Source organism: Pocillopora damicornis, chromosome 7, assembly GCF_964200805.1.
Source record: "Pocillopora damicornis chromosome 7, jaPocDami1.2, whole genome shotgun sequence".
Taxonomy (NCBI): Eukaryota; Metazoa; Cnidaria; class Anthozoa; order Scleractinia; family Pocilloporidae; genus Pocillopora; species Pocillopora damicornis.
In genome coordinates this window covers 9,111,400-9,252,458 of record NC_142676.1, presented here as the reverse complement: position 1 = coordinate 9,252,458, position 141,059 = coordinate 9,111,400, and the positions used below count along the sequence as shown (strand labels likewise).

The 141,059-nt window shown below is 37.5% G+C and overlaps 12 protein-coding genes, 2 long non-coding RNA genes and 1 pseudogene across 32 annotated transcripts in view; 5 read left to right on the top strand and 10 right to left on the bottom strand.

Moving 5' to 3' along the window:
* LOC113682664 (uncharacterized) overlaps window positions 1-2,261 on the top strand; it is a 20,483-nt gene extending 18,222 nt beyond the window's left edge. For all 3 annotated transcript variants that reach the window (XM_089212985.1, XM_089212986.1, XM_027199832.2), the window contains one exon: window positions 1-2,261. This exon is cut by the window's left edge and continues 174 nt beyond it. The gene's annotated coding sequence lies outside the window, so the exon portion shown is untranslated.
* Window positions 2,139-6,772, bottom strand: LOC113682663 (uncharacterized). Its single transcript, XM_027199828.2, has 3 exons — window positions 6,642-6,772; window positions 3,785-5,465; window positions 2,139-3,109 (listed from the first exon to the last, which is right to left on the bottom strand). Exons 2-3 carry the CDS (start codon window positions 5,411-5,413, stop codon window positions 2,891-2,893), a joined length of 1,848 nt encoding a protein of 615 aa, XP_027055629.2. The 5' UTR covers window positions 5,414-5,465; window positions 6,642-6,772; the 3' UTR covers window positions 2,139-2,890.
* Window positions 6,744-9,875, top strand: LOC113682681 (cyclin-dependent kinase 2-interacting protein). The gene is made up of 4 exons (XM_027199848.2): window positions 6,744-7,107; window positions 7,215-7,332; window positions 8,166-8,295; window positions 8,491-9,875. The coding sequence occupies exons 1-4, from the start codon at window positions 6,866-6,868 to the stop codon at window positions 8,685-8,687; spliced, it is 687 nt and encodes a 228-aa protein (XP_027055649.2). The 5' UTR covers window positions 6,744-6,865; the 3' UTR covers window positions 8,688-9,875.
* Window positions 9,876-10,024: 149 nt separating this feature from the next.
* LOC113682679 (actin-related protein 10) lies at window positions 10,025-19,210 on the bottom strand. The gene is made up of 13 exons (XM_089212907.1): window positions 19,016-19,210; window positions 18,516-18,588; window positions 17,782-17,876; window positions 17,330-17,438; window positions 16,892-16,999; window positions 16,152-16,219; window positions 15,854-15,930; window positions 14,941-14,976; window positions 14,327-14,453; window positions 13,926-14,007; window positions 13,691-13,767; window positions 12,873-12,997; window positions 10,025-11,605 (listed from the first exon to the last, which is right to left on the bottom strand). The coding sequence occupies exons 1-13, from the start codon at window positions 19,090-19,092 to the stop codon at window positions 11,250-11,252; spliced, it is 1,410 nt and encodes a 469-aa protein (XP_089069033.1). The 5' UTR covers window positions 19,093-19,210; the 3' UTR covers window positions 10,025-11,249.
* A 44-nt stretch (window positions 19,211-19,254) lies between these two features.
* LOC113682680 (ribokinase) lies at window positions 19,255-27,087 on the top strand. The gene is made up of 8 exons (XM_027199847.2): window positions 19,255-19,412; window positions 19,500-19,632; window positions 21,684-21,747; window positions 21,907-21,969; window positions 23,455-23,619; window positions 23,920-24,011; window positions 24,799-24,987; window positions 25,477-27,087. The coding sequence occupies exons 1-8, from the start codon at window positions 19,348-19,350 to the stop codon at window positions 25,684-25,686; spliced, it is 981 nt and encodes a 326-aa protein (XP_027055648.2). The 5' UTR covers window positions 19,255-19,347; the 3' UTR covers window positions 25,687-27,087.
* Window positions 27,036-28,926, bottom strand: LOC113682682 (large ribosomal subunit protein bL33m-like). The gene is made up of 4 exons (XM_089213023.1): window positions 28,824-28,926; window positions 28,720-28,738; window positions 28,324-28,430; window positions 27,036-27,503 (listed from the first exon to the last, which is right to left on the bottom strand). Exons 1-4 carry the CDS (start codon window positions 28,843-28,845, stop codon window positions 27,454-27,456), a joined length of 198 nt encoding a protein of 65 aa, XP_089069149.1. The 5' UTR covers window positions 28,846-28,926; the 3' UTR covers window positions 27,036-27,453.
* A 12-nt stretch (window positions 28,927-28,938) lies between these two features.
* LOC113682676 (DNA mismatch repair protein Mlh3) lies at window positions 28,939-39,670 on the top strand. Of its 6 annotated transcripts, none has more exons than XM_089212887.1 (10): window positions 28,940-31,989; window positions 32,829-33,022; window positions 33,600-33,756; window positions 34,745-34,822; window positions 35,177-35,463; window positions 36,103-36,126; window positions 36,874-36,952; window positions 37,392-37,491; window positions 38,247-38,304; window positions 39,120-39,670. In XM_089212887.1, the coding sequence occupies exons 1-10, from the start codon at window positions 29,088-29,090 to the stop codon at window positions 39,174-39,176; spliced, it is 3,936 nt and encodes a 1,311-aa protein (XP_089069013.1). In that variant the 5' UTR covers window positions 28,940-29,087; the 3' UTR covers window positions 39,177-39,670. The 6 variants fall into 6 exon arrangements, 4 of the variants coding, with proteins under 4 accessions (XP_089069011.1, XP_089069013.1, XP_027055643.2 ...); XM_027199842.2 differs by having other exon boundaries at window positions 28,940-31,998; XM_089212885.1 differs by lacking the exon at window positions 39,120-39,670 and having other exon boundaries at window positions 28,939-31,998; window positions 38,247-38,990.
* An 8,942-nt stretch (window positions 39,671-48,612) lies between these two features.
* Window positions 48,613-59,108, bottom strand: LOC113682642 (uncharacterized). 2 transcript variants are annotated; one of them, XM_089212926.1, is made up of 7 exons: window positions 58,976-59,108; window positions 52,950-53,230; window positions 52,367-52,481; window positions 52,000-52,122; window positions 51,497-51,539; window positions 50,837-50,975; window positions 48,613-50,253 (listed from the first exon to the last, which is right to left on the bottom strand). In XM_089212926.1, exons 1-7 carry the CDS (start codon window positions 59,049-59,051, stop codon window positions 49,738-49,740), a joined length of 1,293 nt encoding a protein of 430 aa, XP_089069052.1. In that variant the 5' UTR covers window positions 59,052-59,108; the 3' UTR covers window positions 48,613-49,737. The 2 variants fall into 2 exon arrangements, with proteins under 2 accessions (XP_089069052.1, XP_089069053.1); XM_089212927.1 differs by lacking the exon at window positions 58,976-59,108 and adding an exon at window positions 56,087-56,828.
* Window positions 59,109-64,826: 5,718 nt separating this feature from the next.
* Window positions 64,827-70,976, bottom strand: LOC113682678 (uncharacterized). Its single transcript, XM_027199844.2, has 6 exons — window positions 70,734-70,976; window positions 69,457-69,743; window positions 68,897-69,011; window positions 68,213-68,252; window positions 67,448-67,580; window positions 64,827-66,853 (listed from the first exon to the last, which is right to left on the bottom strand). The coding sequence occupies exons 1-6, from the start codon at window positions 70,807-70,809 to the stop codon at window positions 66,338-66,340; spliced, it is 1,167 nt and encodes a 388-aa protein (XP_027055645.2). The 5' UTR covers window positions 70,810-70,976; the 3' UTR covers window positions 64,827-66,337.
* Window positions 70,977-83,538: 12,562 nt separating this feature from the next.
* LOC149042423 (uncharacterized) lies at window positions 83,539-85,487 on the bottom strand. Its single transcript, XM_089213019.1, has 2 exons — window positions 85,275-85,487; window positions 83,539-83,855 (listed from the first exon to the last, which is right to left on the bottom strand). Exons 1-2 carry the CDS (start codon window positions 85,345-85,347, stop codon window positions 83,548-83,550), a joined length of 381 nt encoding a protein of 126 aa, XP_089069145.1. The 5' UTR covers window positions 85,348-85,487; the 3' UTR covers window positions 83,539-83,547.
* Window positions 85,488-89,597: 4,110 nt separating this feature from the next.
* On the bottom strand, window positions 89,598-97,405 carry LOC113682641 (putative skeletal organic matrix protein 5). Of its 3 annotated transcripts, XM_089212912.1 has the most exons (8): window positions 97,019-97,405; window positions 96,176-96,579; window positions 94,194-94,471; window positions 93,126-93,240; window positions 92,178-92,303; window positions 91,845-91,878; window positions 91,412-91,538; window positions 89,598-91,037 (listed from the first exon to the last, which is right to left on the bottom strand). In XM_089212912.1, the coding sequence occupies exons 2-8, from the start codon at window positions 96,342-96,344 to the stop codon at window positions 90,531-90,533; spliced, it is 1,356 nt and encodes a 451-aa protein (XP_089069038.1). In that variant the 5' UTR covers window positions 96,345-96,579; window positions 97,019-97,405; the 3' UTR covers window positions 89,598-90,530. The 3 variants fall into 3 exon arrangements, with proteins under 3 accessions (XP_089069038.1, XP_089069039.1, XP_089069040.1); XM_089212913.1 differs by lacking the exons at window positions 96,176-96,579; window positions 97,019-97,405 and adding an exon at window positions 95,848-95,978; XM_089212914.1 differs by lacking the exons at window positions 93,126-93,240; window positions 96,176-96,579; window positions 97,019-97,405 and having other exon boundaries at window positions 94,194-94,330.
* Window positions 97,406-98,171: 766 nt separating this feature from the next.
* LOC113682677 (uncharacterized) lies at window positions 98,172-98,748 on the bottom strand. Its single transcript, XR_016188637.1, has 2 exons — window positions 98,625-98,748; window positions 98,172-98,536 (listed from the first exon to the last, which is right to left on the bottom strand). It is a non-coding gene; the product is annotated as an uncharacterized LOC113682677 (long non-coding RNA).
* Window positions 98,749-106,235: 7,487 nt separating this feature from the next.
* LOC149042422 (polycystin family receptor for egg jelly-like) lies at window positions 106,236-124,641 on the bottom strand (annotated as a pseudogene). The gene is made up of 17 exons (XR_016188803.1): window positions 124,575-124,641; window positions 123,648-123,940; window positions 123,507-123,594; window positions 121,820-121,900; window positions 120,092-120,214; window positions 119,329-119,457; window positions 118,463-119,162; window positions 117,579-118,155; window positions 117,015-117,230; window positions 116,622-116,759; window positions 116,328-116,525; window positions 112,823-113,047; window positions 111,533-112,249; window positions 111,152-111,388; window positions 109,448-110,758; window positions 108,354-108,522; window positions 106,236-108,242 (listed from the first exon to the last, which is right to left on the bottom strand). The product of XR_016188803.1 is annotated as a polycystin family receptor for egg jelly-like (transcript).
* Window positions 124,642-126,322: 1,681 nt separating this feature from the next.
* Window positions 126,323-138,286, bottom strand: LOC113674628 (uncharacterized). 8 transcript variants are annotated; one of them, XM_089212881.1, is made up of 6 exons: window positions 138,130-138,286; window positions 137,768-137,845; window positions 136,520-136,587; window positions 131,898-132,189; window positions 130,064-131,780; window positions 127,996-129,823 (listed from the first exon to the last, which is right to left on the bottom strand). In XM_089212881.1, the coding sequence occupies exons 1-6, from the start codon at window positions 138,197-138,199 to the stop codon at window positions 128,212-128,214; spliced, it is 3,837 nt and encodes a 1,278-aa protein (XP_089069007.1). In that variant the 5' UTR covers window positions 138,200-138,286; the 3' UTR covers window positions 127,996-128,211. The 8 variants fall into 8 exon arrangements, with proteins under 8 accessions (XP_089069006.1, XP_089069009.1, XP_089069005.1 ...); XM_089212882.1 differs by having other exon boundaries at window positions 127,996-129,759; window positions 130,120-131,840; window positions 132,018-132,189; XM_089212880.1 differs by having other exon boundaries at window positions 126,323-131,720; window positions 132,018-132,189.
* A 2,417-nt stretch (window positions 138,287-140,703) lies between these two features.
* Window positions 140,704-141,059, top strand: part of LOC149042421 (uncharacterized) — a 2,097-nt gene continuing 1,741 nt past the window's right edge. Inside the window, exon 1 of the long non-coding RNA XR_016188634.1 lies at window positions 140,704-141,014. This is a non-coding gene — a long non-coding RNA (uncharacterized LOC149042421). The remainder of the gene's footprint in view (window positions 141,015-141,059) is intronic.

The window sequence follows — 141,059 nt, the reverse complement described above, 5'->3', positions numbered from 1 at the left end:
TGCAGATGTGGATGCGTGTAGTTTTTGAGTTTTCATGTGTTTTGTGCAGCTCTTCAACATTATTGAATCATTTTGATGCAGCTAGAGAGTCTTGTGTGTCTCATCGCCTCTCCTTTGTTCACCACTGACTACTTGCAGTTTTGTACAAGTTGGGGATCTTGAGGTTAAAGATATTCATTTATCAGAGTGTTGACGTCGGGATTTTTTTGAATCATCATAGAGACAAAAAAAAAAATTCAATGCCCATGTTTTCAGGGCTCATCATTAGACATTACTCCATTATTTGGAGCATTTAGATAAATATAATTTTAAAGACATGTATAAATTCAGGTTTCCACTCAGTAGTTGTCATTTAACAGTCACTAAAATCTGTCCAGGGTAATATCAAAAGAGAAAAAGGGTATGAACAGAGCCTTTAAAAATTACCCTTATTATTGCTACACTGCAAATTCAGGTTTGTTAGGAATTTACCTTTCCTGTGTAAATCTGCTTGATTTTCTTTCACTGAAATAAGCAGTTGTAAACATGCCCTTTTTTTTTCTTTGTTGTTCTTCTTCCCACCAAAACTTTAAAAAAAGATCTTTGTGAATTTTTTAAACACATCTTCAAACTACTTTAAATCTATTTTAACCGGCAGAAATTTGATGAGGAGCCCTGTGAATATCTCCCAAGATTAAATTTACAATTCCTGGTATTAAGGTTTTGAGATTTTAACAGCTGGTCATCGTAAGAGTATCTCCTGAAAACTTAAAAATTGCTTGCTTTTGCTGAAGGTAACTCAGCACACAGCTGGTTAGGGGTTTCGTTGTTATGTCAATGGAAGGAAGCAGGCTTCTTTCTCCTTCTGTGAGGGAATTTGAAAACATCAACCTACTTAAACCAGTTGTAATACTTGTACAATACTAGTTACGATTACCAAAAAATTTATTGATAGTTCACACTTAGATACAAGTGGAAAAGGTTGATTTTTTCCTTTCACAAAAGGAAACTGCATAACAAAGAAGACATCATTAGATCATTTGCTAGGATGATAAGATTAGGAAAGAGAGAGTCGCTTGGAGATAGAAATGAATATGTCAAGCATAAATTTCAGTTAATTCCGAGCAGTTAATATCATTAGCATAAAAACTAAGCTGGGTATCATAAGGCGGCAGGTCCACTAGGACTTTTAGAAAGGTTGGAATTTATCTTTCATATTCTTAACATGTTGATTGAGCTTTCTTGATTACAAAGCTTGGAGAATCATTTATTCTTACTGAACCAGTATTATGTCTTTATAATTTTCTGTACCTATTCAGGCACGTGAACATAAGTGATTATTCAAACAGTATTTTGTAGTGTTACTTACACATTTTATTTTTAATGTATGATTTCTGTGAAAGTCTGATCAAACAGTCAGTATTCTAATATGGTAACCAACAAATATCCACTTGGGTAGAAATGCCATTGTATACCAGAACAGGTGATTTTCCAAGAATTCTAGAAGAAAATTTTTCTTGCAAGTAACTTAGGGCAATCCATGTGGTGTTGTTAAGTAAACATTTATTCTGTGTAGGTACCACAGCAGTAAAAAGGTGGTTTTGTTTACACAATTGTTTTAGACCTTGAGAAGTAGGATGTCAGAGTGTTTTGGAAGTGCTAACATTTTTTGAGTGGTAGAGGACACCAATGGCTTTCTCACTAACAACATCAACATCCTTAGCATATCTTTATGCAACTGGGTTTTTTTTTTGGCAAATTATGCATTTTTCTTACTTTCAGTTTTTCTTTTTTCTGTGATTGCATTTTCTTTTTTGTTCTATTCTTGATTCAAATTCTTTGCCCCTTGATTTCAGACACAATATTAAACAAAACATATCCAAACCTATGAAAAGGTATGGTTTAACTGTGATTTAAAATGAACTTCAACCAAAACATTCCTAGTGATGATTTTATTTGTGTATTTTCCTGTGATAGCTGTTCAAACTTGTGTGTGTTGTGAAAAAGCCATAATCGGTTTGAGACTGAGCTTTGTCATTCAACGGGTAGTTTGTTTAACTGTACACTAAATATTTATCTAGTTAAGTATATTTATACAGATGTTTGTACATATGTATTTTATAATTATGAAAGAGTTTGTCAGCAAATATGTGAGAGAGTTTGAAACTTAGAAAGAGTATTTATTCAGACAGAGACAAGCGTTGTAGAACTTTATACAACACATAGTTCAAGGCAAGTGTGTGGTTTGTTTGCCTCAAACTTTAATAAAAATGTGTTTTTAATTACTGTGGTTTCTCTCCCCTCTGGTGATGACCACCAGTGAGGTTGCACAGGTGATGTTCAGTTCACCCTCCTCCCAAAACTCCTCCAAAGACTTCCCCAGGTTGTGGCATGGGAAAACTGTCCAAAATTACTTAAATGTGAATCTATTTCAGGTGAAGTACTTTCATTGGAAGCTAAATACCCTAGAAAGCTTTGTTTCAATAATACCAAGAACACTGTCAAAAGAAGGCAACATGGATAGTTTGATATTCTTAACCTCTTTATTTCTTTAAGTGACGGAGACAGAATTTCTCCATACAATATCAAGCATAAAGGTGATGAGATTAAAGGAAAACATCAATTAGGGGGTTATTAATTGATCCACCACCAAATTCTTAGAACTAACATCATAGAGACTTTGGGAGTGAGAGGGCTAACTTCATAATCATTACAATGACTTCATTTCAAAATTTTGTATTGTAACACACTATTATTATTATACTGATATCACAAACAGAGTTTAAAAAATCTTGGTCTTCCCGTAGAAGCACTTCATTCAAAAGCATTTCACAATATGGTTTTAAGTCAACCCCAGAAAAACACACTCTACATTCTTTAAAACTTGAACTCATAAATATCAATGTTGATTCTATCGTTTCTTCCTTTTTAAAGGAGCAGGTTTGGCTTTAATGTCCTTGCATTTTGGTATGTGTCTCTCTGCAGCAGCAGCATTAAACTTTCTCTCACAGTGTGGGCACTTTACATAGTCTGGGTTTTCAGCAGGTGGAGGAGGTGTGTCGCTTGCTCCCTTAGCATAGCGGATTGCTTTGATGAAATTTTCATGTTGAGCTCTCCAGTCTACCTTGGGCTGAAATTTAAAATGAAATTTACTTTTGAAGTTATCAGACGGGGAAGTTAAAAAAATTTTTAGTTCCCAAATTGTAGCCATAAAAATTGTCTGTTTGTTTGGCTCTGGTAGATAAACACATATTATATTTGAGGGGTTGTTGGAAATTTTTTTTTTGGGGGGGGGGTTTGAGAGGGAATTAGTCTTCAAAATTAATTCATATAAATTTTTTTCGCAAATTTTCAGAGGGATAGAAGCAAAAGGAGTCAGCAGAAGGGCTTGTATCCCTGGGACAAATACACATAATAAACCAAACTGGAGCAACAGAAGACTTTGATGCTAAATAAATTTTCTTAGAAAGATCTACTCCTGCCTCAAAACACCCCCTGAAAGTCCAATACTCATCCTAGCTTCATGCATGATTCAATTATGTATTTTGAATTCTGCCATCTAGCAAAAGTTATTATTGTGGACTTATGCAACAGACTTTGCCAAAAAGGAGGGGTTGCTTAAAGCCTACTGTTAGCAGGCACATTCAGAAACTTTTTCTAAACAAGGTGACCCTGGATTTCTATGCAAAGATCTCTTGAAATCTCTATGAATTTCATGCTTCACTCCTCTGATAGATTCTCTTGAGGGAAAATTGCCTGACATTCCAAAAGAATTGGTGGGAAGGATGAGTAAGCAGACACCAACCTTTGCCTTGGGCTCCTCAAGATATTTTCCACTCTGAACATATTTTTCATGTTCAGTCCCCTCACTGCGATGCTTTCTTGTGTCAAAAACTTTGCGTTTGGACTTTGAACTTTTTGCACAAATTTTTACATGCTTGGCCAACCTGTCTACAGCAAACTTGCGCCCACAAATTGAACAAGGAGAAACATCCACAGAAACCTCACCAACATCTTGTGTTTGATGCTCATAAAAATCTCTGTAAGCATTGTCATGAATTTTTTCAGTTGTGTCAAGTTCTTCTCCCTGGAGTTGTTGAGGGGGAGTTTTCACCTTTCGTGGTACCTTGGGCAATGTTGAAGCCTTTTTTAAGGCTAACTTTTTGGTCTGATTAGAATCTTTGGCCAAAGTTTGCTGAGGAATGATTGCCTGCTCCTCTAAGCTCTGCTTTTCAGCTAACCATTTTTCATCCTCCTCTTTTTGTCGTATCTCTTGTTCTACCAGTTCTTCCCTCTGCAACTTTAATTTTTCAAGCCTAAGTTGTTCTTCCTGTATTTGTTTGAGTAGTTCATTTTCTCTCTGGGAGAGAGACAACTCTGATTTCTGCTTGTGTTTTTCTAGCCTTTCTATTCGTTCTTGATCCTGTTCCATTTGCCATTTTTGAAAGTCGGTTAATTTGGCGTTTTCCTGAGTTTTGTTTGTGTCGATTAACTGTTGCTTGCTTAGTTGTCTTTGTTTCAGTGCCTTCGCTTTTAGTTTGCTCAGATTTGGAGCTATGTTGCTATAATCAGTAAGGGTGCTTTGTGCATCATCAAAATCACTTACTAAGTCTTCTGCACTTGGGGGAGGCAAGGGAACCTTTGAACGCTTTGGTCGTCTCTCAATAGGAGGTATTGGCAAATTAGAAGGGCCAGAATACTCAAAAGCCTCCACATCATCCTGTTTCAAAACAGAATGTGTTTCGTATCTTTTATTTGGAGTTGGTGGTTTTCTCCTTGTTACTTCAGACTGACCCTTGTTCACTGGAGGAAGAGGATCTTGTTTATCAACACCTTTTGTTCTCTTACGCACAGTGACACCAACTGTCTTTGTTTGAGTCCTTGATGAGTATTTTGTTGGCAATGGTTTTTGTGATGGAAATGGTTCCTGTTTCACACTGAATGGCTTACCATGTGTCAGATTTGTTTTTGAATTTTGTCTACTTCTAACTGTGTGTTCAGGAAATGGCTCCTGTTTTTTATCTCTCACCATTCTGAAATGTGACTCAATAGGGGGAAGAAGTTCAGGATTTTTCTGCCCTTTTCTTGTAGCCTCCAGTGCTCTTCTCTCTGCAAAAAATCCACGTACCATTCCGCCATTACTGCTACCCTGATTGTGACCATTCTCCTGTTGAATAATTTGCAGTCTACGAATCTTCTCTTCTCTCTCAATTTGAAGTTTCTTGCTGTAATCACTTCGGAGCAATTCCAACCGTGACAACCTCTTCTTTGGAGAACCTTTCTTGTGACTCATGGTGTAGTCCACTTGCTCTCTGTTAGCTGAAACTGACTTCATTGCATCAGGGATGTGGGATGAAAGCTCTGGATTACTCTCATGATAGTTATATTGATGCAATGGCCATGTTGGGGAGCTATCATAAAGTGTCTGGGCCATCAAGCTCCTGTTAGATGGGTCTCGGAAGGATTGAATTTAGGGTCTTCAGGCCCTATATCAAAGAGAAAAATGATTTTCTCAGCATGCTAGTAAATGGTATATAGAAGAATGCATACGCGTTTTGCAAGTTTTTGTGTTTAGTCAGTGAAACTTTAAGGGCATTGTATCAAGTATACATCATTTTGCAATTGTAAATGTTTGGCAGAAACAACTTACGGTCATTGGGACAACGTTGACTAAATGTTAAGTAAATAAGTCCATTCAACGCTCTTTTGATCACGTTGCTTTTAGAAGTGTTAAATACGCGCCTGCCCAGCAATCAAATTGCAAAATATTGCCTGATAGAAATAGAAATACCTTGTACAGACTTTGTACATGCAGTTTGTACAAGTCTCCATGGAGACCTTAATTACCTGAAAAAATCTTATCAAAACTTCAACGTCAATTACTTTTTTGTCTTCACGTAAACATAGCGCGTGTCAACAACCTAATTCCCGCCGAGTTGATCAAAAGACATTCATCTGGCATTATGAAGTGTTCCTTTGGTGATTATTTTCAATACTTTGATTTAAGATTACTTCCTTTTAAAGACACGGATAAAAGAGGAGACGGAAACACCACTGAAACAAGTTTAGGTGGAGATGTATTTCTGTTTTACATTTCTAATCATCTCTTTATCAATTCGAAAAAACGTGCTTACAAATCTTTCAGTTCAATGAATGTGTGTATGTTGATTAGGCGATTGCAATCAAATATTTCAAATTTACACTTTTTGTCTGCCAGAGATTCATTTAAACGAGAAAAGGATTAGCGTGTTTTACAAATTTGTAAACCAAAAATTTTGATCAAGGAGACATACTATGAGAATCTAACGAACAAATCATCAAATACTTTCAGAAACGTATATCAAAGCTTATATTTGGTACGTGCCCATCGATCGTGATTTGGAGCTGTGAAACTGCTCTGAGTCTTGAAGAAATCTATGCTTGAAGGAACGCAAGTGTCCCTTTTTTTTTTTACGATCCTGATGAGGTTTGAAGTTTTATTAGCGGCAAGCTTACAAAAAGACAGCTAACTGCTTGTTATACTCGCTTAAAACTTCTCTGTGTCTGAAAGAAAAGGTACATTTGATCACTAATATCGATTCGAGAGATCAGAGAAGAAAAATACACTTTTTTCATTTTCATTCAGTCAAAATACGCATTGAAATGAAAAACGAAATTCTTACCTGCGTACGTAAATTGTCCTGTTTGCTCGTGGCTTCGAGGTAGTAAGAGGGTTTTCTTAACATTGTGATGGCAAGTTTCATTATTCTTACATCTTCAGTGAATAATTTTTACACGCTATTGGTGTTGCTATGTAAATAAAGTCCTCGTTGCTAGTAATCAACTTACGAGCCTCCGTTTCCTAGCGACCAATAGAACCCAGCTTTCCTCGACATTTAATTTCAACATGGCGGCCGCTTCGCCTAAAAGGGTTAAGTCTCCTAAAACTCCCAAAACGCCATCCAAGAAGACAAGTATTTCAAATTCACCATCTCCAAGATCATCTCCCAGTAGAAACCTGTCAGATGTTGCTAGAAAGGTTAGAGATTGTTGTGCCAGCTGGCATGAAAACGCTAAAAATTGGTCAAAACTGAAGGAAGCGGGATTGTCTCTGGCTAACAAGCTGGTGAACTTACAACTTCAAAAAGAGTATGTGACATCAAGTTTCTTACAACTTATGTAAACTTCCGTCATTTTCTTGCCTAAATTTCGATCGATTTACTTATGGCGACTGCTGGGAATTTTTGGGTTAATAGATACAGCTCGATGGACGACAACACTACAGTTTCACCAGTTGACCACGACTCTGATTTTAAGTTACATGATGAAATTATGAACACCTCTCAAGAACTATCACGAATTTATGATTCTTTGGTAGGTAAAATTTAAAAATAAATAATGAGGCGTTAGTTGTTGAATGTCATCACAAGTTTTAAATACCCTTGATCCGAGAATAGTCCATCTGGCCCATTTGACAACTATTAGAAGCCAAGTTCAGTGGATTTGATAAGAACCACAGATAAATAACTTGGTTGATGGGTGGCCAATAGTCATTAACACACTACTGATAATCAGACAATGTCTTGAAAGACATTTCTGCCACATGGGATAAAATTATCATCAGATGATACTGGCTCAGCCCAGTCTCTAACCATGGGTGTTTTTGTGAGCCCAAAGGGGATGACACATGCACCAAAACACCCCACAGCTGTAGATTGAGCCTTGACATAGGGTTACTATCAATGGAGTGTCATCTACCATCAGATGCCCATGGGTCAACCATCAGGTGAATTCTGGTCAACTGTGATCAAATGAGTTCTGCCTAATGCATTGAATGAAGCTATCCACATGTACATAATACAGCAGAGTTACCTATAGGGGAGTTTTTCAGTGGCTGTTGTAAGAATACAACAGGTGTGCTTTAGTGAGCTTCATGACTGGTTAAGATAACTTACACTATCCTCTTAGGAAATCTGATGCAAATCAAAAATACCTAGTAATTACCTACATATTTGTGTTCCTGTGAGCTCTGACAAGTATCACCAGTATTTACTTCAAGTCATGAGGGGCTTGAACAGGTGTTAACCTTTGCTCTTAAAAGCAGTTGTGACTCCTTTAGCATTGGTTTTCACACTCAATGAAGAAAAATAGATTATTTTAAAATGTAGTAAGAGACTGAAGACCTTTACTCTTCTCCTTCCCTTCAGGCTGATATACAGACTAAGATGAAATCCTTAGAGCAGAATTTCCATGCCATAGGAAACCTGAAGGCTCTTCAAAGAAAGGGAGAAAGCTCTGATGATCGAATCTTCAGCACGTGGACTATTGAGGAATTCTGTGAGTGTTCCTCTTGCTGCACATTTCCTTGATAATTAATTGCAAGAATTTGGTGTTAGATCAAGATAACGACTTCTACCTGATAAGTTTCAGTATTCCCAGCTGGATAATCTATAGATTGTCTAGGGAGAATTAACATGTTAATTACCTCTGGGAATTAAAGGCACTCAATAATTGTTTTTTTTTTTTCCTCAGGTGATGCATCAAAGACACTTCTTGATTCATATACCAAAGAACTTTCTTTGAAGGAGAGACTAGTAATGGAATTTACTCATTGTAAGAACAGAGATGAACTGATGGTATATCTGTCACTATGGTTACATGAGCCACTCTTAATCGATGAGAATGAAGTTCTTCTAGAGAGCATGTTGATTGAAGCTGATTTAAGATAACATGACAGTCACAAATTCAAAATACACTTTGTGTCATCCTTTTGTGGCTGTCAGAGTATAACAGTGTGAGGCACTCTTGAATGATTGTTGGATGGACTTGTTGGCATCAAGACTAAGATGCAGGGCTGTGGTCAAGAAATTAGCCTGCCAGCTGAAACTTCAGGAAAGGCAGCTCAGAGATTGTATTAAATAGAAAGTGACTGGAAGTGGGTAACCTCAGAGGTGACTGCCCTTTCAATTGTCCAATCTCACTGGCAGTTAAGGCCTAGAGACAACCCAGATGATGTACAGCTTGTAACTAGATAGTCACACTATGCTTGATATTGTGTGAACCTTTTGAGACTAGAAGCTCAAGAAGGGAATGATGGTGGCAGGGAAGGACATCACACAAAAGATCTTGTGTGACAATCATATGATGTGGTAGTTATCTTTCAGCAACTACTTTTTAAGTACAACAATGACTTGCTTGCAATAAGTCATCTGTCTTTTATGACAGGCAAGAAGTCAACTGCTCAGAAAAAACCCAGATTCACACTCTGTTGTAAGCAGTTTGTGGCAAGAAAAAAAAGATAACATTGTTTTATGAAGAATCACAAGAGATTAAATTTGGAACTTGTAATTTACTGTGTATGCACCTAGTCTGGTACATTGGTGTTAACCTGTATTGAGGTGCACTGTATTAAGCTGCCACCCAGTATTAAGTGGTTGGTTGTCAAAGTCCCAAAATTTTTACCCCTTCATTAAAGTAACTTTAATTTTCACATCTATTAAGCAGTTGCCTGTATTGAGTGATTGTGTCACCCATTACCGAGTTCCAATGGATGGTTTTTGTTTTCTTCTCCATATATATTACTTAGGCCTTTAACTTCCATGAGTGACGAAAATAAAAATTTCTCCTTACAATATGAATAGTATATCAACCAGATAAGTAATGAGAATAAAGAAAAATATCAATTTGGGGATAATTAGTTGATCCAGTACCAAATTCTCTGAACTAACATCACAAGAATTATATGGCAGGTAGTAAGGAGAATTACTAATGAGATCTTGGGAGTTGAAGGGTTAAAGCAGAACCACTCAAATAGAACTAGGAATTATCTATCAAGTAGAATTTAATCCATATTTATGGTATCTCATTAAGTTAGTGTTAAACTTGGTAATGTTTTTGAGCAAGTTTTTGTACATGAAGTGATGTTTTTCATTATTTCTTTATAATAACCCTATTTTATGGAACCTGTATTGAGCGGTTACTGCACCATTCCCCACGGGTGACAGCTTAATACAGGTTTGACTCTATTTATTTTCTAAGTGACTGTCTCTCAAATGACACATTCCTCTTTCCATGCCCAGTCCTACTTTATTTCCTTTCAAAAACAATACTACATCATAAGGACTGCTTGATGTCCAGAAGACATAAAGGACAACTGACTGTATCATAAGAGGCTTTTACATTGATTTCCCTCTGTCCCCAAAATTTCAGATTGACTTTTGTTGCCTGCTAGGTGAGGTAATATGACTAAGGAACCACCTAAGAACTCTCAGGAAATTAGCCTGTTTTCCTTGGGCTTCACTGCTCCTTATGCCCATATAATACTTTTCCCCATTACTGCATGTAAAACATGGAAATATTAAAGCCACCCAAGTTGTTCAATTTCCAGGGGTTTTAAAACAAGCCAGCAACCACTAGAGTTTTGTCAGCTTCTTGACAAGATGTTGCCAATTATCTGGTTAAAAAAATTACCTTTTGGCAATTAATGAACTTTTCACAGACACCTACTTTTGCAGAGTCTGATGCCCACTTTAAAACATTTTGAAACCTCTGAAATTGAGCGAAAATCAAAGAATTCTGATTTATATGTTCTAATCTGTGTTTAACATTTGCTCAAGGTAACTACTAGGTGTTATTTCAGTAATAAATTAATATAAAAAACTGTAGTAGTTAAATGCAGTCATTTGACTTTGAGTCAGGACCTATTTGTCTTTGTTATGCACATGACACAAAAGTGCAGTGAGTGAAAAAGGCTCCAGAGCCACCTGTATTAGCTACACTTAATTTTTAGATATTAACTGTCCACTGGTCAGATTTGTTTAAAGCTGCAGTAAACCAAACAGAGCATACTCTAAAAAGTCAACTGCATATCCATGATCCCTTGAGCTTAACAGGAGACCATGCTAATTTTTAAGTAAAAGTGTTGGTTCATGACATCCATCCTTAGCCTTTTAACTCCCAAAAGTGATTACCATACAACTGCTCCATATAAAATCCACACTTCATCCAGTAGACAGGTACTGAGAATACTCAAACATATCTTGTAGAAGTTATCTTGTATGAACACCCAAATTCTCCTCACCAATTTACAATGAAATGTGTAGCAGATGAAGAGGAGAGTTCAAAGGTTAAAGAAAGTTGTCTCCCCCTCTTGTCTCTTGGACCCTTCTGGGTCCAAGGGAAGGTTGCTAATAGGGCAGCATACGGTGAAATTCAACTGTACTAAGAGACAAATGTGTCAAAAATTTCTAAAGGTTACATGCCCATACAATAAATTATTGCAGCCAAAATATTCAACCCTTTTTTTCTTCTTTTTGAGTTTCTTTGTCACTTTCTTTTATACTGGATGATGCCCCTGAAGTAGGGGATCCTCCTGCTCTTTGAAGTAAACTCGATGCTAAGGGGCTTCTACTGCTGCCACTGAGAAGTCGGCTTGACAGGGAGCTGCTAATATTACTAAGGGTGCTGGTGATGCCACTTGTCTGACGACGTGACAGAACTGGTCTTTCAAGGCGTTCCTCTAAGATGGGAGCATTGTCAACAGTTTGTTCTTCACAGGAGGCCCAATCTGGGATCTTGTTATCTTGATTGTATCGTTCCTTAGTTACTGAACGGTCAGCCAGGACTTCAAGAGCACCAAATATCGCACCTGGAAGAACAGCGTTACTCTTAAAGTGATAGTAAAAGAGAAAACAGAAATGCCTTGATAATGATGAGTGTTGGCTTGAATTCAACAAAAGGAGTTGTATTCATCACAAAAATACTGGGATCAATATCAGTATCTGGGCAACTGCCCACCTACCCCTCCCCTAACTCAACAACAGTCAATTGACAACAAGTTAAGGTTAATGTTGGGCTAGGGGAGGGGTAGGTGGGCAGTTGCCCAGATACTGATATTGATCCAAATACTGTATACTGGAAAATGTCTAAGGTTAAAAGATGTGAACAGTACATAAGAAAGAAAATGTATACAAACTCCATACTTAGATCATGGCCTATACCTATGTTCAAACTAGACATGAAGAAATTTAATACAAATCATCCTTTCTGTCCACCTACTCTGTGATGCAGGCTTTCTAACCTCACTGGTTTTTAACAGTGGCACATTCATAAGCTGGCTCTATGTCAACTAGCATGTCCATAGCAAATTAGAATTGAAAGGAACAAGAGGAACTAAACACCAGTATGTGACACAATTGTAAAGTTCTGGGAATGACTCTTTGCAAATGACTAAGGTAAGTAAAAATGAATGAATAGAAGGTGTAAGTTTCTTAAGAAACTGTAGTGCTACATTGGTGGGAGAGTATAACAGAGAAATTTAGTATTATCAATTGGGTTATAATGTAAATAGGCCACTGTAAAGAGTTTCAACCCTTCAACTCCCAGATCCAATTTGTAACTCTCCTTACTGTCAACCATACAATTCTTAGAAAGTTAGTTCCCAGAATTTTGATTTGGATCAAATAATTATCCCCAAATTGATAGTTTTCTTTATTCTCATTACTTATCTGGTTGATATTGTATTGGTATTGTAAGGAGAAATTCTGTCTTGTCACTCCTGGGAGTTAAAAGGTTAAACTCTTTACAGTGGCCAATTTACATTGTCAACTGGGTTGATAATACTAAATTACCCTAAAGTAACATAAAGTAGATACACAAGCCAAGTGGCCCACTCAGCCCAAGCTTATCCTGGTTTCCTTCCCATGAAGTGGTGAGGAGTAGCACTACTCCTGACTAGATGAATGTACATCCATTGCAAAGGATACACCCCAAGCATTTTATAATTTTACCTTGTATCCACTACTCTGACCAATAAGTCACCGCTTCTTCCAAAAACAGTGGAAACTTATAAAATTATGTCGATAATGAGAGTGAAAAAGAGAGAAAAAACAAAACAAAACAGAATACAGGCCTACCTCCAAGCCATGATGTACAGTTGGCAGTGACAGGTATCTGATGCATTTTGATTGTTTTCATAAATAAGTTCTCTTTGTATCGAGGTGATTGAAGTAAACAGTAAATTTCTTGCAACAGACGATGTCTACATGTTAAAATAAACATAATTATTATTACAAGCCAATTGCCAAAAGTGAAAAAAGTTTTGAAATCCTACATTCAAAAGAATCTGATGGACTTTTTAACCCTAGCTTCACTCCAACATTTGTATGCATGTTCTCTATAATGTTCAGAATACATCTCCTAAGGTGCTTACAGGTAGAATTTGTTTCATAATCAGGAGCTACTTTTATTAGACATAGTTGAACATTTCCTTTACTCTTGTGACCTAAATAAGTGATTCAGGTATGACATTGTAGGGAGGGATTAGATGCTACCCACTCTTAAGGATAAACTCTCTCATGATATGAGCATATTTTACACAGAATTTTGCAAGATTAATGATTGCAGCCAATAAGAAACAAGATTTTGGAATTTAAAATATTAAATTATCACATAGATGTGCAAAATATGTGATTGTCCAAACCAGATTTTTAATCCCCTTAAAATTCAATATTTGCAAGCAGAATTTATATGTTACTGCCAGAATCAAGTCTTACCCATGAGCATATATACATAATTAATATATAACAAGCAGTGAGTTAAAAAAAAAAGAAAAGAAAAGAAAAGAAACAGAACATCTCATAATTTCATAATTAACAAAAAATCTTTCAGACTTTTGAGTGGAGAAGTGTGCCACATAGACAATTGTTACAATACACTGAGAAGTTTAGCTTACTTGAATCCTGGGGTCATTACAGTTCCACCAACAAGGACTATATTCTCTGCTAACTGCTTCCTTGTGTCAATAGGGCACTGCAGAACAAAAGTTGACAGTTTTAAATCATTGAAATGGTAGTGAAAGAAATAATGATCATAAAAGGATTAAGAATAAATAAAATTAAGAATGAATGAAATAAACTGATGAGTGAAAAATATCAATTAATAATTAATGATTATGGTATCCAGTGTACCTTAAGTATTGAATCCAACAGACATGTTGCAATAGATTTTCCTTCCTCATCCCCATCAAACAAAATATCAAAAGTCTGTTCTCTGCAAAAGAAACAAAATCATCCCTTTACATAAATGTTTCCTAGCTCGCAATGCAGTAACAACATTTCAGTTGTTGACAAGCCTTTGAAAGGTGATTAAATTAACTGGAGATAGTTTGAATAATAATATCAATTTGTATACTGATAGGAAGCTTTGTTGGCATCTGTGACTTAAAATCCTGGCACTGATTTCAAAAGTTTGAAGATTGTGTTTGTGTAAATAGTTCCCTCTAAATTTTTACCTTAGGGAAAATGTTTTACCAAAATTTTCCTTAAGTTTGGAGACCTTTTCAGTTATTTTATTTCTCTTATCATTTTACCTGATTTGACCTTCAATTCTGATAATCCTTCCTCCATCAAGAGGATAGTCAACCTTTGGCACCTGTGAGGCAGGGCGTGGCTCTCCTTCTGGTCCACTGAACTTTGGTGCCACAAAGCAAGTACGCACTAATAAACAATGATGAGACAGTTATGGCCTTGTCTGCTCAGAAAAATATTATTAATTAAAAAAAAGTTTAACTGTAATTCTACAGGGTATATACAGGTAAGACTACATATAAGACTGGTTCATATATCCTGGTTTCCATAGCAATCTTGCTAGTGAGCCATGGGATGCTGGTAAGACTTATGTTATCCTCAAACATAAAGGTGCTACTGAACATTTTTCCATTTCTACAACTGAATATATACTTCTGGGGGGAAAAGCAATGTGAGAGAAAAGGGTCTTGCTTTTCAAAGTGTAAAGCAGGGATTGCTTGCAACGTTCAAGCCCAGAATTTAGGATCATTCTGAAGTCCACAAGCCCCAGTTGCTCAAACGACAGACAACACTTCCACCACAAACTATAACCTTATTTCACTGCTGCTAAAAATTACGAAAACTACCTGATACAGAGGAATACCATTCACATTAAATGAAGATTTGCTTATCTTACCTTTAATGTCCTCTAGGGTTTCTGTTCCAAGAGAATCTGGGAAAACATATAAAACATACTCAGCTTTAGAGGCACTAAAAGACATCTGTTCGATACATTTTTAAAGAAAGGGGTAAGAAACAGTGTTGCTGTGTTAGTGGGGTGAGTATTACAAGATAATTTGGCTTTATCAAATGAGTTGATGACGCTAATTGGCCACTGCAGAGTGTTTCTTAACCCTTTAACTCCCAAGATCTTGTTAGTAATTCTCCTCACTGTCTGCCATACAGTTCTTGTGATGTTAGTTAGGAGAATTTGGTATTAGATCAATGTATTATCCTCTAATTGATATTTTTCTTTATTCTCATCACTTGTCTGCTTGATATTATATAAGGAGAAACTATGTCTAATGGCCACTCATGGGAATTAAAGGGTTAACCTGCCATTTCAGCTTTACTGCTATCTCAGCATCAATAACGAAGGGCTAATGCTGGAAATTTCAGATTCAGAAACTCTCCACAGCAGCCAATTTAGATTTATGTAACAACTAAGTTTATAAAACTTGGAGAAAATAGAGGTACATTTGCATTAAGCTAGTGTGATCAATTTTAATTCATAAATATGTGAATGTTCATGATAGGTTTACATGCTCAATCCATGTTATTCAAGTAAAAAATTTGCAAATGAAAGATTGAAACAGTTTATGTTTGAGCTAATTCACAAGCTTCAACTGACTGCCTTGATAATGAATGTTTATGTTGTCCTCTCACAATAAAGAGTTGTAGATTTTGCCATCTCAGTCCTGCTATTTACTGTTGGCCTTAGTCAGGCAAATGACTACTTTCTACACAGTCATCAACCAATGGTGTGCTATAGAATAAACTCTTAGAATTAGGCCAAGAGGAGTGACCAAACTGCAGTGTCTCAAGCTTACTCATAACAGATGACAAAGGCTTTATTCCATTTTCTAATTGTACCAGACTTCTCTCCATCAGCTGTTCCTCCAGATACCTGTAATCAAAAGGGGCAAAACATAGCTGCATGGATTTATGTAAATTTGGCAAAAAAAGAGATTTGGGATGTGCAATAAACTCAAACTTAGTGTACGGTGCTTCAAGGTTTGAAGACTACTTGATCACAGTGTTGTATTTTTTTCAATCCAGCTTCAATAATAACATTAGTTACAATTACACACAGAAAACCATGTGGAATACAAATGAACATTTACTCACTTGTGAATGGCCCTTGATCCAAGAGGGATTGTTTCTACAGCTTTGAGAATAGCCGTCCCCTCACAAATGTGACACCAGAATCAACTGAGTCAAGGATGTAATAAGTAGTCTAACATCCAATGCAAATAAATTTAAGTGGATCTATTCGGGTCATTCAATCATTACATTCACTAAATGACAAGACTGTTAACACGATAATGCACCACTGGTTATTGTCTAGCATAACATGTTCAAGATTGTTCTGAAAATAAAATCCAATACTAGTTTATCACCTAAAAAGAGAGAGAAAATAATGATGAACAATTTTTCAATCCTCTTTTCACCTTAACCCTTTAATCCATAAAAGTAACCAGGATATAATTTCTCCTTACAGCATTGCTGCTGAATCAAACACTGAGGTTAGAAGAAAATGGCTGTGAACCAGAGAAGCTTGAGATTTAGAATTCTCTTTGTCAGTACCATAGGAAAGGAGCAGTATGGATATTATATATCGATGTGAGAGTATTGAATCTTATTTCTCCCAACTGTATAACCCCTGCATCAAACAGTAAGGTCACAAAAATAACAGAAATGATCACCAACTAAATATTCTCTTGATCTGATTAACAAATTCTCCTTGTCAGCACCTTAGGAAATGTATAGAAAACAGTATGGAGAATATGTATACTGATGTTAGGGTATAAAGGGTTAAGGGTTACTGGTAATCCCATATGCAATGATACATTTACTGAAAAGGATATTGGTAAAACAATGGTCTCTGTAAAGCCACAGTCCAAGACTAGTCCTGATGGTATTCCGAGGGTAAAGAGCGCTAAAAGGTGATGGGGTGCAAACAGTACTGAAGGCACCTGTCGGTGAAATTGTAATAATTTGGAATTGTTAAGAGAAATGTTACGTACTAAATGGAGGGGACTGGATTGAGGCTTCAAGTCACTGTATTCCTTTTTGTTCTCAAGCTTTTGGCAGCCTCTGGCATCGTAAGGGAATGAAAAAGAATACAGTAGCTCAAGGCCTTAATTGAACCATCCATCTGACTAGCATGCTATCAAAAGATAATGTCAAATGTTTTTATTAATAAGAATGACACTTTCTGGTTCAGTTGAGTCTTACATATATTGAAATATGGGCTTCCCATACTTATTTTTAATCAGAAAAAAAATTTTTTATGTATGCGTCACCTCAAAGTGCTTGAAAAGGACCTTGGCGATGGTATTTCTCCAAAGTGTAGAGCAAAGCACAGACTCACAAATAACAACTCGTCTGTCTCGTGGGTTGACAAGAAGGTACCTGAAAATGTCAATGATCAGACAGAGGACTTATTAACTAGAAACTATTTTGCAAGTCCCTTCCCTTACTCTTAGAAGTAATAATACTATGATCAGCATTATTAAATTTGCTGTATCCCTCACAACACAATACAGACCACTGATTTTCTTCTTTGTCAAAACTTTTTGCAGTTGGTTGTCATTGGGTGCTATAATTATCTTGAGCTGTGTAGAGCTAATTTTTAATTCATAGAAAGGTAAATTAATTGATAGACAAATCAAGTTTTTTTTTTAATGTTAGGAAAATCACTCCTACAGGAAAACCAGTTTCTATAACATGTGTTTTACACACAACCTTACCATACCTGAAATAAACTTGATGAAGAAAGTCTCTAAGGATAGCATATAATTCATCTGGCCTTTTGTCTTGTTCATGACTGACAACATTCACAGTTTCCATCTTCACAAAAGGAGGAAAAAAGAGCAAATTCGATACCATACCACAAGTTAGGCATTAAACTTACTGGAAAGGCATTCATTTTAACTCTTTCACTCATGACATTCTATCAGTAATTCTCTTTAATGTCTTCTGTATAATTCTTATGATGTTGGTTCAGAAACTTTGGTACTGGGTCAACTAATAATCTCTTGGCTAATTATCTCCCAGGATAAAATACCAGTCTATTCCAGGTCTCCCTCCACCCACCCCTGCATGTTTTTAATTTTTGTTTTTTTTTCACAATCCACTGGTATCCAATGATCCACTCCAAGGTGGGGAGTGGCACTGTGAGGGTAGGGTGTCTCAAGCATGCAACAAAATGACTTAGTCTGGTTCTGAAACCTGCACCTCTGGACCCAGAGTCCAGTCCCTAACAGTTGAGCCACTATGTCTTCTACCATTTATTTACCAGCTGACCCTTTAACAACTCCTAGTATTTATTAATTAATATATCTTCCTGCAATATACCAATAGTTGATGTTTCATGCATACAACACCAAATTCTTTCAAATCTCTCAATCGATTTACAAAGAAATTATAGAATGTTGATCATGTAATGGGAGACAGTATCTTCCAACACAGATGAGTATAAGTAGATACCTCTCCATTTATTGTGTGCGTAATGACACTTCGAATGATATGACGAGGACTTGTTTCTGAGGCAAAACCACATCTGAAGGATTAAAAGAATAAAATCGGATTTAGATGAACTTTAGATACGTTTTTACCTAAATGTTGAAGACAGAATGAAGTAAAACGTATCTTTTTCTTTTTATACCCGAATGGCATGTCTTGCAAGTGGCGATGAAACACTACTGGAAAACTAATTGATCGTTTGTTATGGGAAAGAATCATCTTCGATCACTGAAGACATCAACAGGAACACTGCCCAAAACTACCGGTATTACCGAGTACCTTCTCAAACTAGATCTACAAAAGGTTGATAAATAAGATAACAAACAAGTAAAAAAAAGATTAAAATATGTCTATTGCGATAAATTTCAAGAGCTGATTTCTACCAAAATTGGCTAGCGCTAACAAGCTTGACGACATTAACACCCAACTTTTCACAATGTTTGCAATACATGAACCTTTCTTACTTCGTATAGGCGGCCCCGATGTCAATAACAACCGCGTGCTTTTCTGCTCCAAGTCCAATAACGTCAAACAAAGGCATTATCCGTCTCTCATTTCATATCAAACACTCAGAATCAAATCCTCAATACATAAAATTGTCGGATTCTCTCCAACTCAACTCCTTTGCAAATGCAATATAGACGACCGCAGTCACAGTATCAGCGGTTTCATATTGGAAAATATTAGTTCCGGTCAACCTCAGTCCTCTTGCCTCGGCCTTTCCTGTCCCTAGGGGGTTTCCGGTTACGACTTACAAGACTTGCTTCAGAACCCGCTTGTCTGACCCGCTGTTAAAATGGCGGGAGAGGCGAAGAAGTTTGATGTGGTAGTTGTTGGCTCTTGCATGACAGATCTCGTGAGGTTGGATATGAGGAGACGTTAGAATGTTCATGAATAGCTACGTGGATTGTTAATTTATTTAACTGAGTCGATCTTGCTTTTTTCTAGCTATGTTCCTCGGCTCCCTAAAGCTGGCGAAACCATTCATGGTGATAAGTTTGTGATGGGGTTTGGAGGAAAAGGTGCGAATCAGTGTGTGATGGCAGCTCGGCTAGGGGCTAAAACTGCAATGGTTGCCAAAGTGAGTACAACATATTTATCTTCCTGACGAAGATGAATGCAATATTTGATTTATGAATATGCAAGATGCAGTCAAAATAAAGTTGTACGCGCCGGTGAGCTAACACGCTCGGCGCACGTTAAAATAGTGCTGTGTGTGTTTCTCTAATTCAGGCTCCTATTTCTAATTTCGTTTTGTTAACTGCGCTGTTTTATACAAAATGATGATAAGAATGCCAGGAAGTGATTTCCCTGATCATCGGGTATCGTGCGGTACATTTTTCCATTCAATAGCATTTGTGTGTTTAGTATATACCTTCTAATTAAAATGAGCGGATCAATATCTATGCAGATTTCAATCTGACTTGGCTTGAGTTCTTGCTTATAATATTACGGATCGGGTGAAGTTATGCGCTTGAATTTTTCGCATTCAAGCTCTTTATATCAAACACTAAAAAGTGTTCTAGAAAAAGGTATGATTTAAAATGACTAGGTGTTATTTAAAGTACCAGTAAATCGAATGTATAAGTTAAATTTTGTAACATAGCTCGAATCGTGCATCTCAACTCGGAATTAATTGGGAATTAGTGCGATAAATTTGTAAATAGCCAGAAATCAAAACCGCGCAATGCGTTAATCTTTCTTTTTTCCAAATTCCTTGCCATAGATAAACCGGTTTGTGAAGCCATACTAAGTATTTATATTCAAATGCTGTTTGTATCAAAGCTACAAAGTAACTCTGGGATAAGTCATTTGTTTATACGATACGTTACAGAAACTGTGTTGTGCAAAATAAAAATTGTACATTGAAGAAACATTTCTTCCACAACTGATGAATAAATGATGCTGTTTCCTTTGGCTTCAGTCATTAATCTTCTGTTTCTCATCGTGGTAATATAATTGATTGCTTTAAAACGTCAGTGATTCTTTTTGAGTACACTTCATTTAAAATGCAAATGTTTTAGCTCCAGCCGAGCAGCTGTCGCGCAGACTGAGGAAAATTGAAAAATTGAGTACCCTTTGGACTAAAGTGCCTCCGTTCTAAAAGGGACCACTGAATGTTTGCCTTGTTGCTTGAGTGTCAATGAAGTTGACAGTTAAGGCAGAAAGAATGTTCGCTATAACAGAGATGACTATGCTAATGTCCTTTCCACCAAATTTAATCATTTTCAGTGTTTAGCGTTTAGGTGACAAATATTTGAAATCATTGTAATCGATCCTTGTTTGAAATGTTTTAATTTATTTCCCTAATCTCTAACAAAAGAGTGAAATTTTGAAAAGCTCTTCCTTTGGAATCTAGGCTGTTTACGGAGGCTTCCTGTGGTTGTAATTCAACCCTTTGTTGATGTGTATTTAAATGGGATAAGAAAGTGGCACGACCTTCTCAGTGTTGGTGTATTTAAAATATTATTTTTGTTCCCACAATGAATCTGTTGATTAATCTAGAGTAAACATTTCAGAAGATAATCTAATTTTGCTTTAATTATTGAAACATAATCTTTTAATATTTATAATTGCACAGTTGTCAACACAGCCATTTGTCTACTTAAATTTACTGACAGAAGGAAATTCTTACTTCTATCTGTTAGGCTTATGCAGGGATGTAGCTAAAGTTTTTAACAGGCGGGAATCTTGCAATGATAGCATAGTATAAGTGTATTATAGGGAGAAGCTACATGTTTATCACCTCTGGGAGTTAAAGGGTCAAATGGTAAAAGATGGTTAAAGAAGTGATTCAAAATAGATTCTCATGCACACTTTATTTATGTACTTTCATGAGGAAAGGAGAACAGGATCTTGACATAAAACCAAAGTAGCAATTCTCTTTTTAAGCTGTGGCATTCCTTTTTGAGTGAGTGAAGAGATTCTAGTGTTAAATTAAAATAATAGTATAAAGTGAGGTGAGGAGTTTGGCTATTCTCATCACTTTCTAGCTAGATAAGGAACTGGTGATTAAAGGAGAAATGAAATGGTGATCACTTGGTAGTTACAGAGTTTCACGAATCTTTAGTTTTAAAGGAAATATAAATCTTGCGGTATTTTTATGGTGCTTCCTCTGTGATTTTGTCCTAGGTTGGTGATGATTCTTTTGGACATCGATATATTGAAAATTTTAAACAACACGAAGTCAACACAGGTAAGCACATGGTTAGAAAGTAGTTAGAACTTACTTGTTGCCAAGATCATTTCAATTCTCCCTGGAATTAGTTAGAATTAACATGTTGATCAAGTGCTGGGAAACCGAATTCCTGATTTGTTCAGTCTGTAGTTTTGTTAATTTATTACCTTCTTGTAGATCATGTGGGAATCACTAAAGAGGCTGCTACTGGAGTTGCTCCTATCTCAGTGAATTCAAATGGTAACTGAATTAGATTTGTGTAATGGTAGTTATATTATGAAGCTACTTGTATACTTGAGTCTTGAGATAGACATCTTGAAAACACTCGTCATTAGATGTAGCAAAATAATATTGACTCTCTGAAGACTAACCTTTCTGTTCATGGGACTCAAGTTTGTTATGGATGGTTGGCATTGATCAACAATTGAGAACCTTCGCCATGTATGGTATTTCTATGATGAAGGTTAAGTCTGTACTCAAGCCTATTGGCCCACCCAGCCAAAGCTTATCCCAGTTTCCATGTAACATGAAGTGACTAGGAGTATCACTACTCCCCCCTGGAGGGGATGCTAGTCCATCAAAAGGTTCCCCCTCCCCTCATTAGCATTTCATCAGGCTTCCCTGACAATTTGCTGTCACCCATTTATACTCCTGGGTGGAGAGCGGCACTGTGAGGGTAAAGTGTCTTCCCAAGGAGACAACACTGGTAAAAGTGAAGAACAGTTCCCGAAAAATACTGTCGGCTGTCAGTTGGCTGACTGTTGGCCAACTGTCAGCTGACAGTTTTTATGTTTCAGGCCAAAGTTTTGGCCGACTGTCGGCCAACACTCGGCTAACACTCGGCAACCTGTTGGCCACCTGTCAGTAACCTGTTGGTGGGTCATAAACTGAAATGATTGTTAACATTTACCCATCTATTGCTTCTAAAACTACATAAAAAGGGGAAAAGTCATTTAAAAAAGAAACCTTGCACTGTACTCTCAATAGTTACTATGGCTTTTGCCTACTCTTTTGCACTGGCTAGCAAAACTTTCCCAAATTGGTTCAATTTCAGTTATCTGCCATATGGAAAAGTTTTTCTAGTTCCCAATTCCCTAAATGCACTACCTCCAAAACCCTTTTAAGAAAGTTTTTCTTTTGGTTAGAGCTATTTGACCTGTTGGTTTATTCACTTACAAAGTGGAGAAAATGAACTGTTTTGTGTACAAACAAGGATATAAGAAATAGGTACTAAATTTAGTACTTAATTTTGGTACTTAAGGTCAGGAGATGGGTTAAACAAGCTTGTTTTACTGTTTAAACTGAATCAAGTAGATAGGTACAAACAATGCAATCGACATTTCTCTATTTACTGTTTTCAACTGGAAGAGTATTGACTCTGTTTTCAGTCAATTTTTGGTCCACTTAACACTGTCAGCAGACTGTCAGTAATGTGTTGGTAATGTGTCCATAACCTGTTGGCTGACAGTTGACTGACAGGTTACTGAAAGCCAACAATGGGAATCATTGTTCACTATTACCCATTGTTCACTATTACCCATTGACCCAGCCAGGTCTGCCTTGCCCAGGCCTATCAACCTGGGGTCCAGTGCACTGACCATCAGGCCCCTGCTATTTCTTTAATGCTACCTGAAAATAATATGTAGTATACATAAGATTTATGACAACCTTTTTCCACTACATTAGAACTTTAGATACCTCACTGAAGGTATGCTGCATTTGCAGGTGAAAATTCTATTGTCATTGTCAGTGGAGCTAATGATATTCTGTCAGAAGAGGATGTTAAAAGAGCAAAGTCTGTTATATCATCAGCATCAGTTTGTGTTTGTCAGCTTGAAATTAATCCAGAAGTAACACACTACACTTTATCTCTTGCAAAGAAAAATGGAGGTCAGTATGAGTTTGTGGGAAATTCCTTCATATAGTCAAACCTCTTGGCAACAACCTCCTTTACCTTCTACACCCTAACATCAGTTTGCAAGTTCTTCATACTGTTCTTGATATATTACCCATGGTATTTACAAGGTGATTTTGCCCAATAATCAATAACTTCTTCACTTTAAATAGCCTTAGTATGCTCTCTGTTATTAATGATACTATGCCAGATGAAGGGGTCTTGGAGTTCTTCCTGTTGAAATATTTATCAACCCCTATCAGTGACTAACTTCATGCTATTTTTTATGCTTGCAGTACAAACAATATTCAACCCTGCACCAGCTCTGTCATGGCTGGATTATTTTTATTATGCTCTTAGTGATGTATTCTGTGCAAATGAAAGTGAGGTAATAATAATGATAAAAAATATTAAGTCTAAATTGTAGATTGCTGAAACGTAGTACATGATTTTATCTTTTTCAAGTGTCATGTTAGAATTTCAGGTAATGTTGTGCAAGTCACGAGGCATTTGAATAACTCAAAACAAAATTTTTATTGACATTAAATCCGTTCACTTTCAAGACCTCACTAGTCATTCTCCTTACTGTCTGGTATGTTATTTTTATGTAAGTTTGATCTGTAGGAGACATTACTTGTCTTCAGTTCTACATATTCTTAACCTAAAAAGGTACTCCTGTTTAGTGCAGCTTTCTATTTTTAATAGTGCACTTTAATTTGATGGTGTTCTTCTTTTCCCCCATGGCTTTACCATTTGTTTTGTAAAAGGTAGAGATGGTTATACCCCAAGGATTCCATCTTGTTTCTAACCTGCAGTTAGGGGTTAATTTTTGCAGGGAGCATGATCATGTTGCAAGGGGGAGGGAAGGATGAAATGAAACAAAAAAAAATGCTTTTTTTTTGCTGCCTGACCTCCTGTTTGCCTTGCTACATTGTCAAGCTTAAAAAAAATAGAATCCTTGGGACTGTTTGCAGGCATCCTTCTACACTCAACTTTAGTGGAGAGCATGCACACAGTGAGAATATAGTGTCTTGCTGAGAACTCCTGCTGATCCGGGCTAGGTTTCCTAGCAAGAAGTTTTGATATGGACTCCAGCATGCAAGACATCAGTTCCCCCACCTCTCATCTCATGTACTTTGCGACTAAGACCTCATTAGCAGTAACTTCTGTTGCAGGCTGAACTTCTAACAGGATTATCAGTAAAAACTATAGAAGATGCAGAGAAGGCTGTCATCATGATATTGGAGAGAGGGGCTCGTAGGGCAGTTATCACACTTGGCAATAAAGGCTCTGTTATTGGAACTAAGGAAAACCGCATGCCCAAACACATTCCTGTTACAGCAGTGGAACCTGTGGATACCACGGTAATGCTGAATATTCAAAACTTTTGTACCAGGAACTTTCCAGAAGAAGTCAGTGGTTACGCCCTACCATCAATAAACATGTTCTGCCTTCTGTTCTCTTTACATTTTATAATGTTTCGATAAGGAGAGTTTGCTTAGCAATCAAGAGTATGTGCACTTCTGATAGATATGGAACTGATGTGTTTTATCTTGGATTTTAACCAACCAAATACAATCAATGGGTATGTTAGAGTTAAATTCTTATTTTCAGAGGTTTCATTGAGAAATTTGTTAACAGGAGAACACTTTATATAAACTGGAGTATATATTCTCTGTCTCTGAATAGAAACGAGCTCAGATCCTTGAAATTTTTGTTCCTTTTTCATGTGGTAGTTGTAGAATTCTCTAGTCTTCAGTCTGTAACACCCTCATTTTGCAGTTCCTTTAATTTATAATGTCCATTTTCACTGTAAGTTGCACCCTTGACATTTTTTTTTTGGTCTTGTTTAGGGAGCTGGAGATGCATTCATTGGGGCTCTTGCATTTTACATGGCAAAATTCAAGGACCTCCCTTTTGATGAGGTTGTTAGGAGATCTGGTGAAATTGCCAGAGCAACTGTGTTAGCTGTGGGTACACAGTCTAGCTATCCTACTAAAAAAGAACTGCCATCCTCTCTGTTTAGCAACACTGTTTCAAGGGACAGAATATCCTCAACATAAAACTTTTAGCAACTTTCAACAAATCTTAAATTAAAAATATTACTATTTTTTAAAATTATTGTCATGTGAATGACTCCAAATATACCTGTCTGAGGTGTAATATGAATGAAACAAGAACACTACATTTAGGAGTGTTAGGAATAAACTGAAGAGCATTATACAAAACAGATGGGTTGCAAGTCCATTGTAAGAACTGAAGTTAACCCTGTAATTTTCATGATCTGATTGTTAATTCTCTCCTATTGCTGCTAGACATTTCCTTTAAATTAGTTCTGAGAATTTGGTGTTAGATCAAGATAACAGTTTCTACCCAATAAGTTTGAGTATTCTCATAACCTGTTTGCTGGATAATGTATGGATGTTATAAGGAGAAGTTACATGTTAATCACTCCTGGGAGTCAAAGGGCAACTATGTCTCTGTAATGTTACAGCTTTGTGTAATTGTTGGCCCCAAAGTTGAAGTTTGTGCAATAATTTAAGGCTCCACTCCTTTTTGTTGCATAGATTGATCACTGCTATTGTTATGATAATTCCTTTATAAATACAAGTAATCAACTTGCATATTTACGAGCACACTGTTATTGTGGATTAAAAAAATTGGAGAAATGAAGATATTTGGTGTGCTGATGCATGGCATTTAAGCGAGGTATAAGTTTTGTGCTACACCAACAAGTAACTGTAATTTTTCTTGTTGACAGAATTTAAGGAAAGATTAAGCATGTTGTAACCAATATGGTGACTCACTGTTGCCTGTTACTGCTTTTGTGTAAGCTACTAGTGAGCAAGCTTTAACCTTGATACCTTCTAAAAAAAACCCTGTTATCTGGCACAACAAACCAATTAAATGCTGTTGGTCAGTAATATTTTGTTTGAGAATGGACAATAATGGAAAAAGTATCCAATAACTTTTATCTTCCTTTACTGATATATGTTTATTATTTACATTAGGAATTGAATTCTTGTACAGTAAATATCAGAAAATGACCATCAGTAGTAATGTTAATAGTGACAAATATCTGCAAGGTTACTTGTGAGATTGCCATTGGCTGGGTATATTCTGATCCATCAACTACCTTTGTACTCAAACCCTTAAACTCCCAAGATTTGCTTTTTAACTCTCCAACCAATCTCCAACACATTTCCTTGTAAATACACAGTGAGAATTTGGTGTTGAATCAAAATAAAAACTTCTACCTGATAAGTTTGAATATTCTCTTTACCTGTTTGCTGAATGGTGTATGGATGTTGTAGGGAGACTTTACATTTTTATCACTTCTGGGAGTTAAAGGGTTAAAAGTAATCACAAGCAATTTTATTGGGTGTTATGCAAAGAATATTTCATGTGATGATAAAGAAGCAATAAAAATCTTTAATAATAAAAATAACACTTCTTCCTGTAAATTTCCTTCCTCATTTAGTTGTCTTTTGTTTCCTTAATTCACATGTTACACCCTTGAGCCTCATAGAGAACTGGACATGAAGAAGTTACATAATGCACTATGAATTTGCTACACTTCATGCTGTAAAGGGTGAATGTACCCAAGTATGAAACATAGAATGCAATTCCAATCTGGTGGAAAATTAATTATTGTCAAGTCCAAGAATACTCTCAACTTCCCTTTCTCTGTCACCATCTGCACTTCACTTTTGTTTTATTTATCAATGTCCTTGCATACGCCATTTCTGAATATTCCTTTGGATTGAACTTGTATTTAAATAATAACTGTACATCTGTCAGCAATTCTTACAATGGGTTCCCATGGGCCATCACTTCCCCTTTTTGACTTTTTGCTCCACAAACAGCACATGCTTGTTCACTAAAGGAAGAAGTATTATAATTATGGGGTGGAACATTAAAAATGGTGTTATTATAACAGGCTATCTAACTTTCTTCCTGTGAAGATCTGAGAACAATCATTTTTGCTACTAAGCTAATAAAACCCAAATTCCAGACTATAATTGCTGGTTCATTTGGCTTCACCAGAAATTACTTTTCTATAGAGGAGGATGCTTGCATTGCCAACATCAGTTTCAATTAACAATTGGTTCATATGTCAGTGTGCGTTTATCGAGATATGAAGCATGCGGGAAGTTTGGAGAGCACAAAAGATGTGTAAGAGTTGCTCGAGGCATAGCCTCAAGCAACTCTAGCTTCTTGAGTGCTCTCCAAACTTCCCAAGTGCTTCATATCTCGATGAACGCACAGCTGACCTATGAACCAAATGTTTTATAACATTATCAACCCAAAGGAAAATTTTTTTCTTGAGGGATTTGTTTTCCGACATCATGAGCGTGCACAGTAGGAATATGAAGCATGCTCACACAATTGAATTTGATTAGACAAATTTACTAGCTATGTTGTAAAATAACTTGCATCACCGTAGTTGTTAGCATGAAGATGTACACATTACTATCTGGGTCTAGTCAACATCTCTATGGTAAACCTCGACCTCTAATCCACTAAATTGATGTTCAACAGTATAATGAACCACAAAACAAATAATTCGTCCGCAAAGACGGACATCTACCCTCCCTTCCATCACCAATTTACCATGTCCTCAGTTCACGTGAACACTGCTGGCCTGCTGTCTATCTATCACTATTTCAACCAAGCTGTTATCAACAAGCCGCACTCACCGATTGGATCGTATTTCATGAACTCCAGCTTGGGTTTGAGTCTGTTCCTGGACATCATGTAATAATATCCAGTACCAGCCATACTAACAAGTTGCACAATAATGCGCCTACAAAACAATTAAGTAGTAACGAGGTTAATTCTTTACGATCTCGGTGGATCTATGCCGCTGTCACATACAATGACAGCGTTATCGATCTCTCGGTTGTAAGTTTGAACCACTTCATAACACGCCTAACTTTAATTTCAACAAGACTGCGTATTTATTCGCCAGGATCTCAAACACAGCACTGAAGACTGTCCACGCATGTTTTTTTCTTTTATAAAAAGACCTTTTTTGAAGCCGATCGCGACTCAGATCATTACCAATTAAAATGCCATAACGAAAGATCACTTACTTTGATTTTGACTTGGCCACTGCAGATCAAAAGAGAGAAAACAATTTTAGAAATAAAGAGGCAAAAAGCAACGAGTCTACTAGGAACGAAGAGAATATACTTACTTCTGGTCGTAGAGAGCAACATTTTGCTGCCAGAGAATCAAAATGGCGCCTTTTTCTTCTTTATGTAGCAGTCCCAAAGAGTGGCCTCACAAGCAACCCACAAAGGTCCCTGGGATATCTTAAGCGCGCAGAATTTCATTATGGCGCGTATCGGCAGAGATCCTGCGTGCAATATTTACATCATGACACCTGAAAGGTATAGTGATTATGTCTGGCCAAGTCACTTAGTTCGCAAAAATATGTAATCTCCTTCTACTGTCAGGTATGATCCGCCCTTTGCAAGAAGAGGTGCGATCTCGTCTAAGATCAGGGGTCGCCATCACCAACTTCACGCAATGCGTCGAAGAACTTGTTTTGAACAGCTTAGATGCTGAAGCTACCTGCATCACAGTTCGGATAGACATTCCGAATTTTAAGATCCAAGTGTGCGATAATGGTATTGGTATAACCCACGGAGATCTGAGATTTGTTGGAGAGCGATACTCGAGTAGTAAATGCCATGTGCTTGAAGATTTGGAACAGCTGAGTTTTCATGGTTTCAGAGGAGAAGCTCTTGCAAGTATACGAGAGATTTGTGATGTGCTAGAAATATCCACCCGTCATCGGTCTTCTCATCAAACTTACTGCAAATTGTTTCGAACTTCTCAAGTCCTTGAGCTCAAAGAGTCCCGATTTCCGAGAACTATCCGTGGAACAAGTGTAACAGTTCATGGGCTTTTCTCAAACCTTCCTGTGAGACGTAAAGCTATCATGGAAACACTTGACTTTGACCGTGTTCGGCATAGAATTGCATCCATTGCTCTTATAAACCCAAAGACTGCATTCACATTGATAAACGATTCATCGGGTGTGAAATGCCTTCGAACGCATGACTGCAAGTCTGTTGTCTCAGCATTCTCTCAGCTGTTTGGCAACCAAAGATCAAAACATTTGCAACAAGTACAATTTGAACAGGACAACTTCAAAGTTTCTGGTTTTATTTCAACCGACACACACCATAGTAAGAGTCTGCAATTTTTGTATATAAATAGGCGTTTAATACTGAAGACAAGACTTCACAAGCTTGTGAATAGCATTCTCGCAAAATCAGAGCATTTGAAGAGATTGCCTTTGCCTGAGGAGAAAGATACTGTCAGATCAGAGAACCACCAGAGTAAAACAACGAGCCCTCAGAATACAAAGATTTTTGAGAAACATGGTATATTTGTTCTAAATATTGACTGTCTTGTCACTGAATATGATGTTTGCCTTGAGCCAGCAAAGACATTGATTGAATTTCAGAATTGGGACAAAGTCCTCAGTTGTGTGGAAAAATGTATTGAAGAATTTCTGGTTGAACAAAACTTGCTCTCCAACCTGGACGATTCAGCAACCTCAGATGTATCAGAGTCAAATGAGGATGGACCTGTTATGAAAACTTCACGTTATGCTAATCTTGAGGCTTTTGAGTACAAAAGGGAGATTGAAACCAGCAATGTTAACAAGAGCTTGCACTCTTCAACTGTTTTGAGGCCAAGGGGAGTTAAAAAAGTTGAATCACTTCTTGACACTTCTTGTTCAGAGAATGAATTTTCTGTCTTTTCTAGCTCTGATAAAGAAATTAAATCCACTGATGATAATTCTAAGACAGATGAAAGTGAAGATCAAATGACTTCATCAGGGAATGTTGTTGCTTCAGGTTCAAACCCTGTTTCAGGACTGGTAAATACTAACACTTTGGTTACAGCTGCAGACAATAGTAACTCTCTCCTCACTAAGGAAAAATCTTTCTGCGTTTCTTTGACTGGCAGTTCTTTTAAAGACAGTGGATCAGTTCATGCCCAGATGATAAAAAATGCGGTAAATGGTGCAGTTGCCAGTCACAAATTAATTTTGCCTGCCGACATATGTTATGAATTAAATGATGTGAGAAATATTTCCACCAGCAAAGATGGTTATAACAGTTTTAGCAACTCATTTAAACTGTCAATCAGGAACACTGCTGGTAGTTTGGATGCCTGTAATACATCAAATAGCTCCATGAGGAACACGGTGACTGGCTCATTGTTATCGCTTGGAACGCTTGGAAGTAATGAAGGTGTAAAGAGAGAAGTTTATCAATCTGATTCTAATAGTCCAAAACACAGAAGAATGTTTTTGCATTCAACACGCCAAAACAATCATCAATCCTCTGTTGCTTCTACAAAAGGTGAAAGGAAAACTGGTGTATTGTCAACTTTTACTTCTCCGAGTCCTATTTTTCTGAATAGGCAGTGTACCAGGAAGAGATTGCAAGAAACCAAGGAAGCATCAGGGGATGAGTTAGCATCGCCATCAAAGAATAGGAAGGTAATCACCCTGAAAGGAAACTGTAACAGCAGATTTGTTCTAGACAGGAGAAAATCAATGAATGTCAAGAGAAGTGACTGTGATGCAGGTGGTGCTCCTGTTAATGACAATTGCAATACTAAGTCATCAGCATATTCTAGCAATTATTTTGTCAAAGAAACAATTGCAAATGTCAGTTTGGATCATAATGCTATGTGCGGCATTGAAGTACACAGTGCGGGAAACAAGGCTGGTGTGGCTGTGGTTGCTGAAGAGACCTGTGGCTCAGGTGATTCTTCATATCTCAGAAAATATTATTCAGATAAAACCACAGATCAGATTTGTGTATCAAAATTTCCTACTAGGAAAGATACCTCTGCAGTACTTGGTTGTTTTGAAAATGAATTGTATTCTGAGCAAGTTGATAAAGGCAGATACATAGAAAAATCTCCCAAAGACACCAACAGCCATCAAAGAGGGAATCCTGGAAAGACTGAATTGCTTCCAATGAAAGGCAAATCTAGTCACCAGTCATTGACATCAGAATCTAACATGAATCCTGATACAATTGAAATCCACACAGGAATGTTAGGTTCTTCAAACAAGGATTGGTTTTGTACATTTGATGCATCTTTGGGAAGAAAATTGTTCATCAACAGTCGAACTGGACACTCTTCCTTTGAAGCACCAAATGAATTCAGTATTAAAGATGATGACTGTTCGGTGTTAAGTGAAACTGAATTTTGTGGGAAAGAAGAGGACTGTAGACAGCATGTGCCACACCCGTGTGCCTCTCACTTGTCCTTTTTGTGTACCCCTTGGCTTCCACGGGAGGATAGGAAACAGGAACCTGCCACAGGTACTGAGGGTAATGTTGATCTTGGCTCTGTCAATGAAATAATATTTTATAAATGGATTTTAAAAAGTTAGATTTGCAATTTTTTTTCTACTCTTATTTTGAGGTATATGCATTGCTACTCCGTTTTCTGGACTACACGAGGAAATTGAACTATTGACTTTTCCTTAAAATTTACCTGAATGTCCTATCTTGCAAACAGGTGACATTAGAGGAGAAACACTTTCATTCAGGGGTTTGACTGTGAATATATGAAAATCATATATGTGAACTGTGGTTTAAGAAATGAGTACGATAGCAATATTGGCAGTAATAAACACTACTAATAATAAGCAGTCTTGAAAATAAGACCTGAAAAAAATTCGTGCCTGTATGGGATTTGAACCCATGACCTCTGTAATCACCCTGCAGTCCCCTACCAACTAAGCTAACAAGCCAACTGGGAACTGGTCATTGTGTTGATTTGTAATAAACCAGTGACGCAATGAATAAACGACTGTGAATATATGAAAATCATATATGTCAACTGGGACTAAGAAATGAATATGGAATTGATCTTTGCTGTAAGAAACACTACTACTTATAAGCAGTAGTGAAAATAAGGCACAAAAAAAAATCAGGCCTGTACAACATTTGTTGTCTTGCAGTGTGTGTACATGTATCAGCAAATTCTCTCAACTAGTTTGCAAGTAGATGTTTGGCAACCAGAAGAGAGAACAGAACTTCATTGCTAAGAGTTCTAGTTCAAAACATTTATATCTGGGCAATATGTGTGTGGCAGTTCCTTTCAAACTTCAGTTGCTCTTTAGAGAAACAACTTTGCATGTTTCTGTACATTTTAGGAATGGGTGATTCTCACTTGGCCTTTTTATACAAGAAACACTTGGAAGAACAAGAAGCAGAAGAGAAGCTTTGTAAGTGGACTGATGCAGGTGCCCTGCAAGCTTATGAACAAGACCTACTTAACAATGGAGGAAAAACTGTGACACAGCTGCTTGACAATTGGAAAAATCCTGTATTTGCTGCTCCAGAAAAGGTCAGGAAATGGAATTTTAATTACACTTGCATAGGCACTAGTGGCGCACTGACAATACATATGCGTTATTGACCAGCTTTGTTTGGTCAACATGGCTGGATATTGGCCAAGTTTTATTTTGCAGTTTTATGGCCAAAGACTAATGCCACGTTGGATTCACAACTACACACGTGTATTGATGCCATACCTTAATCGTTGTGATAGCCTTATTGTCATAAACAAAAATCAAGCACAAAGCTTCTTTATGATTTTATTCTGGGAAAGGCCAAAAAATTTTCGAAATGTTCCTCAGTATGATGTACTACACTGAAATAATTCTTGATTAGCCACAAGTAAAGCAATGGAAAGAAGAGCTGCACTCTTGTCAGCACCATAAATTGTACGGAAAGGGAATTGGCATTCCTTACTAAAGCAGCTTTGCATGAGACTAGGAATTTTTGGGAAACATGTTCTAAAATTTTAAGGTCTACTAAACCAGTTATGTTTCTTTCTTGAGAGAGCTGTCTGAGGTCAGCAAAGTCTCACTAACCCCTTTTTGCGGATTCTCACAAGTGGAGGTGTGTTTTTAAAATTTTAGGATATACTTACGGTCAACAAACCAGGCTTGGATAAATCGCAGATCTCAGTGCATAATGTGGCTCATCCATACCGTTTCACAAAAGAGATGTTGACCAGCATGAGGGTGTTGCGACAACTGGATGAGAAATTTATCGTGGGAGTTGTATCACATGAAGGTGAGACGCTTGGCTTATCAAAAGCAGTCATTGATTTGGCAAAGTTCATGACCATTCAGTAATTATTGTTTGCGTCAAATTAACTCGACAAGGAATCGTGTAGTCTGATCGTCTGCATGGGTGCAGTCCTGCGATGGACTGTTGTCAGTAGTGGTGACTGATGTTCTACAACCTGAGTGGAATCATCATCAAAGTCAAGTGAAGAGTTGTTGTCAGTCGGGTGTACTAAGTCCTGTTCGTGTATACTGATTGGTCAGTTTAGCTGCGATGTTACTGGCGATAAGACTAAAGTGGCGTAAGTCGGTCGTGATAGGATAGATTGAGAAAATTCAACTTGAGGGCATGGTTTGGTTTAGCACTTAATACTCAAAGCCAAAATATTATGGGAAATATACGGAGGAAGAGAATTGATGGTGAAATCATTGAGATCATTGGGTGGAAAGGCTGAATAAGTAGTCTTCTCGAGTTTAACAAGGGAGAAAATCAAGACAATACTGATCAATCAGATGGTGACTTCCACTCGGGTTGCCAAAACATTAGTCTTAGTCATATCTGTCTTTTGTGCACTACTCCAGGTGGTTGATCAGTCCACACGATCATAGATAATATGATGATTTAAGTTTGTTGTAGTACATTAACAACAGCAACAACTGCAATTTGCTTTATTGTGAACTTTCGCTTTTGAGGGTTAATCCAGCTATACAATTAAAGAGTATTGTTTCAAGAAGAAAAGGTTATCAAGTTAAATGTTCTTTTTGATTTGTTTTTAATTGTTTAAAAAAATGTGCAATTGTGAAGGAAACGGATCAGAATCACAGATTATGACTTGTTAATTGACTTCAAGAAAGCACAGCACTGTTTGGGTGGAAAGAAGCAAAAGCAGGAAAGGTTCCATAAGAGGAAATTTTGATGTGCATGTAAGTAAGTGGAAGCCCTTTTACTCCTTCTAACTGATACTTGTTGAATTTTTCTGGTCTTCGAAAATTAGAGGGAGCTGATGGCTTACTCGTCCTGGTAGATCAACACGCTGCGCATGAGCGAGTTCGATTAGAACGTCTTCAATCAGGTATGGTTGTGCTGCGAAAAATTTTTTACGTCAATATAATGATAGGTTTCCTTTAAATTGTGAGTGTATTATGATTGGTCATCAGTGGTGTTACAAATAAGGAACATAGACACATGATTATAAGATTGAAATTGTTAGAAGTTGTGATCAGATTCCTCCTCGGAAAGAATAACTCTTTAACACTGCGCCTTGTTCCCATCTTGTGGCTTCTTAGCCCAGTTGTTTGTTGAGCCCAATTAGTATCCGGGAGACATGGGTTCAAATCCAGACGAAGCCTGAAAAATTTTAGCTCCCCTGTGAGGATCGTTGCTTTACTTGATACTTAATGCAATGATAATTGTCTTTTGATCACAGAACTCTTTGGAGATGGCAGTGACACAAAAACTGGAGGAAAACTCAGGATCAAGTCCTCAACAGTCTCACCTCCTCTGAAACTTTGTTTTTCTCAAGAGGAAATTTGGCTCTTGAAAGCTTCTCAAGCTGAAATAGAACGTATTGGGATACGTTTTCTAATAAGCCAATCATCAGAATCCTCTGAGGACGTATCAGTCCTTGTGGATAGCGTACCGTCTGTTTTTGTCGAACGAGAGTTTTCTGAAGTCAAGCGTGGAAGACCTTCAGTTGCTGTCGATAACGTGAAGGTACCAATTATTTTAAATGGGAGTAAACTCAAGTTTGGCAAAAGTTGTTCTTGTTATGATTAGAAATACTTGTAAATGAAATTTAAGCAGATACTTGCCTTTTCTTTTTTTGATTTGTTGTTTCAAATAAATTTAACATAACCGGGCCATTCCTGGACATCACTTAACTTAAACCTTTCACTCCCAGTATTGACAACTAACTAATTTCTCTTAACAGTATTAGTACATGTGCAACCAGAAATGTTGGAGTGATCTAGTCACAGGGCTCTAAGCTCAGCCACCCTAGGGCAAGTTTTGATGAAAAAAACGTTCACCCTATTAAAACAAAACAACGTTTAAATCGTAAGGAAAAAAAACACGGAAAGGGACAATTTGAGCAATATTACAAGATAATTTGTACAAATTTTAGCTCCCTTAAACGTTACAGCTTGCTACAGATCACTGAGTACAGGTTTCCACAGAAAGGAGACTTTTACTGTGGATTCAATACGTAAATTTTTGCTAGCGGCTATGGATACCAAAATGGCTGTAGCGTAGAGTACTGAGTTATCTTCCGTGTTGACTTTACAAGTCTCAGTCAGTAATCTGTCACATGTAAAGAACACCTGTGTTTTAATGGGCATTGTATTTCCTGATTAGGGGCTGATCAGAGAACATCTTGAAGTAAGTTGCACTTTTTGATAAGGCTAAAGATATATTTGCATATATCATTACAAAATTGATCATATAAAGCAGTCGTTCATAAATAGGTGCAACTTAGTCGCTTTGTTCAACACATAATACGGGCGGATATTTCACGGGTGGCTTAGTCTTTTCCAAGCCCAGTAGGAAGGAAGAAAAATGCGAGCAATGAGCAGAATATCTCCTCGTATTTTTTTCCATTGCTAGTATTTTAGCTTTTAGTTTTGGAAATATATTCATTTCTTCATGGGTTCAAATCCCCTACAGGATTGAAATTTTTTTCAGGTCTTATTTTCAGTACTGCTTAAGTAGTGTTGATTACTGCGAAGATCGCTTTCATATACATTTCGTAAACCGCAGTTCTCATATATAACTTTTATTCATTCACGGTCGAATAAATCGGAAGCGCTTAAAAAATTTGTCTGTTAAAACCGAAGCCTAAAAAACGGGAAAATCCAAGTTTGGATCGTTCAGTGTTTAACGTTCGAACAAGTCAACCTTCAGCCCTTATAGTAAATAGAATGCATCGCTGTTGTTTTGCCAAGAATGTCTTGAAGCCAGAGGACAGTGGTATGTTAACTGATTTTTGTAGTCTTTGTAACCTTGGAGTAAACAGTTATTGACACTTTATTTGGCCAAATACTTCTTTAAGGCAGTCATTAGGGTGGTGCAGTCTGAAAGCATTTAATTTCTTATAATTATAACAGGATCTTTTGATATTGTCAACAGCAATTTTCAAGGACACGCGGAGTACCTCCTGTTATTCCCAAGGCTATTTCTGATGTGATCAGCTCCCAGGCTTGCCATGGTATGAACAGATAGCTTAAGCGCAGAGGTTTTTACATACACGAACTTTTTCTTGCTAAAAACGCTGACATGTTATGATAAAGAGAAGGATTTCTCTGATGCTTCTGTTGTCAATTAGAAGTTGCAGCTTTTGATTAGTAGCACTGAGAGGTACCTGAAACGACTCATATATTTCCCACAAACTGTTTGAAATTATTTCATGGAATTCACATGTAATCATAGTTATAGTTGTGTGCTAAATAGTTGTCCAACAATTCCTCCACTTGGAGAACAAGTCTTCACTCATTCTAGCTGAAGGTAGAGATAAACAAAATAAATGCTATGTTTACTGAAGATCTTAAGTAAGCAGAAAATGAACTGATTTATTTCCTGTTTCTTTATGATGTGACCTCATTTTACATGAATTTCAACCATTTTGAAGGCATTTCTTTATTTTGCAGGTGCTGTTAAGTTTGGGGAGCCTCTTGGCACAGCTGAGTGTCAGGAACTAATCCATAGTCTGTCTAAGTGTCAGTTACCTTTTCAATGTGCACATGGCAGGTAAGTGATGCAACCACCTGAGCCTGTCATTTTTCTGTATATACCGGTATGCTTTATTGGCTAATATATAAGCACTAGGTTAAAAACAGTCTGGACCAGCGGCCATAATTTTTTCAGGAGTCCTTGAATATGAACGAAACTGGCATGGGTCTCGAACTTATCCATCTTATGACCCTCACAGCCTTGCATATGCGTTTGCATTTTATGAAAACTCGTTTAAAATCCTTTTCCGATGGCTTTAAATTGTGGCACAAACGGAGAAGGAAAACCCTACGGCTCTTGAAGATGCAGGCTGAGAGAGGAAAAAAATGGTAGTCTCATAATAAAATTATTATTGACTGAGTTAATTTGGGTAAGAAGGGAAAATATTTCGTTGTCGTTCATCGGTACAGACCTTAAGACCTCTCGCAAAATATTTGCCTATTCGGCCTTCCCGTTCAGACATTAAGTGCAGGGTACTCGACTTAATGTTCTACTTCGGCTTAATAAAGTAGGGTTTAAATGACTGTGGTTATATGAAAATCATATTTGTGAAGTGTGGGTTGAGAAATGTTGTTTTATTCAAAGTAGAGTTTTCCACTTAATGTGTTTGTCAGTCCTTTTAATGGTATATGCAGTGTATTACTAGGATTTGCTATACTTTACTCATTTAACTATTTAATAATGACGATGATATTGATCATGACAGTAATGTTCATGATGATAGTGATTGCACCATCGGTGACCGTTTGTTTGTTTGTTTGGCTTTTACATAGGCCATCTGTTATACCACTGGTTGACTTCAAGTTTGTAGAAAAGAAAATGAACCCCAAGGCAAGTAAAAGAACACCACCAACAATTTTATCTTATAACTTTGTTTTTAGATGGGAGTTGTGCAGACAAATGTCATTGTCAAGCGGAACGTGTCGTACTTAGTTGATTCACAATTTTTTTACAACTCCTAAGCCAAATTATCTATGGCTGAGACCAAGAGACAAAGGGAATCGAGAATCAACTTCAGTGAAGTTTGCAACCAGAATTGATATTGGTATTAGGACCGAGTGGAGTCCAATCATGTCTATAATCATAAGAGTGATAAACAAAATTGAACGACCGCGAAGCGGGAGTCTGATTTGTTAATCACGAGTTTGATTACATACAGAATTGGACGACACAAAGTCCTGTTACCAATCAATCATAACTGTTACAATATCCGAAAACAGCAAATGCATTTAGGACAAATAGGTCCAGTAGAGGCAATGCCTAAGTGAAAAATTCCTCAACTTTGGAAAATCTACAATTTTTTCAGGATAAGTGGTTGTTGCTATGGTAATTGTGATTAATTGTGTGATTGGTGGATTTGGCTGAGTGGACTTAGTATGATTGATTACTTCAACTGTCCGATTACACGTGTTCGATTACAACCAACTGGCCGATTATACTGTCCGATTACAGCTTTACAGAGTGATAAGTGAAAAATAACGCGGCTAATGCACCAATCACATTTTAGGAAATTGTTATGATTAAACAATTATTATGATTAGAACAATTGTTATGATTAGAACTGGTTATGATTAAACGTTTAACTGCCTAGAACATGTGTTTATAGATACTGAATAGAGTAAGTCCTTATGATCTTTTTTCAACAGGAAACTGTACACAGACCAACATTAGCAAACCTGCAGCCTGTTCTTAAGAAATATTAGAACCTTCAGATATAAAAAGAGTGGTCGCAATTGGTTAATGTAACATCTTATATCTGTTATGTAGATACGAGGTCGGTAAGCGGGTTGGTGTATGCGATTTTCCAATTCTATCGTGATCCATTAAACAGTTTTATCAGAGGGATTAGTTTGATCAAATTCGTTTACTTCTAAGTTTTCATCGTTGTTATTTTATTGTGAGAAAGTTGTTATTGCTATTATTGTTTTAATGATACTATAATTTTATTATCTACTCCCAAGTACTTACTTACTGAAAACATGAAGGACATGAATGTGACTAGAGAAATTTTTGAGGAAGCAAAAACTGAAAAACCTTACAGCATTTTACATTGGGACGTTGGGAAAAGGCTATCTTACAAGGATGTGTGAATGGGCGAAGAGGGAGAGGAAGGAGAAAGCCTCTTCTGGCAACTTAAACAAGTTTCTAAACCTTACAAATATTATGATGTGAAAATTACAGAAGGATTACGTTTGCATTTTCCTTGAAGCTACTAGTCTGTATTTCACTAAAATCGAGCATGGCAACTTTTCGCGGCAGTACCTCACGTACTTCCATTTTTACCAAACGATGCCATACAGTTAACCACTTATTCGTACTTTATTAATCTAATGAATCTAACGGTGGGAACGAGACGCCTTTCATTTAATTACCTGCGAGGCTCCACTTTCTCCTCTTTTTGTGTTTGTTTGTTCGTTTTTATTATTTTATGGCAGAATCTCTACTTTTTTTATTCTTCCCAAAGGATACAAGGCAGCTAACCACTTGTATGTAATTCATCGATCAGATGAATCTGAGCAGAGAAGAGTGGGCACGACTCACTACCCCCAACTGCGTTCAGGGCTTCTGTTCTTTCAACCCTCCACCCCTCTCCTTAAGGACTAAAAACAAAAAAAAAAGGTTACTTTAGATCGGGAAACAAATTTTGTAAATTCGATTTGGGAGTATAAAAGCAGATGGAATTTGAATACTACAGATTTGGTGTCCAATTTCTTTGTGCCCAGTTTGATACATCTACATATCTACGAGTCACATTCGACTGGCTTCAGTTTTATTTTTGTAAAAATGCATTGGTTTCCATGTCACTGCACCAAAATTTACCCCATGGCTTTGAGGTGTTGTTCTCCATTATCTGGCGATTGCGTTGCCTCGTTCCCACATGTCTTGAAGTTTTCAGGCTTCCCTCCTGTACCAAAGCCGATTCTAGAATCACAGCTGTTGCAATGCTTTCTTTGGTCGGAAATTATGCCGGCTCTTGCTTTAGAGTAAAGACTGTCACCGACAGCATTGAAACGGGCCGATCAGCGCCTTCCACGCGTCACGACCAAGTGACGCGCCACGATATTGTCCGTCAGTGATCGGTGATTAAAGGGAGCTTGCCTGTTTTTGGATGACAATAATCTCCTTTTAGTTTCCGATCTTCATACCGAGACATCTTACAATTGCCTCAAAAATCGATCGCCTTAGATTAGCAAGAATCTAAACGAGAACAAGTTTTCTTTTAATAAAGTTGCCTATTAGTTGTTAAAATTCGATCACTGTTTATCGTCTATAGTGTTAAAAAATATATATGCTTCAAAGTATATTTGCTGAATATTTATAGGGCTAATAACTTTCACGCTAGCTCTTAAAGAATCTTTCACCATTTTGTGTCTTTTTTTTATCGATCTGTTGGTTTTCAGGTAATTACTTAATGGCATAGTGAAAATGTTTGATGATCTTAAAATAGTTTTGTTCCGAAACAAGATCTTTATGGTAACAGGGTGAGAATCGATAATGTTGCTAGCGATCTCATGTACTAAAACCATCTATTATAACATGAAGGAGAATTTCAGCTCTTTATATGATCAGGTAGGATATCATGAAAGCGATATAAGGTGACCTACCTCGGTCACAACTTTCAGTAAAACAGACTAGCGAATAATAAAATAAGCCTCGAAATATCTGAGAATTTACTGGGCACAAAAAGACGATAGCATCACTTTTGGAAACTTTATTTTGTAGAGATAACCCTCTTGAAACTTATATGTTATGTAATTTTGCTAATATCAACCATTATTTTGTGCACCATAGCCTCATTGTAACATCCTTCGGATTAATAGGATTTGTTGTTCTGTACTCATTTACTTATGTGATGATGATGATAATAATGGTAGTACTACTGGTGATTGATATTTTTTTCACAAAGGCCATCTGTTATTCTATTCGCTGACCTCAAGTTTTTAGAAAAAGATAATTGAACCCTGAGGTTACTAGAAGTGCACTACTCACATTAACATCGAATAATTTTGTGATTAGATATTAAATACGATTTCCATAAAACATCGGGCTGTTATACTTGGTTTGATGAATCATGGCCGACTACGCTGAGGGTGACTCACTATCTTTTCATTTACCTGAAGCGCTTTTGTCCAGTTTTTTCGGAAAATGCAAGTTGAAATTTGCTTTGGGAAATCCTATAAAGAAGAAGCCAGATCAGTTCATACTCAGTGTCTAATTGCTTTTTCAGACCCCTTTTGTGACATTTAAATGTTTACAACTTTTCGGTTAGCTTCTTGTTCATTTCCTGGCGCTTATATTCATTATCTTGTCACCGAACCAAGACGTAGCCCATGGCTTTGATTTGTTTGTTTCCATTATCTCCTCTGTGTTTTACAGTGTTCCCACAGATTCTAGAGAGCTATTATTGGCGGCTTGTGAAATTTGCTAAGTAAAACTTATTCTCGTGGCGGCATTTAGAAATGACTTCTGTTCTTTTGTTTAATAAAGACGGCTTCTTCGCTCTAACTAAATAAAGTTTTTCTGTGAGGCACAAGTGGCACCGCTTGCTTTTGTTGCTGTTGGCCGGGGCAGTCGTTAAAATACTCCAGTTAATTGTAAAATTGGTCTTGTTGTCTTTGAGTATCCAGATATGTTTTGATAGTTCCATGCTGTTTGAATAGTTTCTGTTCCGAGAGGAAAGTTTGTGTTGCGCGTAACGTTGTTTAAAGGTTCCTTCTGTTAGCCCAATGTAATTCTTTCCGGTTGTGTCACCTTCTGTTGTTGCGTTGGCGTTGTAGACGACGCTTGAAGTGAGGCAGTTGTTTTTCAGAGGGCAGTCGTTTTTTTTCCTGCAGTTACAGTTGTTTTCCGTGGAGGGGGTCTTGCTTGTCTCGAGGATTTTTCTGTTGTGTTTCTTACTTATGGTTTGTAGGTTGTCAGTGCAGCTGTAACTAACTTTCATGTTGTTTTTTGTTGAAAATCTTGTTGTACTGGTGATTTTTCGGAAAATGTTTACTGAAGAGGTTCAGAAACTCTCTGCCGATGTTTGCTTGTACGTTCATGCTGTAGGGCGGATTAAACCACATTATGTTTCTTTCTCTGTTCTTGCGGCTGTTCTGCACGGTGTGAGTTACAGGTTTCTTGCGTTCAGTGTAGATTAATTTTTCGTCGTGTCCACTTTGTTTAAGTGCACTTTTGTAATGTGGTATGGCTTTGTTAAAGAGTTCTTTGCTTGAGGAAATGTCGGAGATTCGTCGGCCGATGGCTGCTGGTAGGTGTTTTATTATTGTAGGGGGATGGTTGGAATTGGTGTCAATGTAGAGAGTTTCGTTGTTGGGCTTTCTGTACGGACTGTGGACCCCGTCCGTGAGGTTCAGGGTGACGTCGAGGAAGTAGCAGATTTTTAGGTTTGTGCTTATAGAAATGTTCAGTACTTGTTTCTTAAATTCTCGTGTGACGTCCTTTCTAGTCCGTTCTGATTGTGGCCCGCTTGCGTTTCTTAGAAGTACCAGCCCGTCGTCTCTGCAGAGTCCTACGTTGTTTTTGCCGTATTTCTCGCTGAGGTTGTTCAAGGGAAAACCCGATGAGCTCACCAACTTCCGCTCCGTCGAAGCTGCCCATAGTTACGTCGAACATGCTGCCGTGGTTTTTCTTTGTTCTGGCGGTCTCGTTGTCAAGTAGAGGGTGATTTCCGGCAGTGCATAATTATGTCGATGTCTTTGTCGCTGATTGTGGTATGAGAATAAGACTGGAGGCTACAAGAATAAGTTTCACTTAGCAAATTTCACAAGCCGCCAACAATAGCTCTATAGAATCTTTATTTCACACGTAGATTAGATCATCACAGTAGTGAATTAATTAGCTACTTATCTAATTTATATATAAGGAGGTATGTTCTTCATTGAATAAAGTTCTGTCTGACGAGCGCTTAGACGCGAAACTCAGAGTCACAGAGAATCGATGCGTCCTATTTAATTCTTTAACTTATGTATAATAACATAATTACAAATATTATGTTTGAAATTATTTTCAGTTTTTAAATGTAATGTAATAATGTGCGAGAATGTTGACACTATTATCACGATTAAATTTTAATGCCCTTTCGTAACTGAATTAGCCTTTTATATTTTTCACCGTAATGGCTTCGGTAATCTCAAAATACTTAGATCGGTTTTGTTAGATCTTTTTAAACACTAAAAGAATTTCCGTCACGATTTTCCTTGCATCTACCCTTTCATTAATCTCTAGTCTGAAGAAAAGATGGTGATCTTGTTAACGCTGTGCATCATAGGTAATAGCTGGTGATAGCTGTGGCAGTGCTATTGGAAATCCTGAACGTACCGTGCGCTTGGTGTGTTTGATGACTATTTCTAATCATATGTAACTTATGGTGTAGTAAAATTTTTCATCAAAAAGTAAAATGCCAAATTTTCCTTCTAAAGCGAATATGTGGATCTAGGGTAAGAGTGACAAGAAACAACGTACCTTTTTGCGTACATCCACCACCCCCGTAGCTGTCAAGGTCATCAGTCATGTGACAGTAAACATAGTGCTCCCCATGATCCACTAAGAGTGGATAAGCTCTATTTTCTTGCGACCTGCGAAAAAAAGCCGGTTTTTTTGCATGTTGTATATTTGTTTCAAATATTTATAAATTTACTTTAGAGCGCACGAACGAAAACAATTCTTATTGACCGAGTAGGAAGGGCGGAAGCGAAAATATTTGACATGAGGACATGACATGACTGACCGACCTTTGTGTATTACAGTATAACCCTCTTTATCCTCCTTTCTTCTATTGCTTGTAAAACGCGGGGGGACTCGACTCACGTCATCGTGTACGGCCGTCATACCGGGATTGTTGTTAAACGAATTACAATAAAACCACACACGGGGCCTTACGAGTTATAAAGTAAATTGTACTTGTTACGTAACATAGCTTTTTGAGGGTCTGCTGGGTATATCTGATAGCTGAAGACTAACAGTCAAGTTGGCAGAATAAATGACAAAGCACTTGTGCAAAGGACCTTCGCGAAACTCTCGGCCAAATACTCTTAGCGACACATTCAATGTGGCTTTTTCATTCTGTGTTTTTAAGCACATTTTCCTTTGGACAACAAGTTTTTTGTTTTCCTTTCCTGTACATACATTCGAGTTTGTTTCATATTTCTTTTATGCCACCCGAGGCAGCACTTTTTTCATGACGAAAACTGATCTCTTGGTTAAAATAACATGTTAAATTTAACACTAGTTCGCATCTCTCAATCACCACACAACCTTGCTTCATCGTTACTTTCTTCTGTCCTTAAGATTGCTGTTATGGTGAGGTTCAGCCGTAGTATTTTTTATCATTCGTGCAACTTGATTCCAAACCTAGCTATCGGCAATAATTTTTAATATTGACTTACCTTTGAATTTCTAAAGAGCGACTTGTCCTTATGCGCATGCTTGAAATGTTACTCAGCAGTTGTCAATTATTTTTATAGACACTTGGGTAACGCTGATAGCACTATCTCAATATGCTTTAATCTTTTTTTTTTATCGAAAACCGAGTGAGGCGAGGCGGGAAAGAGATTTTACATAAAACAACAATTTTATTGTGTGTAGTGAACGGAATACAATGTTGTTAATTTCCAACCTGAGCTCATGACGTTATCGACCATACATATAATTTAAAGGTTATGTCGCTTACTTTCTATTCCATCTGTGACACAGGGCTTTGCTCAAGTTAGCCTTTTAAAATCTTTCCATCTCCAGAATATCCTGGTTTACATGAACAGTTGAACGATCCCTTGGTGGTATTGTTGCACACAGCATTGGCACTGCAGTTCTGTTTTCCTGCAACACATTTATTGATATTTGAAAAAAACCAAAACTTATTCGTTGTAACTTTACATCGTCAAACTAATCTCAAACCTCATTGGCAAGCGAAATTGAGAATGACAGTCATCACCAGCATCATCAACTCATAGCTGAGATTCTGCGCAAGCTCTGGTTGGTTTAAACCCTATCGTTTAATTGTACCCGAGAAACCCATTGTTCTTCTTTAAAAGCAGAGGATTGCATCGATTCCGGGCGGGCTTAATAATCTATTTGGAATATTGGCAGAACACTTGAAACCCTTGTAAGAGACGAGGAAAAACTTGTGACTTCCAAACTTTTCGATCCTTACTTGTTTACCTGGGGAATGCAAGTGAAGAGAGTACATTTACCTTTGCAAGTCCATCCATCTCTAGAGTATCCCGTTTTACATGACCCCTTGGTATTGTTGCATACTGCATTAGCGCTGCAGTTGTGCGTTTCTGTAGTTGAAAATTCGTCGAAATCTGAAATTTTCATCAAAGACGTTCAGTAATATTGACTTGCTATCTTTGAGTGGCTGAATTATCCATTAACAACAATGACATATATTTTGATACACGATTAATCATTAATAATCATTCGAGTAATTAACAAAGCGAGACGTGAAAACAGCGTGCATATGACGCGTTCTGTCCACTTCTGCATACATTACGTGTTAACTGTCCCTTTAACTGTCCTGGTACATTTCCATTAAAAGCACGACGCGTACACTGTCCTATTAGTGCTCAAATTGGGCTGGTGATAACCAATCACTATTCGAAAATTAAGTTCAATATAGTTTTGATTAAACCCTAAATTCCTAGGAACGATCAGCACGGACTTCTTCCTTACAATATCAACAGGTCGCGGCTAATAGGGTCAAGGAACAACAACAAACGCTCATTCAGTTGTCATATACAACGATGATTAATTTACCTTTACAATTTCGTCCATCTCCAGAAAATCCTGATTTACAAGTACAACTGTACGATCCCTTGCTATTGCTGCACACAGCATAAGCACTGCAGTGTTTTGATCCCTCAGCACACTCATCGACTTCTAAAAAGTAATTTCCCTTATTTTAAATGTCAATGTCATGTTCAAAAGTTTCCAACATTTGATCGAAAGGATTTACATTTAACATTACTTTGTCCATTGAATGAAATACTTTTAATTTAAAGAAGCGACACACAAAAATTTTAATTAATCATGGATGTAAGCTTTTCCTGGTATGATCCATTTAGTGAGTAGACTCAGTATCACCCCGCGTCTTTTCAGTAATAGATCGCAGATGATCTCAAATATGTAAAGAAAAACTCCTCCTAGCATATTATCACATTAAATTACAGCAAAACAGTATTTAAAGAAACACGAAAACCACTCGCAGTTTGGCAGCAAAAACTAATTCTTAATATCAGTTTTATCACGCAAATCGTATAACCATCCATTGATCCGGCTCTAATATATTTGTTTAAGCAGGGTAAAGAAATGACATCCAATCGTGTCTGGATCTCACGGTAAGAGAATAGCTTGAATTTGGATCACAATTTGAAATGTATATTGTTAGTATCTTTAGAGCTTTATTTGTTATTTATCGTTTATTTGTATGAAGTTTGGTCTTAACCCTTTTTTTCTAACGCAGTTCGTATCAACCCTTTTTTGGCCCGCAAAATCTTTGCTTTCAAGCCTCGTCGATTCTGCATTCTTCCGATAGGTATATTTCCTCCAATTATTGCATCTAAGGCCCCTCTGGAATGGTATTCTTCTTCCGAGAGTTGATCGAATATGGGAGAGTGTTGTTGTGCTCTTATGATAGCAGAAGTAAATATAAACTATAAACTTAAAGTTGCTCTGAAAATCATCATCGTGTTTGAGACCATAAGCTGTTGGCAAATTCTGTGCCGTACACATGTATCTGAATGTTTACAGGCACATGTTCAGAAGCCTCCATTTAGCGAGGAAAAAGCTCAAATAGTTTTTCTTAGACATCATCTTTCACGCGAGGCTTGGAAAATTTTATGTCCGTGGCAAATTATCCCAGCTTACCTTCGCGGCAATAGAAGCCATCCCTTATATAGCGAGCTCGCAAGTGCTTGCAGTAATTAGTACCTTATGACCGAGTAACCGAAAAGATTTATCTTCATCGCAGTTTCGACCTTTGAATCCAGCAGTACAGAAACAACGAAATCCTCTTTCGGTAAAACGACCCTGACAAGTAGCGTTATTCTTGCAGAGGTTTTGAACACAGGTGCTTTGAAGTAGAAAAGGGAAACATTTTAAATCGTAATATCATACTCTAAGATATTAATTTTGCCGGTTGAACCATTGAGTTATCTGTAAGTTTGTCTCTCGTTTTAAAACTGATGGTGAATCAAAAGAAATTTATCAGAAACTGATGGGTTGTTTTAAATAGAATGAAAAATAAATGTAATAGGGATCGTAATTGCTTTACTGAAACCGTATTCATTACACAAAATATCACTCACCTCACCAAATGAAGTTTGGTTGTTGTCGTTTTTTTTTTGTTTTGTTTTCTTACAATCAGCTCTTAATTACAACAGAAAGTTTATATACGGGGCGATCGGCACTTTTCCTACAGGAATAATTATTTTCAATTAATTCAAATGCCTGCATAGATGTTAGCATTTCTTTGTAAACTACCAACCAGTGAAATAGAAGGATAACAAAACAGTAAAGGCGATTCTTTCGCCAAAACTAGGATTTGGATAAACGAAAAAAATAGGTAGCTTCTTATTCGTATTATATGATTTGATGAAATTAAGTAGATTAGGGTTGGGACGATTCTCTATCTTTTCAACTACATACAGGGCTTCTGTCCCTCCCCTCTCCCCCTCTCTTAGGACTAAGAACGAACAAATCGCTACTTTTGAACGAAAACGAAATTTCGAGAAACTGGAGCGTGACGATGAAACCAAAGTACTTTAGACTTGGTGTCTCATTTCTTTCTACAGTCATGTTACCAGACCACACTTCACCTTTTTGATCTGGAAACTAAACTTCACAGCCCTATCTTTAACTTCCCAAGACGTCTATCTCCCACTGAAAAATAGGCCATGGAAATAAATATCCTGGCGACGTAACAGAGGCAGTCAAGTTTTTATGGTGCGGATCGCATTCTGAGACCGATTCCCCGTGAGATTTACAAATTGATCTTAAAATCAAACTTCCTTGTTCTTTTCTGACCAATTATAGACCTCCTGTCTTCTGATTAGCGTGATATCGTTTTTTATAGTACCATATAAACGTAGATGTAACTCAATTTTTTTACTTCCTTAGATTTAGCAAGAATCTAAACTGAAAGAAAAGTTTTCTTTAATAGATTTGCCATTCGCTGGTTAAAATTCGAGCACTGTTTATCGTCTATAGAGCTCAAAATAGATTTTCCTCAAAACTGAATATTTAAGAGGCAGGTAACTTTTACACCAGCTCCTTGAGAATGAGAATTACTCATTTTTCGTTTTTTTTTTACCTTTTTTATACCTGAAATATATGATGGTCTTAAAATAGTTTCGTTTCAAAACAAGATCATCAAAGTAACAGGGTGAGAATCAATAATGTTGCGAGTGATCTTATGAAGCAAAACCATCTATTATAGCATGACGGAGAATTTAGGCTCTTTATATGATGAGTAAAGTATCATGAAAACGATGTAAGGTGACCGACCTAGTTCACATCGTAAAGTAAAACAAACAAGCAGATAATAAAATAAGCCTCCAAATATCCGAGAGTTAAAATCTAAAACCCGAAGTATTGAAGTCTTATTATGTACAGAGAACCTAATTGGAATATATATATATTATGTAATATTGCCAAAATCAACCATTGCTTTATGCTCCATGGCTTTATTGTAATATCCTTCGGTTTGCTAAGATTTGTTGTTCTCTACTTATTTACTAGTATGGTAATGACGACAACAATCGTAGTAATATTGGTGACTGATATGTTTTGACAAAGGTCATCTGTCATTCCATTCGCTGACCTCAAATTTTCAGAAAAAGATAAATGAACCCTGAGGTTACTAGACGTGCACTACTAACATTTTCATCTAATCATTTTGTGATCAAATATGAAATACGTTTTTCAATACACTACCAGGCTGCTAACTATTTATAGATATTTCATTGGTCTGATCAATCTAGGCGGACTATGCTGGGGGTGACTCGCTATCTTTGTCCTCCTATTCCCCTACAACCCTCCCACTTCCCCCCCCCCCCCTCTTCTAGGACCAACAGCGTAACGTTAATTTTTTTTTATCAGAAATTGGAAGTTGAAATTTGTTTTGGGAAATCCCATAAAGACGAAACTAGATCATTTCGTGCTTGGCGTCTAATTGCTTATTCAGACCCCTTTTGCTGCATCTTAATGTTACAACTTTTCGGTTAGCTTTTTGTCCATTTCCTGGCGATTATATCGATGATCTTGTCACTGAACCAAGATATAGCCCATGGCTTTGATGTCTTTGTCGCCATTATCTCCTCCGTGTCTTGCAGTGTTCCCACACGTGTTGGAGTGGTCAGGAGAGCCACCTGTGCCAAAGCCAATTCTGGAATCACAGGATTTGCAATCCTTTTGGGTATTGGCAATGATACCAATCCTTGCTTTGGAAAACTGATCTTTAACCACAGCATTGAACCCTTCCTTGTTGCAATTTAATTGTAAAGATACCTTGGTGCCAATCAGCGACTTCCACGTGTCACTACCCAGTGATGTTTCACGATAATGTCCGTCGGCGATCAGTGAGTACAAAGAGCTGGCTTCCTTTTTGATGACAATGAACCTTGAAAGATTGCCGAGCTTCATTCCAAGACAAATCTTAGAGAACGATGTTTTCCAGTAAGTCGGTAGCTTCGTCTCATTTAAGTCAAACCCAGTCTCCCCACCTTTAGGATTGAAGTCATCAGTGTTATTCCAAAGTTCTGAATCATAGTTGAAGTTTGGCTATGTAGATGGAAAATTTGAAGTTAATTGAATGATGGTTGAATCCATTTGAAAATTATTTTTTAGAATCACAACGGGTAGAATGATTCGAAATGTTCTTACAGCAAGAGTGGAGAACTTGATCTGTCTAGTTTACGTAAATTTGAGGCATTCGGCATTGAGCCTCAAGGCTGTTATTATTATTATTGTTGTTTTTCGCTTTCCTGGTTGCTTTTTTTGGGTCAGTCTTTTAGGTGAATAAATATTGAGGCTAAACATTCGTCTGAATTCATTTATGAATTTGCAATTCCACGTCAGGTTTACGTTGCCAATGTTCGGAGGATAAACCTTGGTCATGTCACCCTTTACAGGGAAGATTGAAAAGGGGAAAGTGTCATCCGTGCAGTCGGTGCTAAGTAAGCTTTGAAACTCTTTACAGTCGGTGGCCAATTTCCATTATCAACTCAATTTTTTTTATATATATTAAGGGATAGTATATAGCGCATACTGATTATAGTTCCTTTCATCAACAGGTCACCTGTTAAATTTTTCCATTTCAATAGAACATTTGCATCAAGTTTAATAGTGATGAGAAGCAAGATACCTTCTCGCCGTCCATTTTCATTACCATCGTCCATCCACCACCCCCGCAGCTGTCAAGGTCATCAGTCATGTGACAGTAAACATTGACCTTGGCATAATCCACTAGAAGTTGATAAGCTCTATTCTCCTGTGAACTGAGGCTAAGGCGTTTTTTCTACGTGTTAATTATTTGTTTCATTTATTTATTGATTTACGTGGAGTAATAACTGTTACTATGAACTGGCTTTTTGGCTGTAGATCACGACACAGGGACCTAGTGTCGCTCTCTCTTTTTGATCCTTTGTTCAATTCTCTCAAACCGCACAGGGCCGTGCGGCTTTTTCCAGCCCGAGATATGTTTAGTATTTGAAATTTTTTCGCATAGAAAAGTATATTTACTGCGGCAAAACTTGGTTTACTCGCAGAAACGAAAGATTTTGAAAGGCAAAAAAGACCTAATATTTGTAAAAACAGATGCAATGTCAAACCAACCTTCTATAACGACCTTTATTTTAAATTGGCCAGATTTCTTGGTCTCCAAGGGACCGTTAAGTTAAGGTTCTACTGTATAATTTTAGTTTTACTCTTACGAGAAGGCGTTCAGCAACCTTTAGGCTTATTTTTAGAGTTTTCTATCACAACCCTAACACTCAACTAAAAAGAATTATCTATTTTTACGTACCTTTGACTTTTGTAAATTTCTGTGCACGAATGAGAGAAAGGACCTAAAATAAGATGAAGTACAGAATTACATGGGTATTTCGCGTATTGTTGAGGTATATGTGGATCAGTATATACCCACCCCAATCTGATGATGCCTTGATACGCATACTACACAACGCAAGTAACATTTCGTTTAAAACTGACGAAAAACTTTTACTCAGCAAATGTAAGCTATTTAAATAGCATTTTGGAGTGAAACTGGTAGCTTGATAAGCTGTCTGAATAAGTTTATTTAAATCTTGTGCTTACTACATACAATAAACTTGATTGGGGAAGCCCAAAAAAAGCAACTCCGTGGTGTGCAGTGAACGAAACACTTGTCAAAGTTGCGGAATGGTATTCTCACAGTACAACCTTCGGTCTTGGTTGTAAACACATTTCTGATCGATAATTACCATGCTGGCTCAATTAGATTAAAAAGGATGAGCTCTCATTAGATTACTCATACTTTAAAAATTTTACCCTCGCACGTCAATCCATCTCCATGGTATCCTGGTTTACATGTGCATTTGTAAGATCCCTTGGTATTGTTACACACAGCATCAACACTGCACTTATGTGATCCCTCAGCACACTCATCAACATCTGAAAAAAGTTTTCCTTTGTTTATTAGTCAATAACATGAGCAATAGTTTCCAACTTCATGATCGTGTAGGCTTTTTCAATCTTTTCATCAGCGCCTCCCATCCCCAGGATATAAAAAGCCCACCCAAACGTGTTTGCGACATTATATAGACCTTAAACCCGGGAGCAATACGTCACGATGTCCACGTGTGTTTTTTTTCGTTTGTTTTTGTATAATTTTTTTAGTATCGAAAACGTGTCTTACCTTCTTGACAAGTCGAGCCCTTGAACCCAGTTGAACACAAACAGATATAACCTTTTCCAGTAAAATCGCTTCGGCAAGTGGAATTGTTTTTGCAGGGATTTTTTACACAAGCATTCTGAAGCAGAAATAAATAAATAAACATAAGCCCTTAAAGCTATATTAAGGCAATTAACTTCTATCTTATAAACCTTCACCATTCTGAAAATGTGAGGTTCTTTTGAGACCCTCCTTCCAAATACAAAAACTCTGAATTGATACTAAAACGCAAGGATAAACAGGTATCATTTTGATATGATATGAAAACAATTGAACCCATGTTTTGTTTCATTATAATTGGGCCATCAGAATGGGGAACAACACTGAAGAACTAGCTAGAATGCAATGGATAAAAATGAATGATTAATTTAGTAGGTTATGACCTTTTATAGCTCGACCTCGTGTTCTTTGTGAGGAACATTATGCCCAATGCATTTGCATTTTCCTCGCTTACCATGTAAAACAGAGTTTAGGAAAATTCTTCGTTTGGACTTCATTGATGCAAATAAGCTATCGGTTTGAGTTAAAGATCAAGATAATCCCTTACCAAAAAGTGAGAATGATGCGCATTCTTATTTTCTTTGTACTCGATAGGATTGCTGTTCTCATGAGGTGACAGTAACTCACACCGCAGTTCACCTTCGGCAACCAGGTTTACGGAAACACACAGAGGATGGTGAAGACACCTAAACATGCATTCAAAGTCGTCGTATGTAATGATTTCGTCAAGTTTAGGAGCATTCAAATATCGAAACCTGTCCAAGGAAAGCAGACTAGACATCTGTGGTAAAGTTTCTTGATTATCCTCGGTTTCCAAGGTGACTGTTCCTGTCGGTTGAGAAAATATAATTATTCATTTTTCTATAATTTGGGGAAAAACAGATACATCTAGGAATTTATGTCCGCTAACGCTTCCCAAGGACAACGTGAATAAAACGGATTGATAATAATATCACATTTAAGTGGTATAAGAATACAAGAGCGTGTCAATGGGGTTTACCGTCAGCCCTACTAAGGAAGGAAGAAAAAAAAATAGCCGTTAAGCACAATAATTGACGAATTTAAATCATTAGCTGTAAAATGACCAAAACTTGAACTGTTACCCGTAAAAGCCATCCCCCTTATTGAGACCGTCATATATGTATATTTAACTAACGAAGGAAATCGATTTGTCAGCTTTAGATTTTGGATTTGGTTCACGGTAGTGGTAGGCACTTTTTCAAAAAGATCTTACAGAGGTAATTTGTCTGTGCCTATGCGAACTTTGAACCACGCAAAGGAGCAACGTGACGCAACTTAAATATATAAACAAAAACTTCGCTGTCAAACGGAGAAGGTTTGGAAAGCTTGAATTATAAAATCTTTAGTCTTTAGAATTGCCAAATTACTTTGTTCGAAAAGTGCTAAGTGTTCCATTATTTGGCGTCCTTACAGATAATTCCATTAACATTATCAATTTTCTTTCGTGAATTTCGCAAAACACAGGCTATTTCCGATGTCTTCCTTTCGGTGTTTCGGTAAGGAATTGAAATTTGTTCCGCCAATATCTTATTCATGAGTGCATGAACCACTTTTGACTGCATTATTTTTTTGTTAAAAAAGATTGAAATGTAATGTTTAGTCTGTGGAAAGCTCAAAATATAAAATGTTTAGTCTGTGGAAAGCTCAAAATATAAAATGTTTAGCCTGTGGAAAGCTCAAAATATAAAATCTTTAGTCTAAAGAACTCCCACATCACTTTGTTCGAAAAGTGCTAAGTGTTCCATCATTTGGCGTCCTTACAGATAATTTCATAAACGCTATCATTTTTCTTTTGTTAATGTGCGACTTTTGACTGCAATATTTTTGTATAAGATGTCCCTCTCTATTACTAAGAACGAGCAAATCGTTGCTTTTGATAGGAAACGAGATTTAGCAAATTCGATTTGGGAAACCCTCTCCTGACAACTCCACACGTGTTGGAGTTGTCAGGAGAGCCACCTGTGCCAAAGCCAATTCTGGAATCACAGGATTCGCACTCTTTTTGGGTATTGGCAATTATACCAATTCTTGCTTTGGAAAACTGATCATTAACCGCAGCATTGAACCCTTCCTTGTTACAATTATCTTGTAACGAGGCCTCAGAGCCAGTCCTCGACTTCCATGTGTCACGACCTAGTGATGTTTCATTCATTCATTTTAGAATTTTAATCGATAAAGCATTTAAACCTTGTAGTCGTTCGTCTATTAATCCCTGATTTATACTGCCACCAGAGGAAGAATTGGATGATACAATCCATTCATCTTGCGGAGAAACGTACTACAGTATCTTAATTAAGAAGTTGACGATTGCAAACCCCCCGATCTCGGTAATGTCATTGAAGAATTATATTTTTCATCCCCAGTAAATTCAAACTAATTCGAAGAAGTTCAAATAAGTTCTGCTTTTTTTCAACTAGACGCTTAAGCTGTAAATTAAGTAAAGAGGATTGAATAGCGAAGTTATTACACCTGAGAGTAAGTCCAGATCAGTGAAACCAGCCAATGAAGCTGCCTGTCAAGTAGCAAGTTTCAGATTTTAGCATACTTCCAGTTCACGGTGTCAAACTAAATCTCGTTGCAAAATTATTGGGCAATGATAATGGCTCAATTCGGTGAACTCTCGGCCCAAAAAGAACTATTTAACGACTGCACCGCTAAGGGACCTCTTGGTAGGACTTCTAAACACTACTCAAAAGCTATTGAGTTGAGTTGATAACTTGTGTCTCTCACTTAACCATGACAGATTAATCGACTTTTTGTCGGAGATCATGGTTATTACCAAGCCAATCGATACAGTGGACACATTAGAGGAGCAGTGCAATAAAAGGATGAGGAAATTCACAAAGCCACCATGATGTTTAGATGTCTGCACGGGCTAGCTCCAGAGTATCTGTGTTCAAAGTTTACGTGGCGTGACTCTGCTTATGACCTCAGGGACTCTGAAAATAAGCTCAATGTTCCCTAACCGCGCACTAATTATTACCGAAAAAGCTTTAGCTACAATGGCGCCACATTATGGAACAGTGGAACAGTCTACCATGCGATATAAGGAACACAGAGTCTCTGGGGGTATTTAAACGTAAGATCAATGACATTCTTTAAGTCTAACGCACGGCACTCACGGAAAACAGCTTTTAGTGTTATAGTATATAGTTTGAGTCTTAAATATTCTAGGGTATGTGATATGTATTTTTTAGGCTGATGAATTGACCGTGTTTAAATAAAATAAAATGAAATGAAATGAAATGAAAATGAGTCTTTGCATTCATTCAGACGACAACATTCACGATATGAAGCTTCCTCTTGGACGAATCCAGTACATGCTAAAACAGATAGAGACTAGAAGAAACTTGAAAGCACATGCAATTTTACTGCATAACCTGTTACTTCTTATGTTTACTGTTGCAAAAGACTCTTTCCGTACATCGATTTATCAAACTAAAATTGACTTGGTCAAGGAGTTTAAAGAAATTGGTTTTCAAAATGATGATTTTCATGCCGAGATGCAGCTAAGCGAAATTGTATTGATAATGAAGATAAAAAACTAACAAGACATATCCTCTTAAAAATAGCAGATATTTGGGCTAGATGTGATTATGGAAGATCAAACTCCCTAACATTTTTTTTTTTTTTAGTCAGAGAGGAGTGATTACAGAGACTAACCTTGCGATGTGACAAAGGCAGTCACGATACCGTTTAACAATAGCAGAACACACATAGAATGTAAAATTTTCATGGTGCGGAACACTTTCCGAGAATAAAATCCTCAGGGAGGTGGACACTTATGTGAACACTCTTCATAATCTTCTGTTCAACAAAAATTTTCCATTTCCGTTTGACCAGTGAAATATTAATAAAATTTTGCTGCTTCATAATATTGAAAAAAAAAATTAAACCAAATAAAATAAATAAAAAACCAATTACTATCGGTGCTAATATGAATTTTATTCAAAGAGGGAGACTTAATTATTCAAATGACTTCGCTCGTCTTCTTTAAAAGGCAATTAATGGTTAATGAATAAATTTAACGAACAGTGGCACCCGTCTGAAAATATTCTTAGATCTAGATTTAGATTTAGGAAGAAACTAAACGGAGAGAAATAAGCCTTTAATTTGCTGATATAGTTGTCGCTAAATTTATAAGATGTGCCAAATATGTTTTGCCCTCAGCACTGTAATAACATTGAAGAAAATTAGATGATTTTATTTATTCTACACAATTTCCAGGTGGCTATTATCATCCTTCTGCAGGCTTAGATTGAAAATTTGGGCGGCGAAATGAAAAAAAACAATGCTCTAGGGCAGGTATTATCGATTTGAATGAAAATTTATTGCATAATCCCGCAAAAAGGTTTTCCAATGTTGCAATTAGTCTTGATTTCAAAATTTGCTAAACCCTTTTTTTTAATTTGCTTAAATTAGTAGGACCTTTAAACAGCTGTGAATCTTTTTCAAATGAATTCCTTACGTTCCCTATCTTTCGATGGAATGATTTCTGGCCAGTAACGGTTTTAACTGACTGAACGTTTATTTGTTATCAGATCGGTCAGATATCTGTCCTTTCCTATATTATTCTCACCGCTATTATCATCATCATCATCATCATTATTATTATTATTATCATGAGTTGCTTTCCGAGCACGAGAGCTTGGAACCCTGTAATCCGCGGTTCGTCGGGAGACTGCCAAAGACCACAAGCTTAGTCTTTTCCGTGTTGAGCAAAGACAATTTTAAAGACCAAGTACGGCTTAGATGTAAATCGTTATGGATGATATGTTTTGCTCCAACCTTGTAAGGCAAAAGTAGCTTGATATCATCCACGTAGCCCTCGGTTTTGTATCTCTCACCGATTGCCGGTTGATAACTTACATAGATACAGTCTGGTCAATCGCTCGTAAGGAAGCATTCATAAAAGACACTAATGAATTTTCAGTTGAGAGCCGTTCCTTATCTCCGCTTTGATTGAATGGGAGTCTTTACATAAAATGAGAGATAAAACAGGCAGTAGAGAAATCGTTCTATTATTACTCGGTTTTTCGTCATCTTGGAATTTTGGAATTTGGAATAGCGGTGTCATTTTACAGAAGTTTTTTTTGCTTGCTTAAGGTATGCATGATCGAATGGTCTTTTACATTAGCATTTTGAGTAACTCTGGTTAATTTTCATAGCCCTCAAACTTTGATTCCCACTGCATGCTTCTTCTTCAACTACGGAATTCTGACTCTACTCTTTTGCACGCTGTCTACATTCTTCTAGTCTTCTCTTTTCTCTATTTTCTATATTATTTTTTCTCTCTTATTCCCACTCTCTACTAAGTAAACTGTAAAGAACAGGCTCATATATTCACTACTGACAGATATGGGTGGGCGTGCTAGCTGGCTGACCTTGAGAAATCAAACACTTGTTTTTAGAACGCTAAACCACACAATTTCACGAGACTTTCGATCCGAAAAACAAAGTATTAAATCATGATGCTTTCGTTAAACTGAATCAACATCTGACTGCGTTCGTCAAAACAAGAACTTTCGGCTAAGTCTAAAGCAAGATCAGTGAACAAACTAAGCACGTCCACTTGTGGCTGTGACACTTTGTAAACTTATCACGACAGCTCAAACCTTAATAACTTCGGAATTCGAATTCATACCGTAAATACGTTGTAAATATAGACGAAAAATTAAATCATACTGAACTGACTATAACTAACTGACTTTTTAATTAGAAACTTACTAAATGCTGCATAACAATATAAACTGAGAATGCTGATCCCCCATACAAACCCCTATTCCAAGGGCATTTTTTGTGTTTTTTTAAATATCATTTCAGTGCGCATTCTTGTGGTGCGATTAGTTTAAGAGTAACGGTCGACTGGTTGGTGGTTCTGTGATAAAAATTTGATGCGTGATATTTGGCGATCTGCCATTTGTGTTCATTGTGACTGGATGAAGTGTGACATGGTCGAGACGATAAAAACATGAGCTATGAAAGCCTAAACTCTGAGCTCTATTCTAGAAGCCTTTGTTTTATCACAAGGTTTGATTAAACGAACTGAATATCTTGTAATGGTTGGTTTAGGTAAATTACCCTCGGGTTATCGATTAATTGGTAATAGCGATTTCACGTGCAACGTGACACATCTTTCAGAAAACAACATGACAAATCTTTCAGAATACAGCCAGCGAACTTGCTCGATTTTGATGACTTCTAAATTTTCAATTTCCGTCAAATGTTGACCTCTGTTCTTGATGATTTTTTAGCTTTATAATCTGGTAGGTAATTAGTTGCGGACAAATGTTTACACGAACCCTTATGAATTGAGAGAAAATGAAGACATCGATCCACCTATAATTTTATCCGATAGAAAGTAAAGGAATTTTATGGAGGTTTTAAACTGCGGATAAAGGGATTTCTATGGTGAAGATAAGAAAACTTATGTCTAATTTAGAGAAATGACAGGTGTTAACCGACAAGTGTGATTAATGAGAATCGTTCTGCATATATTACTAATTTACCCTCACCATCCTTCACTCAAAATAAGGCTCTGGAAAAACTAACCTTGAGACGAGACAGAGGCAGACAACAGCAGGAACAGAGACAGAAGAGGACAGATCGTATTTTCCATGACGCACATCGGATTCTGTACCAACTTCACGCGAGATTAGTAAGCTGATCTGAAAACCTGTTTTAGAACGTGTTCCTCTTTAATCGAGCCTTTGTGATTCTCTTCCAACCAATAATACGCGGGGTTCAATTTGTTGTTTTCTTTCTAGGAGGCTATCTATTGGTGTGGCGCCAACGAAACGTGTTTGTCATCTTATCTTTTAAGCACTCAATCCATTGGGGGAAACCACATTATTTAAACCTAATCGTCTAGGCAGGTTAATTAATGATTAATAACATCTGCCTAATAGCACTATAAGTCTAAAAATCGATTTCCCAAGAAAGAAAGGTTCCTACTCATTCCCCTTCTTCATTCTCCGCTCAAAAATGAATAATAGCAAAACTAATCTTATGACAAGACAAAATTTTTTTCTTTTCGACTAAAACTGCCTGTCTTTCTTTCAGTTAATGAAATTTGAGTTTGAACCGGTTGATTCTTTAAACTGTAATGTATTTTGTCAAAGACAGCATTATTGATTCAATAGAAGTCACTAAGTCCTCCCAATTTTTCGTACTAAGCGTTTTGAAAAGTTACTCAATAACATATATGTCATATGTCATATGTTTTTTTTAACTTTAAGAAAAAAACCGTACCCAAAAAGACATTAGTAATGGTAATGGGACTGAGTGGAGTCAAATTCGGTCTGTAATCATACGAGTGATAACAAAATCGATCGACCATGCAGCGGGAGTCCGATTTGTTTATCACAAGTATGATTACAGACCGAATTGGACGACACGGCGCCTTATTACCAATTAAGGTATTACAGAAGGAAAAAAAAAATTATGTTTTCGATTCCCTGAAAATTCAATATCATCTTAAAAAATAAATAAAGATCTATCAACTTCTGGTATTTTTTTTTCTTTTCCTTTTTTACTCTCAGAGATAAAAGCAAAAAGTAATTTGAAACTAGGACGCGAGATTGATGTCAACTTCTTCTCGTCATCCAAATTAACGATTTCAAAACCACTGTTGATTTTAAAAGCACACTGTGCAGTTTCGTACAGTTCCGAAATCAACTATTTGTTATCAAGTCTACTTACATTAGTTCTTTCCAAAGCTAGAGAGATTGTTTTGTTTTTATTATTCAATTCTTGTTTTCAAGCTGTTATCATGTCTAAAAGCTATGTCCTTTCTGCCGTTTAAAAGGAAAATTTCTTTAGAGTTCACTTGCATCGGAGCGGAATTATTGTTCACCGATGGTGATAGGGGTTCTTACTACAATTAAGGTATTCTTTAAACTTTCAGAGATAAAAAGAAAAAAGGAATTTGAGACTAGAACGGAAGGCGCGAGATTGATGACACTTCATGTCGACTTCTTCTCGTCACCCAAATTAACAATTTCAAAACCAATTGATTTTAAAAGCACACTGTGCAGTTTCGTACAATTTCGAAATCACTTATTTGTTATCAAGTCTACCAAGATTAGTTCTCACCGAAAGGCAGAGAGATTGTTGTTTTTTCTTTTTAATTCAACTCTTGTTTTCAAGCTGTTATCATGTCTGAAAGCTACAAGTCCTTTCTGCCGTTTAAAAGGAAAATTTCTTCAGACTTTGCATCGAAGCGGAATTATTGTTAACTGGTAGTGATAGGGGTTCTTGCTAGAATTAAGAGATTCATTGGCCAGAGCCTATATCTATCGAAGTTGCCGAAGGCGCGAGTTCGCGGAAAAACATCACCCGCAGTCCATCATTCGCGTAGCATTAGACTTCGGGTACCGATTATTGAAAAACTGTGTTGTTTCCAGTATAGCTCTCCTTCCTCTGCCTGATCTCTTTCCTCCGTTTTTTGCTGGTTGAAGCACCTTCTGTATCGACACAAATAGCAACATATTCACGCGAATTACACTTAATTTTCCCGACATGAGTCTTCACAAATCCTGTGGCTATTAAAGAGGCTGGCTGTGCCAACCTACCGGATTTTAATTTTTTTCTCCTGCTACCAAGAGTAGTTCCGAAACGTCAATGTTATAGGAAAATTTGCTTTTAAAAACTGCAATTTGAGGTAGTCCTTGGGAAAGGGTGGTGATTAGTTTAAGCTTAGTGTCCATAACTTTGTACCCCTTAAACCACATCTATATGTATCTAATTCATATTTTGCGTATGCTCTTGGGAAAAAATTTTCAAGCTGCTGTTTCTACAATTCCCCAGCTGCTGTTTCTTCGTGAATACCTGCTATCGCCAGCCATTAATCGTACTTCTCTGTGCGGGACGCTTTAAATGGTTTGTTCCAACTTACGTCTGGCGCCTGTATGTACTTGGTACAACCTCCGGGGACAATCACTCGGTCGATTTTGTTGGATTTGAGAGAGTCGGTGACACTGTCCTCAAGGTGACATTCGTTCGAGTCCCAAGCTAACAGCCTTCGGTTGAAAGAAAAAGCTCCTCGAACAGAGTTGATCCAGGTACGGGTTAATTCGATGTCCATCCATCCATTTACCGAAGTGGCTACCACCGCTCTACGTTTGAACTCTTCGTTTAGCGCCGCGGATTCTCGTTTCGCTCCTTTAAATACTACCATGGGCTTAAGTTTTGTCTCATCGGCCTTGGCAGCTAAGCAAACGGATACTCTAGGCTTTTCATGACCCGTCGTCTTCAGCGTAATGCTTTTTTCCCGACTGCGTCAATAGTGGTTTCGGCTACCATATCGCACCAAACTGGAGTTTCATCCATTGCATTTATATTATACTAGCTGTATTTGTGCTTTTTCTGCAGCCATCTTACTTGAATTACGTATGACACGACTTTAGCTATCATTCGTTCTGGATCTTGTTGAGCAACAAAGGTTTTTCTTCTCAAAGATAAACCATTTCTCTTCTTAAATTTCGTCAACCAGCCTCTTGAAGCTTTGAATCGATATCACTCACGTCGTTTTGGTTCATATCGTTAAATGTTACTTGTAATAATATACTGTAACAAGTCTTGATTTAAAGATTTGTAAAACATCTTTTTTTTATTTGCTAAAATTTGGCAGGACTTTTACACAGTTTTATATCTTTGTCAAATGAATTCCATAAGTTCCCTATCCTTCAATGAAATGATGTCTTGCCTGTAGCGATTTTAAATAAATGAATGTTTATTTGTAATGCGTTTCTTTTTCATCGGTAAGATATCTGTCATCTTGTGACTAATTGTGATATCAGGTAAGTCAGGGCGGATCCTGTTATGCACCGGCTTAAACGCAAAAAATGGAGTCTCGAAGATAGGGCTGCTTTTTCAAGGGGAGCCACCCTGGGTTCTTGAGTGATGAGGTCATGTGTTCAATTTTTTTGGCTCTAGTAATAGTCCGAGCTGCGAACTTCAGACAAAAAGGGTTTTGGAAGAGGCGTTGGACCAGACTAAGGAGCTGTATAGTTTAATGAGAGCAATTACATTTAAGACGGTCAAGAATAGGTCGGAACTAAATGTGTTATATCGATATGTTAATGTAAATACCGAAAAAAGTTTGGTTGTTGTCGTCTGCTTTGTTTTGTTTTCCAACAACTAGCTCTAGATTACAACAGAAAGTTTATACACGGGGTAACTGGCAATTTTTAAACAGGAAAAACTATTTTCAATTATTTCAAATGCCTGAGGAGATGTTAACATTTCTTGGGAACTACCAACTAGTGAAATAGAAAGATAACAAAATAATAAAAGCGATTCTTTCGCCAAAACCAAGATTTGGAAAAACAAAAAAAATAGGTAGCTACTTGTTCGTTTCTTATAAATTGGTGAAATTAAGCAGATTAGGGTTTGGACAAATCTCTATCTTTTCAACTACATACCGGGCTTCTTTCCTTTACCCTCCCCTTCTCTTAGGACTAAGAACGAACAAATCGCTACTTTAGACATGGTGTCTGATTTCTTTTTACAGTCATGTTACCAGACCACCATTTACATTTTTGTTCTGAAAACTAAACTTCGCAGCTGTGCCATTTCTTGACCATTCCAAGATGTCTATCCTCCACTAAAAAAATAGGCCATGGAAATAAATATCCTGACGAAAAAACAGAGGCAGTCAACAGAAGGCACTAAGGCGAAAGAGGACTGATAATAATTGAAGTTTTCATGGTGCGAATCGCATTCTGAGACCTATCCCCTAGGAGATTAACAAACTGATCTAAAAATCAAATCCTCCTCGTTCTTTTCTGACCAATAATAAACCACCCGTCTTCTCTTTAGAGTGATATCGTTTTTTATGGTACCATATAAGCTTAGATGTAGCTTTATTTTCTACTTCCTTAGATTTAGCAAGAACCTAAATAAGAAGAAAAGTTTCCTTTGATGGATTTGCTTGACACTGGTTAAAAATTCGAGCACCGTTTATTGTCTATGGTGCTCAGAATATATTTGCCTCAAAAAAAATTTCTGAATATTTCAAAGGCTTGTAACTTTTAAGCCAGCTCCTTGAGAATCTTTCAGTCATTTTTCTTTTTTTTATCCATCTGTCGGTTTTCAGTTCATGACTCAAAGGCATAGTGAAATACATGATAATCTTAAGCTAGTATCGTTCCAAAACAAGATCATCAAAGTAACAGGGTGAGAATCGATAATGTTGCTAGTAATCCTATGTACCAAAACATCTATTATACATGAAAGAGAATTTCGGCTCTTAATATGATCAAGTAGGATATCATGAAAACGATGTAAGGTGACCTACATCGGTCACATCGTTAGGTAAAACAAACCAGCAAATAATGAAATAAGCCTCTAAATATCTGTGAATTTAAATAAAAAACCGAAGTATTGAAATCTTATTATGTACAGAGAAACTACCTGGAAAACAAAAAATATGTATAGATATACCGTATTTCCTCACCTATAAGCCGAGCGATTTTTTCAGTATTTGACACAAAAGTTTGGGAGCTTTTTCGCGAGATTTCTGGGATTCAAAAACAAGTTCAAAGTTAATGTTGATGCGAAGTGACCGTAAATTCCGTGACTGCAGCGCTCTTTAAGTGACATATTTTAAAATTGTCACAACAACAACGTATTTCTGACCACCAATCAGATTCTTTGCTTCCCACGCATTGAAAGCCGATATCAATCAATTCAGCGAAATTCTTCTCATTTCACATCACGAATAAAGTATTTGGTCTCTTTGCTGCGAAAACGACGCCCTTGTTCGTCTAGTTAGGGACACTTGAGAGTGAAACAGCCCATTTTTGCACGTTCTGCAGACATCTTAAGCTCGCCAGTAAGAATAGTCGCCTAGTCTCTTCTCTATCGTAGCACCATGGACTCGCTAAGTTCATAATCTCGCGCTATTTCCGAGTTGTTTCCTACAGCTTCAGCTTCCGCGATAACTTTTATCTCCAAAGCAATAATATACGACGAGCGGCGTGCTTTTGGCATGATGAGAAAAGTTACAATGACGAAAGAGATACTCGATCGAAACGTTTGCCAGGATACAGTGACTGAGAGTATTGTTGTGTTTCTGCATTCGCGAATTAGTATTTACATCTTCACTAATTTTCTTCTTCTCTTTTGTGTTTATTCTCATTCATTAGCTTTTGTGTTCATTGAGCCATTTCCCAATGTTTTCCGTGAAGTTCGCTCACGCAAATGACCAGTTACAATCTGTGACGATAGCTTTTCCGCCCCAAAACTGGGAAACTGAATCTTCGCGGACGGCACAATAACAACTGGGGGAAATAACTCTGTAGAGACGACTTGGCAGCGAGAACGGAAACTCGTCACGATTTCCTGGTACACGGAGACCTGCTTCGAGCGAGCTTATACGGACGTCAAGGATAAGACAATCTTTGGTTCCACAGTACTTTTATTCTAGGTCAGGCCAACAAGCGACATGACCTCTAGCATACTCTAGTTTGTAATCATCAAAGCTGTACAAGGTACTTGCTTAAGAAGTAACTGGTGCGAAGTGCTATTGTTACACAAATCGCAATATTTGAATAAGGACACAAAGGAGCGGAAAAAAGTCTCTTTGAAGTTAAACGAAAACTACTTAATTATTCCATCTGTTTCTACGACGGAAAGTATCTCAAAATTAAAAAGACGGATGCAATAAACTCTATGCCATTAAAGTAGGAAACCTAGGTGCGATTTTACAGCTCTGGTATAGAAAACAATACCTATCTTAATTGCAGCAGCGCAGCTTAGGAAATAAAAAACGGAAAAGCAATTAAAAGTTTCTGCTTATTTATGCAAGATTGGTTTGGAAACCATCGCATGAAAAGAAATTGGATTTACGAGTATAAACTCAGCTGCTATCTACCATGAAAACCAATGTTTCCAGAAAGACTATTAACACTTATATTTACCTAAAAAAACCATGTAACAATGACAAATGTGCCGACAAGCAGGTGCATAGTAAAAGTGAGTAATCGATAAAAATCTATTCAAAAGCTACTGTGGTTTTTATCCATTTTTTGATTTATCAAAATGAAAGGACTTGAAATGGTTAATTGTGAAAGTTTACGAATAAATATGTTTCGAATAACACACACGGGAAAATCAATGAATTTTCCCGTAACAAATCAAGAATTTCGCTCTCGGCTTATAGCCGATGGTTTTGCTTTTTCATTTGGACAACACGAGTCTGATGAAAGGTCTCTAACTTTTGGGGTCTCGGCTTATAGGTGAAGAAATACGGTATATGTATAATGCAATATTGCCAAAATCAACCATAGTTTTGTGCACCATAGCTTAATTGTAATATTCTTCGGTTTCCTAAGATTTGTTGTTCTCTACTCATTTAACAAAGTGATTATGATGATAGTAATAGTATTGGTGACTGATATTTTTTTACCGAGGTCATCTGTTATTCCATTCGCTGCCCGCAAGTTTTCAAAAAGATAAATGAACGCTGAGGTTACTAGACGTGCACTATTAACATCTGTATCGAAAAATTGTGTAATTAAATATGGTATGCGTTTTCCATACAACACCAGGCTGTTAACCACTTATACATATTTCACTGGTCTTATGAATCTGGGTGGACTACGCTGGGGGTGACTCGCTATCTTTTCAATTACCTGAAGAGCTTTTGCCCTCCCATCCCCCTACAACCCTTCCATTCCTGCCCCCCCCCCCCCCCCACCCCCTTCCTCTCCTTGGACTAACAGCGAAACGTTGATGTTAATCGGAAATTGCAAGTTGAAATTTGTTTTGGGAAATCTTATACAAACGAAACTAGATCGATTCGTGCTCAATGTCTACTTGTTTCTTCGGACCCCTTTTGGAACATCTAAATGTTTAAAACGTTTTGGTTAGCTTTTTGTCCATTTCCTGGCGATAATATTGGTTATCTCTTCACTGAACCAAGATGTAGCCCAGGGCTTTGATGTGTTTGTCTCCATTATCCCCTCTGTGTTTTGCAGTGTTCCCACACGTGTTGGAGTGGTCAGGAGAGCCACCTGTGCCAAAGCCAATTCTGGAATCACAGGATTTGCAATCATTTTGGTCATTGGCAATGATACCAATTCTTGCTTTGGAAAGCTGATCTTCAACCACAGCATTGAACCCTTCCTTGTTGCAATATAATTGTAGAGAGGCCTCGGAGCCAATCAGCGACTTCCATGTGTCACGACCCAGTGATGTTTCACGATATTGTCCGTCAGCGATCAGTGAGTACAAAGAACTTGCTTCTTTTTTGATGACAGTGAACCTTAAAAGATCGCCGAGCTTCATTCCAAGACAGATCTTAGAGAACGATGCGTTCCAGTAAGTCGGTAGCTTGGTCTCATTTAAGTCAAACCCAGTCTCCCCACCTTGAGGATTGAAGTCATCAGTGTTAATCCAAAGTTCCGAATTATAGTTGAAGGTTTGCTATGTAGATGGAAAATTTGAAACTAATTGAATGATGGTTGAATCCATATGCAGATAATTTTTAGAACCAAAACGGGTAGAATAATGCGAAATGTTTTTACAGCGAGAGCGGGGAAAGTGATCTGTCTAGTTTAGGTGAATTTGAAGCCTTCGGCATTGAGCCTCTAGGTTGTCATTATTATTGTTGTTTTTTAGTTTTCCGGCTCCTTTTGCGTCAGTCTTTCAGGTGAATTAATATTGAAGCTAAAGATTTAGGATGGTTAGCTGGTTTAGAATAAAATTCGTCTGAATTCATTTATGAATTTGCAATTTCACGATTAGTTTACGCAGCCAATGTTTGAGGATAAACCTTGGTCATATCACCCTTTGCAAGGAAGATTGTAAAGGGAAAAGTGTCTCCCACACAGTCGGTTTTACGTCAGTCTTGAAACTCCTTACGGCCGGTGGCCAATTTCCAATTATCTTGATATACATTAAGATATGGTATTTAGCGAATATTGATGACAGCTCATTTTCTCAACAGGTCACTAGTTGAATTTTCCCTTTTAAGTAGAACATGTGGCTCAAGTTTAATAGAGACGAGAAGCACGATACCTTTGAGCCATCCATTTTCATTACCATCGTCCATCCACCACCCCCGCAGCTGTCAAGGTCATCAGTCATGTGACAGTAAATATTGACCTTCGCATGATCTAGTAGAAGTTGATAAGCTCTATTTTCCTGTGAACTGAAGTTAAGCCATTTTTTCTACTTGTTAATTATTTGTTTCATTTATTTATTGATTAACTTGGAGTAATAACCATGTTACTATGAACTAATTGGTAGGGCCGGACGGGAAAATTGGCTGTAGATCATGACATAGGGACCTAGTGTGGCTCTTTCTTTCATGCCTTTATTCAATTCTCTCACACTGCACAGGGCTGTGCGGCTTTTTTCAGCCTTAGTTATGGTTAGCATTTTAAATGTTTTCATATACAAAAGTAGATTTATTACATAGCAAAGCTTTTCAAGGTCTGTAAAGTAGACCTGAAATCTAAGAAATGATGAATACATTTACAAAATGAGTAAAAGGGCTCGTGCAGGGAACTTTGGCAAACTCACCAAGCCAACATGAAAATACAAATCGGAGCTGTTTTTTTGTAAAAACAGATGCAATGCTACACCAACCCCTCTATGACGGCCTTCATTTTAAAATGGCCGGTTTTCGCTGTGTCTAAGGGACTGTTAAGGTAAGGTTCTATTGTATAATTTCAATTTTACTCTTACGACAAGACGTTCACCAACATTTCGGTTTATTTTTTAGGATTTTTCAAGCTAACCCTAACCCTAAGCTAAAAAGAATTATCAATTTCTATGTACCTTTGACTTTTGTAAATTTCTGAACACGAGGAGAAAGGACCTAAAACAAGATGAAGTATAGAATTACAAAGGCATTTCTCGTATTGTTGAGTTATATTTGTATAATTTTATACCCACCCCAATCTGATGATGCCTTAATACTCATACTACTTAGGATAGGTAAGATTTAGTTTAAAATTGATGAAGAACTCTTACTCAGCAAATGTAAGCTATTCGAATGTCGTTTTTGAGTGAAACTGGCAGCTCGAGAAGCTATCTTAATAAGTTTATTTTAGTCTTTTACTTATTACATAAAATGAACTTGGGCGAAGCGAGGGGAGGCGAAAAAAACTTCGTGGTGTGCAGGGAACGAAACACCTGTGGAAATCTCGGAACGGTATTCTCACAGAACAACCCTCGCTCTTGGTTGTAAACACACTTTTGATTGATAATTACCATGCTAACTCAATTAGATTAGAAAGGATCAGCGCTAGGGCTAAGTCATTAGATTACTCATACTTTGAGAGTCTTACCCTCGCACGTCAATCCATCTCCATGGCATCCTGGTTTTCATGTGCACATGTAAGATCCCTCGGTATTAAACCTGGGATTTTCCAGTAATACGTCACGAACTGAGACGTTCACGTGTTTTTGTTTGTTTATTTTTTGTACTTTTGGTTTTTTTAATAATGAAACGTGTCTTACCTTCTTCACAAGTTGGGCCCATGAACCCAGTTGAACACAAACAGATATAACCTTTCTCAGTAAGATCATTTTGGCAAGTAGAGTTGTTTTTGCAGGGATTTTTTAGACAAGCATTCTAAAGCAGAAATAAATAAATAAATAGATATTAACCCTTAAAGCTATAGTAAGGCAATAACTTCTACCTTATAAGCCTTCTCCATTCTGAAAATATGAGGTCGTTTTGAGACCCCTCCTTCCAAACACAAAAACTCTAAATTAAAACTAAAACGCAGAGAAAAACAGGAATCCCTTAAATCGATGAATGTAAACAGTTATACCCATGTTTTTATTCATCATAACAACACTGTAGAACTGGCTAGAATGCAATGGATAAAAATGAACGAGAAATTTAATAGGTCATGACCTTCTATAGCTTAGCCTCGTGTTAGTGAGTAATATTCTTCCCTTTGCATTTGTATTTTCCTTGCTAACCATGTAAGACATGGTCCAGGAAAAATCTTCATTTGGACTTGATGCAAACAAGGTATCATTTTGAGTAAAAGATGAAGAAAGTCTCTTACCAAAAAGTAATAATGATGCAAATTCTTGGTTTCTTTGTACTCGATAGGATTGCTGTTCTCATAAGCTGACAATAACTCACACCACAGTTCACCTTTGGCAACCACGTTCACGGAAACACACAGAGGATGGTGAAGGCACCTAAACATGCATTCAAAGTCGTCGTGTATAATGATTTCTTCAAGTTTTGGTGCATTGAGGTATTGAAACTTGTCCAAGGAAAGCAGACTCTGCCTGGACATCTGTGGTGAAGTTTCTTGATTATCTTCGGTTTCCAAGGTGACTGTCACTGTCGGTTGAGAAAATATATTTTTTTTTCTATAATTTTGGGAAAGCAGATAAATCGAAGAATTTATGTCCGCTAACACTTCCCAAGGACAATGCGAATAAAATGGATTGATGATAATAACGCATTTAAGTGATATAAGCACATATATACAAAAGGGTTTCAATGGGGTTTACTGTTAGAAAAAAAATGACCGTTAAGCGTAATAATTGACGAACTTTAATGGTTAGTCATAAAAAAGCTCACCGTAAAAAAATTATTTTTAACTATTACTGGGGTTAAATGAACCATTTGCAGCAAAATGACCAAAACTTTAACTGTTACCCGTAGAAGCCACCCCCCCTCCCCCCCATTGAGACGATTTGTCAGCCTTAGATTGTGGATTTGTGGCACGGTATTGGTAGGCACTTTTTAAAAAGAAACTTACAGAGGTGATTTGTCTGGGCCTATGCGGACTTTGAACCACAGAAAGGGGCACTGTTTAGTCTGTGGAATTGTCATGCCACTTTGCTCGAAAAGTCTTTGGTGTTCCTTTTCCATAATTTGGCACCCTTGAAATTAAATCCATGAACGTTTTTATTTATCTTTCGTTAATTTCGCAAAACACGGGCTATTTCCTATGCCTTCCTTTCGGTGTTTGCGCGAGAAATTGACATGTGTTTAGCCAGTATTTTATTCATGAGTGCATGTGCGACTTTTGAAAGGATTTTTGTTTTAAGAATTCCCTTTCGTCTTATTTAGAATTATCTCCCGAAATTGTTTGAAGTTCAAGGTGGCCTTTGGTATGACTCCACAAACCTCCAGGTTATCAAAGTCAAGGAGGTTTTAAACCGCGGATATAAGGATTTCTATAGTGAAGATAAGAAAACTTATACTTCATTTAGAGAAATGACAGGTGTTAACCGACAAGTATGATTGATGCGAATCGTTCTGCATATATACTTATTTACCCTCGCCATCCTCCACTCAAAATAAGGCACTGGAGAAACTAACCTTGAGACGAGACAGAAGCAGACAACAGAAGACACAAAGACAGAAGAGGACTGATCGCATTTTTCATGGCGCACATTGGATTCTGTACCAGCTTCCCGTGAGATTAACAAGCTGATCTGAAAACCTGTTGTAGAATGTGTTCCTCTTTAATCGAACCTTTGTGATTCTCGTCCAATCAATGATACTTGGGGCTCAATTTGTTGTATTCTCTCTAGGAGTCTATTGGTGTGGCTCCAATGAAATGTGTTTGTCTCCTTATCTTTTAAGTATACAATCCATTGGGGGCAACTAGTTTATTTAAATCATTTCACTAATCGTCTAAGAAGGTTAATTAATAATTAATAACATCTGCCTAAAAGCATTACAAGTCTAAAAATCGATTTCTCTACACTCAGCGGCGGAGAAGAAAAACGCACCCCCTCCAGCAAATGAAAAGCAATAAATAATAAGAAAAATCAAGAAAGACAGATTACTCCTCTTTCCCCTTCACTATTCTCCGCTCAACAAATGAATGATGGCGAAACTAACCTTACAACGAGACAAATTTTTTTCTTTTCGAATAAAACTGCCGGCCTCTTTTTCAGCCGATGAAACTTGGGATTGAACCGGTTGACTTCTAACTGTGATGTATTTTGTCATAGACATAATTTCTTTTATTTAATAGAAGTTAGTAAGTCATCTCAAAGTTACTCAATAACATGCCTATATATGTCATATGATTTGTTTGTTTTGTTTTTATTTTACGAAAGAAACTGCCCGCATAAAGAGTTTAGTAGCGGTAATGGGACTGAGTGGAGTCAAATTCGGTCTGTAATCATACGAGGGATAACAAAATCGATGGACTGCGCAGCGGGATTCCGATTTGTTTGTCACAAGTATGATTACAGACCGAATTGGACGACACGAAGTCTTATTACCAATTAAGGTATTTCAGAAGGAAAAAGGCAGTATTTTTTCGATTTCCTGAAAATTCTATCAATTTCTGGTGTTTTTTTTTTTTTCCACTTTCAGAGATAAAAAGCAAAGAGTAATTTGAGACTAGCACGGAAGGCGCGAGATGAGCGGAATTAGTGCTCATGTCTATTAAAGTTGCCGGAGGCGCTAGTTCGCGAAAAATATCGACGATCGTTCATCATTATTCGCGTAGCATTATACTTCGAGTATCGATATTGAAAGGGTGTGTTGTTTCCAGTGTAGCTCTCCTTCCTTTGCCTGACCTCTCTCCTCCTCTTTTGGCTGGTTGAAGCACCTTCCATACGGACGCAACATATAGCTACATATTCACGTGAGTTACACTTCATTTTCCCATGTCTTCACAAATCCTGTCCGCTCTTTGCTCTTTAGCACGCATCAGCGCCGACAGGCAAATCAGTGTCAAATGGCTTCCTCCAATGTGACTGCGTAACAGCCAGATGTAGAGTGGAAACGCATTTATGTAAACAAACACTGACATCTCGAAACATTTCAAGACGCTTTTTCTGGTAAATTGTTTTCGCTTGAGTTCTGATCTTTGGAGAGTTTATTCTCGGCTGGTATTCGGTCAACTTTTGTGAAATTTGGTGGTAATGTCGGATGTCCCGGGTTTTGGAATTTTTCCTTATTTCTAGAGATAAAGCTTCTATACTGAAAACTTTGCTCAAAAGTGCAACTTTGAATTAAAAAAAATTATTGCAAAATAACTGAACAAATAGTTACGATATCCGAGGAAACGTGAATAGGCAAGGTGTGGAAGAGAGAGGAATTTTGCATTTAAAAATTGACAAAGGAAACCAAGGTTGTGATTGGTTGATTTCAACTAAAACTTTGAATGTGATTGGCTTATTGAACTGTTCGATAACAAGCTGTCCGAGAACAACTTGACAAGTGAATTAATAGAAAATAATTTGTTTAAACCAATCACAATTAAGGAATTGTGATTTTTATACTTAGATAAGTTACAACTATCAATATTATACCGTTTTGTGTCGTTGAAAAATTGTGTGGTTTGGATGGCGGGTGTCTGGAATCTTCTAATAGATTCTAATTCTAATTTCATCGATAAATCATTGCCTTATTAATCACAAGAAATATCTATTATAAATAAATATTCCTCTAGGAGAAGCTCAGAGATTTAGGGCCGGTTATTTAAACAAGGTCTAGTCGTCGTTTAACAAAACCGCGTTCTAAGCCTTCTTCAATTTAGCCGAACCTTTTATCTAAGAATCAATTTTTTTGTGAACAGTGTCAACAGGCCGATACCTAAAAGTAGACGGACAGCTGTTTAAATGAAATCAACCCTCTTATGGAAAATCACCGAGGCACACTGCTTGCGGAAAACCGCGGTTGGGTTAGATCTCGTTTAAATAAGCGGGCTATTCTTTTTAATAGTATGAAGTTCTTTAATTATTATGGGGACAACGTCACCACAAATTCTTCCGACGATTTTTTCTTTATACCGTTATTAGTTATTATGTATCTTACTTACAACAGACAGTTCTTAACGTTATATACAACAAAATTGGCCCATTCCCTACTGGAAAAATTTTTGATTGGGAAGAATTATATTCAAGAATGTTACATGATGATAGCAATACCTGAGAAACTACCAACCAGTGAAATAGAAGGATATCAAAATAGAAGAGGCAATTCTCAGTTAAGTTTCCGTAGGTAGCTTTCTCAGGCGCTTGCCAACCAAACCGCTTGCTACACAGACTAGTTACTAAGACTTTGCGTGAAAAATCACCCATTTGTTCCACAAAATAAGACCCTAAGGAAGCTCGAGTCAGGACTTTAATACTGTCTAGTTTCGCTAAAACAATGATTTGAATAAAGAAAACAAAAGAAAACATAAAGTCAACGACAACAAAAAATTCAGGAGCTCTCTTGGACAGAGCACATTAAAATGGGGTCAACAGCAAAATAAAACAAAAAAGTCTATATCATTACTTATCTAGATGTCTAAGCACTTTTGTTTCATATGTTGCCACGATCTTCGAAACAAACAGCTCCGTTCTAACTCTTTGGTATCTGTACTAAAAGGCTGGCTGTGCCAAACCAACGGGTTTTAATTGTTTTTTTTAATTTCCTGCTACCTTTGGTTGCAGGAAACTAAGGAAGGTTGGATTAGTTGGATTAGTTTAAGCTTAGTGTCCACAGCTTTGATTAAGGTAGAATGGATAGGATGGTGATTAGTTTAAGCTTAGTGTCCACAACTTTGTACCCCTTAATCCACATCTATATGTATCTAATTCTCGAACGTTCTTGGGAAAGTACGTAGTTTCCTTCACACTGCACAAGGATGTACCCCATGGCTTTGATGTCTTCGTTGCCATTATCTCCATGGTGTGTTGCTCTGTTACCACAGGTGTTGTGTTCACCACCGGGCTTTTCTGTACCAAACCCAATTCTGGAATCACAATTTCTGCAATAATCTTCGTTGTTACCGAGAAATCCAATCCTTGCATTCAAATCTTCCTTGTTATAATTGAGTTGTAGGGAGGCCTGTGAGCCAATCAGCGTCTTACAGTTGTCGCGACCTAAGGACGTTGGCGGAATTTCTCGTCAGCGATCAGTGAGTAGTGAGAACTGGCTTTCTTATTGCTGACAGTGAACCCGATCTGTTCGTCGGTCTTGATACCGAGACAGATCTTAGAGAAGGATGTGTTCCGGTAGTACCACTTTGCGAAGCAAAAGTTCGTTTGTTCATGTGACGTACGCAGGATGTTATATGACCAGTCCTCTCAATTTAAAAAGACTAAAATAATTTTGAATTACAGAACAATTTGGGGGCCGACTGAACCTTTTTTATTCTAGTGGGTATTACTTTTATCATTATCATAATTATCATCGTTATTATCATCATTTGTGTTGTCATTATCATTATTATATGATGTCTTCATTGTTATCGTTCTTCATCGATATGCGAAAGGCTTGTATTTGTTCTCCTTGTCTGAACAGTAGCATTTGAACAAAAACAAAAAAATACTACCCATACTGCAGGCATTTCCATATTTTTAGCATCCTGGTTTACACAGACAGTTGTACATCATGTACGACATTAAATTTCCTCTTTCGTCTTAAATTGAGTTCACAGTTGTTCTGAGGAGGCAGGAGCTTATACAGTTTATGGTCTGAGTTACAGGTGATGGAATCAAAAAGCTTAGTTAGATTTTGGGATAGCCCTCAACTATAAAGGTTCAAGGTAAAAAGGATGGATGCCAGATTTGTATGGGTCTGCATGAAATATATTGCCGCGCAATTGTACCAGCTCGACTGAGAGGCGCGTAGAATTACGTTTGTTTTAAAGGTAAACCAGGAACTCACGAACTTTCACGCTGTGCAATTCGAAAAATATTACAAAAATCTAATATGGCTTCACTGCCGATTTCTTCCTCGTTTTCTCAACCTAAATTAACCTCAAACGAATATCACGTCAATGACCGGAGTTATAAAGTAATATTTGAGAAAGATCTGACCAAACAAGACGAGTTTGAACCCATTGCTCCACTACCTTGTTCATACAAGACTTCACCCTAATAACATCAACAGGGATAGTGGAATGGAAATTCCAGAAGCATGGATGCCCACGATCAAAAAACACAACAACAGGAGAGCCGTGCGACAGCGGACCGCCGAAGGAGCAAATCGCTGAGTGAAACAGCAAGGATCGAAATGCACCAATCAGAGCTGTTGAAAAAAAACAACTTATCACAGCAGAGCATCATGCTTATAAAATCCCGCATGACCAGTCGACCTCATCGCCTGAAGAAGACTAGCAGTATGCAGTCAAAACGTTGCGATCTACATCACACATGACTAAGTCGTGAGACAAACGAAAAAACTTAGTTTTTATTAACCTTGTTTGAGTTAGCAAACTAATTTTTTTCAAATCTATGACGGCTTCATGGCTTAAATGTGAATCTTATGCCTTGTCACTGCACTAAGATTTACCCCATAGCTCTGATGTGCTTGTCTCCATTATCAGGGTTGAATGTTGCTTCATTTCCGCACGAATTATCTACTCCTGTACCAAACCCGATTCTGGAGTTGCAGGTAGAGCAGTCATTCTGTTGGTTAGCAATGATGCCGATTCTTGCTCTAAAGAAACCACGGTTGTCACTTACAGCATTGAACCCTTCCTTGTTGCAGTTTCGCTGCAAAGAGGCTTGCGAACCAACCACCTTCTTCCACGTGTCACGACCCAGTAAGGTGGCGCGATATTTCCCGTCAGCGATCAATGAATACAAAGATTCGGCTGTCTTGTTGATCAAGATGAACCTAAGTCGTTGTCCGATCTTCATACCGAGGCAGATCTTGGAGAAGGGTGTTTTCCAGTAGGTTGGTAACTTTGTTTCTTGTAAGTCGAATCCATACTTGCCAGCAGCATTTTTATAGGTCTTTCTGTCCTCCCAGAAATGAGAAGAGTAATGGAAGGTGTGCTGAAATTGTTGACAAAGGATTTTTCGAATTTAAACATAGCATCAATAATAGCCTGTTTTAGGCTCAGGGTTATCAAATACGCGTGAGGGACTCTTGGTTGCTCGTCTAGTAAAGACGACTTTTGGCGGTTGTTACGGAAACCGCAGCTAATTTTGGCCCCCACCTTTTGTAGCTTGCAATGCTGACCTGTATCCTCAATAAATTTGCAAATGAATTTATACTTTGTTGACGACAAAATACTAATTTTTTAGTTTCAGGGCCAAAAAATAGGCTTGAGCGATGCTCGATGGTTGCTAAGGACAAAGCAGCAATTTTTCGCTCATCTATTTTTTCTCTGTATTGTCAATGAATTTTCTTCGCGGAGAAATTGTTACCTTACTGCCATTAATCTTCATGATCGGTGTCCATCCTCCATCTCCGCATCCAAAGTCTCCCATGTGACAGAAAACAGAAATTGGTTTTGAGTCTAAGTGCAGAGTAACCTCGTCACTCTTGTTCGATCTGTTGAATGAAATACTTTATAAGGAGTGGAGGTACATTTAAAGCTGATGAAGTCCGAGACTTGCACATATTTAGTACGTCATATACATATCTTGTTAAAAGACAGAGTAGGTTTCAATTATTTTCAAACAAAAAGTTTGCCTAAATTATTATTATCAAGGATCAGGCGCTAAATTGTTGTAATATTAATCTTTTTTATCATTTTGATGGCTCAGCCTATTCTTTTTCCTCTTTGAACTAGCAGTGATATTATTATCATCTTTTCCATTCTATTTTGGTTATCAGTAAATTATTTACTCACATATTATGATCGAAGATTTCCTTACACGTTGAGGCTAAAACAAAAAATTTGACATGATATTTAGCCTTGTTTGTAGTTTCGTATTCATGTGAGTATTATAGTTATAAAGTTTTCTCCAAAATGCACTAAAACTTGCAAACTGGTTAAAAGGGTACAGCTAATTGCATATCAAAACAAAGCACTCTTTCTGAAGCGACAAAAGGCTCAGTGGGTGGTACTCCAAAATGCTATCAGTTGCAAGCCTTTCTAGTGAGTATAAATGTAAAGCGTTTAACATTAGAACAAAAGGCTCGCGTTCCTTTAAAAAAAATAGTCACAAGAAACCCCATGAAAACATCACGAGAAAAAACTTACGTTTAGTGCAAATACTTCTATTTCCTAAGTATCCAGTTTTGCATGTACACTTGTAAGATCCCTCAGTGTTGGCGCACTCAGCATTGGCACTACACGTGTGTGTTCCTTTAGCGCACTCGTCAATGTCTGAAAAAAGAAATTATATATATAAATATGCATCGTAAATTTTCGATAGCTGTTAAAATTCTCCAATTAAGAGAGTGTCTCTGTAAGAGCGGTCCGGTCGATTTTGCTTGAGACACGGATTTCGCTCGTTTCTCGTGTGTTGTAAGACATTCATGTACCTATACTAAAACCACAATCAGTTTGATCGGATCTCTTTATTTTTCAGAGTTTTACGGAAATTAAATTTCACTCGAGCGAAGGCTTGTTGTGACACTTTTCAAGACTTTAATTTCATACAACTTTGGAGGACAATTTACAAAAAACTACGGAACTCAGCAAAAAACAAATACCACAGCCATGTATATTAACTCTATCTTATCTATCGAGGCGACTTTCGTAAACATCACGTGTCAATCAAGGAAATAGGAAGACTTGAATGACACCTTATCGGTTCGCCTAAATCAAACACGCCAAAACCGATCAAATTCAAGGTAAATTTTTTGAAAAAGTGAGGCGTTCTTAACTGATCCAACTAACATAGCTAGGAAGTAGGTGCCATAGAAAAGATAACTACAGAAAAAAACTTTGCGGCCCGACCTTTACGAGAACTTTAAAACTCCGTGAACTTACCTAATTTTCGGCAATCTCCAAGTTTGGCCACCATTTTGAGGGACTTGTCAACACGAAGCGTAACCGATATAAATCAAGCAGGCAAATCTAAAACCGTCAAAAATACATACGAAAGCAATTCAAATGAACTTTACTTTCAATTCAAGCGACAAAATTTGAAATTGTTCGTTAAACTTACAATCCTCATGCGACCATTTCTTTCAACAATTCAAACACTACAACTAGTGTGGTATTAATAACACTGTGGTAACACTGTGGTATTATTACTACTACAACTTATTTCTCAACTGCTTAAGTTGAGTATATACTGCGATGATCTTCATTTGCTTAAAATGTATTTTCCGCAGTACAAATATATGACTTTCATGTATTCTTATCACACCTTCTCCATCTACGGGTATATAACGAACTCACAATTGACCAGCTCCCAGTTGGCTTGATAGCTCAGTTGGTTAGAGCGCTGCACCGGTATCGCAGAGGTCATGGGTTCGATTCCCGTTCAGGCCTGAATTTTTTTCAGGCCTTATTTCTCAACTGCTTAAGTTGAGTATATACTGCGATGATCTTCATTTGCTTAAAATGTATTTTCCGCAGTACAAATATATGACTTTCATGTATTCTTATCACACTTCAACTAGTGTTCGAATTCCCCTCGTCGATTCCACCGCAAGAAATAACCTGTGCCACCCAAGCTTCGACTCGAATATGAAGTACGAATCAAGTAACATAACTGCTTCATCTTCGGGGCAATATCACGCTGGTATTTTGATTTTCCGATCGACAAGAACGGTGATCAGGAATAGATCGGTTTGTTTACCTCGTAAACGTAACCGCTGACCAGCCGCTAAGTGAAAACAGCATAGCGCGGGGTGGGGTGGTTGGCGGGCTTATCGTCATAAGATATTTGAATGCATGCTCAAAAAGCTTTAGGACTATCAGTCTAAACAGTGAAGGCATGCTTCGAGGTACAGACAATTTTTATTTTATTCTCATAACTTTCTCCTTTAAATTAGAACTGGTATTAATTAATAGAGTTATCAATATATTTTTAACCGGGGCATCCATATAACCTTTTTGCTTGTCGTCAGTGGTATAAAATAGTATGTCTTTTCCACCAGAACCTTTTATTTATGCCCCATTGCACGGAATGAACACTATACTTAGAATGTTTGCTCTAAGTAATTTTTTCTGTTCCCAAGAATGTATGCAAAGTGATAGAGATTTGATTCGTTCCGCTGACACGTTCTTTTAAGTTATGGCGCGTGCAGGTTTTTTCTATCAAAAGTCGCGCGTGCAACACACCGGAATTGAAAATTCGTCGTAAAATCGCACGAACCTTAGAATGAGTCTAGGCAACTTTGACTTCTGGCGAGATTAAGAGGATTGTTCAAAGGACCCCTTGAGATTTTTTTCAGGACTATAACTGAGAATTGTTAATAACTATGATAATCGTCATCATTAGCGGACGGTGCTTTTTGCCCATTGTTGTCATAATTATCGTTATCACGCCGGAAGAAGTATAAAGCCGACATGTCGCCTTACCTAGCTACACAGAAAATTGTTCTCTCTTTTGCTCCCCTTGAATCCTGGAAACTGTTACTATTAAGACGATCAACAAGAAAGCCTTTATAATTATTGAAACTTTTGATTAACAGAATGTAGGAAAAAATCGGTGGGGAGAGTTTTTCGCGCATCTTATAATCTGAACGATAGTTTTAAATAAAGCAAATAACAATTCATTCAATTTACCTTAGTTGTCTCGTGTTTAAAAGTGGCGTTTCTGGGGACCCTAGATTCTTCTCTGATTCTTCTTGTCTTAGCCAAGACTCACTATCATCAACTTTTTTCTTGTGCTTCTTACGGCATGGGACACAGTGAGCTGAGGTAAGCGATTGCAAATTTCTCAGTTAAAGTAAAGCCCAGTAGCATCCATCAGGAATTAAAAACCGACATGCACTGTTTACTTTTATTATTCTTAATCAAATAAGGGGTGTTTTAGTCTGCAAATTTAATCATATCGGTTAATGAGAATCATACAAACTGAGGAAAACTGACCGCAAATAATTGTGAACCGTACGCATGAGTAAGTGTATTGCGTTGCCAGGTGATTTGATCTTCTACAAAAACATTATTGATTATCAACCGAGCAACTTTGTACATATTTCCATCTGTGATGAAAAGCACTTACACATAGATCTATTTTTTTTCAACGTGATGTGTACTTAAGTACCCTTCATCTAATAAAGAATTTCTTCTCTTTTCGAGCAGATATGTCACGTGACAAAAATAGATAACAGAAAATGTTACTGAAGACCACCTGATTCAACTGGAATAATAACTCCAAACAGCTTTTGAACGTCCTGAGACATATGCAAGGTAATTACATCTCTGCCTTGGATACGCTTCTTGACACCATCATGATCAGGATACTGACGTGTTACCTTTGCACTTCTCCAAAACTTCCCCAGAGTGTAGCGATGCCTATAGCAAATCCACATTTTTTTGTTTATCCTCCTGAGCGAGGTGAAATATGCCAATCCTTGCCAAGATTAGCTCATTTTCACTTAAAAACCTCTTTAGACAGGTGGCAGCTTATCAAATGATGTCTTACTTCGTCATTGCATTCAGGCAGTTGTACCAAACCACTTAAGCCACACGATGAACCAAAGTTTTTTCCATCTTTGCTATTCAAAAAGCAGTCCTGAGACGTAATGAACGTCTCGCTTGTGAACGACTTCTTCCTGTACTTGTAATTGTTTCCAACGCGATACAAGTTCGGGAGATCTAAAGGAACTCATTATAACTTTGTATATTCGATACGATTTCAATTACCGCGTCAAAGGAGAAGCCTACTGTAATTCGTGAGTGGTCAGTGGTTACGCTCGTGAGGTAAAGAATGGGTTTGTGACTTTCTCCTTCAATTGAAAGACTCGCGTCACTCTTATAAAATGGTTGAACGGAATACAGACTTCGAGTAGTCTCTTATTTTTCTTAAAGATAGTGAGGTCACGCGTATCCTGTGAGCATGGTGAATCCGCGAGACGCGAGACTCGTATCCCGCGTCTTCGCCGCTCCACGCTCTCAGAGTTGGGCAAAGACAAGACACGTTCTTTCCGGTGCGATACAAGAGGTTCAATGGTTATCTCGATTATCTGAACACATTTATTTACGTGGTAAAGATTTGTTTTTAAATCTATGAACTGATGCTAGTCCTATTTGGAACGAAGTGTATTTGAAATAAAAAAGAATACTAAGTAAAACAAAAGTTGTCTGCAACATGAAGTATGCCTTCGCATTAAGACTGAGAATCCTAATGTTTATCGAATGTTCTCAAAAACCTTCTGATAATCTGCCCGCATCCACCCCTCACCCCGCTCCTCGCCAAAAACCGTACTGTTTTCACTCAGCAGCTGGCCAACGGTCACGTTTACGAGGTAAACAAACCGATCGATTCTTGATCACCGTTCTCGTCGATCGGAAAATCAAAATACCAGCGTGGTATTGCCGCGAAGATGAAGCAGTTATGTTATTTGATTCGTACTTCACATTCGAGTCGAAGCTTAGGTGGCACAGGTTATTTCTTGCGGTGGAATCGACGAGGGGAATTCAGAAAGTTGTAGTGTTTGTATTGTTGGAATAAATGGTCGCATGGGGATGGTAAGTTTAACAAACAATTTCAAATTTTGCCGCTTGAATTGAAAGTAAAGTTCATTTGAATTGCTTTCTTATATATTCCTCACGGTTTTAGATTAACCTGCTTGATTTGTATCGGTTACGCTTCATGTTGACAAGTCCCTCAAAATGGCGGCCAAACTTGGAGATTCACGGAGTTATAAAGTTCTCGTAAAGGTCGGGCCGCAAAGTTTTTTTCTGTAGTTATCTTTTCTATGGCACCTACTTCCTAGCTATGTTAGTTGGATCAGTTAAGAACGCCTCACTTTTTCAAAAAATTTACCTTGAATTTGATCGGTTTTGGCGTGTTTGATTTAGGCGAACCGATAAGGTGTCATTCAAGTCTTCCTATTTCCTTGATTGACACGTGATGTTTACGAAAGTCGCCTCGATAGATAAGATAGAGTTAATATACATGGCTGTGGTATTTGTTTTTTGCTGAGTTCCGTAGTTTTTTGTAAATTGTCCTCCAAAGTTGTATGAAATTAAAGTCTTGAAAAGTGTCACAACAAGCCTTCGCTCGAGTGAAATTTAATTTCCGTAAAACTCTGAAAAATAAAGAGATCCGATCAAACTGATTGTGGTTTTAGTATAGGTACATGAATGTCTTACAACACACGAGAAACGAGCGAAATCCGTGTCTCAAGCAAAATCGACCGGACCGCTCTTACAGAGACACTCTCTTAATGCTTCTCATTTGAATGTTGAAGGTAACCTCTCAATTTTTGTGTGTGATTTTCCTACTTTGTGATTTGCCCCTATACTCTAGCTAACCCCTAAGCAAAACTGATCAACGCAACTAAAGCTCGGTCACTTGCGTTTTCTCAGGGTGCAAAGGTGTTGGATTTTAGTCGCTTTATTAATGTAATAACGTCGGAGCAACAAAAACTGGCAGCTTCCAACCCCCTCGTGGCTTCCTCACTCGTTTTCATTTTTGAAAAGGGTACTAAAAACCACAATTTACACAGGCTGGTGTTTTTCCGCCCACGGGATATTTTGATGCCTAATTTACTTTTGCCACTTTTTCCTTTTTTTTTCTTGAATGTTGCTGTTATGACTAATAAGGCTGTTGCTTTGCCATATTCGATTGAATCAAACCCTAACTTTGGCGATAATCACATCACAGCTTATTCAGGTAGAGCATGGAAACGGTTCGTTTTTTTGGCAAATGAACTCGTCAGTTCATCGTTTTCTGATAAAGAACGAGTGGGTAGGTCCCAAAAATACTCTACACTCATGCACGTTGAAAGAGTTATTACAGAAGGAATTTAAAAGTGGCCTCTGCTCGATCTCCTCCTGTTTATGAAAAGGAATAAACAAGCACTTAAAACAACATTCTCTTTCAGCAGTGATTATGTTTGGACGTATCTACCATAGATACGTACTCTATAGATATGCATTCTATAGATATGTATTACATAGAAAGTACTGTTTACCTTGACCACAGTTGCTACCCTTGTATCCAGCAGAACACAAACAGCGATAACCTTTGTCAGTAAAGCCGCTTTGACAAGTGCCATTATTCTTACAGTGGTTTATAACGCAGGCGCTCTGCAGCCAAAGGGATAATGAGTAACAATGATAATATATTAAGAAAGTAAATGATTTCTCATAGATATTTTAGATGTACTCATCCGCATTGTATCTTCGGCCTTGTGTTTCTCTCGAGGTTGAGACAGAGCCGGTGAAAATGACATTTTCGGCGTTCAGCCCCAACTTCTTTTAGTAGAAATTAAAGGGGGAACTGAATGTAAAGTTAAAGAGCATGTTTGAAGTGATTTATACTGTTTTTTTTTCGTTTTTTTTTTTCGTTTTTTTTTTTCGTTTTTTTTTTTAATGGATAAATCTGTATTTACTACGTGCCTCAGCTGAACGATGAAAGAAATCTTGGTCCTCCGTCAGATCCTCCTTGTGTCCTTCACGAGTAACACTATTCAACTCACATTTATAATTCCCATTTTCATCTGCCCGTTTATCAAAATTAATGCTGACGCAGTCGGGTTCCATGTAGCAGACGTTCTCACAAAAGCTTGCGACCTTGACCTCGACGACGCGAATCAAATGGTTTATAAGCCGTGTGCCATCGAATGCTTCTTCAGGTGCAAACTCCAAGATGCGGCATTGGTCCGTGCCACAGAAGCCTTTACATAATTCAAAATAAACTTAGTATAAGCGTTGAAGCCAAAATTAAAAGCTATCGCAGTTAACTATTGGAGTTCTCCAAATATTCACAATTCGAAATACAACTTTGCAATACTTGCAGTGGTTTATAAAAACACTTGTCGCACTTTTTGATACAAAATCTGTCAGAGGATACTAAGACCCAATGATAACTGTCAATGATAATAATAATATAACATAATGATAATAAAGTAATAATAATGGTAATAATAATATAACTGATAAGAGCAAAAGTAAAGTTGATGGTGACAAGAATGAAAATAATAATAACAATTGTTACGATAGGAACTAATAATCTGTACTTCTAAGCGTGACTCATCTTAACGCGGGACGCACGCCTAGGGAGTCTAATATACCGGATCTTAGCCGTATGAAATAAACTGGTTGTTTTGAAACTTAAAGCTGTCTTCTCAGATCTACCAAGCAAACTCAACATTTATAGCAATGAGAATAACAGCCACATGTATCGTTGGATGTACTTGCCCTCCGACTTTCCATTCCAAGATCATAAAAAGGTGCGACAAACGTTGCTACAAAGTGCGACACGTTAATTTGCTGCAAAGTGCAAGGGTCTTTCTTTTAATTAAGTGCGACAGCTGTTTCATCACAAATTTCGACAAGTCTTATTACAAAGTGCGACATTTTTATTGAAACAAGAAAGCGACGACTATTACAAAGTCTCCCTTACTTCGTGGAGAACATTTTTTTACGTCTATAATATTTGAAAGGCAAATATCATGAAAAATGTCCTTAAAGAGCCACATTGAATGATAGAAAAATGTGTTAATAACATACTTGTAAGAATTTCAAACATATTTACCAAAGTCGACCGACGGAACACTCTCCCGCTGACTTAGTGTAAAACAACTTTTCATTTCAATAACATTCGAAAACAAAAATAATGAAAAATGCATTTTAAAAGTCAAAGAAGGTATTAGAGAAATCTTGTAGTTATACAACAATGTCTATAACTATGCACTCTAAATGTATGAAGACCAAAAGAATATGAAACACATTAGAAACAGATTAAGATAACAAACTCTATAACATCAAAGTAAAGGAATAAAAAAAAAAAGAAAAGAAAAGAAAAACACTCGCTAATTAGCCGCTTAAAATGACTATCAGGTTGAATTTACTAGTGGAAACAAGCCACCCAGTTATCGATCCACCTTTAATTTTCTTGGATTAGTAGTTTAAAAAAAGTTTAAAGCCTTGTTATACCGCGGATATAAGGATTTATGTAATGAAAGCGAAAAACTTATTCCTCATTCAAAGAAATAGTAAGTGTTCGCAAACTATGATTACGAAGGACCGTTCCTCTTAAATTACTAATTTAGCTTGACCATACTCGGCTCAAAAAGGGGACTGGAGAAACTTACCTTGAGGCGAGACAGAGGCAGATGCCATTAGGCACAAAGGCAAAAGAGAACTGATAAAAATCGAGGTTTTCATGGCGTGGATCGCATTCCAAGGTCTCCTGAGAGATGAGCAAACTGATGTGAAAATCTGTTTCAGACATTGTTTCGTTTAATTAAAAGTTTCTGATTCTCTTCTATCCAATAGGGTTTCGATTTTAATAGATTGTTTTCATTTTATTGGCTATCTATTGTTATAGAGCCAACCAAATGTGGTTTTCGCCTTATTTGTTAACTTTAACATTAATTTGGGACAATTAGATTACTCAAATCACGTCACAAATAGTATGTTCAATTTAATTAATAATTAATAGCATCTGTCTAATAACTGAGTTTTTTTTTCCTACAACCCTATCTCCTTCAGATAGGATAAAAAATAATATGTTTGAAGTGATGTAACATGACCTTCCTTGGCTTGTATTAATCATCAATTCTGGATGTAAAAAAACAAACAAACAAACAAACAAACGAGACAAAAATGAATTATCATAACATTTATCTCCGAACCTACAATTATAAGTAGGTTTTAAGATTTAAAATTGACTGTTATCCTTTTTAATACTTACGTTCCAATTGAAAATTTCAAGAATTTTGTAATAAATTTACGAATAAATCATCTCTGAGGTGAGCCAAAAGAAACAATCAATGTCTTGGATCTTACCTTATCCTTCCTTTGATATCGCAATAGCGACGAATTGAGGTTACTTCCACCTTCAGAGGCCGAAAAAATCGATTTTTATTTGACTAAACTGAGCTCAAACATTAAAACTAACGTTTCCATAGCAAAAAATTAAATAATATGAAGAAAAAATTCTGAAATCTTTAATGGCACTCAAGATATTTGGAAAAATGAATCTATTTATTACCTTTATTTAACTTACAACCCTGTCGAATATTAACAATCTGAAAGTTCGGGGAAGGCTTGATAATGTAGGAGGGAAGAGCGGGGCTTCAGGGATTTATACAAATAAATTCCTGAAGCGAAGGATTTATTAGAATTTCTACAAATTAATCCCTCATTAAATATTTACTTTGAGGACCACAGCAAAGTTGATAAAGAGTTTTTGGCGGGTAAACAGTACCTCGATCCTTTTTCTTACGAACTTCTACAACCAATTTGCTCAGCTAATAATTAAGTTCCCCGTTGTCAGTAATGATATTGAGAATGTCAAGATTGACTTGAGGAAGTGTAATTCCACTTTCACCTTTGATTGCGATCATTCCGTTTCGCTCCACTGCCCATTCAGTCCAAGTACGAACTGCCCACGATGTATTTATTCTTGTATTTGGTGGTATTCGAGATTCCTTCCTCTTCTCAAGTTCTTCACCGTCAAAGATCAAAATCTTCCTTACTGCTTCTGGGCAATTCGATGGGTCCGTCCGTCCATCCTTGATGCTTTCCTCGGTCACAACTTGCTTTCATTCTTCCGCACACGAATTTCGTGGAGCAGGCTCATCACTAGCTACTTGGCCGTCTAAAATATAATTAATACTAAAATTGTGTTGTAATATTTCTTTCGAAAAACTATTTGAGTAACAAAAAAAGCTCCCCGTCGCTATACAAGCCGTCCATAATGACAGCACTAATGTAGAGAAATGAGTCGTTGGAAAACGTTCGTACACATTCAACGAAAAACTAGTAAACAAGAACAAAAACGAAATATCAAACAATACAACACAAACAAAAAAACAAAGAAAATGCAATGCTAAGTTCATTGCGGACTCGCCAAAATATGAGAGTGCAAAAAAGTCTTGTGGTTGTTACGGTGGAATTCGCAACAACTTTTCACGGTCCTGTGAGAAACGCACACATCAGGTTGCTTTCATTGTATCTGCTTTGATCCGACGATGGTGTAACCGTACTAATTAGCCGGTGTTTGGCCCCTTGAAGAAAGTATCGTTATATAAAGATCCCTCATGAATAATATCATGAAATAAGTTAGAAAAGTACCTCGAACGTCGGTATTAATCCATAGACATCCCTGGGCCCTACGGTTCCTTGGGATGTCTATGGATTAATACCTCCGTTTTCGGTATTTATCTCTTACAAACATTTGGTTCTAAAGGTAATAAGCCTTCAATGCAATCGTTGAACTACGCTAGAGCATTGTTGTAAAGGCGGACATCCTCATTGAGATGTTAAAGTGACAGCTGTTGTACCAAAGAACCCTCTGACAGATATTCATGGCATATTGCGGGTTCTCTGATATTAATCAGCGTCTTTTTATTTGCCAGAGACGTAGGTCGAGAAGCATTGGCTACAAAGCCATATACTGATGTGCTTGTGGCATCAAATTGACAGAGGTCAAAACGATGAAAGCGATGACCAATACCTCTCTTTACACAATTGGCTCAGATTCTTTAGCACAACAGATTTTTGACGATATACTTGTGTGATCAGTGCTGAAGTTAACACTTGATGAACCAAATCACAAGTAAAGGAAGTCTATTGACCCATACGGTAGACAAATTTCGGGCTCGGAATTGCAATTTGTACCGTCTTCCCTTGCCAGATTTGTATGGGTCTGCATGAAATATATTCATATGCGTAATTGATCAAGCGTGAAGTCAAGATGGCCAGATGTTAGCCGAGTTCTTTTGTTGCGTTTTCATGGACCAAGACAAAGTCGAGGTCCATAAAAACGCAGAAAAAGACCGAGGCTAATATCCAGCCGTCTTGACCGAATAAGCATGGCCAAGAGAGAACATTAATTCCACGGTCGATTTTTTTGTCTTCATCTCTTCTAACCGCCGTAGGGAATAAAATGAATGGATAAATAAATACATTAAAAAAGCCGAACAGTTTCCACTTATAGCTACGAGTTACCTGAACTGGTTACCGAGGTGGAGTGAAGCCACAGAGGGCTAGAAATGCAATATCCCAGGTTCAAAATTGAATAAATCAAGATCATCCTTCTCACAAATGAACTCAGATGCTTCATTAAAATCTATTGACACTGAATAACATTGCTGTGGAAAATTTCAGTAACACTTGTGAGAGTAATACTTTTGTTTTGGATTAACAAGTGACACAGCTAAATCATTCAACTTGTTCTAAAATTGTGCACTACTAATGACGACTTTAACATCACCAACAACATCAGCGATAGCGTGCTAGTTTATCATAAATTATAGTCAATCTTTTTTTTTCCCAAAGAATCCTAATAACGTACCAATTCAGTCCATCCACTTGAACTCCCAGCCAAGCGTTGGCCCAGTTTGGACTTGAAATTATTTTCATCAACTCGATCAATAAACCACTGAGAGACAGATCATGCGATCACTGCGCTTGTCATTGAGTTCAGTCATCGATGACATACTCCAGATTTTTGTTAAACGTTTGTTTTGTGATTGGCAATCTGAGCCGACGTTTTGTGATGATGTGATGGTCAGCAGCTTCTTTGCAATTATGCCTGTTCAATGTAAGTCACTGAGTATATAATTTGATGCAGACCCATGCAATACGTTATCCGTTGGTCGGATTTGTGCATCCATTTCAAGTTCGAATTTGTACATGCATTTCAAGATCAAAAGAAAATAAATATCCCAATATCTGATCGGTTTTCGTCAAATTTCGCCAAACCATTCCAGGAATAATGACAAACGAAAGCGTGTCGGGAAATTTTGATATTTGAAATATTTATCCCATGGTGTCCATTTACGAAACATGCCTCGTATATTCTTAGCTATTCCAACTTTAGATGCCACTATTTAGACAACCAATCAGAATCTGGAAAAAGCGTGTTATACTTTTGTTGATTGATGCTTTGTGAATAAGACTGTGTAGCCATTTTGCTCGTGCTAAGGCATCCGATACCCGATAAATACAGTAGAAGAACCTTTGGTAGTTCTACGCCTTACCGGCTCCCGACACTTTAAATAAAACTCGCTTAAATTATATTTTTATCGTAGTCTGCAGTTATTAAGCTTTCTTATGATGTATGGTTTGCTACGGTTCTGCCGAAACTGGTGCGCGTAGGAATTATTTCCCGAAGAATACCTGCGCAGGTAGGAAGTAACCCTAACCGTGTTGACTCGTCATAAACATTGCATTTGGCTTTTTCTCGTACTTCTGCTTCTTTAAACCTTGAATTGGCATCGCTCAAGTAATTTTTTTTCTTTTTGATGAGGTGAAATATATTTAGTTTGTGGATTTATGAGGGATTACAATGGCTTTGTTGATCATTGTTTTCGCCTCATGGAGATAATCCGACAACCTTGACCGCGTAAATACTTGCCATAAGCTACATACATGTGGATATATTTACCCATTGCTTATAAAGGAAATTATAATTTTGGACAGAATCTTCTTTAAAACTTAATATCTACACTACCGACATTGTTATTTAATTTTTGTTTTGGTCTGGTCGAGAATTGCTCTCCAGCAGGGGATTATGATGCGTTTTTCTATGATGGATATTTAACCTTGCAAATCATTTCAGTTTTTTCTGCTTTGTATTAAGTAAGAACATTCCAGTAAGAGGTAAGCTTCATTTTAAGTTTAAGGCGCCTTAAATAGGAATGAATAGAGTTCCAGTGATTCAAAACAGAGGCGACACGAAAGAAAACCAAATTAAGATTAAGGCTTTTAGAGTACGTCGGTATTAATCCATACACATCCCTAGGCCTTACGGCCCTCGGGATCTACATGGATCTTACAAAATGAGAACCTTTTTGTATGTAATTCATCAGCGCAGCCATGCAGAGGACACAAACAAGAAGTATGGCATAACAAAAGGATAAACCTCTTCATGCAGAATGAAAGCATTCACAAGTGTGGATATTTTACTTCTTAAAATCCAGAACATATTAAACAAATGGAATCTAGAGTAAAAGAGCAAGTGCGAGAACAATTCGCATTTTAGCTATATAAAATGAGATTTTCACTGGACGCCACTACTCGACTGAGAAGGGCGTAAAATTACGTCTGTTCTACAGGTAAACCAGGAGCTCACGAACTTTAACGCCGTAAAATTCGAAAAATATTACAAAAATCTAATATGGCTTAACTGCCAATTTCTTCTTCGTTTTCACAACCTAAATTAAGCTTACACGAATATAACGTCAAAGACCGGAGTTATAAAGTAATTTTTGAGGCAGATCTGACCAAACAAGACGATAAGTTTGAACCCATTGCTCTATTACCTTGTTTTAGTTAGTAAACTACTTTTTTTCAAATCTATAACGGCTTCATGGCTTAAATGTGAATCGTATGCGTTGTCACTGTACCAAGATGTACCCCATGGCTTGGATGTGCTTGTCTCCATTATCAGGCTGAAGTGCTGCTTTATTTCCGCACGAAAGATATCCCACAGTACCAAACCCAATAATAGAATTGCAAGTGAGGCAGTCATTCTGCTGGTTACCAATGATGCCGATTCTTGCTCTGAAGAAACGGCGGAGGTCACTTACAGCATTGAACCCTTCCCTGTTGCAGTTTTGCTGCAAAGAGGCTTGCGGACCAACCACCTTCTTCCACGTGTCACGACCCAGTAAGGTGGCACGGTATTTCCCGTCAGCGATCAATGAATACAAAGACTTCGCTGTCTTGTTGATAAAGATGAACCTGAGTTGTTGTCCAATCTTCATACCGAGGCAGATCTTGGAGAAGGGTGTTTTCCAGTAGGTTTTCAACTTTGTTTCCTGTAAGTCGAAGCCATTCTTGCCGGCACCATTGTTATAGGTCTTTCTGTTCCCCCAGAAATGGGACGAGTAATGGAAGGTACGCTGAAATTGTTGACAAAGGAATTTTCGAATTTAAACATAGCATCAATAATAGCCTGTTTTAGGCTCAGGGTTATCAAATACGCGTGAGGGACTCTTGGTGGCTCGTCTAGTAAAGACGACTTTTGGCGGTTGTTACAGAAACTGCAGCCAATTTTGCCCCCACCTTTTTTTAGCTTGCAAAGCTGAACAATATCCTCGATGAATTTGCAAATGAATTTATACTTTATTGACAACAAAACATCAATTGTTTAGTTTCAGGACCAAAACTAGGCTTGAGCAATGCTCGATGGTTACCAAGGACACAGCAGCAATTTTTCGCCCATCTATTTTTTCCCTGTATCGTCAATGAGTTTCCTTCGTGGAGAAATTGTTACCTTACTGCCATTAATCTTCATGATCGGCGTCCATCCTCCATCTCCGCATCCAAAGTCTCCCATGTGACAGAAAACAGAAATTGGTTTTGAGTCTAAGTGCAGAATAACCTTGCCACTCTTGTTCGATCTGCTGAATAAAATACTTTATCAGGAGTGGAGGTAAATTTAAAATCTGATGAAGTCTGAGACTTGTACATATCCAGTACGTCATATATAACTATTTAAAAGACACGGAGGAGGTTTCAATTATTTTCAAACAAAAAGTTTGCCTTAATGATGATTATTATCAAGGATCAGGAGCTAAATTGTTGTAATATTAATCGCTTCTATCATTTCGATGACTCATCTTATTTTCTTTTCTCTTTGAACTAGCAGTAATACTATTATCATCTTTTTCCATTCTATTTCGGTTATCAGTGAATTAATTACTCACATATTATGGTCGAAGATTTCCTTGCACGTTGAGGCTAAAACAAAAAATTTGACACGATATTTAGCCTTGCTTGTAGTTTCGTATTCATGTGAGTGTTATAATTATAAAGTTTCCTCCAAAATGCACCAAAACATGCAAATTAGTTAAAAGGGTACGGATAATTGCATATCAAAACAAAACACTCTTTCCGAAGCGACAAACCCTAAATGGGTGGTACTGCAAAATGCTATCAGATGCAAGCCCCTCCAGAGGATTTAAAGAACAAAAGGCTATCGTTTCTTTAGAAAAATCGTCACAAGAAATCCTATGAAAACATCAATAGAAAAGACTTACGTTTAGTGCAGGTATTTCCATTCCCTAAGTATCCAGTTTTACATGTACACTTGAACGATCCCTTAGTGTTGGTGCACACAGCATTGGCACTACATGTATGTGTTCCTTTAGCGCACTCGTCAATGTCTGAAAAAAAAATTATATATATATATATATATATATATATATATATATATATATGCATCGTAAATTTTCGATAGCTGTTAAAATTCTCCAATAACGCTTTTCATTTGAATGTTGAAGGTAACCTCTCAATTTTTGTGTGTGGTTTTCCTACTTTGTGATTTGCTCATATACTCTAGCTAAACCCTAAACAAAACGGATCAACGCAACTAAAGCTCGGTCACTCGCGTTTTCTCAGCGTGCAAAGGTATTGGATTTTACTCGCTTTATTAATACAATGACTTCGGAACAACGAAAACTAGCAGTTTCCAAACCCCTTGTGGCTTCCTCACTCGTTTTGATTTTTGAAAGTATCCCACGGGATACTTTGCTCGTCCCCGCTTTGATGCCTAAGTTATTTTTGCTGCTCTTTGTCTTCTTTCTTGAATGTCGCTGTTATGACTAATTAGGTTGTTGCTTTGCGACATTCCGTTGAATCGAACCCTAATTGTTTGCCATAATGACAACACAGTTTATTCAGATAGAGCATGGAAACAGTTGGTTTTTGTGCAAATAAACTCGTCAGTTTATCTTTTTCTGATGAAGAACGAGTAGGTAGGTCCCAAAAATACTCTACGCTCATGCACGTTGAAAGAGTTATCGCAGCAGGAATTTAAAAGTGGCCTCTTCTCGATCTCCTCCTTTTTATGAAAAGGAATAAACAAGCACCGGAAACAAATCTTCTCTTTCAGCATTGGTTATGTTTGAATGTATCTACCATAGATACGTACTCTATAGATATGCATTCTATAGATATGTATTCTATTTATAGATAGTACTGTTTACCTTGGCCACAGTTGCTATCCTTGTATCCAGCAGAACACAAACAGCGATAACCTTTGTCAGTAAAACCACTTTGACAAGTGCCATTATTCTTACAGTGGTTCATAACACAGGCGCTCTGCAGCCAAAGGGATAATGAGCAACAAGGATGCAGCGCAAGAAACATGTTAGACAAATTTCGTACTTCATTAGCTAGAGGTGCTAATATCATGGGCAGTTGGCTAAAAGAAATCTACATTGTAAGTAATTACATCAGAGGTTACCGAATAATATAACAGAAAGAATCTCTAAAAGACGCCGTGTATTTCTAGCCAGAGGACAATCATAAAACAAGCAGTCATACCTGGAAACTTCAAGAGAAGATAAAAGAGAAGCCCATACGATTCTGGCGTCTTGATTTACTAATTCACCGTTATCGCGTGTATACTCTTCAATCGACTGGTGATGTCTAGACTCGAAGTAGATAACCGTCGTTTCTTTCAGTTTTGGCTCATTTTCCCAAACCAAAATTATCAGTCACGCTCAAAAGAATATAATTTCAACTGATGCTAACATCGCACACTTCCTCTGAAGAAGAAAAGATTCTCTATATTCGAAAATTTGCTCATCACATCAGGAACAATAACGAAGGTCCTCAGCTGCTTGAAGATACCGCTGACTAGCATGCTTTTTATCACAAGTCGTGAGAACGTCGTCCCCAGGTTCCAGACCTGGGGACTGGTCTTTTAATCCTCTTGAAGAAACTCTTCTACAGCTAACCAAGAGTTTTATTACAGTTTTAATTATAATGAGGGGCTGGAAAATAAACTAACAAGAGCTCCGCTTTTAGGCTTGGCTAAATCTGTATATTATATTACGCAAGTAAATGATTGCATATAGATATTTTAGATGTACTCCTTCACTTTTTATCTTCAGCATTGTGTCTCTCTTGAGATTGAGACAGAGCCAGTAAAAATAACAACTTCTGCGGTCAGCCCCAGCATTTTTATTAGAAATTCAAACGAATTTGAATGATTAATTTGATGCTTTTTTTTTCGTTTCTTGATTGATAAATCAGCAGTTAATACATACCTCAGCTGAATGATGAAAAAAATCTTGGTCCTCCCTCAGATCCTTCTTGTGTCCTTCACGAGTTACATTATTCAGCTCACATTTATAATTTCCATTTCTATCTGTCCTTTTATCAAGATTAATGCTGACACAGTCAGGTTCCATGTAGCAGACGTTCTCACAAAATCTTGCAACATTGACTTCGACGACGCGGATCAAATGGTTGATCAGCCGTGTGCCATCGGATGCTTTTTCAGGTGCAAACTCCAAGGTGCGGCATTGGTCCGCGTCACAGAAGTCTTTATAGAATTCAAAATAAACTCAGTTTGAGCGTTGAAGCCAAAATTAAAGCCATCGCAGTTAACTATTGGAGTTCTCCAAATATTCACAATTCGTATTATCACTTGTAAAAACCTGCTGTGCTTTGTAAAAGCACTTGTCGCAACTTATATTAAAAATCTGTCAGAGCACAATAAGACAAAATAATAATTGTCTTTAATAATAATAATAATAATTCTAATAATAATTTTTAAATAGTAAAATATAATGATAATAAAAGCAATAGAAACGGTAATAATAATATAACTAATGAGAGAATGAAAATGATAATAACAATTGTTACGATAGGAACTGCTTCTCTGTAATTCTAAGCGTGACTTCATTAACGCGGGCCGGGTCTAATAGACCGATCTTATACGTAAATACGTGCATGATTTTAGCCCATGAAATAACTGGTTGTTTTGAAACTAAAAACTGTCTTGTCCAAACTTACCACGCAAACAAAACAATAATAGTGATGAGAATGACAGTTACGTGTATCATTGGGTCTACCTGCCCTCCGACCTTCTATTCGAAGACCATTACAAGGTGCGCGAAACGTTGCTAGAAAGTGCGCCACGTTAATTTGTTGCTAAGCGCAAGGGTCTATTTTTACAAAGTGCGACAGCTGTTTCATCACAAACTGCGACAAGTTTTATTGCAAAGTGCGACAATTTTATTGAAACAAGAAAGCGACGACTGTTGCGAAGTCTCGCCTGCTTAGTGGTAAATATTTTTTTACGTCTATAATATTTGAAAGAAAAAGATCTTAAAAGATGTCCTTAAAGAGCCACATTGGATAATAAAGAAATATTTTAAAAATATACTTGTAAGAATTTGAAACATTTTTACAAAAGGCGACCGACAGAACCCGCTCTCGCCTACTTAGTGGAAAACCATTTTTCATTTCAATAACATTTGAAAACAAAATTCATATAATTTTTTTTTAAAGTCACAGAAGGTATTAGAGAAATCTTGCAGTTATGCCTCTGAGAATTCAAAAAGCCTCCAAATGTTTTTCAGACCGCTTATTTCACCACGCGCACTCCACTTAATGCTCAGTAACTTCATGTGGCTTAACATTTTGGTAATTTTAAGCCAGAAATAGTTTTACATGAGTATTTGGAATCCCCTAGACTAAAGACAATGAAATTTTCCTTGCTCCGTTCGCTTTCCGACAAACCGTTATCTTATTTATGAAATACACGTATTTCATAAATGAGATAAAGGTTTTGTTTGTACAGATATACCTCCAAAACTGCAAAACATATCAAACAATGTTTGTGAAGAAAATGAGAAAAAATTATATTTTTCTGCTCAATTTCTATCTTCAGTGATGGGTTAAAGTGTAATTTACCTTGAGTTGCAGAGGCAATTCTGCACAACACCAAAGCGATACAGATACCACCTGAATGTATGAACATCGTGGCAAAGAACTTAATTGAAAAATTCTCGCGCACTTATGTCTAAATTAACATGCAAGTAAAAGCTAATTAACAACGTTCTGTCATGAGCATGACTTTCCGTTTCTTTATTTGCCAATGAAGTCCCAGCCTTTGAAGACATTAAAATTATTCAAATTACCCCATTTCGTTCTATAACAATGGAAAAAATAGTAATTTAGTTGACAATTTGGTTAAAGAGAGCTCATCTGTAACTATCACTCGGCACATTTCACGACCTACCGTTATAAATCCCTTGGTTGCTTAATTGTCTAAAGAGGTCTTTATGATCATGTGGTAGTTTAGAATTGAACCAGCTGGCATGTAATATTTGACAGAATGTAGCAGGTGGATTTGATGTCTTCATTTCCACTAACCGATCAGGATCTTGCTTGGAAACCACGAATATCATTATCACTGAGTTCTACACTGCGAACACCATTTCTGGAGTTACAGTGGTTTAAAATAAAACGAGTCACAAAACTTTCACAGCAGAAAGATTTTGGCCTTTGTGCCGTCCATCCCTGTGGTCAGCATCCATCATCCATCTCATCCAACGTTTTCAATTTTACAGCGGAGAGAAATCTTTTGCAAACCAAGTGTTAGCGTATACACTTGGATCTCTGGGATGACACACTTAACGAAGGCTAAGAAAAACAGGAGGGCTTTATTCACTATAAATACAACATTTTCTTTGTAATAATAATAATAATAATAATAATAATAGCAGTATAAAATTAAAATTAAAATAAGACTCATAATCATCACACAAAATGGACTTAAACATCAGTCAATCAAGTATTAAAATTTACACTTCAAGATTAAAATTATTATGAACGTGCTTATTTGTCTCGAGTTTATTTTGATGAGGCCGGTTGTTAGGAAACACAACAATGACTATTTGGAATTTATCACATATCCCGGCTGGTAACCATTGTTTATGTCTACCCGTGCAATAAGGTTCTCCGGCTTCGTCTCAAGCGGGGTAATGGCCTTGCTTGTTTGAGAATCATTTATAAGATCTGTTTAACTGATGTAAATGATCAGAATATCGCTTACCCAAACATTGGAACCTTTCCTGCTTACCCGTTCAATAAGGTTCTCCTACTTCGTCTCAAGCGTCTTGATGGCCTTGCTGATTTGAGAATTATTTGAAAGATCCGTATAATTAATGTAACTGATCAGAATATCGCTCTCCCGAGCATTGGATGAAAGTCCCTGTTGTTGAGTTTGTGCAAAATGAAAACAAAGCAAAGCTTGATCGATAAAATCAAAATGAATTATCGATCAAAGAGGTGTAAGAAAAATCAAACATGTTCAAGTACAAAACCCTTCCGCTTTCAGCCAGCTAAGAGAGCGAGAGGACTTGGTTTGCAGTTCTTACTGTAACTTAAATGTGGCGGTACCTTCACCTTGGGGGAAGGGGGATGGTAGGCTACACGAAGGCTACTCTTACTGCACATCTTTCTGATTTTCTATAGTCTATCCTTGGTTTTCACATGACGTCATAAAAATCCAAAATCCAAATTTACAAGGGCTATTACAATTCTGAAAGACGAAAGACTTTCGAAAAATTAATTTTTTATAAAGGTTTCAGCGTTGTAGGGTTATTCATTCTGAAAAGAAAGCTATTTCTAATTTCCTAATTTTTCGCCACACGACATTGAAAATTGTGGCCCGGGGAGCTAATACGTTTCTATAATAACATTTCATTTTGAGCATTCGCAACATTACAAAATGTGTTTAAACGAATGCTTGCAGGTTCACACGGGATAAATAATCTCTTAAGTTACGAAAGAAAACAACGGATGTTTATATTACCTCATGGCCGCCCCTTGGATGGGCACCGACATGGCGTCCCTTTACTAAGCTCTATAAATCTATGTCAGACATTTTTGGTGAGTAACTCATCAGGGGAAAACCTTAGTCCTGAGACTTAAGAAAATTATTTATCATCAGTATTTTACAATAGCTGACTTTTTTGGCGTCAGGTATTTAGTAGTTTTGATTTCAGATTTTATTTGAGTGACAGAGAAAACCATCAATTAAAATAATAATAATAATAATAATAATAAAAGTTGTAGGGGTAGTCAGTCACATTGCGTGACTTCAATGTCTTTGCAAGATGTGTTTGTCTCCATTATCTGCCGCAGCAATCGCCTCGTTTCCACAGGTGTTTGAGTCATCATTAGATCCTCCTATACCAAATGCAATTCTAGAATTACAGGAGCTGCAATCGTTTTCGTTGTTAGCAATGATGCCAATTCGTGCTGTGTAATAATCTGCAGATGCCCTAGCATTGAATCCTTCCCTATTACAGTTGCGCTGTAAGGAGGCGTCCGAACCAATCAGTCTCCTTCAAGTGTAACGACCCAGTTAGGTGGCGCGGTATTTTATATGAGCGATCCTTGAGTAAAGAGAGTTAGCGTGCCTGTTGATAAACCTGTTCTGATGGCCGATTCTCATACCGAGACAGATCTTTGAGAAGTACGTGTTCCAGTAAGTCGGCAATTTTGTTTCTTGTAAGTCGAAGCCAGTCTTGGCTCCAATAAGATTAAAGGTATTTCTGTCGTTTTAGAAGTGCGATTCATAATGGAAAGTACGCTGAGTTAAGAATGAAAAATACATAAACATCTTCTTCATTTTGATGAAATACCCCTATTGACTTGTTGGTGGAGCATATGTATTTTACCTTTGTGCCATCAATCTTCATGGCCAGCGTCCATCCTCTACCTCCACACCCAAAGCTTCCCATGTGACAGTAAACAGCAATCTCCTGTGAACCAAACCTCAGAAGGTACACTTGGCTTCGTCTTGGCCTTAAAGGAAAGGAATAAGAAATAAAATTGTTATCAATAATATTAAAAGAATAAAAGATAAATTGACGACTATTTATTTCGTTTTATCAGTTTAGAAAGTCAGAAACGAACAAGCGAAAACGATGGCAGACGAGGAATAAAAAAATTCCTGAAGGAAAAGTTTTGATGAGTGAAACAGTGGTTGTAGGGTTGTAAAAGTATTTTGCAGATTTCTTTGCCGACATTTCTTATTTCGAAATGTCGCCAAAGAAAAAAAAAGCATTTGTCTTTTGTAATTAGCAGACAGCTGAAGAGAGCTATAACATCGAAAAAGTGACAAAAAACATGACTCCAAAAAAAAAATGCTAATCTTTATTTTCTCAACATCTCGTCACCGCTAAGCTTACCAAGCATAAAACAAACGCGCAGACATCCACTTCAGCAAAATGTTAACTACTTCAGGAGTGTGCCAGAAATGAAATAGGTAATTTCTGACAGCCAACGCAAATTAGAAACAATTTGGATCAGCGCATCTCATGCGAAATGCGCATGGAGTAAGGTGGATTACACGGGCAAAACAAAGACTGGCCTGACACCTTCTGTGTGGCATGCACAAGTCTTTGTCTCAACCAGGGAAGTGCTGGGATTTTCGGTTTTGCGGTTTTGGCTATTTGTTTTATCGTTTTCTCGGTGTTTTAGCATTTGCTTTTCGGTTTAGACCAAAATACTTACGGGTTTTGGGATTTGGTATTCGATGCGGTTTTCGGTTTTTTCCTATTTGGGATCGATCTGAGAAACAATTATGCACCTCCACTGATCTCGAATGAGGCTCCAAAGGCAAATGTTATTGATAGGAATGCATGACAAACCAAATGTTACTAAAATAACTTCTTTTAGGTGAAATAACATAGGCATCCGCGTCCCCCCCCTTTTTAAACGAGTAGAGGAGAGACGGCGAGGATCTCATGCAGTTTTCGGTTTTGATCGATTTTATAATTTTTTTTTGCAGTTTTGCTGCTTTAAATGATTTTAAATGATTGCTCAACCTGACACGTGCGCAAAAAGACGCGCGTGCGATATAGAAATACAAAGACGACTACCTCAACTGAAAATTTGCGAATGACCTGTGATTTTCTTCCAAGCTTTGCTTAAATGCTTGCGGCTAGATTGCAGGGCGAGAGAAGCACAAAGGCGCAGACACGGCTACCGTAGACTGCGTGCTATTTCACTCGCTAGTGAGCCATTTTACTCAGTGCCGAGGTAGACACTCTTCTTTGCTCCACGTGACACACACGTTTGTTTTCATCGTGCATCGCGAACAATAGCAAAATTCTACCGCAGCTTACAACCGCGACACGCCGCTCCGAAGCCAACGTTTAACTAGAAAGTCTCCATTTGCTTCAACTAAATAGGTAGAGCAGATTTCTATTTTTCTCAAAAGTAAAAAGATTACGTTTTTTAAAGTTACTTTTAAGAATAAAAGAGCTAATAAATGAGATTGGATGTCCCTTAAGTACTCTTTTACTTCGTTTGATATGGTCATTATAAATCACTAGTAAATTCTCTATAAGACTGAGTTTGGCCCTTCGAGTGTCAAGAGGCCTTTACGTTTCATTTGGAAAATTTCTTACTTTTCTTTTAGTGGTGGTGAAATTATGATACGCCAAATTTTCTCATTCTTCTGCTGTGGAATTATTTCTCTAATCTATGAACTGTCGTTGTATTCAACCCTTTAGCCCCTAAGAGTGATTCACATCTTATTTGTCTCTACAATAACACCTCTGAGTCGCACAATATTCAACCCTTTAGCCCCTAAGAGTGATTCACATCTTATTTGTCTCTACAATAACACCTCTGAGTCACACAATATTCAACCCTTTAGCCTCTAAGAGTGATTCACATCTTATTTGTCTCTACAATAACACCTCTGAGTCACACAATATTCAACCCTTTAGCCTCTAAGAGTGATTCACATCTTATTTCTCTCTACAATAACACCTCTGAGTCACACAATATTCAACCCTTTAGCCTCTAAGAGTGATTCACATCTTATTTGTCTCTACAATAACACCTCTGAGTCACACAATATTCAACCCTTTAGCCTCTAAGAGTGATTCACATCTTATTTCTCTCTACAATAACACCTCTGAGTCACACAATATTCAACCCTTTAGCCTCTAAGAGTGATTCACATCTTATTTGTCTCTACAATAACACCTCTGAGTCACACAATATTCAACCCTTTAGCCCCTAAGAGTGATTCACATCTTATTTCTCTCTACAATAACACCTCTGAGTCGCACAATATTCAACCCTTTAGCCCCTAAGAGTGATTCACATCTTATTTGTCTCTACAATAACACCTCTGAGTCACACAATATTCAACCCTTTAGCCCCTAAGAGTGATTCACATCTTACTTGTCTCTACAATAACACCTCTGAGTCACACAATATTCAACCCTTTAGCCCCTAAGAGTGATTCACATCTTATTTGTCTCTACAATAACACCTCTGAGTCACACAATACTCAACCCTTTAGCCCCTAAGAGTGATTCACATCTTATTTGTCTCTACAATAACACCTCTGAGTCACACAATATTCAACCCTTTAGCCCCTAAGAGTGATTCACATCTTATTTGTCTCTACAATAACACCTCTGAGTCACACAATACTCAACCCTTTAGCCCCTAAGAGTGATTCACATCTTATTTGTCTCTACAATAACACCTCTGAGTCACACAATATTCAACCCTTTAGCCCCTAAGAGTGATTCACATCTTATTTGTCTCTACAATAACACCTCTGAGTCACACAATATTCAACCCTTTAGCCCCTAAGAGTGATTCACATCTTATTTGTCTCTACAATAACACCTCTGAGTCACACAATATTCAACCCTTTAGCCTCTAAGAGTGATTCACATCTTATTTGTCTCTACAATAACACCTCTGAGTCACACAATATTCAACCCTTTAGCCCCTAAGAGTGATTCACATCTTATTTGTCTCTACAATAACACCTCTGAGTCACACAATATTCAACCCTTTAGCCTCTAAGAGTGATTCACATCTTATTTCTCTCTACATTAAGTAAAATAAAACAGGCCGTTGAGACTCACTCTAAAGCGTTTACCGCCGCTTAATAGCCGAGACCGCTCAGTATGGATAAAAATTACAGTGATAACTGAATAAAAACTCTGGAGTCTGACGACCGATCGTTTAATACTGGATGACCGCTTAATATGGTGCTGCTTGATATGGGTTCGACTGTATATCAAAATACCATGGTTTTTATTAAACTGATATGTTTTAAGAATAGTTCCGCCTTTTGCCAAGATATCGAATATCAGGAAAAAAAATCAGTAAAATAAAAACTTAATGAAATAAAAATATAATTTAAAAAAACCAATAAACAAGCTTAGCCTCCACTTGTATTTTGCCTTTTGGGTTGTTTTCCCTGTGTTGATTGTATGATAGTAGTTTGCTTTGGGTCGGCTTGTGCCGACTAACAACAATTAAAACTCCTATCAATCCAGTGAAGTTGACGCGGAAGTCCAAAATACTAGTTTGACAGCTCTAGAGATGATGTCATGTTTTCGATGCTTTTTCATTTGCAGGCCTAAATGAGGTAACTTAATTAGAAACATTGTGGCAAGAATTTTAACGTAGATCATATTAGTCTTACATTTTCCGCTTTACAAATAGTTTATAGTGGTGAGAGGACCGAGTGGAATCCAATTCGTCTGTAATCATATGAGTGATAAACAAAAATCGGACAACCGCGAAGCGGGAATTCAATTTGTCGATCACGAGTATGATTACACATAGAATAGGACGACACGATTAATCATAATCAATCATAACCGTTACAATTTTAGGAAAAAAATACATTTAGGCCAAACATCTCCGGTAGAGACCATGTCTAAAGTATCAAATTCCACTGTTTTGGAAATTCCTCAGTCTTTTTTTTTTCTTCTTTTTTCCAGTAGTAGCTTAGTAAGTGGTTGCTGCTATGGTTATTTTATTCAATTGTGTTCAATTGGTAGACTTAGCTGAAAAGACTTAGTTTGATTGGCTGTTTGAAATGTACGATTACAGGTGTCCGATTGCAGTCAACTGCCCGATAACACTGTCCGATTGCAACTGTACGTAATGATAAGTGATCAATAAAGCAGCTACTGCACCAATCACATTTGAGGAAATGCAATGGTTAGCTTTATAATTGGCATTTCCCATAAGTTAAAACTTCAAATGCATTATTTTTTCAGGTAGGATGAGGTCTTAGGTATTTTTTACAATTGTTTACTTTGATTCTTTAATGAGTGAACTGGTGCATTAATCGGGCGCATTGAACTACTTGATTCAGATTACCGTACGGAAAGGCAAACTAAGATTTTTCTTGACCAATATATACATCTAAAAGCAAACTAGTAGGCTAAAATTGAAGCTATTGCAAGTTAAGTTATCTAATAATCTGTCGAAGTTTTGAATATTCATATTTAATTTGAGCTCTGCCAACATGATCCATGTACTAGCCAACTTTTTCTCCGCCACGTTTTCAATCTTCTATCGCAAGGGCATATTAACAACGATTGTCCGAAAAGAAGCACAAGAGAAGAAGCACGTTAGAAGGGGTAGGAATTGATGATATCATTGTTTCATAGTGGCACGGGTTCAGGAGGTGTAATGTTTCATGAAGCACTTTTGTTAAGAGCACAGACCTAGCGAAACATTTTGGAGAGAAGAACAATGGCTAGAGAAATATTTGAAGAGCTAAAGGATTGGATATTTTGGTTATTAGAGAATGGGAAAATAATAGAAAGAGACCGTCAAAACAAAACCTATGGGGCCAAAAGGGGAAGAGATATTCACGACTTTTATATGTTAGAAGTTGCATGATTAAGAACAAGTCTCTGTAAGAACCAAACATCTTGGGAAATGAAAATTTTCTAACCCCCTTCAAATTTTGCATGCAGTTAGGCACTCAGGGGGATGCACAAAAATGCCCTTTTTAAAGGTCGCAGCACTCTTGTTGCCATGGTAACAAGGCTGCTTGTTCGAGGCCTGGGGCCTCATTTTCATAAAAAAGGGTCGCAAAAAAAGAGTAAAATGTTTATTTCTCTATCTCAAGCTAAATACAAAATAACAAATTGGCACGTCTACCATATATAGAAACATCATTTTTCTTTACTTCGATACTTTTAATTTTCCCTGAGAGTGAATGTGAACAAACCAATAGATTATTTATCTCCGTACAGTTTCAGTAATTTTTGTTGTCGGGTAAAACAGGGAAAACGTCTATCCGAATTTCTCCAAAAGTACACCGATTCTGGAACTAAAACTACCCACCTAGCTGGTTATAATATTCTAGTTTTTAAATATATAAAAATCTCTGCGGGTCTGCCTCTACTTTTTATAGGGGCAATTCGCGAACAAAGCTCAAAAATCAGATATTGCATAATTTGGCGATGTTTACATCTAATGTTCTCAACAACAAATTTTTCAGAAAAATGAAACGCGCAAGGCTTTGAAAGAATGTTATCTTATGAGCAATATCTCGAAGAGAAATCTCATATCGTCCAGATTCCGAGTGTTGCACCTTCTTTCATAGGAATTTGAGCGATCTGAAGTCCTCTGAAGATACACTGTTATACTTGTATGTCATTTAAAACATGTTGAAGTCGGCTGTATTTCTCCATGTAGTTTCCATCGGTCGCCCCAAAGAAGACGAGAAATAGACATTTTTCGATATATCAGCAGGTTTCCGCGCATTCTTAGTAAAAACAACCAAAAAGGAAGAATAAAACCTCGATTGAACGCTCGTAAACACTGAGAACCTAAGAGCAGAAATCGCAACTCGTCAGCGGCAGTACAACATGTAACCCAGTCGCCACAGTAGCAATTTATTTGTACGACTCACGCGAAAATCATCACCAAGTAGAGATTTTGCACCACTCAGTATCCCTGCAGTACAGCAAACGGAGCAGGGATTTCATCACAATCAATTTCCAAAAATTTACCTTTTTCCAGGGAGTCTTTCACGTGCTCGAACGTTATGTTGGATTTGAGCCTTGAGATTTATTTCCCTTGACAATAAAATGCTATAGAAAGTGCCTACAAAATTACAAAGGAACTATTTTTAGTGTCGCTTGGACCGAGAAATACAGATTTGAAATGATTAATGCTGTCACTGATGAACCAAAGGGCACAATCTTCTCAGTTATTAGCTTGATAATCTCTACAGACCAACGTTATTGGACCAAACGATCTCCTTTTTCTTCCTGGTGAACCGGCCACCTCAGGGGAAAATTAAAGAGACCTTTGATTTCCTCTCGACCTCTGCGCGGTCCCTGTTGTTCCAGAAACTGCCAACAACAACAGAAACGAAGCTAAAAAATACAAGGTCATCGAAAATATAATAAATTGATCTCACGACTTCAAACCTCTCCTTGTTTTTTATGCCCCCCCCTCCCCTTAGTGCCTGTCAATCAATTATGGCTGATTCCCCCCCAACTAATTACACGGCTGACTGGGACTCAGAGTACATTAATTAACAGATACGATAAAGTCAGAATTAGAAAGTTCTCAGTTAAATCAGTAACACATTTCATTCTTTTTTAGACGGTCGATGCAATTTCTTGCGGAGATCCACGCTATTTGAGACCTTTTCATACTGTTCGCTTATTTGTGTCTCTTCACTTAAACAAAAAGATCTTATACCGAGAATATCTCCCCCAAATTACCAATGCCAAAAAAGGTGTTATATCACATATTTTGTTTATCTGAAACGAAATAAGCCCAATGCTGAAACTGTAATATTTCAGCATCGATCAGAGTTTACAGTCCTACACAAGTTGAGACATAGAGTGTTTGCAAAAGATCCTCAAAATGCGCTATTCATTTCCAGTTTGTTTTATCGCTGATTTCGTGATATGCGTTGCCCTGTTACATGTTGCGAGATCTTCGTTGCTCATAAGCGGTAACGAAACACCATCTGTCAACATTAATCACTGCGACAAGGTGTTGGTTTGTAACTGTGACTTAAATCAAGACTCTAATGTCAGCAAGGCCATAAAAGCGCTTGAAACAAAACTGGAAAAACTCATTGCTTTGGTTAACAGAACCGCGCCTCCGCAACCACAACAAGCACCAGGTAATCCGCTATGAAATAATTGATCAACCTTCCTCAAGCTTAAGCTCATTAAGTTTCCTTTATCACAGTTTCAGTAGGTCCCTTCTCCTCTTGCAAGGAACAGTGCGAGAAAGGAAAGTAAGTTCATCGTTTTGATCACAAAATACCATTTTGGCATGCTGCATGCTATATATTTTTTTATTTAGTTGCAGTAGATTAAAAAAGCCTTATGATTGTCACTGTGATGTTCTTTTTGTTTACTCTTCACACCCTAACATCAGTATGCATATTCTCCACACTGTTCTCTACACATCTCTGGACAAGTGGCTGACAAGGAATAATTGTTGAAGAACTTTTGTAGTCGGTGGTCATTTCCTCTATTCTCGTCACTTTATTGCTGTGACTCAGAGGTGTTAAAGTAGAAACACTCCAATAAATATATATTTGAAGTAAAATTCATGCATATTTCTCTCCCGAATTCAGTGTTTGTAGTATTTGTGAGCAAGGTTTTGGAAATCAGTGGTCAATTAAGGTATAAAATGGCCTTGCGCGGTCTCCCCGTCATTCTCTACGGGTGACCGTTTAATACATAAAGAAAACATTTCATGGAGCATGGACTTGCTTTACTCAGTTTCAGATTTCAAGTATCTTAGCTAGAAAAATCATGTTAGCATTCGATAAGTACCGTTGCGATTGTGAGCCGTATAATCCGGAGCTGTATGAGAACCAAAAGCATGTTATTATGAGGGAATCAAAAACCGAAAAAAAAAAACAAAAAAAAACTCGAACTTGTTCTAGGTTCCTGTTGTGGAGATGATCGTGCTTGTCCACTAACAAAATTATGTCACTACTTCACACTTAAAGAACAGAAGCTATCAAGAATCGAGATCTGAAAGTCGGCTCAAAATGAAGGTAAACGTAAATTAATACTAATGAGAATTAATCAATGAGACGAGGAGATAATTAAACTCTTCCTCCTCCTCTAGTTCGTCACCATCGATGTTCTCTGTGCGTCTCATGACTGCGCTTATTCTTTTATCTAATTTTCCCAACCGTTCCTCCGTACAATTAAGGAGACTTTGAGAGTTTAAACAGAACGGTTCTGCGTCGGAACGACACATGTTGACAAAAGTTGTTTCGTCACAAAATAATTTCAATTCTGGTCCCCTTTTTCCTTCTTGGAATAAGTTCATGAAACGCTCCCCAATGAAATGCGCCATTTCAAGCTCTTCTGAACTTTCTTCTGCGTTATCTTTGGCGTCAGTGTAGGATTCGTTCAGGATAGATACCAACATATTCATAAGAAATATCGTCATCATTAACATGAACAAAAGAACAAAAGTTGGACCGATAAAAGGTTTATCTTTGCGAAGATCAGCAATTGGGACTGCCTTTCCCAACAGAAATTCAAATTGCGAAATGGCAGCATGCAGATAACTAGAGTAATGATAAACTACTCCTCCTAAAAGCTGCATTCCTGATATAACAAACGCGTTAAATACTATGGCAAAGAAAACCAAATATGACAGTTGGCAGCTTACAGATTGTCGGAAAGACGAGAACAAGTATATGACATAAGGGTTAAAACGAATAAGATTTAAAAGCTTCACTGTAACCATAAAAATCGCAAGAGCAATAGAGACATTTTCCCAGTTAGCCCAACTTAAAGCAGAATGAAAATGAATTATTTCGAAAGGATTTTTTTTTATTGCATTGATGCTGTTTAAGATTTTCTTGGCTCTGATCATGTAGCACACCACGGACATTGTAGAAGAGATGATCATCAAGAAATCAACCATATTCCAGATAGACTTAAAAAATCCCAACCGTTGACTGTAAAGGTGAAACATCATCATGATGAGGTAGAATAGCACCACTGCCAAGAATAAAAACTGACAGATGAGATAGAACATGAGAGCCCCCGACTCCGTGCTGTACAACTCGAGAGTGTCCACCTTCATAACTGTGTAGGCTGCACCAGCCGCAATCATTTCGTAAATAAACGTTGTAATGCTAATTAAATTCGTATTAAAATTGAACGCTGCAAACTCCACGATTACTGAACGAGTATTTCGATCAAGCCATCCATGGCCAATGGTTTCATCTAAAACGCCACGTGCTGTTTGCTCATCATATCCCAAGACAGCTACGTAGCCACCTCCTCCATAATTGTTGTACACGGCTTTTACAGGATCAGTGTCCAGCGTTTCAGCTGTCTGGTAACGCCAGGGTTTTGGACAAATTCGAAGTGCCTTTGGCCAGGATGTATTTAAGGGAAGTGGCCGCCAGCCTGGAAGACTCAACTCTGTTGTGTCCTCTATCTCTGGAGAATAGTCGTAGTAGCAGTCTGGTATAGTTTCAGAAAGTGACTCACAACGACCTTCAGAATACAAAAAATAGGAATCATAGAAGTATGAAACGGATCGGGAAAAAGTTAATTATGTAAAAATAGTTTTGCAATTTATTCAACTATAATTATAACCAAACGCACTTTTATGAATTCTTAGCTGTCGCATCCAAGGCATGCCAATCGATATGGACATCTTATTAGCGATGTAAACATCATTTGGCTCTTCGAGGCCATTATACCAGTCTTGGTTGTATACGTTTGGTAGAAACTGCTTCGCCAGCCATCTCGACAGTCTCTGGGAATCATTCACCTTAACACGGAACACAAAAAGAAGTTTACATAACTGGACTGAGGAACTAAATATTTACTTGTATTATAGGTGAAGTTAAATGAAAGGGATTGATATGTTATTCAGAAACTTAACATAACCAAGCTTCCACATTGCATTTAATATTGCCGCCTTTACTTATGTTAGCCTATTACGAGGCCTCTTCTAATCAAAAAACGATTGAAAAGGGTAGGAACTGAAAAAAGCGAACTAACATGAGTATTAGCAGGCTCCATTAGCCTTGTCTGATCAGGTCTCTCAAGTACCCGTCCCAAACACACTGCGACTACACCGTTCACTTCTTCAGTACACCTCTTCAGTCATTATGAAATAAATGTCATCATGATCATTGTAATCAAGACTCTATTTAACAGAACTATCGAATTTGATTGGTTCTCATTATCCCGATGTGAGTATTAACTAGGACAATGTACGCGTCATGCTTACAATTGCATAAATGTTTTGGGCAGTGTGCGCGACTTGCCTGTATAATTGGACGCGTCATGTGTGCACGCCGTTGCCGCGCATTTCTTGGGATAAAACTAATGTTTGCTTCTCTCTTTGTTTGCTCTTTTTTTTTGAGAAGTTATCATAGATGCTGAATTTTTTCTCTACTTTAGTCATAATTTGTGCGGACAGAAATTTGTTTGGTCCCATTCACTTAGTAATCATACTCGTAAGCAATAAATCACTCCATGATTACAGACCGAATTGGACTCCACTCAATTTAGTTGCCATTACTTATCATCGTTATCGTTATTTCTATCATTATTACTACCTCAAATATCGATATCATCATCATTAGCGCCACTATCACCATCATAGCTGTATCGTTATCATCACTATCACTGTGATCGTTAATTTCATCGATTTTCAATTTTAAAAGATATAAAAAAGTGGTTCATACCAGATCAAAGCTTGCGAAAATATTTTTCATCTCTGTTGTCATCAAGAAACGATTCTCATTCTTGTTGCCATAGGAAACTACTGACAGCAGAAACACAAATAACAAATGGAGGACAATTTCCCTCGCCGTACTTGCTAACCGAGCCTCTTTTCTGCTTTGTATGCGCATTTTCTCCATGAGGCTCTGTTTAAAGCGTTCTTTAGGATTGTCACTCAAAATATCCACATCATCGTTTTGGAGTTCACCCTCTTTAACAAATCCCTCTTCCACATCATCCTGTTTGTTTCTAGTCATAAGAAAGGAAACTAAAATAACTGCTAACATGACCTTTGTTGGCTGCATGACAAAAACGTCTTGTCCATTGGAAATAAGAATGGAGGCCAGCCACTGCTCAGCGACTTACTTACCCCACATTAAACTGTAAAATAACGTAAATGTTGCTGCTGTCATAGTGGTGACAAAGCAGAGAAACCAAGCGATGTATACACAGAAATATGGCAGCATACAGCCTTGACCATTTACTTCATCGACGAGTTGTTGTGCCTGAAATGAATCTTTATATTTGTCTTCTTTCTTCTCCTTTGTTCTACTGGACTTAAACAGAAACAAGATAAGTATATTTACAGGTGCGACTATTATAGCACTCTGTACCCCAACGACTATTTGTCTCCAGGAGAACTTAAAAGGTCAAATTTGTATTGCTCCCGCTGACTCCCCGCCAATATTATAAAACATGGCATTGGCTATCATTGCACTGAAGAGAATTGAAAGACAACACGACACTCTTTGCACACGCGTGAATGTACTACTGCACGCTTTACCAAAGACTGACATCCACAAATGGCTGTCAGCTATCTTTCTCCCAAAGCGCGATCTCACATCCGCCGAAAAGGATGTAGCTGCTTTGCTTTTTATACTAATTTCTATTTGCCCATCGTCTTTTTCGAGTGCGAGCCATCTATTTATGGGGAACACCCAGCTTTCTTCTGTGTGTCTGTCTCTGATTACCACTGTTTCTACAAACCAAGATGGACTTTCTCCTGAATTATCGTGTTCCAAAGTTATTTCGTTTAGATTTCCTAATGACTCGTTTGTAACAAGAACAAAACCATTTATACTTCCTCGACTAAAAACTTCCTGTAAATCACCATGTTTTTGAAGAGTGATGAGATCATGTTCATTGTTGTCTCCTTTTATGCTAATCGTTACGTTTGCCGTTGTAGCCGAGTCTCTCCAAACACCAGTGCTGATAACCATGTCGTAGTAGTACGTTCCTTCTTCAACAAGATTTATCTGTGGCGGTGGGAAAATCTGCGAAAACAAGTAATTACAACATAGTTTACTTTGTTAACCCGGTGGTGGTCCCATAAAAATAGTTACATCATTGGGCTGATACTGGGAGATACAACTTTGTATTATTTTCTCCACCCAAACTATTAAAATGTCCAGCGAAAACACCTACATAAAAGACAGTTTAATTTCCATTCACATCGCTTGACAGAATCTTCAATATCTTTGGATTTAAGGGCGATAAAGAGATAAGTGTAAAGAAAAAGCTGCACTTTGGTACACAGCGTAATGAGAAAAGAAAAGAAAGGAAGAAAGAACGCAAGACTACTGATTTTCTCATCGTAAGCTCTTAACTGTATTACTACTGCAGGATGATTTGTGCGTAAATATTACATGCAAAATTTAAATGCATACCTTGCTTTGATCTCTTTTGTCAGCCCTCCTTGCAAATATAAGAGCTACAAAGTAAATAAGGAACGCAAATGCAATTGTCACAAGCACTGAAATGTTGCCCGACTCGCTAAGTCGCGCAAACTCCGTGAAAACTTTGTCGAAGTCAATGGGATTGGGAGCTTGAATGAAGTTTCCGCCGAAAGACGTCAGATGGTTGCAGAGGCATTTGAGATGCGTGGTGTTAGAGCCCACGTCGACCTGCCAAGGAAATGTAAGAAATAGGTGCCATCAGTACATGTTTATAGATTTCGTACCGAAATTTAGCTCACTTTGCAGGATAATGTGGTCGATTCTCCCTTTATAAGTCATTATTTGTAATCATAACTGGATTCATATACTTACTTTGCAACCATCGGATGTTCATTTTTCCTCCTTTTCAGACCAATACAAACAACTTGACTGGGTTATGGTCAACGTATAGTTGACATCAGTTTGTGGGTTATATTGAGGTAAAATCGTCTGAAGGATCCCTTTCGGAGGTGGATCTTTGACGCCAACGCATGATCGTCTCTGGCGACCATGCCCGAAGCATGACCGTTTCTCTCTGGAATTTTTGCTTGCATTTTTCGATTCTTCCAATAATAAACCTATGTAAATGTGACTTGGTTCGATAGGAAGTACGGTAATTATTCTCTCTTCTGGAATACACAAAGTTTCTTTGGCCTCGCTCTTTGTCACATTTCCGCACTTTGACGTGAGCTTTAGCGTAAAGTTGAGGTCAAAGTCCTCTGTGGTGGGTCTTGACGCAAATTTCATAAGCATCTTAACTAATGTCTCCTCTTTTGCCACTCCCAGCCTGATGGAAACAGGTACATCTGCTAGGTCTGCGTAATACCTCCTCACAGTCAGTTTGTTTGGCTTTAGAAAATAATGCTCTGATCCGTTGCTGGTATTTGAAGGAGGGGTGGAAATAGGTATAACTATTTCAATGTAATCATCGAGGTTTGAAACATTCAGTCTTGTTGCATTTTCCGTTTGAAGCTCGAGGCTAATGACACTGGACTGGACTTTCTTGCTGCTATTGTCCCAAGAGAACGGATTAAAGTCAGCACTTTTCATCTGCAAAAACACGGAAGTTATACTCTTTCAAGTAAAAGGCGTAATTTACTAGCAAGACTATTTGCTCTGACGGAGGGCTGACCCTCGAAAAATCAGCTTTAGAAACTCTCCGCTTTAGAAACTCCCCGAGGTTACCACTTCAGTTGATTAAACCAGTATTTTCACACTTTAAGAATCAATATCCTGCTGATTTAAGGCAAAAATATTAAACGAAATTTATCAAAAGAGAACCTTAACCTGCTTCAATATATATACCACGTATTATTTGATAATGTAGTGTATTTGGGAAACATTTCAGAGTTTATGTGCATGACGTTTTCACAGTACTGCAGTAGAGAATGTGTAAGCTATTCATTGTAACTGAGAAACTTCAAATAGTGTTACAAAACACTTAGTTATCAAAGCTATTGGATCGAATACAATTTCTGAGCAATGAGTGGCGTATGGAGAGTAATTTTAAACAAAAGGTTCAAACTTTTGATGCAACGCTAAAAGCGTTGACAGATATTTTCAAATGACATCCAATTTGGAAATGCGAGGTTTGTTGTTTATCTACACTTTAAAAATCCTTACCTTTGCATTAATGTTTCCATCAACCATATTCCGTAGGTTTCCTGGTAGTTTAAATTTTGTTGGTCCATCTTCCATGTTAAGACCCTTTATACCGTCAGCAGATACCTTCTTAAGGGTCGATGTCAAGCCAGGTGTTTTCAAGACAAGATTTTCAGAGGGAACAAGACGGGTGAAAAATGCATTATTCATAGCGTCCAATTTTTCAGCAGCTTTTTTCACACTCTTCTGTAATAAAAAAAAAAAACCTAATGAAATTTTCCACTAAATGTGATGTCTGAGGAATTAGCTAAGCCTTGACTAAGCCTTTGCAAGTGTTATTTGTTTAATAATGTTTGTCATAATAGCTGAGCTCACAGTGCGCGCAGCGTAGCCCTATAATTATCGGAAATAGTAGGATTAGTAACCCATCAGGCCGAAAAATTTGGACTTATGACGACCGAACGACCGACTGAACAATTTGCTACTTTTCATATGCGCGGAGAACGGCATTAGCCATTACGTAATGGAAGAGTGAAGGAGAAGGTAATGCGCAGGCGCGATTGTGTGAGTAACTTGGATACCCAATTAGCGTGCGCCAGGAGACACCGGCAAAGGATAATAAAGTAAGCATACTCGAACGCTAAACTTTATTGCAGCGTACCACACAGCTAGGTATAACACGGAGGCCTCGCGTAGGTGATAGATGTAAGCCGCTTAAGAAAATACTTTGTAACCCATATTTTGAGCAGGAAATCAAACCAGTGAGGTTGTTGTTTAACAGTAATTCTCAGTATTCTGCATCTATGATCAACTCGCAAAGCAACGATACCAGCGGAGGGAAGATGTGTGTTTTACCCTAAGACCGAAGTAATGGCCTTTCCTAAAATTGAAGTAAAATTAGATTGAGTCAGCGATGTTCATCTTTAAATTAATTATAGCACGGTTATTTGTGTTTGTCAATTTTTCATGTGAGAACCCGTCAAAAATCTGAGAATTAAATTACTGACCTCAAGTGTGTGGTGCAAAACATCTGACAGATAAAATTGTATTAGCCCTACTGCGGGAGGAGTGAATTTCATTTTTTGGTCATGGTACTTTTCAGCGCCATATTTTAATGCTTTCTACTCGATTCGTTCGAGCTTCAGGAAATGATTTGTCTCACAAAGCATGGAGCCACATCCTCTTCGCTTAACAACCCTATTTTTGCTAGGATGCATAGGGTTTGATGATTGTGATGTGTGTCTTTTAGGTTTTCAACTTTCAGATTTGTATTAAGTGTAATTGTTTACCGTATCTATTTCTCTGCACCCTAAGCACTCAAAAGTTGAAGCAGGTGAGTCAATAACCTGACTTCCTTCGTTCGGAATTGTGTTATTATATAATTTGGCTGTGTAAGTAACCACATTGTAACTTTGAATATTATTATTTAGATTGCATGAAATACTATTGCTCAAATAGTAACAGTGCATGGTGTTTCTTGCCATTGCTTATACCAAAAATAACTTTGATGTGAGGAATTCGTCACAAGGCATATGACCACATAATGCACAAAGCAAGAATATAAATGTCTTAGCTTTATAAGTTCATAACTTAAAATAAGAGAGTTATGCAGACCATATCTTACTTTTAAACCTCCTCTGGATATTTGCTCAAATAACATAGACACTATCAGTCTCATTCACTCTCATTATTGTCCACTGACCTTGTGGAAAGATGATACCCTCGGTATTTTTTAAATGAAGCAAGGGGAGCCTGCTCTCTTACTACAGATAGTTCCTTTGCGCATGAGCAAATTTCTATATTTAAGCGCTCTCTTAAGTTTTAAATTAAAGGCAGACCCTAGGTTGTTGATAACTACCAACTCTTGATTATTTTTTTTCTTGCAAAACAGGGATTTCATTTGTACGTGAAAGTTATTGTTCCAGGTAGGCTAACCCTGTAAATTAGCTGTGAAAATTTCTTGAATCTGTCGTCGTATGAATGTTTGACTCAAATTCACCAAAACTGAATAAATAGAAACTTGAAATTTATTTGTTCTCCTTTTGAGGTGTGCATCAAAAATATGTAGTCACTGCAGGCTTGAACTACAGGTTTGTAATAAATCTGCATGCGCGTGGGTTTTCAAAATTAAAACCAGGATTACCAATATGTCAAATGACTCTACTACATGCGATACAAATACAGGCAGGTGTTAAAAAAGTTTATTTGGCTTTTTCATTAATGCAGATTTCCTTTTCTGAGAATCTTATTTATCCGGCCTGTGCCGAATTCTGATTTTTCAGCCAAATTTTATATTCTTCTGAATATTCTTCGGTCTCCTAGTATCAGTTAATCTTCATGTAACTAAAATAATTACCTGAATTCCTGCAGATGTATCGCACATCAATTTTCCTCTGATCCTACTAACAATTTATTGTATGTTAGGTTTGAAATTGGCTATAAAAGTATAGTCAAATTAAAGTTTTATGCACAGCCTATACATCAGTTATTTAATAAAACATTGTATCCTTAAAACTAGTTGATCAGAATAAGAATAAGTTACCAGGCACAAGTTTGGCTTTTCACGATGATAGTTTCCAGGTTTGAAAAATGTCACCGCCTATAAAAATCCTCAAGTCCTTTGTCCTGATAGCACAACCTCATCAAAACATTTGCAACAGGAGCGATTAGCAAGTTAATGATACAGATAAGAGAGCCTATTCCCACGCACACCCTGCCCAATCCAGATAACTTATTACGGATTGACATTTCAAACATGGTCTGAGATGTAAAACCATGTATTATCTCAAATTTTTTGCATGTCTTTATTGTTGAATCCTAAGCCTCTCTTTGTCATCAAGTTTTAATTATGATATTTGTTGTTCTAGCTTGTCTTCCTTTAAATCAAACCATCGCAACGTGAGAAAACATGTTAGACAAATTTCGTATTTCAGTAATTAGAGTGGCTTAGATCATGGAAATTATCTGCAGTTACAATAGAGGTCACCGGGTATTTCCAGACAGTCGACGATCATGAAACAAGAATAGCTAAAAGAGAAAAGGTAAAAAAAATAACAGGTTCAAACACAAGTGGAAAATGTTTTTTTTTTTATTTTCTAAGCTTATCAGAGGAGGTGGGAATGTTAGGGAAAAACGTTGGGGAAAGCAGTCATACCTGGCGACTGAAAGAGAAGATATAAGAGAAACCCATACGGTTCTGGCGTATTGTTTCTCTGACTCACTGTCCTCACGTATATACTCTTCAGTCGACCGGTGATGTCGATTTCTCGTATTAGCGCGAAGTGGTTTACTGTCGTTTCTTTCTTTATGGAAAATAATTTAACAAGAGCTCCCCTTTTAGGCTTGGCTAAATCTATATCTTATTTTTAGGGGTCACATATTTTTGTTTGGATCACACAATTTCATCTTCACACAAACACTCTCATCCTCCTGCAAATAATTGTAGAAGTTAAGTTTGGCTTGTACAGGGTGGCATAATACAACTCAATCTCGTTTACTTAATTTCGTGAATTTACTTTTGTCATACCTTCTCAGATTCAGTGCTCTTCCTTGAATCGCCACTTTCTTTGTTCGACCTTGGAGCAGACTTTAGAACGTTTTTTAGACACGTGGTGATACTCACAGCCGATTCTTCCAGTTCATCAGAAAATGGTTCCTCTATTAAGTCGTCAAGGGCAGACTTTAGTAGTTCTGTTGTGGCATCCGTCAGTTTCATAGTTTCATTCTTAAGAAAGGCATTTGATTGCGATCATAACAATATTCATGTGTTTTCTGATACGTCGCAGTTTATGTGTAAAAGAGGAAAAGTGAAGATTCTTACCGCAGAATTACCGCAGTCATTACAAGATGAGGCTTCTTGGTTACCACCTGCTAGTTTTACTACACTCATTACAGTTCGAGACATCTGAAGGTCCTCCGGCTTTATGGAAGTGAACTTCTCCACCAACGTACTTGAAATCTACGCCGGAAAATTAAGTATCTAAAGTTTTGAGGAGTTAAAAACGCTTACAAGGGATAACTAAATTTTGAAATTGATGCTTCAGATTAATATCAACTATACAACAGCTAATTTGTATATAAGTGTATGAGATGCTTACTTGTGGATGACATTAAAAAACAAGCAGATCATCGGGAAAAAAAGCATAGAAACAAAAAAATACACAGCTCTCCACAGCTAATTTGAAAAAAATATTATCACGGTAAGTAGACCCACTAGTGTTTTGGTATCTTGGCCTAGCGTTTGCCCACACTTTGTTTCCTCGTTAGCTGATTGGAGGACAGTAATAGCAAGTTGGGAGGCTTGACTAATTTCACCCTTCTTCAGAAACTTATCCAAGTCGCTGTCATCCCCAATGACAAACCCTTTCAACTTGCTAGAAACTTCTTCTATCTGTGAACGGCAAGGATCGAGTTGGGTCGATGGCACCACCTTTTGGAAAACAGGACAAGTGTTAGAAGGCTTTAATACATGGCGGAATAAAGTTTTCTTTTTACAAAAATATCTTGCGCCTTTCGACTGGTTCAGCAATCTCAGCTTGCTGAGATTCACCTATACTTAAAGCGAATCGTGGTCACTAAAGTCACTAAATCAACAAAACTACTTTTTTTTATTGTTTTGCATTGATTCGTCTTTTCCTTCTTCCACCCGTTTCATCCGCCTACGTCTGTGCTTTTCCCAGTACTCGTGGTTCATCAACTTTATTGTACCTGTACCTATTGTACATTTGACGGTCCTTTCAGAGAAACCCTCTTCTGAGGCGTACAGTTTTATTATTACCTTTACAGAGAGCTTCTTTACAACAGCCACACCAACAGCATTCTTAATGATAACGTTGATGGACAGCTGATAATCGTTTTCCGGTGATCCAGAGGGTAAGACTGTTGAAACAGATTTTGCAGAGGTGCCATAGGATATTGGCTCGTCTCCGACGCGAAATTCGTAAGATAGTGGTTTATTTTTATCTTGCCATTCAAAGCATTCAAATGAAAATTTTGTTTCCAAAGAGAAACCTACAACGGCTGATGGCACGCAATAGCCACTGTGGGGCTGTCCAGCTGTCTCAAACTCCAGCACTGCAAATCCTGCTGTACCACCGGGGGGTATTACAGTCAGGTTCAGGGCGTATTTTGAGCTTGACTGCAAGGATTTCTTTTTGATAATCATGTTGGTTGCATTTATTGCAGTTGATGTCATATTGGGTAAGATAGCTATGCGCTCCAGTTGTTTTGAATCATCATTCAACCTCATTAATTGCCATATATACTCAGAACCAATACAGGGAGAATTGAGACACTCTGATGTCACTCGAAACTTGTTCGAAGCAGACACTACTTTACCACAGTCTACGAAACACCTGCATGAAAATAGGAGAATTAAAGTAGATTGATTGTTATAATTCATTTTGCATCGATCTGAGGAGAAAACAATAGTAGCAACAACAATGATCTACAAAAGAGGTCAATTTCCTGACACACTTAACATTGCTTAGGGCCAATTCAACATAGGCCTCAGCTTTGCGTGTGATTGGTTGAAGGTAGAACAAAGCCACTGTAATCAGCAGTTTGTAATGTACTCTTAAGGGTTTAACAAAACGGAACGACTGTGTATAGAAGACGACTGAAAGAGAGGAAGAATAGAATAAAACAATCATTTTGAAATACCTTAAGCTAACTTGAGGTATCTCGCCAGCTGCTATCTCAAAAATAATTTCGGCGAAATGACTTTGATCATCTCTGGACACTGTTAGTCTGAGAACGTATGGGTGTCTTATTTTAAGCCGACGAGGGATAATTTCTATGGATGTTAGAGTTACGTCTCCCTTGAAAGAACCAAAGCAGTTATTGCTGACGGAAGTATTATCTCCAAGACGATAACAGGACCAGGTAAATTTCAGCCCGCTAGAGTTTCCAGGACCAACATCTCCATCATAGCTAAGGGATCCATCCACTGTAACAGCGTCTCTAGAACCCCAAAGAACGCTACTTCCTCCATCGATTATGGCTCGCAAAGGAGCTGCAATAACTTTGATAAAGCCGTAATCAAAAGCCTTGAGAGTTTCTGAGGATGCTGGATCACCGACTCTAATAGATACAGTAAATGTTATTAGATAGTTTCCAGAAGGTACGGATCGCCTATTTATGTTCCACTGTGCAGTTCCTTGACTAACTAAAGTTCCCACTGGTGATTCAGAAGCTGCCAGCTCATGTTCACTGATTAAACGCCATTCCATGACACTTTCCAACACAGGTTTATCTGGAAGATCTTCGATGATTGCCTGATGGATACTTTTTTCAGACCGCTTGACAGTCGTTGCCAAATATTTGTCCTTGGATATATCCCTAATCGTTACTGGGAAATCTCCTGTTGATCGAGATGCAATGAACTGGTTAAACGCATTTTTATGAGTCAATCACACTAAAGCGAGATAACCTGTATGCCTCCGAGGTTTTTTCTTTTCATAGGCGTTTGTAGGGGGTTACTATCGGTTCTAGTTTATGATGGTCAAACGAAGAATTATCTCACTTACCTAAGGGCTCACAAGAAATACCGTCTCCTCGGTAATCAGTCCTACACTCGCAGGTGAATGATCCATTATTATTGTAACAGTGAGCTACACCATGGCAGTTGTGCGTTGCTGTGGTACACTCATCAATGTCTGTGGGATTGTATTTTTTTAGTTCAAAGTTCTAAATCGTGACCACATACCATACAGTATCATGGGTAAGGTTAATGGTTGTCCTGGAAAACTCAAGGGGTGGTAAAAACCTCCTTGGAAATTATGCCGATGTAAACGGTAAAAAAAAATTTTATTTTTCCTGTTTGTATTTTTGTGCTCTTCATTTTTTGTTTGTTTGTTTATTTTTTTCTTTTATACGGCTGGCTATCCTGCCTTTTTTGGTGATTATTTAGTAATTATGGGCATGAACTGCATCGACAAAGCCACAAAGACTTTCAATGTCGAGACATCTCGATCAAAAATATTAAGGAACACTGTATATATATGGTTGCATGGTTGTAGATTAAGTATTTATAATGACTATCATACCAATACATGTAACGCCATCTCCTGAATATCCTTCAAAACAGGTGCAGTTGAACCTGCCATAAGTGTTTCTCTTATACGGCTGGCTATCCTGCTTTTTTCGGTGATCATTTAGTAATTGTGGGCATTAACTGTATCGGCAAAGCCACAAAGACTTTCAATGTCGAGACATCTCGATCAAAAATATTAAGGAACACTGTGTATGGTTGCATAGTTGTAGATTAAGTATTTATAACAACTATCATACCAATACATGTAACACCATCTCCTGAATATCCTTCAAAACAGGTGCAGTTGAACCTGCCATAAGTGTTGGAACAATCTGCTTTGGCATCACAGTTATGCGAGGCATCTGTGCATTCATCAACATCTGCCGCCAGGGAAACGTAATCAGTTCGTGTACACAAACTATAACATTTTGAGAACTCTAACTTTTTGCGTGGAAATGGAAAAAAAATCACATTTTCAGAGACTTTTTGAGCTCTGGGATGAACATAGGCTGCCAAAATATTTAAACGAAGTTTTTCCCTTTTTTAGTCGACAAAGATAAACAAGCGCCCAATAGCGGGAGGGAGAACAGAGGGTATGAATGTTTTACCTGTGCATAGACGTCCATCTCCTGTGAAGCCTTGTTTGCAACTACAAGTAAATTCACCCTCTGTGTTTTCACAATCGGCATCTTGGTGACATTCATGGGCACCATCAGTGCATTCGTCGATATCTAAAAGAATGATAACAAGCTAAGGGTGGCGTAGATTGATATCGCTAATACCTCACTCTTATCAATATCTGTTCAATAGAATGATGATTTCTTCACTGAAAAGTTTACAGCTTAAGTCACTAACTCTACATTAAAAGCAATCTAGCAATTAAGGAATTGTAGCGGCGTTCTGCCATAAGTGGGATTTTCAAGTTGCTTCCGTTCGTTTTAGGTGAACATTATTTAATAATTTTCGAACAATCACTCCGTCTTCCGTATGAGACAAGTTGATTTTTACCTTTGGTCAAACCACTTACCTTTGAAAGATAACTCCACAACAGAGGCCAGTTATATATAATCAATTCCTGCCTCTTGTCATTGTTCTCCTAGTCGCCCCCTTCCCACCCCCACTTTTTTTTTAGCATCTTGAGAGGTTTATTTAGTCTGCTTAACATACCAAGATCCTTGGATTTCTCGAAATAATGTTGCGGCTGTAACACCAGTAATTCCCATCACCTTTTTCAAGCTTTTCATTTTTACCTATTGTTGTTTTTCTTGTCCAAATATGGTATGCTGTTAAACTTGCATATAAGGAGACCTCATCGCCATTTTCAGCGTGACGCTTTAGGGAACCTGGAGAGATTTAAGAGATGTCAAAACTAACTTACCGCTACAAGATACACCGTTGCCAGTAAAACCAACTTTACAAGAGCATGTAAAGGCTCCAGGAGTATTGGTACATGTGGCTTGTGAGTGACAATTATGGCTTCCTGTGGTACATTCATCGTAATCTAATGACAAGGAAAAGACAACAAACCAATAAACAATTTGTCCTTTCTAAGACAAGGACAAAGCAGATGGTTAAAAGAACTAATGAGGAAATTATGTCAATTCCTAACCGTGGGAATTCCATGAAATTATCTTTTTAACTTATTTAATCGGAAGATGGGAAAAATCGCGATATAATCGATATCGGACAAAACCTTATTCTGGGCAGAAATCAATCGTAAAGGCCATCCCCTTTAATCCTTTAGCGTCATTAACGACCAATGGCTTTCTTTCCAAAGTATTTCAACTTTCTCGTTTCATTAGGATTCACTTAAAATCTAAAATGTGAAGCTTTACTCAAATTTGCACTAAGTACGAAAACAAAAAACAAACTATCAAATGGGAGGGAAAAATACTATTTTTCGATTTTTTTCTAAGCGATGAAGCTCTAAACCAAGCTTCCTAGAGGGAAGTGACTACCATCAATCAATTTTATAGCCCACATACCTCGACAAGGAGTGCCTGAATAACCAGATGGACAGATACATGCAGTTGAGCCAGGATTGGTAGAACATGCATCGTTCTCATCTGTTGAAGACGAATTCATTCTAACAAAGAAATTACTTAATGGCTTAATGCCCAACTAATCATGAGTAAACCAACTACTAAAGCGCCCACGTGTACCCACAAGCATCATAAGTGCTTCAATTTTTCATACTAAATCAGCACTGATAAAGGTACTTTTGAATCTTACCAAAACATGGTATGTCCACAGTTTCGTTAGATATTGATAGAATTACCTAAATATTATAGGAAAAATTCCATAAAACAGCTTGGGACGCCATGATTGTTTTGCACTTTTATTTGCCTGGGTGTTCTTTATTCATCAACTTGCTTAAGAACAATTAAAACCGCATAAAGAGAAACACTGTTTTTAAAAAGAAAGACCAAACCATATCACTGGAACTTAGAGCCGCCCGTATCTCTACTGTATATGTAACCTTTTCAACTTGATTTTGTTTTACTTCCCAATTTTACAATTAATGTAAGAAATTTGGATCAAAGCAGTATTACCAGACATCTATTCTGCCCGGAAATGTGGACATTCAAGCCTACTTTTGCAATAAATGGTACAACATGTAATATCTAACCATTTTTCTTTCTCGAGCTGTCCTTTACATTCCCCTACACCCCCCTTACCCCACCCCCACACGTTACAAAGTGTATGAACACCAATAAAAACGGGGTGGCGGAGAGAATACCAGTCTACCCCGCAGGCAACCTCCAGCCATGAGAAAACAGTATCCAGTCAAAGATTTAGTACTCTATCTGATACACTCAAACTTTAAATAGATAATGTTCCGATTGAAAAAGTTTCCTCTGTGAAATCCCTTGGAATATATATCGGTGAAAATTAAGCGTGGCATTCCTACGTTGATAAACTGTATAAAATGACCATAAAGCCATAAAGCGAATCCACTCGACTTAATGTAAACAACTCACTAGTTTAGTCTCACTTTGATTACTGCGGCCTAATCTGGGGTAATTGTGGCAAAAAATTATCTAACAAGCTACAAAAACTACAAAAACTGTGCTGCGCGTCTAATAACTTCATCAAACTATGACGTATATGCCGATTTCTTGTTTTACAAACTCAGTTGGAAAGACTTGAAATCTCAACCTTAAATTCAGAACGCCTTGATGGTCTTTTTAAGGTCTTGTTCCCGAATATCTCACGTCTAAATTTATAAAGTGAAATGAATCAGAAAATCCTCTGAAGGACTTGGTAAACAAACTTGTTTGCCCCTTTCCAAGAACTAACTACATGAAAAATAGCTTTATTTATAGCGGCGCAATCCTTTGGAATAGCTTGGGGCCTGTAACATAAGAGAGTCTGGTTCGTAGAACAAATTTAAACACATTCTCAATCATAATTATTAAACATGGCATCCCTGAAAGTCAAGATTTTAAATGGCACATTGTTGTAAGTTAAAACAATGTTAGAATTAGGATTTTTAGGTTCTTAGGATATTAGTCATTGAATTGGAATTTTTTTTACCTGGTGGTTTTTTTTACCGTGTTCAAATAATCATTAAATAAATTAATAAAAATGAAAATAAATAAATCTGCAAAAAAAAAATAATGCTATACGCAATACAGCTAAAAAAAATTATGGTCTTGATGTGACACTTACCATTAACACCACAATACCATTGGAAACATGTGGTGGTTGATTTCAGTTTGTAAACGTAGAATCCACTACAGTTAACGTTACGTATATCCTTCCCAGGGTAAGACAAGACAACTTGACAACTTGACAACTTGACAACTTGACAACTGACAACTTGACTTGTGACTTGTGATGCATATATACTGTTCTCGTGACCTTCTGGTAAGCTATAGTGGGGTGATCGCCACCACCGATCCAGCCGACCATGCGGCTGTTGGAACTTTGTTTTGGTATACAATGAGTAGCCATCATTTTTCCAGCAGGACCCTGGAAGCGGTACCAGCCGCCACTGGTAAGGTTCTTATCGCATGAAAGAGGATGTCCAGTACTGCTCCAATATCTGCCCGGCTCATTTAAAACATTGTACGATTTGCATTCACCTGGGACAGCACCACCTCCTGAGAGAAAGTAATAGAAAATGACTCAGTTCAGCTAGAGCTTCTTTTAAAAGACCATTTCAAAATATGTCTCGAAAGATAGAAAAAAAGGAACCAAATTCCAAGCTAGATCTGTTTCAATTTGGCCATCTTATATGTGTGTCTGACAAAATGAGCTTTAGAGACCTCGAGAATTAAATGAGCCATTTTCCTAGCTTCCTACACACTTAAGTGATCAGCAATGCAAAAAGAGTCCTGCTCAGATATGGAGTGTGAAAGTTTGCCAATTTTAAGCTTGGTAGTCCTTAATTTGCACATAATATTTACGTTAATGCCATCGTTTTATTACTGTTGTGATCGATATAATTATCATTTTATTATTATTATTGATAGTAGTATGATTAGTATTATTATTATCAATATTGTCAGTATTAGTTTTGCTATTATTATCATTATCATAGTTAGTTTTACCATTGTGATTTTATTATAATCATCATTAACATTGTCATTATTGTTAACATTAGTATCAGTATTGTCATTACTTTCACCAGTAGTATTATCATTACTATTACTATCACTGTTATTATAAAAATCCTTCATTAAGAATTTGATCTTTTTTTGTTGTCACCGTTTTATTTTTCTGAGTTTCCTCTACCTTCCTCAAATAACGTCTGCCAGTTTTTGAAGGTCTGAATATTAGTGCCGATGTATGTAATGATCATGGCAAATTGAGAGTAATCCTCTGCAAATTAAGACATGGTGCATGCGTATTCAAACTAAGCAAACACGAAGTGGAAGTGAAGCCCCAGATACCCATATATATGTGTGTGTGTGCGTGTGTGCGTGTGTGCGTGTGTGTGTGTGTGGTGTGTGTGGTGTGTGTGTGTGCGTGTCTTGTTATAAGTATTGCTCAGTCTCTTGATTTCTTTGTGTAACTGGCAAGATGGGGGTTGATTACGTAAATTGAAAGCTCACGTTTCGAGCGTTGGCACTCTGCGATCGCTCTGACGAAGAGCTAACGCTCTTTATTACCCCCTTTAGTCATTCAAATCAGTAAGCTATTCGTAAACATTTTTCAAGTACGTTGCAAAATATTTGAAGGATAAAAAACACAATAGCCTCTATTTTGCGCAAAAATATGCACGGATATTTGTTCTTGGACATTGCCTGTCCCTCGAAGGTCTCAGTTTTCGCATCTTAGAACAGGCAATGTCCGCGGACAGATTTATAGCGCTAGTCAGGGGTATAATGTTGTACTGTGCTGTATAATGATAAAAGTTGCAGTAGAGGGATGTCTAGTGTTAATGAAGGGAGGGGGGAGAGGGGCATATAGGCGTGTGTATTCGAGGAATTTATTCTACGATGTTGGGAGACATGGAGTCGAATGATCGACGGAACGTGCTTGCTCATAATGAATCTTTCAAGTTGTTATCGACTATCTCTCTAAGCGCTATTAATAGTAACTTATCTTTTCTAAATTATTGTTTTGTCAAAACTCTTTTCCAGGATCTCCTCTAAGCCCAAATCCGAGATGGCGGCTAGCGACTCTGTGGAGTCTTTGGATTGGCCTGCCGCCATTTGACCCATTCCCAATCAGATGATAGAAGAGGCCTTAATTTGGACATTGAAGGACTCGTTTCCAACAAAATGCACTGATTATGTCGCCGAAACTTGGAGGGAGCTGTTCCGCAACTGCTACTATGATGAGAGGACTGAGGAGAGCAAGCACTGGCACGTGAGAGTTAAAAGTGAGAGACCCTGTGGACTGGGAATCAGTCGAAAGGAAAACTGAGATTTTTACTAGGGATGACATTAAGAGGACACCATCCTAAAGTGGATAAAATAAACATGATAAAAACTACTGTGGGGGAATAAGGAGGTATATGAGTTGTAAGAAGCATGACGTTGCACGAGGATTCAGACGAATGAAAACTAAAACAGACAAGGAGATAGTCGCGTCTAATGAAGCCCGCAGAAGAATAAAGTTGAGGGCGATGAGAGAAGTGCGCGTAAAGATGGGAATAAAGAAAAATTACGATGAAAAAAAGGGAAGGAACAAAAGTAAGCAGTAAAAAGGGACGCGCAAATGTGAAAAGATGTTAAAATTTGTGTAAAGAAAAAGGTAAAGAAGGCGCAAAAGTATGAACACGTCCGTCGGCGTTCAAAACCGTGTGACAATATGGAGAACAACAGACAGTGGAAGAGATACAATCAAAGAGACGACGCGCAATTGTTGAGTGGGTGGGGGCTTGAGACATGAAATGTTAGTCACTGTCAGCTGCACACATTATCAACTTGGTGCGCGCGGGTGAAAACAAGCATTGAAGTCCCCAAAGGATCTGTTCTCTCTGCATCTCACGTGAATCCTTAGAATATGGAGACAGACAATGAATATTAACGCGGTTTTTGTATTTTATACACTGTATATTTCTTTTACTCAAAGAAGTAAATAAAAAGGTACAATAGAAACTGCATTAAATTGTCAAAGGCATTAAGTAAAATACGCGCTAAACGGAGACACTTAAATGAACCCGTTTACTCCCAAGACTGATTATAATTTAAATTCTCCTCACAGTATTTTAATACACCGAAAAATATGGTGTCAGTAAGAATTAGAGAAAATCTAAGCTGGAGGATAATTTTTTGATATAAACGTGATGTAACACTAAATCCTCGGAGTGAAGGAACAAAGAAACATTCTTATCTCTTGGGAGAATTTTTCTTCAGAACTTGGGAGTTGATGAGTTAATTAAACTAAGGTAAATGAGCAATTATTTTCAACTGTAAATAAAAATAGCATCAAAACACTTCACACGAAATACACTGACATTGTATAAAGCATGCTAAGTTAAAACTGTCCCAGCTTGTTTTTAAAATCCTACGTTACATTATATTCAACCATGTGCGAGGTTAACTTTTACATTTTATACCGGCATATACCAATGGTAGTTAAGAAAATCTGCAAAATTAAGATTGATTTTACAAAACTCTCTTCTAAAACAGCTGTGATACAGTCTCTTAAACTTTTGACCACAAAACAGGTCCTAATTACAAAGCGTACTCTGATTACCTATTAAGTATAAATTCTTAAATCTAAGAAAGATATTATCGGGAATCTTCAAATTCTACTTAGGTAAATTTAGAGAAATAAAAAAATTTGAACAGCGAATTTTCAAAAATTGAAAATTCTACCCTGAAGCCCTGAACATTTTCAAATATATTATTCATGAACCTTTTCCCCAAAATAGATCCCATCGAGAACTAGATGGCTTATTTGAACTCCTTCTCGAATTCATTGGCCTAAACATTTTCCTACTAGAAACAACAAATTCTGCGTCACATACATTAAAAGTCATAGCTACAGAAACTTTAGTTACAGTAAACTCTGGACAAATTTTAACCTCTCAGTCGTGGTTCTTTGAAACGAACGTAACCAGCTTTTTGACTTGCTGAAATAATTGGCATTTCAATTATAGTTTCAACATTTGCAAGAGTCATAATATAGAAGTCAAGCGGGCGGAAAACAATTGTAGGCCGGGCCTACGGGACTAAAGGCTGGCTACACCCATAAAAGTAATTCTTATATCTCTAACATATGGTCAGTAAATTCAATAACATCATCTCTGATGATTAATTCTTTAAATTAAGCTTGGAGTGGCAATCTTGGCTCTGATAGAGTTACATTGCATTAAAATGAATTGAAAAAAATAATCAATTTTTCTTGTGAAGATAATCGCAAGTTGTAACAAAGTAATTCATAACGTAGAAAAATCAACTAAGTTTAATGAACATATTACTGCAAATTTTGCAATTCAAAGTTCTAGAAATTAAAATTTCGCCAGCTTTGGCAAATGACGAACTGTTTCTTTGCTAATCAAAATCTTAGAGTAAAACGGTAATTAGGACCCGGTGGACAAGCTCCTGGTTATGTACAAGAAAAAAACCTTTAAATCGTTTTCCATACAACTGATTGTGATACATGAATAGAGCTGAGTGTCATTTTGGGGAAAACCGAAAACCTCGTAATCGCCTTCAACTACTGTAGGCATTCCTCACAGAAGCCTTACTCATTTTGTTCTCTTCGCAAAGATTTAAATTTAAAAAGGTAACACAAAAAGGCAATTCCACTGATCAAACTACCATTAAATACTCTGTTTTTATTTCTTCGCCAAAGTAACGTTACACATCACAAGTTCCATTTAACAAAAAGTAAAATTGCCAAATTAGATAAACATTTAAATCTTCCAAGTTCCTGTCTCATTCTTTTTGAGATGAAAACAAAAAACAATTTTTCATTTGTGTGATTTTATATTCAAATTTTCTCTTTCCTTTGCCATGAAGTCAAGAGTGACGTCATCTCCAATCAGCAAAAAGGGCGCCCAGTATTTGATGTCGCAGAACTTTTCTGATTCTCTGAGGCTTTTCATTGCCAGGTTCAGGGACTCGCTTGCAGGTTTACCTTCTGCAAGGTGTTGATAAAAGCATTTCATGAACTCGAGAGTAGCCACGTCATCAATCGCCCACAGAGACACCACAACAGACCGAGCACCAGAACCCATAAAAGCGCGCGCAATACCAACCACACCTTCAGCCTTGATCTCGCCCCAACCGCTGTGGCAGCAACTAAGCACTACAAGTTTGGCGCGAAGTTGAGCATTCAACACGTCTCCAATTGTTAAAATGTAATCCTCCTCCGTTGGCACAGCAGATATTCGGTCTGGATCAGGTGTAAGAGCAATTTCGCCAGTTTCCATACATCCGTGTGCCGCAAAGTGAACTAGGGAAACGGAACTGAGTCTTTTCAACACCTCACGTTTTGTGGCCTGTCTGCCAGTGATTGGCGTGATATTCAGAATTTTTCCGATCATTTCTACTTCTTCTTTAGCACACGAAAGCTGCTCGAGGGGTTTCTCTCCTTTGCTGTTAGTAACCTCGGCTACCCACGGATCTCCTACAAGTAACGCACCACTGCTTTTGTGATAATCATCTGGGCAATCAGCAATGACTCTAAGACTTGTCAACGATGGAGCAAGTCGGATTCTGAACGATTCACACATGTATCTATAATTACCATCCTTCAATGCAGCGTAAGGAACGAGCCACAGGGGTCCATCGGGAATAACGAGTAGCTCATCCCCTTGAACCAGGTCAGCCACCGGCTTCATGACGGTATCATACAAAGTGCTCAAGCATTCGTTTTGTTGGATGGGAGGTTGAGGGTTGTCTCCTTTAGTTTTCTCATCCACTTTTGAACGGCCCTCCCTCAAAGCATCCAAAGATCGATTCTCGCATCTCACATTAGAACGAACACCAAGTTGTGTATAGACACCGAGCATGAAGGACTCAAAAGAATGGCTGGCTCCACTATTCTCTGAAACAGAACTTTTGAGTTTATTTTGTCTTAACTGAACTTGTTTTCCTTTGGACACAACCCAAAGAATGACATCAGCTTTGTTTATTGCCTGAAAGACGGTGTTTGATGGAACGTACCTTAAAACAGCTAAATCTTCATCGCCTGTCTTGTACCGACTTGTTTGATCACAAAAACTGGATTCCATGAGGTCGGTCAGAGCTTGAGCTCGTCCTTTCTCAGCAGCAAATAAGGCGTCATCTATCTTACCTTGTTCTACAAGAGTTCTCCACAAACCCGTATATGCCACTTGATACTGATTTCGAAAATTTACTTTCCACTCATCTTTAGATTTCAGAAGTACTCTTAAGGAATTGTATAAGTTTATGCTAGCTTGGTAATATTCAACGGCTTTTGGCAGTCTACCCAGCGACTCAGAAACGCATCCTAAAAAATAGCTGGCCAGTGCCTCCATGGATTTGTCTTCGACCTCTTTGGAAATTTTGAGCATTACGTTATATGACGTGTTGGCCTTTACCAAATCTCCCTGAGTTAGATACACATGGCCAAGATGGCCGTAAGCCTTACCCTCCCCATGTTTGTCTCCTACTTCTTTAGCTATATTAAGATGTCGAATATAGTACTCTATGGCTTTTCTTAAATCACCAAGACTGTGATAAGCAATGCCAAGATCGCCATAAGCAACACCCTCCCCATGCTTGTCACCGACTTCTTTAGCTATTTTAAGATGTAGGTTGTGGTACTCTATGGCTGTTCTGAAATCCCAAAGTTTTCGGTACACATTGCCAAGGTTACCATACGCATCACCCTCCCCATGTTTGTCTCCTACTTCTTTGACTATTTTAAGATGTAGGTTGTGGTACTCCATGGCTTTTTTGAAATCACCCAGACTAAAATAATCATTGCCAAGATTGCCATACGCGCTACCCTCCCCATGCTTGTCTCCTACTTCTTTAGCTATTTTAAGATGTAGATTGTGGTACTCTATGCCTTTTTTGAAATCACTCAGAGCGTTATAGGCATTGCCAAGATTGCCATAAGCGTTACCCTCCTCGTGCCTGTCTCCTACTTCTTGAGCTATTTTAAGATATAGGTTGTAGTACTCTAAGGCTTTTTTAAAATCACCCAGACTGAAATAAGCATTGCCAAGGCTACCATAAGCTTTACCCTCCCCAACCTTGTCTCCTACTTCTTGAGCTATTTTAAGATATAGGTTGTAGTACTCTAAGGCTTTTTTAAAATCACCCAGACTGAAATAAGCATTGCCAAGGCTACCATAAGCTTTACCCTCCCCAACCTTGTCTCCTACTTCTTTAGCTATTTTAAGATGTAGGTTGTGGTACTGTATGGCTTTTTTGAAATCACCCAGACTGTTATAAGCATTGCCAAGGTTGCCATAAGCGTTACCCTCCCCACGCTTGTCTCCTACTTCTTGAGCTATTTTAAGATGTAGGTTGTGGTACTCTATGGCTTTTTTGAAATCACCCAGACTGTTATAAGCATTGCCAAGGTTGCCATAAGCGTTACCCTCCCCAGGCTTGTCTCCTACTTCTTGAGCTATTTTAAGATGTAGGTTGTGGTACTCAACGGCTTTTTTGAAATAACCCAGACTGTAATGAACAATGCCAAGGTCACCATAAGCACTACCCTCCCCATGCTTATCTCCTACTTCTTTAGCTATTTTAAGATGTAGGTTGCAATACTCAATGGCTTTTATGAAATCACCCAGACTGAAGTAAGCGTTGCCAAGGCCGCCATAAGCATCACCCTCACCATGCTTGTCTCCTACTTCTTGAGCTATTTTAAGATGTAGGTTGAGGTACTCTAGAGCTTTTTTCAAATCACCCAGACTTAAATAAGCAGCGCCCAGACTGTAATAAGCAGTACCCTCCCCATGCTTGTCTCCAACTTCTTTAGCTATTCTAAGATGTAAGTTGTGGTACTCTAGGGCTTTTTTGAAATCACCCAGACTTAAATAAGCATTGCCAAGATTACAATAAGCGTTACCCTCCCCATGCTTATCTCCTACTTCTTTAGCTATTCTAAGATGTAGGTTGTGGTACTCAATGGCTTTTATGAAGTAACCCAGTCTGAAGTAAGCGTTGCCAAGGCCGCCATAAGCAACACCCTCACCATGCTTATCTCCTACTTCTTTAGCTATTTTAAGATATAAGTTGTGGTACTCGATGGCTTTTATGAAATCACCCACACTGAGGTAAGCGTTGCCAAGGCCGCCATAAGCACTACCCTCACCATGCTTGTTTCCTACTTCTTTAGCTATGTTAAGATTTAGGTTGTGGTACTCTAGGGCTTTTTTCAAATTACCCAGACGAAAATAAGCATTGCCCAGATTGCCATAAGCAATACCCTCCCCATGCTTGTTTCCTACTTCTTTAGCTATTCTAAGATGTAAGTTGTGGTACTCTCTGGCTTTTTTGAAATCACCCAGACTTAAATAAGCATTGCCAAGATTACTATAAGCGTTACCCTCTCCAGCCTTGTCTCCTACTTCTTTAGCTATTTTAAGATGTAGGTCGTGGTACTCTATGGCTTTTATGAAATCATTCAGACAGTAGTAGGCACTGCCAAGGTTGTCATAAGCATGACCCTCACCATGCTTGTCTCCTATTTCTTTAGCTTTTCTAAGTTGTAGGTTGTGGTACTCTATGGCTTTTTTGAAATCATTCAGACTGTGATGAGCATTGCCAAGATTGTCATAAGTGTTACCCTCCCCATGCTTGTCTCCCCGATTACAGAAGTCTATGACTTTCGTGTCATCACCTGAACTTGCACCACCATGGTCATAGCTAATATGATCTTTTTCCTCAATGGACTTGTCACCCTCTTCACTGACAGACTGAAGTCTTAATGACAAGAAGATCCTATCATTTTTGTCAATCTTTTTTTTAATGTCAAGGTTAAAAAATGTGGGAAAAACAAAAAAGATTATTTTTCCGACCATATGATATTGATATATAATAGTCCATTTTTACAGTTTTGTGTTTCGTTGCCAAGCCTTTGAACAGGAGTGTGGCTAAGGGTGACCTTGTTATCGTAGAAACATTGCTACCTTTCAAATGCAAATTACTTTACTATGCTCACTGGATACTGGTTTCAATCACAACAAGGTCACCTTCAGCCTCACTCCAAATCAAAGGCTTGGCAGCTAAGTACACAACTATAAAATGGCCTATTGGAAGGGCTTGCATGAAAGGTAGATGTTTCATCAACATGACACTCAGTCTTAAAGTAGGTTATTACATATCACGAAAAGTTTCTTCTGTGCGCAACGTCAAATTTTAACGCAAAATATCTAGATATAATCCCTTGTTTCCAAAAACTGGGAAGCCGCACTTGCTCGATTTTTAAATTAATATAGCTTTAACATTAGATAAATGTTTTACAGCACTGGAAGAAATGAGTCTAGATCACAAATTTATGCCTTTCAAAGGTGTATTTCTCCATAAGAAAATGCGATGAGTATAGAGGAAAAAATTTAAAGGGAAGAAAATAAGCATAATATATAAGTAAATATTACCAAACTATTTTTTTGTGACTCGTTTTAGAGGGATCGTCTACCCATGTACCGTGCATAAACTGGGTGAATATTGGTCTTTTAACTAAACTAATGTCATGGCATGGATAGTATGACTAAGTCCAATTGGCTGAAAGGAGTAATATCACTAGTAAGTAATGAGCTAATCAGTAATTGAGGTGACAAGTTCCCATTGTAATTAAGTGCCGCTCTCGCCAGGAGCGATCCTCGTTTTTGCCCATGAAAAGTGTTGAGGACATACGTTTTAAAAATAGTTTAGTTGTTCAGTTATTCTCCAATTCTCTTTTTTTGCGTCGCACAAGCCAAAAATGATTTTTGGCCAAACCACCCCGGGGACAGCGATCGAAAGTGTTTTGAAAGTGATTTTGTCCAGCGCGCAGCGACTGCAACAATGCAGCTTCCGGAGTTCTATCTTGCTACAAGTTACAGGATGTAGTCAGTTAGTTCACAGACGAAATGTGGAAACTTAAGCTGAAATATTTTTCATATCAGCGTGATCAGAGGAGACCCTTCTGTTCGACCTTAGTTTGCATATCAAAAATTCACTACTTTGTACGAAAGAATTCTCAAAATGCAGGCGTTAATCGGGCTGAAAAAGCATATCAGTGCATAGTTTATACATCAATGAGGTCACAGTTTGAAACAAACCCGCGGGTATATCTCGAGCTTCCATCTACCAACATCTCTTAAAAACAACGCAAATCCATGTGATTGCTCAATTGCGCTCGTGTCAAAGATCATTCGCATGATTCTGAAAATTGACCAAGATCTCCTTTTGACCGTTCAAACTTCGTTCGTTTATCTTCTACGTTGAGGATTTTAGGTTTTAATAGCAACTTAATGGAGAATAGATGTCGAGTTGTCCTAAAATGTTGCGTAAACGTGATCGGTCGTAACGCTTGCGCGCTTGCGGGACTTACAAAGTAAGCAAAGGTGATCGGAAGGCGCCTTCTCGATAATTTACGTTGAAATATCAGGTCATGAATTACACACAGTGTGGAGAAGATCAACCTGTCTCATAACAGACATATTACGTTGCTTAAAAGGGCACAAAAACAAGTTAAATACGTTACATTGTTTATATTTATAAAACAACACGCACACAATCTAAAAAAATTCTTGCAGTTTCTGCCGAGATTTAGTACACGGAACCCGATGAACTAACCCTCCTTTCCGCAAATTTGTTTCCATCATTAATGATGTTGGCTGTTTTTCTTTACCTTTATTAAGGAATGTTGTGTTGTGATGGAAAAGAACATGGGCAAAAAGCTTGCAAATAGAATTAGTTACCAAATATGATACAAACGATGCTTAAAAGGAAAGTTTGGTAGGGGAGGGGGGGTCCAAATCTGCAAAGGGGGTCCATACCGCCAGCGGATTTAGCCCGGGGGTGTTCAAATCCACTGTTACCGGGACGACGTATCGAGTCATTTGAAGTACTATCAGCTATCCAGCGAAATCCTCGAGTACAAGTTAATTTTGTTTCGTTCCGGTCATTTTGACCACGATATGGAAAAAATATAACAGTTATTGGTATATTCTAAACATCCGAACACTTTAGGAAACATTGGAAATGCGGTGAAAGTACTTGAAAGAAAGCCAGACTGACTAGAGATGTTTTCGAAGTTTTCGAAATTAAAGTTGTGGTCCGATCATATGGGTAATGTATTTGCAATTTCTCGAGAGTGAAGGCTATTATTTAACTAAAAATTGATTCGTAAGTGCCTATCTGGGATATCTGCACTAGCAGACAAAACCAGAATTCTCTTGACAAAATAAAAGGACAAATTGTGTCATGACGAATTTTTGTCTCGATTTTTGCATCCGCTTAAAATTTAAAAACTGTCAAATTCCGTCAGCGCTTGATCTGCTCATGAGACCAGCTGGCATAGTTTGCCAATGGACTCAAACTCCAGTTTCCAGGATTCATCGTACGTTGTCTCAAAGTTTTAAAATTCACGAATTTCGCGACAAAAGAAATTTGATGCCTTCCAGGTAAATTTTAGCGAGTTTAATAACAAGCTGTTGGCACTGAGCTTTTTACGACAAATGGCGTTGAAAACTCAGTCTCCTTTCACTGCCTCACATTCTTCTTTTTGCTCTGGATACTAAAAAATACTTTTATTAACTACACTTCCAGTGTCTTCTCAGGTGTTCTTATGTTTAGAACATACCAATAACTGTTTTATTTTTTCCAAATCAGTGCTGAAATACCTAAAGCCACTCCAATCTCTGCTTTCCATGAATCAAGTAAGCATTTAAAGATAAAATTCTCATTAAAATGTAAAATTCTTCAGTCCATTTTAATAACTTTCGATTCTAATTAGTTACACTAGCTAATTTTGGTTTCAATTTGTAGAACCCGCGAAACAGGTCATATGACAAAGCGAAAAGTTTGCACAATCACGTGACGCAATAAATCAAGCCGGGTTTGTCTAATTGATTTTGATGGTCGCAGGGAAATGTCGAGTTTGTCGCTCAAAACAGTTGTGGTTCATAAGAGCGTAACATCATTAATGATGGAAACAAATTTGCAGAAAGGAGAGCTACTTCATCGGGTTCCGTGTACTAAATCTCGGGAGAAACTGCAAGAATTGTTTCAGAGTGTATGCGTGTTGTTTTGTAAATATAAACATTGTAACGTATTTCAACTTGTTTTTGTGTCCTTTTAAGCTACGCGATATGTCTGTTATGACCAGAGTGCCAAATTTTATTCTATAATTTTGATTTTCCCCACACTGTGCGTAGTTCATGACCTGATATTTCAACGTAAATTATCGAGAAGGCGTATTCCGATCTCCTTTGCTTACTTTGTAGTTACGCAAGCGCGCAAGCGTTACGACCGATCACGTTTACGCAACGTTTTAGGACAACTCGGCATCTATTCTCCATCCAGTTGCTATTAAAACCTAAAATCCTCAACGTAGAAGATAAACGAACGGAGTTTGAACGGTCAAAAGGAGATCTTGGTCAATTTTCAGAATCATGCAAATGATCTTTGACACGAGCGCAATTGAGCAATCACATGGATTTGCGTTGTTTTTAAGATGTTAGTAGATGGAAGCTCGAGATATACCCGCGGGTTTGTTTCGATCCGTGACCTCATTGGTGTATAAACTATGCACTGATATGCTTTTTCAGCCCGATTAACGCCTGCATTTTGAGAATTCTTTCGTACAAAGTAGTGAATTTTTGATATGCAAACTAAGGTCGAACAGAAGGGTCTCCTCTGATCACGCTGGTATGAAAAATATTTCAGCTGAAGTTTCCATATTTTGTCTGTGAACTGACTGACTACATCTTGTAACTTGTAACAAGATAGAACTCCGGGAGCTGCATTGTTGCAGTCGCTGCGCGCTGGACAAAATCTTTGAAATTTACATTTTCGATCGCTGTCCACAGGGGTGGTCTGGCCAAAAATCATTTTTGGCTTGTGGCGATGCAAAAGAAGAGAATTGGAGAACAGCTAAACTATTTTTGAAACATATGTCCAAACACTTTTCATGGGCAAAAAATAAAAGAAAACTTTTTTTCCAACTGGGAGTCGAGAGGACCTCTCTTAGCGAGAGCGACACTTAAAACCCTTTGTATTTTCCCACTAAAAATGTCAAATTATGGAATATTTTCATTATACCCATGATTAAAAATTAAAAATTCCTTTAACTAAGGATACAGCTAATCCCTTATCACACCAAGTGATTGCTTCTTCAAATCTCTTCAGTTCAACACAAGCAATGGCTCCTGTAAGCAACAACACAAATAAGCATATCATTACTGGCTAAGAATATATGAAAGTTATATATTTGAACTGCAGATAAGACGTGAATGAAAGTGATCCTCGCAGTAATGCACACTACTTGAGCAGTAGTGAAAATAAGGCCTGAAAAAAACATTCAGTCCTACACGTATCCCGTACAGGCCTGAATGTTTTTTTCAGGCTTTATTTTCACTACTGCTCAAGTAGTGTGAATTACTGCGAGGATCACTTTCATTCATATATCATTACTGTAGCTCAATTCCAAGAAAAGAACTGGAAACCATTGAAAGCTAAATCACTACAGACCACAGGAAAAAAAATACATAAAAACTAAAAGAAAAAGAATAAACAGGCCCTATTAGGTTTCAGTCAGATTAGCTATGGATAATTGAAACTTCCAAGAACATTCAAATTGGGACTGACAATTCCCACAAAATCAATAAGAGATATAGATAGAACATAGGACATGCAATGCGAAAACGGAAACATAGAACCCATTTTTTTATTTTTATAATGGTACATTTTTTATTTAACCTTTTTAGAACTAGGTTAAATTTAAATTTCAATCAAAGTACAAATTAAAACATTTTATTTGACACTTAAATTGTAGTTTCCCTTTGGTTTTAGTTACCATATTGGATTTACTCAATCAGTTGATAATTGCTTGCTAGGAAGTGACTCAAACTATAGGTTTAAAGTTTGCAAAGAATAAAATTTACCCATGATCATATCATATCTTTAGCTAAATTATTATTACAAGTATTATGGCACTTGAAGTTGAACTATACTTGACGAATGAGGAAATTTTCCTTAAAGTTTGAGTTAAGTCCTTACTTCTTCTCAAAACAGCTAGATAGTGACTAAAAATATCTGACACCACTAACTCACAAATCTAGCAAAAGGGAAACTAAGATACTCATGCTGATACTCTTTGCATTATGCATTGAGTTCTTCATCCAACTCAAAATAATATTCTTATCATAATGGAAAGTCATGGACAGCAGTCAAGAGCTGGATTCAAATGTACATCAGGGTGGTCTCGACCTCTTAATTAAAGTCAATTGAGTCAAGTTTCAACTTCATTTAACCTTAGAGTGTTGAGTTCTTTATTATTATTATTATTATTATTATTATTATTATTATTGCACAGCTAACATATCTAACCTCTCACAATTGCCTTGAGGAAAGTTGGATTTAACTCAATGGCTGCTTCTGCATCCCTTAGTGAATCCTGGTGATTTCCTTTTTTGTAAAAATAAATATCTCTAATTAGCTGTACATATAGCAAACACACCACCTTTACATTAATTCTAGGAAAAAACTTGTGATGCTCTTTGATATATGGGGTAAGAGGTTACTTCTTTGTATGTTTGAGAGGCCAATGTAAGGCACAGAGATATTTTCTGATGAATTTCCTTTAGGGTATATGCATTCCAAATTATCACCTTTTTCGGAAAACTACTACTGACAGCCCTAATTACCTTCAAAAGAGCAAAAAATGCATATTAAAGCTCTCATCATCTTACCAAGTTTAGAATGTGCAATAGCCCTGTTGTTGTACAGTTTGGCCCTCAGTTCTTTCTCATTGCAGTTCATTTTAATTCCTTCAGTGTAAAAATGAATAGCATTGATGAAATCTCCTTTCTTGAAGGCCTCATTACCCTGATACCTATAAACATCAGCTGTGACCGCAAAGAAAAAATAAAAATTAATTTGTGTGAAAGTCTGTGGTTGTAGTTAATTAATAAGAGTATAAGCAGACTCGTCAAGATCTGGAGATTTAAAATCTGCAGATTTTTCCTTTTGTGCCAGCTGCAACTTTTGCACCTGCCTGACTTGACCCATCCCTTGGAAACCTTTAATGACTTCTGCAAACCCTCCCTCCCCCCTACCCAGAACAAACCCCACTCAGTTAATTTATAGGAGACTTTTTTCATTGAAAGCTTAACCAATCAGACCCAGTTACTGTTGTGGTGGTAAGTTAAGGAGAAAGTGTACCAGTAATCCCTAAAATGACTTCTGCACACCCCCCGCCCCCCTTCCCCCTCACAGGACAAACCCCACTAAGTTAATTTATGGGAGACTTTTTTTGGTTGAAAGCTCAACCAATTAGACTCAGTTGCTTTTGTGGTTGTTTTTTTAGAAGAAAGTGTAATTCCTACTTTGAAACAATCAAAGTGCAATCAAGAAAATTAACATTGATGATGAACCCTTAGATAACCATATTAACATTGGATGTGGGAAATCTGGAGTTCAAATGTTATGTTTCTGTGAGGAAGTGACCCACATCCTCCTTCCTTTTGAAGGTTTGATGACCCATATGGGAGACCTAGAGTCTCGTTCTGTGTCTGTGAGACTCCCTGATAATCAGAGAGAGTTGGCATAGTTATAAGCGTAAAAGAATCTACTGCTTTAATTACATCTACTGCAAATAGTTAATGAGTCAATAAGATCCAAATGGTGCAATCATAAAAACCAGAAGCAATATTATACTTATAGACAAAATTAATAGATGATTAGAATTATTATAAAGAATATGAGATTAGTAGTTATGATGATCATGCTAATAATGTGGGTGACAACACACAGTGGTAATAATAGTTAATGAAGAGAATTATACATCACTTAATTTGAAGCAAATCCCTGGGCATTTAAACTTTTGGAGATTGGTTTCCCAAAATTCCTATCAGCCTCCTGCCAAATATATGTTCAAATGTTCCACCCAGTTTTTATGTACCAAAAAAAAAATTCCCAGTTTTCTGGGAATTCCTAGGAATTCTCCAAAATTCCCAATTATGCTAATGACCTTTGCAAACTGAATTTCCAGTTTTCTGGGAATTCCTAGGAATTCCTAGGAATTCTCAAAAATTCCCAACTATGCAAATATGCCCTGATTTAAAAAGCTTGGAATTACTGGGGATTTCTGGGAAAGGAAGACTCCAGTTTTGTGAGGACATGGAATCCCTTGGAATTCCTAGGAATTCTCAGCTTTACAAACTACCTATGATTCAAGAAGTGTGGAACTCATGGGAATTTCTGGTAATTGAATTTGAGGCAATTTTAATACCCTGAGGTCCACATAAATTCTAAGAAATTCTCAATACCTTGAATGTGAAGGTTTTAAGAAAAGGACTAATTTCAGAGGCTTAAAACTTTGGCTCAATAAAAGGTATGCTATACAAAACTTACCAAGAGATAAACATACATGTAGATGTTTATAACTTAAAGATCATGAAATTTATTATTCAAACTAAGTATTAGTAAATCTTTACATTAATATGGACTTTCTCATGAACCAGCTGTCAGTTATGTTAAATGGAAATTTCTAATTAATCCAATGTACTCATATCACAGATTATTTTGCTTTCTAACCTCAAAGGACTTTTGGATTCCATGATCAAAAAATATTTTTATAGTGATGAAAATTAATGTCTCATGTTCACTGATGTGCCAAAATCATCAAACATTCATTAGCTGTTCCTTGGTACACAACTTCTACAATAATTAACAATAATTACATTGTTATCTATACTTAAAGAACTTTGTTAGTTATGAACATAAGTTACTTCCCTAACCTATATTACTGGTTGCCTTTGTTAGAAAACCTTGGAACAGTCAAGCTCAGTTGCCTCAAACACTGTCAGAGACTTTTTTTTGACAATATTTTTAGTAGAAATTTCATGCATTAGACAAACAAATTCAACACCTAATTAACCTTTCTTTTTTCATGATTGTTGTTGCTGTTTTTTTATCAGTTTTTTGCTCTGTTTTCGTGACTAATTGCTGTAATTTGTTTTGCTGTTTTTATTCTTACAAAACATTTTTGTAAGAGTTCCAATACTTGTGGATCATCCACACACTTTGCAAACATTTGGCATGCAGAAAAGACAGAGGTAGTCAATGTTCCCTTTGAGAAAAAACGCCTTTTAAATGACGTCTTCAATTTACTTTATTTGAAACTCTTATCTGAAAATATTTGTCAACAAGACTTGTTAGTAGTGAGAAGTACCAACCAAGTTTCCTTTCATAACTTAATTTCTTAAATGTCCCAATCACTGGATCTCCCGAAAAATATTACATCTTTTTGTTTTTGGTGAAAAGTGCAAGTCACACTTCAATAATAACAGCTCTAAAGTTTACTTGTTGTTCTTCTCTGTCTGTCAGCTATCAACAAAATTGTTTTATACTTCGGACAGTGCATAACTATTTGTGGACCAGAGTTCCAACGCACCTCTGTAATCGCATATAGTTACTTCTGTCTCTTGTACAAATGTTTCTCCTTTGTAAGACGCACTCTACTCTGTTGTCACTACTGCTTTAAGTTCAGTGGAAACGACTGACTGAGGAATCGAGATGGCGGTGTTGGAACATGTTGCTGAACGCTTGCTACGGTCAAGCTTTGTAGATTTAGGTACTGGTACACTGGGATCATCTATGTGTCTCTTATACTTCCTAA

Bases quoted from the DNA above. Each gene is read 5' to 3' on its own strand.
- LOC113682642 (XM_089212926.1), bottom strand. From the start codon at position 59,051: ATGTGCGTCATGGAAAATACGATCTGTCCTCTTCTGTCTCTGTTCCTG. The intron at 51,540-51,999 runs GTAAAATTTTTA...ATCTTATTTTAG, and splicing joins AGATGGATTGACGTGCGAGG to GTCCTTTCTCTCATTCGTGC. The intron at 50,976-51,496 runs GTACGTAAAAAT...AAAACGCCTTAG, and splicing joins GAAATTTACAAAAGTCAAAG to CCTCAGTTCACAGGAGAATA.
- LOC113682680 (XM_027199847.2), top strand. From the start codon at position 19,348: ATGGCGGGAGAGGCGAAGAAGTTTGATGTGGTAGTTGTTGGCTCTTGC. The intron at 19,633-21,683 runs GTGAGTACAACA...ATTTTGTCCTAG, and splicing joins AAACTGCAATGGTTGCCAAA to GTTGGTGATGATTCTTTTGG. The intron at 24,012-24,798 runs GTAATAATAATG...CTTCTGTTGCAG, and splicing joins TCTGTGCAAATGAAAGTGAG to GCTGAACTTCTAACAGGATT.
- LOC113674628 (XM_089212879.1), bottom strand. From the start codon at position 138,199: ATGAACTGCAATGAGAAAGAACTGAGGGCCAAACTGTACAACAACAGG. The intron at 136,588-137,767 runs GTTAGATATGTT...TGTTGCTTACAG, and splicing joins CCTCAAGGCAATTGTGAGAG to GAGCCATTGCTTGTGTTGAA. The intron at 132,190-136,510 runs GTTAAAGGAATT...ATTAAAAAAAAG, and splicing joins AGGGATTAGCTGTATCCTTA to ATTGACAAAAATGATAGGAT.
- LOC113682682 (XM_089213023.1), bottom strand. From the start codon at position 28,845: ATGTTGCTCTCTACGACCAGAA. The intron at 27,504-28,323 runs GTGAGTGCGGCT...TTCTTCCTTTAG, and splicing joins CATGAAATACGATCCAATCG to TGAACAAGCATGTGCTGTTT.
- LOC113682663 (XM_027199828.2), bottom strand. From the start codon at position 5,413: ATGGCCCAGACACTTTATGATAGCTCCCCAACATGGCCATTGCATCAA. The intron at 3,110-3,784 runs GTTGGTGTCTGC...TTTAAATTTCAG, and splicing joins TTGAGGAGCCCAAGGCAAAG to CCCAAGGTAGACTGGAGAGC.
- LOC113682681 (XM_027199848.2), top strand. From the start codon at position 6,866: ATGGCGGCCGCTTCGCCTAAAAGGGTTAAGTCTCCTAAAACTCCCAAA. The intron at 7,333-8,165 runs GTAGGTAAAATT...CCTTCCCTTCAG, and splicing joins CACGAATTTATGATTCTTTG to GCTGATATACAGACTAAGAT. The intron at 8,296-8,490 runs GTGAGTGTTCCT...TTTTTTCCTCAG, and splicing joins GTGGACTATTGAGGAATTCT to GTGATGCATCAAAGACACTT.
- LOC113682641 (XM_089212912.1), bottom strand. From the start codon at position 96,344: ATGATATTCGTGGTTTCCAAGCAAGATCCTGATCGGTTAGTGGAAATG. The intron at 94,472-96,175 runs GTAGGTCGTGAA...AATTCTATAAAG, and splicing joins CAACCAAGGGATTTATAACG to ACTTCTGTGACGCGGACCAA. The intron at 91,539-91,844 runs GTGAGTAATTAA...TTTATTCAGCAG, and splicing joins GAAATCTTCGACCATAATAT to ATCGAACAAGAGTGGCAAGG.
- LOC113682679 (XM_089212907.1), bottom strand. From the start codon at position 19,092: ATGCCTTTGTTTGACGTTATTGGACTTGGAGCAGAAAAGCACGCGGTT. The intron at 14,008-14,326 runs GTAAAATGATAA...TTTCTTTTGCAG, and splicing joins AGAATTGAAGGTCAAATCAG to AGAACAGACTTTTGATATTT. The intron at 13,768-13,925 runs GTACACTGGATA...TTTGTTCTGCAG, and splicing joins TGTTGGATTCAATACTTAAG to TGCCCTATTGACACAAGGAA.
- LOC113682678 (XM_027199844.2), bottom strand. From the start codon at position 70,809: ATGTGCGCCATGAAAAATGCGATCAGTCCTCTTCTGTCTTTGTGTCTT. The intron at 69,744-70,733 runs GTTAGTTTCTCC...CTCAACCGACAG, and splicing joins TGCTTCTGTCTCGTCTCAAG to TGACAGTCACCTTGGAAACC. The intron at 67,581-68,212 runs GTACATAGAAAT...GCTTAACTTCAG, and splicing joins GAAATTTACAAAAGTCAAAG to TTCACAGGAAAATAGAGCTT.
- LOC149042423 (XM_089213019.1), bottom strand. From the start codon at position 85,347: ATGAAAACCTCGATTTTTATCAGTTCTCTTTTGCCTTTGTGCCTAATG. The intron at 83,856-85,274 runs GTAAGTTTCTCC...AATTATGTAAAG, and splicing joins TGCCTCTGTCTCGCCTCAAG to GCTTCTGTGGCACGGACCAA.
- LOC113682676 (XM_089212885.1), top strand. From the start codon at position 29,088: ATGATCCGCCCTTTGCAAGAAGAGGTGCGATCTCGTCTAAGATCAGGG. The intron at 33,757-34,744 runs GTGAGACGCTTG...TTCGAAAATTAG, and splicing joins GGGAGTTGTATCACATGAAG to AGGGAGCTGATGGCTTACTC. The intron at 36,953-37,391 runs GTATGAACAGAT...TTTATTTTGCAG, and splicing joins CAGCTCCCAGGCTTGCCATG to GTGCTGTTAAGTTTGGGGAG.